Source organism: Aristolochia californica, unplaced genomic scaffold, assembly GCF_029961685.1.
Source record: "Aristolochia californica isolate CCGP_79_NKW_82.1479 unplaced genomic scaffold, dmAriCali1.0.hap1 SCAF_5, whole genome shotgun sequence".
Lineage (NCBI taxonomy): Eukaryota > Viridiplantae > Streptophyta > Magnoliopsida > Piperales > Aristolochiaceae > Aristolochia > Aristolochia californica.
Genome location: NW_027182214.1, coordinates 40,442,512 through 40,557,122, shown reverse-complemented (window position 1 = coordinate 40,557,122; position 114,611 = coordinate 40,442,512). Strand labels below are relative to the sequence as shown.

The 114,611-nt window shown below is 37.7% G+C and overlaps 11 protein-coding genes and 2 non-coding genes across 19 annotated transcripts in view; 7 read left to right on the top strand and 6 right to left on the bottom strand.

Annotated features, from left to right (window-relative positions):
- Nucleotides 1-4,108: 4,108 nt before the first annotated feature.
- LOC137965638 (RNA pseudouridine synthase 5) lies at nt 4,109-26,762 on the top strand. Of its 3 annotated transcripts, none has more exons than XM_068811916.1 (14): nt 4,109-4,433; nt 4,565-4,622; nt 5,419-5,446; nt 5,526-5,572; nt 6,126-6,216; nt 6,350-6,533; nt 8,281-8,368; nt 17,255-17,339; nt 17,609-17,684; nt 20,003-20,070; nt 20,485-20,554; nt 21,088-21,166; nt 25,967-26,060; nt 26,477-26,762. In XM_068811916.1, the coding sequence occupies exons 1-14, from the start codon at nt 4,316-4,318 to the stop codon at nt 26,549-26,551; spliced, it is 1,161 nt and encodes a 386-aa protein (XP_068668017.1). In that variant the 5' UTR covers nt 4,109-4,315; the 3' UTR covers nt 26,552-26,762. The 3 variants fall into 3 exon arrangements, with proteins under 3 accessions (XP_068668017.1, XP_068668016.1, XP_068668018.1); XM_068811915.1 differs by having other exon boundaries at nt 5,416-5,446; XM_068811917.1 differs by lacking the exon at nt 8,281-8,368 and having other exon boundaries at nt 5,416-5,446; nt 6,350-6,552.
- Nucleotides 26,763-28,672: 1,910 nt separating this feature from the next.
- LOC137966486 (fasciclin-like arabinogalactan protein 11) lies at nt 28,673-29,938 on the top strand. The gene has a single exon (XM_068813118.1). It carries the CDS (start codon nt 28,862-28,864, stop codon nt 29,597-29,599), a length of 738 nt encoding a protein of 245 aa, XP_068669219.1. The 5' UTR covers nt 28,673-28,861; the 3' UTR covers nt 29,600-29,938.
- TRNAL-AAG (transfer RNA leucine (anticodon AAG)) lies at nt 29,882-29,962 on the bottom strand. The gene has a single exon. It is a non-coding gene; the product is annotated as a tRNA-Leu (tRNA).
- A 674-nt stretch (nt 29,963-30,636) lies between these two features.
- LOC137966494 (dnaJ protein P58IPK homolog B-like) lies at nt 30,637-37,623 on the bottom strand. Its single transcript, XM_068813131.1, has 9 exons — nt 37,507-37,623; nt 35,287-35,452; nt 33,526-33,727; nt 32,917-33,077; nt 32,727-32,820; nt 32,432-32,644; nt 32,198-32,278; nt 31,549-31,767; nt 30,637-31,052 (listed from the first exon to the last, which is right to left on the bottom strand). Exons 1-9 carry the CDS (start codon nt 37,577-37,579, stop codon nt 30,870-30,872), a joined length of 1,392 nt encoding a protein of 463 aa, XP_068669232.1. The 5' UTR covers nt 37,580-37,623; the 3' UTR covers nt 30,637-30,869.
- An 882-nt stretch (nt 37,624-38,505) lies between these two features.
- LOC137966774 (small nucleolar RNA snoR128) lies at nt 38,506-38,595 on the top strand. Its single transcript, XR_011116265.1, has one exon. It is a non-coding gene; the product is annotated as a small nucleolar RNA snoR128 (small nucleolar RNA).
- Nucleotides 38,596-39,660: 1,065 nt separating this feature from the next.
- Nucleotides 39,661-42,264, top strand: LOC137966079 (DNA-binding protein S1FA-like). Its single transcript, XM_068812551.1, has 3 exons — nt 39,661-39,798; nt 39,950-40,035; nt 41,791-42,264. The coding sequence occupies exons 2-3, from the start codon at nt 39,991-39,993 to the stop codon at nt 42,001-42,003; spliced, it is 258 nt and encodes an 85-aa protein (XP_068668652.1). The 5' UTR covers nt 39,661-39,798; nt 39,950-39,990; the 3' UTR covers nt 42,004-42,264.
- A 310-nt stretch (nt 42,265-42,574) lies between these two features.
- Nucleotides 42,575-55,690, top strand: LOC137965855 (uncharacterized). Its single transcript, XM_068812222.1, has 11 exons — nt 42,575-43,043; nt 43,323-43,411; nt 44,759-44,870; nt 46,155-46,222; nt 52,299-52,376; nt 53,387-53,451; nt 54,109-54,175; nt 54,268-54,450; nt 54,521-54,577; nt 54,683-54,778; nt 55,053-55,690. Exons 1-11 carry the CDS (start codon nt 42,758-42,760, stop codon nt 55,218-55,220), a joined length of 1,269 nt encoding a protein of 422 aa, XP_068668323.1. The 5' UTR covers nt 42,575-42,757; the 3' UTR covers nt 55,221-55,690.
- Nucleotides 55,691-56,015: 325 nt separating this feature from the next.
- Nucleotides 56,016-58,936, top strand: LOC137966612 (cell number regulator 8-like). The gene is made up of 3 exons (XM_068813289.1): nt 56,016-56,409; nt 57,069-57,271; nt 58,494-58,936. Exons 1-3 carry the CDS (start codon nt 56,142-56,144, stop codon nt 58,737-58,739), a joined length of 717 nt encoding a protein of 238 aa, XP_068669390.1. The 5' UTR covers nt 56,016-56,141; the 3' UTR covers nt 58,740-58,936.
- Nucleotides 58,937-64,259: 5,323 nt separating this feature from the next.
- LOC137966676 (uncharacterized) lies at nt 64,260-65,237 on the bottom strand. Its single transcript, XM_068813366.1, has 4 exons — nt 64,932-65,237; nt 64,737-64,841; nt 64,621-64,664; nt 64,260-64,522 (listed from the first exon to the last, which is right to left on the bottom strand). Exons 1-4 carry the CDS (start codon nt 65,011-65,013, stop codon nt 64,502-64,504), a joined length of 252 nt encoding a protein of 83 aa, XP_068669467.1. The 5' UTR covers nt 65,014-65,237; the 3' UTR covers nt 64,260-64,501.
- A 3,646-nt stretch (nt 65,238-68,883) lies between these two features.
- Nucleotides 68,884-69,819, bottom strand: LOC137965328 (uncharacterized). Its single transcript, XM_068811638.1, has one exon. It carries the CDS (start codon nt 69,817-69,819, stop codon nt 68,884-68,886), a length of 936 nt encoding a protein of 311 aa, XP_068667739.1.
- Nucleotides 69,820-82,763: 12,944 nt separating this feature from the next.
- On the top strand, nt 82,764-98,609 carry LOC137965912 (E3 SUMO-protein ligase SIZ1-like). Of its 4 annotated transcripts, none has more exons than XM_068812301.1 (18): nt 82,764-83,106; nt 84,986-85,066; nt 86,792-86,834; nt 87,006-87,084; nt 90,188-90,338; nt 90,591-90,724; nt 90,807-90,875; nt 91,480-91,567; nt 91,961-92,036; nt 92,737-92,810; nt 95,206-95,313; nt 95,735-95,893; nt 95,969-96,073; nt 96,158-96,238; nt 96,334-97,516; nt 97,670-97,914; nt 98,089-98,146; nt 98,236-98,609. In XM_068812301.1, the coding sequence occupies exons 1-16, from the start codon at nt 83,083-83,085 to the stop codon at nt 97,816-97,818; spliced, it is 2,604 nt and encodes an 867-aa protein (XP_068668402.1). In that variant the 5' UTR covers nt 82,764-83,082; the 3' UTR covers nt 97,819-97,914; nt 98,089-98,146; nt 98,236-98,609. The 4 variants fall into 4 exon arrangements, with proteins under 4 accessions (XP_068668402.1, XP_068668399.1, XP_068668401.1 ...); XM_068812298.1 differs by having other exon boundaries at nt 98,014-98,146; XM_068812300.1 differs by having other exon boundaries at nt 97,670-97,970.
- Nucleotides 98,610-99,712: 1,103 nt separating this feature from the next.
- Nucleotides 99,713-102,645, bottom strand: LOC137966227 (lipid phosphate phosphatase gamma-like). 2 transcript variants are annotated; one of them, XM_068812791.1, is made up of 2 exons: nt 101,875-102,645; nt 99,713-100,067 (listed from the first exon to the last, which is right to left on the bottom strand). In XM_068812791.1, exon 1 carries the CDS (start codon nt 102,561-102,563, stop codon nt 101,886-101,888), a length of 678 nt encoding a protein of 225 aa, XP_068668892.1. In that variant the 5' UTR covers nt 102,564-102,645; the 3' UTR covers nt 99,713-100,067; nt 101,875-101,885. The 2 variants fall into 2 exon arrangements, with proteins under 2 accessions (XP_068668892.1, XP_068668894.1); XM_068812793.1 differs by lacking the exon at nt 99,713-100,067 and adding an exon at nt 100,247-100,851.
- Nucleotides 102,646-109,275: 6,630 nt separating this feature from the next.
- LOC137966111 (uncharacterized) overlaps nt 109,276-114,611 on the bottom strand; it is an 11,421-nt gene continuing 6,085 nt past the window's right edge. Inside the window, exons 4-7 of the mRNA XM_068812602.1 lie at nt 113,751-113,866; nt 113,566-113,644; nt 112,210-112,443; nt 109,276-109,956 (exon numbers count right to left, since the gene is read on the bottom strand). Of these exons, the coding sequence (XP_068668703.1) occupies nt 109,606-109,956; nt 112,210-112,443; nt 113,566-113,644; nt 113,751-113,866 (780 nt within the window). The 3' untranslated portion in view covers nt 109,276-109,605. The remainder of the gene's footprint in view (nt 109,957-112,209; nt 112,444-113,565; nt 113,645-113,750; nt 113,867-114,611) is intronic.

Genomic DNA, 114,611 nt, shown 5'->3' with positions numbered 1-114,611 from the left:
ATATATATAAATCCTTTTGTATTTTCTTAATTTTTTTACTACTTTATTATATATTTATTACTTTAACGTTGTAAACATTGCAAACATTAAACATTAATTCAATTTTCCTAAATTTTCAATTCAACATCAATGCAAACATTAAACATTAATTCCATTTTTCTAAATTTAATTAAAATCTTAAATTTTATTATTTTTAATATATTTAAAAAAAAGGTCTGGTGGATTATGCATGGAGACTTAGGGTATGTTTGGACCCCTAGAAAATAAAAGAAAATGAAATAGAAAGTGATTTTCGACTATTTGGCGGCAGAGAATCATAGAGAGAAATATAGTTTCTCTCTTAGTTATAATATTTTTCATCTTAAAAAGATGGAAGTCCGGGAGAAAATAAAAGAAATAGAAAGGGATAAAGAAAATTTTATCGGGCTTATTCGAAATCTTAGACCTATCCATCCTCCTCAACCAACGAGCCAGAGAGCTTCCTTCCCTCCATGTGCCAATATGCTCACCCATTTGCAATCACCTCCCTCTTTCCAGCTTCTCTTCGCTCCTCCCTTTCTCTCTCTCTTCTCTTCCCCCTCCCTTACTCTCTTTCTTTTCGGCAAGGAATTCTCACCATCGAGCTCGTTGTCACTCACAGTCTGCGAAGACTTGGAATCCATGTGGTGAAGACATGGGTTACTCGTCATTAATATTACCTTCGAGAATACAACCACCTGTGATGCTCCAACAGTAGCAATGATGTGCGTTTTGAATCGATTAGTCTTCTTCCATTGTGAGCTTCGTGGGTTCCACGACACTCTCTATGCCAAGTTGAACCGTCAATTCTATAAACAATGCAACATCTTCAGTGACATCATCGTGGTTGTGTTTCATGATTGTAACATAAACGTTTGCAAACTAGGAGGAAATCATCCAAACAAAATCATTGCTCAAGGAAAATCAGTCCAAGCCTTAAAACTAGTTCAGTTCTCAACTATTGCAACATCGTTGCGGCTGAGGGTCTCAGTGATGTGAAGATGTACCTCGTCGACTTTGGAAGCCGTTCTTGACAATTGTAGTCACGACCGAGGATCTCCACTATTAGTCATTGTGTGTATTTCACTTTTTTTAGGGAAGAGAAAAACAAAAACAAAAAAGAGTTAAAAACATAACGTATAAGGCAATACATGAAGATAGGGGTGGCATCGAGCCAAGCCGAGCCTGAACCTGCCTATGTTCGAGCCGAGTTTGATTTAAATATTTCGAACTCGAGCTCGAGCCTAAAATTATTATCGAGTTCGAGCCTAATAATTTTAATCGAGTTTGAGCCGAGCTCAAACTCCAACATTCATTTCAAACTTTTCAAAAAATACATGTCAAATAAATTGTATATAAAATTATGCATACATTTTACATAAAATTGGAAATGACCTCTACTTAAAATTGGGCATAAAGGTGGCATCGAATCCAGATGAGTCCGAACCTTGTTCAAGCCAAGATTGATTTAAATATTTCGAACTCGAGCTCAAGCCGACTTTAGCCTCGAACCTAAAATTGTAATTGAACTCGAGCCTAATAATTTAACTGAGTTCGAGCTCGAGGTCTACCCGAGTTCGAGTTAAACCTATATTTAATACTCTTTATAAAATATATGTCAAATAAATTATGTATAAAATTATGCATACATTTTTAAAAAAAAGAATGATAGGGGAGGTTCAGGATTGAATTCCAATAATGGATTAAAACACACCAATATTAATTTTTTTTACTCCAAATGTTGTTTAGCCTCTTTTTTAATTTTTGAATATGGCCATAAATTTACTATGGCCTCCTTAGTGCCCCTGGTTGAAATTTTATATTCTAGGAAAAACTAGAAATGTTTTTCATATGATACATATTTCCAAAAAAACTTTTAAATAAAATCCTATTACTATTAGTGACTTATTATAAAATTACAAGAAATATTTTAAAATTTTCTTATGAAAGTTAAATGGACCTCTTATTGCCTCTTCTAAGGAAATAAATAAAATTAATAATCAATCTAATATATTACTATACTTATCGACATTTTTAATCAAATAAAATGTCAAACACAAAATTGCAATGAAAATTGCCTCATGCTAAAAGTATTACAACATCAACTGTCAAATATTTATTCAAAAATTTCCTATACGATTTTCTCGCCCAACTTGGTAGTTACTTAGAAAATTATATGATTTTTAATAATAAATTTCAATTAGAAAAATGTTTAGTATTTTCAATTTCTTGAAGAGCCGTAAGGAAGGAGAGTTTAAGGAAAAAGTTTTTTAGTCACTTTAAGATCTCGCACGTGTGAAATCATCTTCGTGACACATGGAGTGGGGGAAACTTAGGTACCCGCCGAGATGACATAGAGGAAGGTGGTTACGGCGCCGATGAGGACCTGTCGTTGGGGATGATGGTTGTGACGGAGGCGGCGACAATGGAAGCGCCGACGACGGAAACAAAGGCGAAGGCAAGGGGAGAAAGAAATCGAATGGGTGGCCACAAAGGCAGCTGGCGAGCAGCTGTCGACGACGAGAGAGGCGGTGACAACAGCTGACAGGAGGGGCTCGACGGTGATGACGGGAGGAAAAATCCTCCCCCCCCCTCGCTCTTGCTCCCGACTCAGCTCGTTAACGAGCTAGCTCGCGAGCCGTCAAGTCGAACCTGGATTCGGTCGAGATCGACTCGTTAATTTAAACGAGCCAATCCCGGATCTCGAACTCGGCTCTAGATCGAGGGATACCAAATCGAATTGAGCCGGTATCGAGCCGAGCTCGAGCTGCTCGCGAGCTGGCTCGGTTCGAAGCCACCCCTACATGAAGAACAAATATTTGAACCATCACCGGCCCCTCCAAGTTGGATAGACGATGATTCTTTGTTTTGCCTTTCATTTCTTCTTCTCTTTTCTAATTAGTATTTTCTCAATCAGGCAACATTGATCATGCTTGCTTCACCAAATCCCTTCCCCCAAAACCAATGAATATCTCCAGCCCACATCGATGACGATGTCACGAAATGCGCCTCCTTCCAATTGTCCATTTGGGTGAGATGGAATCACATTTGTGACATAGTAATGCCATTTCTTTTCATTGTTACTTCCCGAGGAAAGTTCAACCCTTCTACCTAACACGAGATCAACACATTGGTACCAATAAGTATTATTTTAATCCTTCATGTGTAGCCATGCATGGATGGATCTATCTAAAGAAACATGGTTTTTTGTGAATATTCTGAGATTTTTTTTTTTTTAGTGTGGGGCCTCGGTTATAGGGTTTTTGTATGGATCAAAATGGAGGTAGTGGCGACGACGCTGTAAGTGGGCACGGATGTCGATGGGGAAGAGGTGCATGCTTCTTCCTCAAATGTGCATTATGAGGAAACTATGATAGATAAATGTTAAATTTAGGATACACAATATCCATAACCAGGAAGGATAAAAATAAAAAAATAATTAAAATTCAACTAACAGTTGATCCCTAGACAAATTGGTCGATCCCTTTGGGTGGCAAGGAATAAGTTACATATGATCAAACAATTATCTATCATGAGTTTAACCAAATATTTTTCCAACTTGGTTGAATTGAATAATTTTTTTCTCCATTTTCCTTGTGTATACAAATAAGAGAAACTACATTTCTCTTTTGTTTTCTCTCTTATTTTCCATGAGCATCTGAGAAAATAATTTTTTTCTTTTTCTTTCTTTCTTTTCTTTTCTTTTCTAAGGGTTCCATACATACCCTTAGTTAAGCATATGAAGAAATTTTTTATATTTAATTATTTTAGAAAGTAAAAATAGTTAAAATTTTAGAATAAATAGAATTAGTTTATTCATAGAGAATATTATAATCTCGTGTGCATAAACCCTTAGATATTTAAGAATAAAACAGAGTTAGGTGAAACTTTTAAAATAAATTATGATAAAATTTCTATATTGTGCTAATAATAAAAACTTCAAATTAATTTTTTTATTGAGATTTTCTGTTCATTTTCTTCCCATGCATCGGTTTTCCCCTAGTTTCTTTTAGTAAGAAGAAGGTCAAGATTCTCTTTTCTACAGGTAATTGATTGAAAAATTGTTTATAATCAAACTGAAACTGGTAACCATGTAACTGTTGCATCTTTAGCTCGTCTGCATCGCCAAAAGAAAAGGGTAATGGAAACTCCAAGATGGAGTCCTAAACACCGAAATCGCATTGACGATTAATTGAAGTGTCGGTCTGAATGATGAATACCACAAATACCAGGGGCGGAATTTTTCGCGTTTCTGACGTGGGCTGTTGTCTGTACTAGCGTGGGGGCAAGCGGGAAAATGTCGACAACACTTTTACCGGAGAGAACAGTGCCAACACCCGAGGCTTTCGGGTTGGTATGGCCGGAATTCAACGACGGACTTACCTACACAGACGTCGTCAAAGAAGCAGATAAATGTCTCTCTGTTTTTGTTCTATGCTGGATTTTTCTTTTCATTATCTCATTGTTATGCGTTTCTTCCTGTATAAAGCCACTTTTTAAATGACTAGTTATGGTAGATTGTTTGTTTAATTTTTGAATTGAACAGGTTCCACTCTCATCCAGTTTTACTCGTCCAAGTACAGAAATTCAGCTCCTTTGCAAGGGTGAGTTTTTTTTTTCATTGAACTTGCATGGATCTGTTGGGTGTAAAGACATGAATATGTACGCACTAGGAAACATCTACGGAACATATCTACCTGCACCCTAATCGATGATGCGTACATGGGACATATCTACGGAACCTGAAGTCCGCAGTCCATATAGCCCGACTGTACCTTGTCACCTGTCAATCAGGTTAACTGTAGCCTGTTCTGAACTCGACATTTTTTTGTGACTTAAGGAGAAAATTTGTTACTACAACTGGGAATATAACCTGCCTGTACCTTGTCACCTGTCAGTAGGTTAACTAGAGTAGCCAGACGATTTGTTCGTCATCCAAGGGGAGGATCTAGTGGCATCTAAGTTATTACTACACCTGGGAAGTTTCCTTCTTTAAATGTAGATTACACAAAGCACACTACAACCAATACCCCTGGTGGGACTTGGTCTCTAAATCTCACTCTGGAAAACCCCATCTATCCATTGAGCCAAGGGCCCAATCCACAACATATGTGAAGTTTCAACTTGATATGCAAATGGTCAAAAGCTAAGACTTCCATTATTGATTGAGTGGCTGATCAAATGTTTCCAATTTGTTAGGGTAACCCAATTTCCTACGGGATGGAGCTGCCATTTTTGGCTTACCTGCTGTGATCTTTACTGTTCCTGTTATATGGTCTTTACTGTTCCTGTTATATGTTTTCATGCTAAATCAGTAATGCAAGACTTCGAATTTGAATATTGAAGAAATTTGGGTTGGAATGTTGACTATTTTCTTGTTCTCCTCTCTAATCAAAGCAGATGGAATCAGCGGATCCATAATGGGCAGGTTTGTTACCTGCTACTTGGCATTCCATATCAGTTTCATTCTTTGAAGCTTAAATATTTTATGGTTCATTATTTTTCAGATAACAATTGATAATCAAGTTGTGACCGATCCAGATGCCACTCTCAGGTAGAAGCCGACTTATATTTTCCGTCCTGATGTTTTCAAGTGATTATCAGAGTATGGTTATTAAGTTTACCATCTTAATCAGTAGGTTGGATGCTTGTTTAATTCTTTACTATGAAATTACTAGTGGCAGTTGTACAAGCTAGAGTCCTTTTTGCTATTAATAAAAACTGTTCTCATGTTTGTTTTGAGTATGATTTATTCTGCAAATTTGCCTCATTTGCAGCACTTAAGTTTTGGTTGAGAGCAAGTAGGGAACTGTTGTTTGTGTACCTTGTTGCTTCTTTGAACTGGCTTCTAGTTAAGAGAATTGGATGACTTTCTCAATTCTTGAGTAGATGGGAACTTTGTCTTACATCCATAAATAATGAACTTGAGTACTTTTGGCATCAGTTCAGGCTAATTCGTACCCACATGAGTTTTTTTGGCATTAGTTCCTGCTAATTCATTCCCATATGATATGGGTGAATGTTGGGGGTTATAGAAAAAGGCTCTTAATAATGGCTTGGTAACCTTGGTGAGTTAGATTTGTGGAAGAATTTTTTGATTGTTGCAGGGCTGGTTCCAAACTGCTATATCACCGTCAGCCATGGAGAGAGCCTGATGCACCATACATACTTGACATTCTCTTTGAGGATGAAGATGTGGTAAACATTTCTTAATCTGTGAAGCTAGGTCTAGGATATCTGAGTTTGCTAGTATCTGCAACCATATGGTTTTCAATTTCTTTATGAATGTAAGTGCTATTACTAAGTACATATCTGTTGTTTTATGTTTCAGCTGGCAGTAAATAAACCCTCGGGTCTTCAAGTTCTACCTGGAGGTCTTTTCCAAGAACGAACTGTTTTGACTCAGCTCCTGTGGCGAGCTGAAAAACACACTATTTTGTTGGGGTCGTATGGAAATTTAAAGGGCCATAGTAATCATCCTGTCCCTGTTCATCGGTTGGGAAGGGGCACTTCAGGTTCATTATTTCTTCATAGGTGTTTATTGCCACCATTCAAAAAAATGTTATATATTGCTATGCTAACTTCTTGTAAGAAACGACCTCTGTCTTTCATCGTGGTTAAATTTCTTGTTATGTTTTCTAATTGGGTCACAAAGTAAAACTCTCTGGTGAATGAATTCCCATTATTGCCCGTTGTTGTCTTATTGAAGTAATGAAGCTAATGGCTGATGGAGCTCCTCAAAACATTGGTGAATTCGAAGCCTGAGGATGGACTAAAAGGCTACACTTGTCAACTTAGTGACATTGTCTGTTCTTGGCAACTTAGTGGTTGTTTATACTGAAAGAGTTCATGGATTTTTAATCACAGTCTATTCTAGGGCTACTTAGTGGTTCTTCCTACTCAAAATGGTCTTGGATTGTTGATTTTGCTATTTAGATTCAAACCCTAGAAAATTGCATTTTTCTTCTCCCTCTAGCCCCAGAAAATATCTATTCACATGTACCTTCTAAAAGATTTGAAGGTCTCACACATCTCCCCTGCAGTCTATTTGCATTAACCATCTTAATGCAGAATGTGAAATAGATGAAGATACCCAGTAAAAAACATACCATGTCTGCATTCATTATGTTAACTTGTGTCTGTGCTATTATGCACATCGGTGTAGTAGTCTCATGTAAGGTGAGCAGGCCTCACATCAAAATAGTAAATATGAAAGTGCACATCATGGAAAAAGATACTAGCTGTTTTATAGTTTTTTTTTTTTGTGTGATTTATGGAAATATTTAGTTTTTGCATTTTTCAACAAACAAATATTTGTATGCTTAATTTAGTCCTGTTTCTTAATTTTTTGAAATTAAGACTGAGAACGTTACATGCATTAGGCATCTCTGCTCCATGATACAGTAAAGATTGTTCTAGTTGTTTTTTATACTGTTTGTATTTAACCATAACAATGCTTTTCATGTATGTTTTTGTGGACCCTTATCTCCTCTTCGTTGTTGTTTCAGTATGCATCTTTTTCATAGGAAAAATTAGAAGCTTGCACTAGTAAATGGAACTTTATGCAATCCATATAATTGGGATAGCATGTCACAACATTTCCTTCTTGGGAACTATTTCTATTGTTATACTTGTTGATGCAGTATTCTCAAACATTTTATTCTGAAACTATACCGTGACAGAGATCACCTGGAAAACACGTTACCCATGTATGCCATACACTGAACTTGGGTGGATTTACATTGAGCTAATGATCATTTTGACTAATATTTCCGAAAAATTAAGGTGAAAAGAAAAGAAGACAGGAAAGAAAGAAAGGATCAGAAGTAGAGCTGCCTGTCAAGTTCTTGTTGGCTAGATTGATTTTCTTTTTGTTTTTGTTTTTTGTTTGCTGGTTTGTCCTCTTTTGTATTGACCAGTGCTAATCTTTTTCTCCTTCTGGAGCCTCTTAATATAACTTTTTCGCTTGCCTTCTTCAAAATTAAAGGAAAGACGGGTTTTGGGGTGCTTTAAGAATCAGAATTTGGGCTTCGTTTTTTATGCATCGTTAGCTGATCTAATCTTTCTCCATTTAGTCTTGGTATTTCATTAAGACTATTATGCTTCTATGTAATCTTCCAGTACCTCTTTATTAATTTCTTATGCTGGTTACTGTTGTAGTGGTGAGACTTTTTAATGATTGATTAGCTTACTGCATCATATGAAACTATAGTTTTCTATTTTCACCATGATTTTGGACACTCACTGAACTGTTGGAATTAGGTGTATTACTCTGTGCCAAGACAAAGCTAGCCAAAGCTCGCCTTGCTGCATATTTTGCTGATGGCACCTCTAGTGTTAAGGCAAACCAGTTACGTGAAAGACATATCATTCAAACTTTGTTCTCATGTGACACTAAGTGTATTCATTGGGATTTTCTGCTTTGAAGTATTGCTTGTTACTTATGGTCTTGCTGAGACAACAACAAAGCCCTGATGCAGAAAACGGAATCACCAGAATCTTGTTTATGGGAGCTCAGGCTGTGCCTTTCATAGCCTTAAAGTTGTCTTGTCCAAAATGTGTCATTTCATTATCAATCTAATCTGTCTATATTTGTTTTCTTTAAAAAAAAACTGAATGAAGAGCTCAACTTACTCAAGCATAGGATTTACTTGCTAGATAATCCTATCAGTCAGAGTTGTTTTTGGTCTGATTTTTGGTAAAAATCCAACTCTTGAATAGTAGTAGCCAAGCAAGTGTCAAACGTCTAGCCAATACAACTCAACAAATCAGTCTGTTGGGTTGTATTGGCTAGGCGTTTGACATGGTATCAGAGCTGGGCACCACGTTCCGCGTTCGAATACCGGCGGAAGCGGACGGGAACGGGAACGGTGGGTGTCCTAACCCAGGTGGACCGGAACCACCTAGCTCTGACAGCAAGTGCATCTGAATTAGAAGTTTCCTGTTAACCTTGCTTATTCCTTGAACTTTTGACTCATTTGGCTGAGGCTAACTTAACTCGACTTATGGTGTCTGCCAAAACAAATCCACATGACCGGATGAAAGATAAATAGCTCAAGAATCTTGTTGCTATATATGAAAGATTCAAGGCCATCTGTATGGCTCACTTGATAGCACTTTGAATGTTGAACCCGATTTCCCTTGTGAAACATGGACCTATCTTCTCACACTAAATACTCCCCCATGTTGTCTAGGAAGCAGGAAATTCTTCTTTGTTGAAGAAAAGGTATTTATCACTGATTTCATTTCTTCTATTTGTTCACCAATTTGACATTTTCCTGCCAGCAATTTACTTTCCAAACCTTGCTTAAATCATTTATTTCTTTTCAAATATTATCTATTTCGTGTTAAAATATTTGGAAGACCATTTTGGTCATTTTCCTCTACTGGTATACGTATTTGGAGATAGCTATAGGATATGTTTCATGTTGGGAGCTTATGGTCCATGTTTGGTGAGATTTGGAGTTGTATTTATTAAGTTATGAAGGAAGAAGAGGCTATGAGGCACATTATTGTAATTTTTGTAACATGTCTCACTTAAGTTAATAAAAAAGGAGGGTTCGATTTCCTCCTTCTACGAGTGCTGTTTCAGGCATCTTTCTTCTCTCTACTCTCTATTTTCCCTTTCTCTCTCTCTTTCTTCTCCAATTTCTTACTTTTTACCTAGTTTCAAAGCAGTAAGGTCCTGTTTTAGACTTTCATAGGCATTCCTCTTCACTCTTCTTGAAGTTTGTATATTCCAGGAAAGGGGAATTTCCACATTTTTGTCTGATCGGAGTTAAAAGTCAGGCCATAACCCAAGGTTAATGGGCTGGTTATATTAGTTCTGTAAAAAACTTTTGCCCTTAAAGGTTCCTACTGTTGGAAGCATTCCAATTTTTGCCCAAGTAGGCCCTTTACTATCTGTGTCACCTCTCTGAAAGGGGACATCATCCCTATTTTTCCCTAATTGTGGTGTTATTGCTTGGACTTTGGTCTGTTGGTGGTTGAATTGGTGTAAGATAGTGTTGCTATTTTTCCTGCGCTAATTGCCTTGTGTGGGGCCCTCATAGCCTATGCATACCTTTATTTTTTACTTTTGTGTGATTTTGAGATAGCTGATTCTGCTGAAATGTTTACACCGACTAAGGAGACAGGTTATTCAGATGGACAAGACACAATTGTAGTAACTACAGAGAAGTTGAATAGCCAGAATTACTTAAGCTGGCCAAAATCTATTTGGATATATTTAAAAACCAAAAGGAAGACTAAATACTTGAGAGAAGGTCCTCCTGTTTCAATGAATGATGATTAGGAAGCTGAAGATAACCAAGTAAGTAATTTTGGAAATAGTGAAACCTCTGTAACTCTTGTAAGTAATATTGTACATGGTGGTCTAGATGAAATGCAACAGTTAATTCAAGTAATGGCCTGGTTGACTTCAGCTTCTATGTATGTTCCTCAATCCGCTCCTGTTACAGCTACTTGGGCTAGGTGAAGTGAGTCAGTTTTACATGTGCGTCCCATATCTACATGGGTTATTGATTTTGTTGTTTCATCTCATATGTCAAGTATGTCGTTGTTGTTTTCAAATCTTAGTCAATCTTCGCCATGTAAACAAGTTACACTTGCTGATGACTCATCTTCATTAGTTAGTGGAGTAGGATCTATTAAACCTGCTTCTTCTTTGTTTCCAAATTCCGTTGTTTTACTTCCTAAATTTCTGTCAATCGTCTCTCAGTAAGCCAAATCACAAAGTCTTCAAATTTTTCTATAACTCTCTATCCTACTCATTGTGTGTTTTAAGACCTTTAGATGAGGAAGATGATTAGTTCAAGGCATGAGAGAGATGGATTGCATCACTTGGAGGAATCGTCATCACATGCATCTTTTGCTCTTCATGTCAATGGTGCACCCTTCCAGTGGCATCTTCTACTATGTCATTTGTCTCCAGCAAAGTTATCCCATTATTTCCTGCATTGTCATCTCCATCTCAGTTTTAGCGCAAGTCCTGTCAACTAGGGAAGCGCCGGCGAACATCATTTCCTCCTAGTTAGTCTTCTAGTTGCAACTTGTTTGAAATAGTTCATTTTGATGTATGGGGACCATGTCCTGTTGTCAGCAACTTTGGCTCTAAGTACTTTGTGTCATTTATTGATGATTTTAGTAGATCTACATGGGTGTATATCCTATGGGAGAGGTCTGAGGTCTTTGATGTATTTCAAACTTTTTATAGTGAAATAGAGACTCAATTTAGTGCTTCCCTGCATGTTTTGCATACAGATAATGGGTTTGAGTTTATGAACAACAAATTTACTTCTTTTTGTCAATCTGCTAGCATCATTCATCAGTTTCCTTGTGTGTATAATTCACAACAAATGGTGTTGCAGAAAGGAAAAATCACCATTTTCTTGAGATTGCATGCATATCATTGTTTCATATGCATCTCCCTAAATCTTTTTAGGGTGATGCAGTTTTCACTGCATGTTTTTTTATTAATAGAATGTTTTCTTCCGTGCTCTATGAAAAAATTCCATTTAATATTCTCTAGCTTGATACTAAGCTATTTCCCTTGTGTCCTTGAGTATTTGGTTGTGTTTGCTTTGGGCATGTGTTTGGTCCAATAGTTGATAAACTTTCTCCTAAAGCTGTGAAAGACGTTGTCATAGGGTATTTCCGCACACAAAAGCAATGTAAATGTTATCCTGTTACGATATCGTGCATTGTATTTTAGATAGAATTTCTAATTATAATTGTTGTACAATTTGGGTTATGTAAATAGGGTATTTAGAGTAGGCTTAATGGGTTGGGGGCATTTTATTGGGCCCATGGGTCAGTTTGTAATAATCTCTCAAACCTAAGCTTAAATAGCTAATGAAAGGCGAGGAAGGGAGGAGAGCATTTCAGAACGACTGTTCATTTTCTCCAGCGCAATCGTCTTCGTTGAGAGACCGGAGAGCGTGACGCTCTCCGTTTGGATTGTCCCATCAGTGTCAAACGCCTAGCCAATAGGACTTCCCACGAGGTCACCCATCCTAGTACTACTCTCACCCAAGCTCGCTTAACTTCAGAGTTCCCGAGTCAGACACTTAGTCAATACAACCCAAAAGACCGGTCTATTAGGTGCGGAAAGCACAACACTTAACCCAGACCGCAAACTCTAACACCCACCGTTCTCGGGTTCTGACCGCTGCACTCCGGGATTCGAACGCGGAACGTGGGCGCCAACTCTAATACCATGTCAAACGCCTAGCCAATAGGACTTCCCAGGAGGTCATTTTTTTTTTTTTTTTGCAAGTTCATGACATTAGAAAGAGAGTTATTCCATGGAAGTCACAAATATGAACTAGAAACAATTGATACACTGGATACAACATAACAGTTTTAGCTTATAGCCATAAATTACACACTATATGAAAGTTTTAACTATTTAGACAGTTACATATGGAAGCAGGACTTAGCTTGAGACATGAAGGCTACCTACTCCATGTTTCCCCTGAAGTAGCAATGAAGTTCCTCTAAAGTCTTAAGAGGAAGATCTCTGGCCATTACACTGTGGACTCTCATTGAAATTCTTAGAGGGGTATTTGGCTGTCACCACCCCAACGTCAAAAACCAAATTGTCACCACTGGTTCGGATACCGGTGAGGTACCACCATTTGAAGAAAGCCCAAACCCGAATCCCATTCAATTCCGTCATCTACCCATCCAGAAGCTTCCCAGTGATTCTCTTCTCATAAGTAGCCAAATAGTTATCGGGCGGAAGCTTAATCTGGCATGCATCAACGAGGTCTACAAAAAAGTCCCCAGAAGTGCGATTGAGAAGTCAAACGCCTAGCCAATAGGACTTCCCAGGAGGTCATCCATCCTAGTACTACTCTTGCCCAAGCGAGCTTAACTTCAGAGTTATGAGTTAGACGCCTGGCCAATACAACCCAAAAGACCGGTTTGTTAGGTGTGGAAAGCACAACACTTAACCCAGACCGCAAACTCTAACAGTCAGTCCCATGAGGTGGTGGTGGTTTCGTCCACTGTCGTAAGAGCTGTGAGCTCTCGCTGTGTCGTTAGTTGGCGTTCGACACACTTCGTTTTCGTTCCCGTGAAGACTAGAGCGTAAACTCTGGCCTTAGCTAATCTGTTGGTCTTGTTTCACTGTTGGGAATCATCGCTGACATGTTATCAGAGTTTGCTCTGTCCGAAGAGTGATCAAATCATCTCCGTCCGAAGAGTTTCTGCCCGACGAACTTCTGTCTGATGACTCAAAGTTCGGCAAAACTCTCGGGGGTGGTTGGAAAACACCGTTCGAGCTCAGAGGAGTGGTCGGAATTCTATGTCCAATCTCCAAGGAGTGTCTCTCGCCAGAAAGGAGAACGGACAGGTTTGTTTTTTTTTACGTCGGCCGGTACTGTTTTCGTAAGTTTGGAATGAAATTATTTGCATAAGGTAGTTTCTGTAATTTTCAGAAACTTTGGGGGCACATCTGGAATTTTTGACATTGTGGGGGTCGATCTGGAATTTCTGATATCGTGGGGGCAGATTTGGAATTTTTAAAATTGCGGGGGTAGATCTGGAATTTGTTGGCAGCTGTAGGGGCAAATCTGGATTTTTTAGCGGGGTGGTATTTCTGAAAATCTCAGCAAAATTTCGATCTTATCATGTCAACAGACAAGTTAGATTTCGCTCATATTCGGTTGACGGATAAGAACTACAGTGCTTGGGAATTTCAGTTCCGGTTATTTGTCATGGGAAAAGATTTATGGGGTCATATTGATGGGAGTGATCCGGCACCTCGCGATGCTGAAGTGTTGTCAAAATGGACCACCATGAATACTAGAGTCATGACCTGGATACTTGGATCCATTGAGCCTCATCTAGTCCTTAATCTGAGGCCCTAAAAACTGCAACGGATATGGGGAATTATCTCCACAAGGTTTATCACCAAACCAGCACGGCGCGTCGATTTCAAGTCGAAAATGAAATGGCAAATTTCACACAAGGAGGCCATTCCATTGAAGAATATTTCTCGGGTTTCCAAAATCTGTGGGCTTACTATACTGATATTGCTTATAAGAATGTCCCTGTTGCTGCTCTCTCTACAGTACAAGCCATATATGTGTAACCAGTAAACGGACCAATTCTTGATGTAGCTACGTCCAGAATTTGAGATTGCTCGATCACGTCTGATGAATCGTCATCTAGTGCTATCATTGGATGCCTGTTTGAGTCAACTTCTGAGGGAAGAGCAGCGCATTGCTACTTAGGCTGGGATGGAACATCGAGTCCAGACTGATATCTTGGCTCTTGTGGCTCATGTAGCACAAGGGAAAAATAAGGGTCGGGACATGAGTTTTGTTTAGTGCTTCCACTGCAAGGCATATGGTCACTTTGCTCGAGAATGCCCCAAGAAGTCCCGTAACTACTGCAAGAAGTCGGGTCATCTCATCGCAGCTTGCCCTACTCGCCTTGAAAAGAAGAAGAATACAACTTATTATACTTCCACTGGTACTTCTAGTTCTGCAGCATTGACGACTGCCGTCCCCGTCACTAAACTTCCGGTTTCTCTAGCACCTATGAGTTCGACCACTCTCACTCCTGAAATGGTACAACAGATGATCATATCTGCTTTTTCTACTTATGGTATCTCAGGTAAGCAGAAAATCTCTACTCAGCCATGGTATTTTGATTCCGGTGCCTCTAACCACATGACCATTTTCTTGAGATTGCATGCACATCATTGTTTCATATGCATCTCCCTAAATCTTTTTAGGGCGATGCAGTTTTTACTGCATGCTTTTTTATTAATAGAATGTTTTCTTCCGTGCTCTATGAATAAATTCCATTTAGTATTCTCTAGCTTGATACTGAGCTATTTCCATTGTGTCCTTGAGTATTTGGTTGTGTTTGCTTTGGGCATGTGTTTGGTCCAATAGTTGATAAACTTTCTCCTAAAGTTGTGAAATATGTTGTCTTAGGGTATTCCCGCACACAAAAGCAATGTAAATGTTATCCATCTACGAGAAAAACTTGTGTCCTTTGATGTTACATTTTTTGAAGATACTCCACATTTCCACGTGTCTGGTTCTCTACCTAGTGTTTCCTTTCATCCAAATCCTCTTGCTCCTAGTCTTATGGAAGATATTCCTACTCCCATAGCACTAGCTTAAGTATCCAAACCTTTGCAGGTGTATTGATGTAGAAAACATAAGATGACACCATAGAAGACTCTCTCTCCGCAACCTATACTAGCACCTTTGTCTGAGGCACCTGAGGTAAGTGATCTACATCTTCCAGTTGTGTGTACACGCATCCATACATGTACACGCTATCCTATTTTTTAGTTGTTTATTGTCATTTCCTGTTTGAGTCCTTTAAAGAGTTTACGTTGTCATTTTCTTCTTGTACTATTCTTTCTTCAGTGCAGGAAGCTTTGTCGTCTCCTTTGTGGAAATAGGCTATGGATGTAGAGATGGATACTCTATTGGACCATTGGACTTGGACACTATGTAAATTGCCTCATGATACTACAGTTGTGGAATGTCGTTGATACATAGTGAAGTACAATGCCGATGGATCTTTTAAAAGGTATAAAGTTCATCTTTTGGCTAAAGGATATACCCAAACCTATGATGTTCATTGTTTGTAACTTTCTCCCATATAGCCCGGTTATCATTTGTATGGATTCTTGTTTCAGTGGGAGTGAAGCAGGATCGGCCATTGTTTCAATTGGACATTAAGAATGTATTCTTATATGGTGACTTGGATGAGGAAGTGTATGTGGAGCACCTCCTAGTATATGATGCGCGGGGGTGGTACTAAACAGGTACATAAGTTAAATAAGGCCTTTTATGGTCTTAAACATAGTCCCAAGGCATAGTTTGAAAAGTTTAGCAAGGTAATTATGACATTGGATTTTTCTAGATGTCCCTATGATGATTCCTTATATCAAGTAGTGATAAATAAGGAATTCAATAAGTGAAGATGCATATTGCTAAATATTTTTAGACTAAAGACTTAGGGTCACTAAGGTATTTTTGGTCACTGAGGTTGCCAATAGTAAAGTAAGAACAGTGTTAACTCAAGGAAAATATGTGATGGATATGTTACGGGAGTATTGGGTATTAGGGGCAAAACTTGCAGAAACTTCTAGAAGTTGGTCATAATCTTCATGAAAATGATAGTGCAGAACTTGGGGACAAGACCATGTATCATAGGCTGGTAGGTAAACTTATTTATGTCATTACAAGTCCAAATATATTGTTTGCAGTTAGTATGGTCAGCCAATTTATAGAATTTCCTCATAAGCTTCATTTAGAGGTAGCTCTAAGGAGTACAATATTTAAAGGGAGCACTAGGCAAAGGTTTATTGTATGAATCCCATGGTCATCTAAAGATTAAGGCATAGATGCAGTCTATGCAAGATCAAAATTGGATAGAAAATCTACTACAGGGTACTGTCTTTTTGTAGGTGGAAACTTGGTGAATTGGACAAATAAGAAACAAAATGTAGTAGCCGGCTCAAGTGGAGAAGCTGAATACAGAGCAATGATTCATATTGTCAGTGAACTTATGTGGGTCAGATCAGTACTACAAAAGTTGAGTTTTAATACTCCAAAGCCCATGACTATGCACTGTGATAATCAGATTGCTATTTTCATTGCTAGTAGCCCTATCTTTCATGAAAGAAGAAAACATCTAGAGGTGAATTGTCATTTCATACATGATGCTGTGATGAATAGAACAATAGTTACACTATATTAAGTCTACTGATCAGATTGGTGACCTTTTCACTAGAGCCTTGGACAAAAAAGAGTTTGGGGTTTTTGTTAACAAGTTGGGGCTTTTTGATATATATATGCTCCAGCTAGAGGGGGAATGTTAAAATTTATATGATAATATTTTTGTCATTTCTTTCTACCAGTATACGTATCTGGAGATAGCTACAAGCTATGTTTCATGTTAGGAGCTTATGGTCCGAATTTGGTGAGATTTGGAGTTGTATTTATTAAGTTATGAAGGAAGAGGCTATGGGGGGGACACTATTGTAATTTTTTAATGTCTCACTTAAGTTAATAAAAAAGAAGGGGGCTCATTTTCCTCCTTCAATGAGTGCTGCTTCAGGCACTCTTTCTTCTCTCGTCTCTCTATTTTCTCTTTTTGTCTCTCTTTCCTCTCCAATTTTTTACTTTTTACATTTCACAACGGCTTTTCACAACACTTTAAGCACTTTCTAACACCATTTACATTTTTTAATATGCAGAAATACAGTTGTAGACAATGCCAGTTTTCGACGAATTTCAAAAGTGTATCGAGCAGTAGTCCAGGGGATAATTACAGTGGATGAGGTAGAGACTGTCATTCACAATGCATTTTTTTCTTTTATGACCAGACAATATCAGTAAATTATACATCTTTCTCTACCTTAAACTGTACTGATATGTTTCCAATTGGAATTTCTTACTTACAAAGCAATCTTTATAATATATTTTAATGTTCTTTGTAGAACTTTCTTCACAATGAAAGTAAAGTCAGGGTGAAGGAACAGATAAATTTTTTTATTTAAAAAATCTGGGTGCAGGGGGTGGATAATCTGAATGTCAGTTGTTTGTTTCAGGTTGTGATCAAGCAGCCAATTGGAACAATACAGTATCCTGGGGTGGCAACAGGGCTTTATGTTGCCTCTTCATTAGGTTCTTCTCTGAGTTCTTCTTTTCGTTCTCCCGTTTCTTGTTTAAAGTTTTCTATTCTTTGTGTTTGCTACAACAAACTGTTTAAAGTTTTCTGTTCTTTGTGTTTGCTACAACAAACTTAGATTGAGAATTGGTTTGATAGGTTAGAAAATAGACTTACAGATATTCCTTTTGACATATAACGCGTCATATAAAATATCCTTCTTGATGGCATAAAATGCCTAAAAAATTGAAGTTTTTTGTTGTTCTTCAAACCTCTTCTATTGTCTAACCTTTGTTGCTTCAAATATTGATTTCTCTTTGTAGAAAACTCCGATTGCCAAAAATTCTCTAGAAAAAACCCTTTTGTAAAGTGGGCACATCATCATTTGCCAATAACTGCTCTCAGATAGTATCATATTTTGGTCCTAAACTGTGTAAGAACCAAGCCACTTGCATCTGATTTTCTTTTTTCCTTAAAGCTTCAATGATACACAGTTAGAAGTGCCAGAGGGAGAAGACACGGCGGGGCCAAATATGGGTGCATTGGAAATACCATCAGAAATAGCTTTCCAAAAAGGGATGGCAACTCCAAATCCTCAAAAAAACCCACCCGGGGGCAACAACACCTTCACAGGGCCCAAAAACACGACTCTGGCACAAAACAACAGTGCCTGCAGCAGCTGAGGCAAAGGGGCGTGCACAGCCAGTTACTGCTGCCCAGGCGCATTCGGGGCACGCATGGCACAGCACAGTGCGCAGGCGTATGGGCCCATGCACATGCAGCCTACCCAGCACGGACGCGTACGGCCAACAACTTGTTGGCAGGCTGTGAAGCTGGCAAGTTGGTTGTTTGGTTTGAACTTTGAAATTTGACTTCTACCTATCCAAATGGGATTGGGATAGGGTTGTTCGAGACAAATAAGGGTACATGGGATATGGCTCTTTTGAATTTGAATAAGATGGGATTTACCTTGCTTATGTGGCAAATTCTCATAGGTTTATGTAAGATATGGATACGGGTGGCTTATCCTTAATTTGCCTATAAATAGGCCTTACTTATGAGGGGGAGTGTTAAGGAATAGTCCCACATGGATTAGTGATTACAAAGATCTTGAGTTTATTGGGAAAGAGGTTTCATATGTTGGCTAGTCATTTTGGGATGAGCCTTGGACCCAACTTCACATAATTGTTTTTTTTTCTTTTGGAAAAAAATAGGAGGACGATTAGGGGATGGACTTAATCCAAACTCTCCCCCTTAAGTTGTATTTATAGATATCAAAAGTATTCATATTACAAGAATACCCTTCACCCTATTAAGAGTGAATAAGAGATATAAATCATAAACTAATTACATTAATGCCATCTTTATGAGATGACTCTTTATTTACCATCATGCCACCACTGTGTGGGCCTTTTCCTTGGTCTTGTGGGCTTGAGCCCATCTTCCACACTTGGATGTGTGGGCCTTTCTTGATCGTGTGGGCTCGAACCCATCTTCCAATGAACTTGATGTATTCATCTAAAAAATTCGTGCAAAGAATACCCTGTTTCTATCAAAGCTTGATTCTCTTCATTTTGGTGTTGTTTCCTCTTGAAATGAAGGCTTACTAGCCTACTTTTCACCCAAAGTAAGCAAGGCCACATGCCAAAGCTTTAGGATCGAATCCTAGCTAAAACTTGCAGTGTGACATTCTGCATCGATAGTAAAGGGATGGTCAATGCTAATTTCCTGAAGAACAACTTGCATCTCACCAAAGTAGTCAGTGACACTCTTACTTCCATGCATCATAGTATAATATTGAAAATGCAATTCATAAATCCTTGCTAGATTACTTTGATGAGAATAAAGAGTTCGAATAGTCTTCCACATTCATTTGACAGTTCTATAAGTCGTAGCCTGTGAACCAATCTTAGGCTCTACACTATTGACAATCCACATCATCACTTGATAATTATCTGATTTCCAGTCGTCATTCAATGGGATTGGCATTTCATCCTAATATATTTAAGCTTTATAGGAGTTTTCTGGTTTAATACTAAACATCTAAACATCCCATTTATAGGAGTTTTCTGGTTTAATACTTGAGACCTTAGTACCCTTGTCAATACAGAAGTAACTGCTTTTCCTCTTTAAATTTTGAGTTTATGTTGGATTTAGAGTATTATTTAGCAACTCTTTCTTGGTCAGAGCCATTTAGTTGGTCTTTAGTGGTGCTTTTTGCCTTGACAATGTAGCAACTGAATTGATCCACTTCAGCTCTTCATTGAGGTTTCTTTTTCCTTTATAACATTCTATTTGTACCAATGGTATCTTCCTTTTTTTTGTAACTTAACAGGAAAACCAGCTTGGAGCAAAGTTAGTGTTCTTGAGAGAGATGTGCAAAGAGGCCAAACATTAGTTCAGGTGGTGTTAGAACATATGTGAACAGCATGAATATTGTTATCTTTCATTTAAAATTATCATTTTAAAGATTTTTGTCTATCCAATTTATGTTCTACAATTACTAAATCTTTTTGGGGATGGAGGACAACATGGAGATAGAAGAACAGTACTTCTTGAACTTGTTATTAGTAGATGCCAGCCATGTGGTGTAGATATTGCTAGCTTCTTTATTTGTGTTCTCTTGGATTTCCTAGGCCACTTTTGCAATGTCAATTTGTATTTTAATCTAGGTGCTCAACTCATCTCATTTGAAATCCCCAAACCACTCTCTAATATGCCACTTCATGGGTGGACTAAATGCATTAGAGGATCTTTCCATCCAACCGGCTTATTTTCTGTGCATATTTTTTCTGTTTTTTGGTCATAATTTCATAGGTGGAGATTCACTCAGGACGGCCTCACCAGATACGCATTCACCTGGCTTTCTTGGGGCATCCACTTGTTGGTATGTATTCAGTCTCTTTTCAGTTGTAAATGTTTGTGTGTTTACACCGTTCTTTTAATTTACACATTTCGCATGATTCTGGGAGCATTACTTCATAGATATGAAACGCACGAGATTGAAAGATGCATGTTTCAGTTACTCACAGTTAAATTTATGGACACAGCAAAAATTTCATTTTTCAACTTTTGGTAATAATGGATTTGATCCTGCAATCTCATTGGGAAGCCTTAGATTTGACTATGGTCCTTCCAACCAAATGACATTTTCTTTCCTAAAAAATAAAAGTTAGCTAAATATGCTGGATTCCATGAGCTTCTCTTCTCTTATCATATTGAGGTTTCCTATTCAAGGGAAAAACTACTACTAGGGATCAGTATTAGTCACAATCCTTTAACAGCATATAATTGATGGTTAGAGAAGTTTCTTTCAATATCAACATGGAGAAGTGATAAATTGAATTTTTGTATAAACAGAGTCCAAGTTATTTAATAACCATATTCCACAGTTAACTTTTTGTTAAATGTTTTTAACAGGAGATCCACTTTACATTATCGGTGGCCATCCTGAGTGCCTCGAGTTGGGATGTACAGATACCAGTTTTGCCAAAGATGGGTATGGAAGTTTGACCTTTCATGTGAGAAAATAGTAATTATTTTTAAAAAAAAACAAAGGAATGCTTCTAGTGAAATATTTTCAGGTCACATTATTGGTAATGGAGCCAGTAAGAAAGTTTTGGTATCAAACTAAGAGAACCTGCTCAAACCCACCAAGATGACCACTGTGTCAGGCTGGCCAGCTTCTTTCCTTTTCATTTTCCTCTTAAATGGAGGGGAGAAAGCTGGTGATAGTTATAGTGAAATGATAGTTTATCAAAAAAATCCTGTAATGCAAGGTTGTTGTGGGCACAAACTAGTCTGGCCACAGGGTGGTGATAAGAGGTGTTTCATTGCGATTTGGATTGTACTACTTCCCTCTGTTACTCAATTTAAAGTTAGGTTGTTGAGGGGCATGCCATTTTTTTGTTAATTTTTGTAAGTTTTGATTGTTTTCTGGTTGTTGTGTTATGAGTAGATGTGAAAATTGAAGATTGAGAAGTAGAAGAGAGGAGAAATGGGAGAGAGATAGAAGAGAGGAGAAAAGCTCAAAATTAGAGCTTCTTGGGGGTCATGCGACGCCCCCTCCCCCCCCCAAAAAAAAAATAAAAAATTAAGTGAGTTTCTTTAAGTTAATGCCCTCAAACAATCAAGCCTTATTTTCTTATATCTCCCATTTTATATGTCCTATGTGCATGAAAGTTGAACCATAGATACAATTCAACATATAGAACAAGATTGTATAGAAGAGTAAATCTACTAATGAGATGAAATGACCAAAATATGCCTAGACTTGTTTTCCTAGACTCCCCTCAAGCTGGAGCAAATATGTCTAAGAGAGCCAGCTTGTTACAAAAAGTAAAAAATTCACGCTTTCCTAGTGCCTTAGTAAAAACATCTCCAAGTTGATCTCTAGATTGAACAAATGGGGTGACTACCTCCTTCAACACGACATCCAGAATAAAGTGATAGTCTACCTCTTTGTGCTTTGTCCTCTCATAAAAAACCGAATTACTAGCAATAAAGATAGCTGCCTGGTTGTCACAAAACATGCTCATAGGTTCATTCTGGTAGAAGCCTCTTCTATAAGACTGAGCTCACTCACATCAATTCACTGACATTACGGATTATTGCCCTATACTTGGCTTCACCACTAGACCGAGCGACCACATTTTTCTTTTTACTTTCCAACTTATTAAATTACCCCCTAGAAAAACACAGTAGCCAGTAGTTGACTTCTTGTCTAGTTTGAAACCAACATAATCAATATTAGAGAAGACCCTTTCTTGGTGCCCCTTTAGATAGTTTAAAATTTTTTGTGCTACTTCTAAGTGGACTTTACTTGGATGCTCCATAAACTGACTCATTACACTCACTTCAAATGAGTTATCGGATCTAATGATTGTTGCATATATAAGTTTACCCATTAATCTTCGATATATTGTCTTATCATTCAGTTATGCACTTTGATCCTCATAGAGATCATGGCCAACCTCCGTTGGAGAATTAACTTGTTTGGCTCCTAAAAGATCATATTCTTGTAGCATATCTATTATATATTTCCACTGTGTCAAGACAACTCTTTCTTTGTTTCTTGCCACTTCAATCCCCAAAATGTATTTTGGTAGCCCCAGATCTTTAGTTTGGAAGTGTGTTGCCAAGTGGGATTTAACTTCTTCAATGCTAGAAATATCGTTGCCTGACATAATAATATCATACATATACACCAGCAATACTATAATCCCATATAATTTTTTCATTACAAAGAGTGCTCACAATGGCTTCTAGAGAACCCCATAGACATCACCACTTGGCTAAAATTTTCAAACCAAGTCCGCAGACTTTGTTTTAAGCTATAAATAGATTTCTTGAGTCTACATACTTTATGTTTCTTCCTGTGAGCAACATATCCCAATGGTTACTCCATATCCACCTCCTCTTCCAGATCACTGTACAATAAAGTATTTTTTATATCTAGTTGGCATATGGACCATTCTTGATTCACTATAATAGACACTGGTATACAAACAGAAGATAGTCAAGCAACAAGGGAAAAATTCTCAAAGACATCAACACCGTATGTCTGGGTGTACCCTTTAGCTACCGGTCTAGTTTTATACTTCTCAACGGACCCATCTGCATTATACTTCACTTTATACTCCCATCTGAAACCAACAACTGTAGCCCTTGGAGGTAGGTCACATAACTGCCAAGTTCCTCGGTCTACTAATGCTTCCATCTCAACATCTATCCATAGCTTGCTTCCATTGGGGGGACAAAAGGGTATCCTACACTGAAGAAGGAATAGTGCAAGTAGAGATAGACAAGGCCAACTTCTTGTAACTATCAAACAAGGAAGTTAAAGAGACAAAGTGAGACAAGGGATCACAAGGACCTTTGTTGACACCCTTCCAGAGTGCAATAGGAAGGTGTAAGTCACTTACCTTAGGATCCTTAGACAGTTCAGAGTCATGGTCCGGTGTGAGAAAAGGATCTAGAACATGAGAAGAAGTCTCTAGTCTACACCAATACATTTGCAAAGGTTTCTCAATAGTGGCACCTTGTGAATGTCGAATGCACTCATCTACTGGCAGAGGAATAATCGATCCAGGGTCTGAAGGAATAGTTGGTACCATCCTTGAAGATTTAGACTAAAAAAGGGGACATTCTCGAAGAATGTAACATCTACAGATATAAATGTTTTCCTGGTAGATGGGCAAAAACATTTATATTATTTTCTATTTTTTAGAATACCCTAAGAAGATACAATTGATAGCCCGAGGAGACAATTTATTCTTGGTAGGCCCCAAAACATGAGCAAAACAAATGCAATCAAACACAGGGTGATACAAGAAACAAAGGGATAGATGGTAATGGGACCTGAATAGGAATCTTACCTTCACAAACAGAAGAAGGCATCCTATTGGTCAAAAAACATGCAATGAAATTAGCATCACCTCAAATGAGTTGGGGACATTCATATGAATCATCATAGTGTGAGCAACTTCAAGTAAATGATGGTGTTTACGCTAAACTACTCCATGGTTAGTCAGGGCTAGCCATTATACCAACTTGATATTCAAAATGCCTGTTGGTATGAAAACTTGTCTGGGGAGGTGTATGTGGAGCAATGTCTTCGATATATTGCTCAGAGGGAGACTGGAAAAGTATGTCCCAGAGTGTGGTTCGAAAAATTCAGTTGTGTGATGATGTCCTTGGGATTTTAGAAGTCACTGTGATCACTCATTGTTTGTATTGAAGAGGTCAACTAGAATTGTGGTATTGATTGTGTAGTTGATGATATAGTGCAAATTTGGCATTGAAAAAAAGGGTATCAATGAGACCATGTGGCAAATCACTTATCAAACCAAGGATTTAGGGACGTTTAAATACTTCGTTAGGATCGAACAAGGTAGGTATTGTTTTTACTCAAACAAAGTATGTGACTGATATACTATATGAATTTGGATTGTTAGGAGCTAAACCTGCCAAAACTCATATGAAAGTTGGCCATAATCTCCATGAGGAGAACAATTATGAGCTCAGAGATAAGACTATGTACGGGAGGTTGGTAGGCAAGCTTATTTATGCCATAGTGACTAGACTTGATATCGCCTTTGCAGTGAGTAGGGTTAGCCAGTTTATGGAGCACCCAAGAAAGACTCATCTAGAAGTTGCATTAGAAATATTGTGATATTTGAAGGGTGCACCAGGAAAAGGGTTGTTATATGAGCCACATAAACATTTGCAAATTATTGGTTATTTTGATGTTGACTATCCTAGTTTTGAACTGGATAGAAAAATCTACTTTAGGATATTGTGTATTTGTTGGAGGCAATTTAGTTAGTTGGAAAAGCAAAAAGCAGGTTGTAGTTGCATGTTCCACTGTAGAGGTTGAGTATAGAACGATGGTCATATAGTTAGTGAGATTCTGTAGGTGAATTTTGTGTTACAAGAATTGGGCTTCCTTATTGAAGAGGTTATGACTATATATTGTGACGATGAAATTGCCATATTCATTGCAAGTAATCTTGTATTTCTTGAAAGGATTAAACATGTGGTAGTTGATTGTCACTTTATGAGAGATGCTATCATGAGAGGATCGGTGGTTACTTCGTATGTCAAGTCTATTGATCAACTAGGTGATGTGTTTACCGAAGCTCTAGGAAAACGAGATCGTGGGATTTTTTGTAACAAGCTAGGGTTTCTAGATATGTACACTCTAGCTTGAAGGGGAGTGTTAACGTTGTAAGTGTCAAGGATATTTTAGGTAAATTATATGCTTGATTTTCCCCTCTAGGGTTACGAGAGTATTCGTCTATATATAGTGTACGTTGGGTTCACTTCTGAAGAGTGTCACACACTATAGCACTTCTGAATTTTCTTTTTCCTCTTCTCTCTTACCTCTTTCTTCTCTATTTTATCTCTTCCATTTAATTTTACGGTACTCAAACCAAAAAAGCATAACCAAACTATCTTAGGTGGAATGAGGTTACTTAGTTACCTTTGTAATGTGAAATCCAAGGCCGTTGACCTGTACTTATTCCTTTTAATGAAAGGTATACAGATGAAGGATAATTTTGCCCAAATCCTTGGACGAATAAGAATTTTTTCTGCACCTAATTGGATGGGTAAAGCAATATAATGGTAATCACCTAAAATTGACACCCTCAAATTAGTACCTTCTCAAAAGCATACTTCTGTTAGTTACCTCTATTTTTGGACAATGAGAATTCCAGTCACAATAATTTGAACTCCCCAAGAGTTATTCTCTTGTGATGACATTAGTCATTTTCTTTCCCAAATAAATTTTTTGCAGCGGTTATCCAAGACCATTGAAGCCTGTTCCTGGGGACTGTGGCTACCATCTGCATGCCCATCGGCTTGTGTTTTGTCATCCAACCAAAGAAGAGGTATGAAGTGGGAACATGACATTACACCCCTTGATTTTTTATTTTTTATTTTTTACTTTTTTTTTGGGAGGGAGGTTAGTTCTTTACCATGTGTGGCAGTCATGAAATCCAAAAGTTAACTGGTACTTGGCTTCCATGATTTTGCTCGTTAAATATATAGCTTTGAATGGGATGTCAAACTGTCTTTCAAATAAGACACAAAAGCTCTAAATTTACGGATATAATGGAAAATAGAGAACATCTTTAATTCCTTGATAACTCAACAGATGATGGTGAAAATCAACTATTTTTTTGTTTTATTTTTATTATTATTATTATTATTATTTTGGGTGTGTATATGCAGTGGGGTGTCTTCCACTATGAACCTTTGAGGAGACTTGTGTTTTGGTTTACGTTACAAGAGATGTTTTGAACAGGTGATTGAAGTGGAAGCTCCACTGCCACCAACACTCCATACATCAGAAGAAACAAAGAGAAGCTGCGGGAGATAAATTTAAGTTTCATAGTCATGGTATTGCTGCCAACAGAGAACCCAGAACATATTTTAGGGTTATAAACCAAATATTAATTAAGAATCAAGAGGCAAAAAAATCTTTACTTGCAGTGTTAATCATTAATTAGATTTTGTATTTTCTTCTGCTTTTCTTTTATTTTATCTATTCTCTGGATTGTTGGGATTTGTTTTGAAATAATTAAGATGGTTTCCTGGCTCATGATTAACCGCAAGGCAAGGCGCAAGTGGTTCTTTCGATGCCGGAGTTACTTTGGGGGGAGGGGGGGTTAGTCCCCTAAATGGATATATGAAGATCAAGTTCATATCTAACATGAAGATCATGTCAGTCATGTACATGAAGATCATCTTCGCACTTGGTGTTAGTGTTGATGATTTCATGTGCACTGGAAAACAGTTTCACGTGCAACGGTGGAGACAAGAGAGGGAGCAAAGAACAAGAGAGGGTTGCAGGAACCAGAGAGGGTTGTGGGAACCAGAGAGCGAAAATGAGAGCGACGGTGAGCGAGAGACAGAGGCCCGAGAGAGCGTCCCGTGAGTGTCATGTACATGATTCTCAAAATCGGGCGGAAAACGCTTTTCGCCGTTTACTCTTGGGACATGAACTCATGAGTTATGGATAATCATATACATGACATGATCTTTGGCGCTCCCTAACGACATCAGGATATGAATTGAGTAATGCGCTTGATCTTCATGTCATGAGTCATTTTGACTAACCCCCCTTAACTTCCAACCACTTTGTACTCCCAATCTTTTCTTTTGGTACTATTTCTTTCAGCCTTCTCTTAATAAAGGATGCTTCTTCACTACCATTACCAGCTCCATTAAAACACATTCAATTTATCAACTTTCTATTGAATGACTTACATATGCATTATTATACCACCCTTTATCTACCGGGGAACAACTTAAATTCACACTGCGCCTCTCACTAAAAAGTTTAATTTAATTTGGTCATCACTGCCACCGAATGACAACGCTGCTTTCACGTTTCTTGCCTATCAGCCGTGTCCCATGATTCAGATCATTTTGTTTCATCAATCAAATAGAAAAAGTCCTTCCTTAAGGTGGTGGCAATCCGAGTGAGTGACAGACAATCAGGAAATGTGAAAGAGAAGCAAACTCCAGTGGTGTGGTCGCCCTCACAGGCTGGTTTGGTGAGTTTACTGGGACGGAGATGCCATTTGCATCGGCCTAATTATGGATTTTTTGTTGGATAAGGCGTCTTCTCCAACCTCGGTAATGAAACACAAATAATTAACCGGCAAAAACGTTGGCCCTCACTGTGTATTTGTCTGAAGGATACTTTCCACCTATTGGAGAAATTGCCAGACATCGATGCTCTGGTTTTTTCATTAGCTATGTCTTAACAACTGTTTCATACTTAAGATCGAACAATGCCATACTTGTTTGGGAGCAATTACCCATTCTTAAGAAGCTGTTTTACTTAAATGCAGAAGAAGTAGACAGTTGTAATTGTCCACTCTTTTTATGGAAAAAAAGGAATTAAAGTTTCACGATCTGGTCTAGGAGAGAGCATGTGACTTTCCATCGAAATCTCTGCTCTTCTGGAAATTGATTCTTACATACCATTCACGTTCCATTTACATATTATGAATTTCATGTTGTATTTAAAAATTCATTTAGTGTGACAAGAACTAAACTGAACCGGCCAGTTTAACCGGTTGAAAAGGAACTAAAAGCTAGTCTGATTCAGGTAATTCCTTCAGAAATTTTACAAGTGAAATAATGGTAAGAAGCATTGGGTTTGAGTTCACAATAGCATCTTCAAATGCAGAGTAGTTTTACTTTTATAAGAACCAGATATGAGTGCGATCTTCATTCAATCTGCCAATGTTGAACTCATTTGTTCTTAATGAGTAAGAGAGGGAAACCAGAAAGAGCTCACCGGACAGCCATTGTAGCAATATCTTGGTTTCCAGAGGCCCTAGTTGCAGAGCTGTGCCTCATAAGGGAAAACGAGTTTAATGGTTACGGAGTGGCTGGCGGTGCCGACCGGTCTGAGAGCAACGGAGTACCTACGCTAATTAATCTCCTCTGATTCACGAAAGCGTAAAATTAATGGCTTTACCACCTTTCAGCCAGCTGATGTCCCATGTCCAATCTCGGTTGGTGCATGGTGATGGCACCCAGATTGGATCCGGCCACCTTCCCCTCTCTTCTTACTCCATAAAACCCTCTCAAACCCCTTCCACACTGCATCCCGGATTCCAGCTTTCGAAGAAGAAAACTACCTATAACTGATCCAGATCGGGAATTCAATAACATGAGGACCCTTTCCTTCTTCCTCTTCTCTGTATTGGTAATGCTGTTTTTGTGCACCGGTCCGGCCGCTGGGCAGTCCTCCCCGGCTCCTGCTCCCCCAGGTCCTACCAACATCAGCGCCATCCTCGAAAAGGCCGGCCAGTTCACCACCCTTCTCCGCCTCCTCAGAGTCACCCAGATTGCCGACCAGATCAACACCCAGCTCAACAACTCCAACCAGGGTCTCACCCTCTTCGCTCCTCCCGATAACGCCTTCTCCTCCCTCCAGGCTGGGACCCTCAACTCCCTCACCGATCAAGAGAAGGTCTCACTCGTTCAGTTTCACATCCTCCCCACGTTTCTCTCCGTGTCGCAGTTCCAAACCGTGAGCAACCCCGTCCGGACCCAAGCCGGCAACAGCGCCGCTGGCGAGTACCCACTCAACGTCACCACTTCGGGCAACCAGGTGAACGTCTCCACCGGGGTAGACGACGCCACGGTGGCCAACACGATTTACACCGACGGGCAGCTAGCCATATACCAGGTTGACAAAGTGTTGCTCCCTCTGGACATCTTCGGATCCAAGTCACCGGCTCCGGCGCCGTCGCCGCTGAAGAAGCCCAAGAAGGGCTCCGACTCGTCGGACTCGGCCAGCGCGCCCGCCTCAGACGACGGAACCACTGATGCTTCTGGAGTGGGGCCGGGTACAGTAACGGTGTGGCCAGTAGCGATGGCTGTTTTGGCGAGCCTCTGGTTGTGACCAATTACTAGGTGTTTCAGGCTGCAATGTCTCGTCGTTTCCAAAGTCCGATTCGAGTTGTGTGCTGAAGTCGTAGTTTCTGCAGAGGGAAGGGAAATGCCATGAAAATTTCCATGTTTTTGGGGGATCATGGGATGGTTTTGTAAAGTTGTGATGATTCTTACATTATTGTGATCGTCGAAAGAGCAAGCAGCAGCGCTGTGTGTAATTTGGACGAATCCAAGAAAATGATGAGAAGTTTGATCATCATAACAAAACAGAAAAGTAAAAAAAGAAATGGAATGTTGAGAGTGGGATTTGAACCCACGCCATTTCGGACCAGAACCTTAATCTGGCGCCTTAGACCAACTCGGCCATCTCAACACGTGAGTTAAGCAGCAAATTACACAAAACTTATTCTCACTAACTTTTCTAGCTATATGAAAGTTACCAAAATGTAGCCTTTGTTTATAAAGAATTAAGAATTTCCTGGTTCAAGGGGATCATAAAACCAAGTTAAACATTATACATGAAATTAGGTAGTCTTCCATCCGTTATTTAGGCTCTGCGCAAAGTTAGAAATAATTTTCCTAGGATATACATTCCCAAGAAATCCTCCGTATAAAATCCTATTAGTGCCTTACTAAGAAATTTTATAAATTTTTTTATATAAAGATTTTAGTAGAAAAATCATCGTGTGCCTTCATTTCACCCACCTTGTAGTATTTTTCTATCTCCGAAAAAGAAATTAGTTTTCGCACCATTTGTATAGTTTCTAAATGTTTCAATATTATTAATAACCTTATTAAAATGTAACAATGACATAACATTGCATTAACAAATAGGTAATTGACACTTAAAGAAAAGATATTTCAATAAATTATGTGGGCTTGCAAAATTGAAAATGAATTTCAAATCGTCAAAATTGAAACTCACTATTGAGCTTCAACCTAGGTAATTCAAAGTGAGACTGCAGAACAGGTTTTGCAACACCAAATTCATGTTTAACAATGTTAAATATATTTATAGTTTTATTTTAACATGAATGAATAGTCTAATGCATTAAAGTTCCACTCTTAAATTGAACAAAAAAATGTGCATGCTTTTGATACATGCTCGTTCAAAGTGGTGGTGCATTACACGTAAATTTTGATGGATTAACTCAAGTGTAGTTAGAAGTATACTTCCCAATGCAGAGGGAAAGAGGATGCCGCCGAGGAAGACTCTGAGGAGGTCAGTCAGAATTTTTTTACTCGCTTCTTTGGTTTATCCTGTCACCTGCCTTGAACGATCAAAAATCAAAACCAAACCCACCAGGGAAGCCTCCTCCAGGAAATCCTCCCCCGCCGCCTTCAAAGTGAAATGTGTACCCTCCACCAAAGGGGTTGAAACCCCCTCCACCCATTCCCATCCCCATGTCATTTATATCTTCTCCTCTATCGTATCTGATACGCTTATCTTCATCTCCTAATACCTAAAAAACAGGCGATAACAAGAGGAATAACAACTGGTTTCATTAGAACTAACTCGATTTGAAGTGACAGATGCAGCAGTTAAGGGCACATATTATAATTCCATATGTTTTTTTCAATAAGTTTATTTCAATCTTTCAATTTCAAAATAGTAGTAGTTATCAGCCAATTCTCTGGCTGATAGGTTAGCTAAATTTGGAACATCCTAGTAATCTCTCATTATTTGGGACGGTTCCCCCTCCTTGTAATTTTGCTCTTTTGAGCCTATTAATATAACTCAGCACTATTTAAAAAAAAAAAACCTAAGTTGTACCCTGAATAAGTCATTTCAATTGATTCTAGGTGGGTTCAATTTTGATGATAAACAGGTTAAATAATTTCTACTATACAAATTTTGAGAAAAAAAAAAGACCAACTTCAAAGGGCACATGGAAAAAGGATTCAGCACCGATACAAAATTGAAGAATCTGTGATGTTTAAAAGTTTGTTAAAAGATACCTCATATGCAGCTGCAATTTCTAGGAACATGGCTTCTGCTTCCTCTCTCTTATCAACATTCTTGTCAGGGTGCCACTGTAAGGCAAGTTTCTTGTAAGCACGTTTAATTTCTGCATTTGATGCCATTTTTGAGATGCCAAGAATCTTGTACCAGTCCTTACGTTTGCTTATCTTCAGAGCTTTCTCAGCCTTCATTAGTGATTCTCGAATGCTCGTGTCCTGCAAGGCTACCAATCAAGTTAAACTTCAAACAGAATAAACTCAAACACCATAAAAGAAAATTGAAGCAACTTGTTCCTATCCGAGGACCATGAAAAAAATACAAAAAGAAAAAATATATCTCTTTGACATTGAAAACGTCATGCAATTAGTTTTGTGTAGCACTATGGCATAAAACAGTCGTCAAAGAAGATTTTTATTTTTGTTTAATTTCTTTACTTTCTTTTTTAACACATATAGCTTGGAATTTACATAATTATAAAGAAATTGCCAGTGTGGAGGTTTTTGGGCTGTTTGTTTCAGATCTTTAACAGCCCCTTCCCAATCAGATGTTTGTCAAAGAACGTTTCTATTTTTATGTCATTTGTTGTTGTCTTTCTTGTTTTCACAGATAACTTTGAATTTAGATAACTAGAAAATTATTGGTAACCTGTGGAGATTTTTGCGCTGCTTGTTTCAGATCCTCAACAGCTCCTTCCCAGTCTTCTGTCAGAAGCTTGGCTTCACCTCTCTGTTAATAAGCAAATTGAATAGTCAAAATAATTTAAACAGTAAAGATGTGTCTCCATTACCGGTCAAAACGATTCTGTGAATACTGAAAATGGTAGGAATTGAACTCATCAAACTTACCTAGAGAAAATTTGTAACAGAAATGAGAACAAACCTGGACTAGAGCATCAACAAGTTCCCCATCAATGTTAAGCACCTCTGTGCAACTGTTCAAGGCATCATTTCCCCTGCCAAGCTTAACTAAGAGCTTACACAATCCCAGGTGAAGATGGACATTATGAGACACATGATTCGGATCCATTGTTAGGGCTGCTTTAAAGTCTTCTACTGCTACACGCAGCTTACCCTTTTCCATGTTATCTTCTGCCTGAAAAAGAAAAAAGGAATATTGTAATATACAATCACGGACAGAATTAATTTTTTAACTCCAGTAAGCTAATGAAGCTTACACTCTTTGTCTTCTTCAGCAAACTTTTCAGTCCAAAATATGCTTTCTTTAACTCACTGTGCTCTGGATCTAGACGAAGTCCTTTCTGGTAGTGCCTGAAAACAAAATAAAGATGCCACCAATTAATACAATAGCAAATAAAAGTTTTCGACAAGCACTAATCGTCTACAGCTACACAAAACATAATTCACCTCATTGCAACATCATGATCAGTGAGATAATAATAGGCACGCCCCCGAAGCAATAGTGCCTCCAAATTATCCTCATCTTCCTTCAGTATATATCCAGCCTCCAAGATAGCACTTGAGTAGTCTTTCAGTGCTAACAATATCCTTACTTTCTGAAGTTTTGCCTACAACAGCAGAAAGGATGCTAAGCAGGGGAAAGCTCAGGTGAGGAGAAGAAAAGGGGAAAGAAATAGATGTTTGCAATGGAAAGACCAGTAAGTTCCACTGACAGACCTACTCCAAGGAAATTAATAGTCTAACAAATGAACATCCACAACCAGGCTATGTAATGGGGTAAAGTTACAAAAGAGTCCTTCATGATATGTTGTCTTATTAACAGTGGCATTTTTGGCCCATGACCAACAAGTCATGGTTATAAGCTTCCAAATAGTAACCTAGCTAACCTACACAACCGTCCCATGGACAAAACAAAGCCCAAGATCTCCGGAAGTGCATTCCTCTAAGAAGAACCAGACCCTGAACAAAAAAGGTGCCTTCAGGCAACCAGGTAAAAAAACGACATCATCAACTAATCTTTATGCTGAAATTCAGCACATAGTTATTGATACAGACCTTCAAGCATCCTGAGGAAAAAACAAGAACAACTTTTTCAATATGTTCCAGTGCTTTCTCAAAGTCCCCTGAGTCAAAAAGATTCAATGCAGTTTCAAGGGAACTCTTTGATTGCTGAAGTTGTGAAAGCTCCTTCTCCACTGTAGAAGCACCAGGTTTCAGCTCTAGATATTTTTGGTAGCTTTTCTCGGATTCTTCGTATCTACATCAACCCAAAACCACTCAAATCATTTAGTCTTTCAATCACAAAAAAAAAAAAAAAAATTCAAGAGGCAAATATGGGACACATAAGCCTTAATTGTTGGCTCATACAAATGAATGCTATCGACATTTTGACTCTAAAAGCATAACTTAGTCTGAATTAAGGCCCGAAATTATCCATAACTGAAATTCTAAGGGACCATATGCCCTACATATTGTTGAAGAGAAAATATGGAAGCCTTTTACATGACTCTCACAATAAGAAGTCTTACAAAGCCAAAATTATTATAGAAGGAGGTTTCATAGAAGAGTTTCGGTTTAAAAGTGTTTTTGTTATGTTAGTCTTCTATTTATATTGAGTTATTTAATTATTCTAGGATTTACCTTTAAGTGTTAGAATTTGGGTGTAATTGGGACAAGAGTAGTTTAATTGTAATTGAACTCTACTACTTTCCTCTATTATAAATAGGGGTTCATGTACTCTGATTACATCAAGTCAATGAAGTATTTCTCTTTTCTATAAACTCAACACATTTGAGATATTTAGAAGGTTATGGAACTGTTTCCCACAATGAATTGCATTGTTATAAGACAAGTTCAACTTTTCATTTTATTAAAAAGCCAATTTTCCATTAGAGTCCACACGAGGATCTGGTTGGTCGCTTGGACCCGAGTGAGGATGATGAAGATGGTGTTATATGAAATTCAGATGACTTGAGTGGATAGTCACCTGCTAGTTGTGCAGATACTTCGTTATCTCAAAAAGGCATTAAATGTTTGCAATTGTAAGCTTTGGCAATCTCATGGTTATACCTTTGTTTTTCAAATCTTTATCTGTATATACTTTGAATAACTGTATAGCTACCAAGCTTATATGAATAAACGGTATGTAGAAGAAGTTCTTCTTTTTTTTTAAATGTAATGTAGAAGAAGCTCTTCTCATAACAGACTTTTGCAGGAAGTCATGTTTGGATCTTTCAAAGCTTGTGTATAACAAGAAGTCTGCTCCATGAGAACATAGAACAGGTTACTCAAAGCAGCATGTCTCATACTACAGCAAATACTACAAACTGTTCATCATGCCAAACTAAGTAGCTCCAATTTATGACATACAACATATTCTCAATAAAAACATAGAGGAGGAAAAAGAACAACCTCAGAGTCAATTATTAGCTTTCTCATGCTGTCCTATCATACATAAAGCTCTATCTGAATTTTGATCCTGTCAGTTTTAGCTGCCTACTTGTCCTCCTACGCCATTTATAAGGTAAAAGACAAAGAGGTTATAGGCATGTCTGTTAAATAAACAGCTTATTCCCTCCTTTTACAGTTTATAGACTAGACTCTGAATTGTAAGACATGAAACAGCAAAGCATGTAAGATACAGAAGCCACAGTTGTGGTGGGTTATTGAGTTTTTTTATGGGAATGGTGCCATTGAGCTTTAATGATCAGGAATATTCAATGGAACTTGTCACACCAACCATGAAAGAGACATACTCTGCCATATGTGTATCAAGAAGAAATTAATTCCAACAGAAGAACATTCGAAGCTAAGAACCTGCAGAGATAACGAAGGGCAAAAGCATGGTGCCAGTATGCCTCTGATAGTGATGGATCTGCCTCTATAGCTGCATTCAGATCCTCAACTGCCCCTCTGAAATGCTTTAGCTTTATTCGATCAGAAGCCTTCTTCAAGAGATCATTAGCACTACTAGGTTGGTAATCTGCAATTCGAGTAGAAAAAGGAAGTTACTTGTGACATGCATTATCCCCTAAAAGTGCTCCTCATGCATCTTCTTTTTCCTGCTGCTATATATTCCAATAGAGAGGATCAAAATCATCATCTCAGCAAGAGAGATGAAGAATGATGGCCAGATGATGGAATGGGAATGGCAAATTGAACCTTACTGATATAACTAGATAGAATACAAGATGATGAGGTTATTCAAATATCCTCTTAACTATGAGTTGATTTAGCATTCAAAAGAACTAATAGGTTTTCAATTTTGTTCAGCACTATTTGGGAAAGTGATCAATTTGTTCCTGACATAAAATATTTGTGAGCCAAATGATACAGGGACCACCTAAGTCAGCAAAATGAGAAGAATTTGGATTAAAACAAAAAAACCAATACGGGATAAAGAGGCTTAACACTTTGAGAAGTTCTTCTGAAGAAACAGAATATATAAAAAAGTTCAATTTCTCAAAAATTAAAAAATTACAAGAGATTTGTAATAGCACCACAAAAAATATTTGGAACCAGTTGGTTTCAATCAAATATGAGGAAAGACATATCTAATATGACAAGCTCAGTGAATATACAATGGCATATACTTGATTAATGAGTTTATGTTTGTAGCTTACAGCTTGAAATGTATAATACAACATGTTAGTCAAAGAGTGGCATGAAAAGCATGGAAATTATATTTTCAAACCATAACTGTCTATCTCATACATATGTCTGCTCAATCTCCCTTTTATCCAATAAACTTAGTTTTTGGACACAATTGTTTCAGATTAATTTTTTATTTAGTCTCCTATACTAAAGTTGATTAATACAGTAACACGAAGATAATCTAGCACACTTCATTCTATATATTATTTCTTGTATCCCTCACAAATTTAATCAGGGACAAGCTCATCATTCTAGCATATCTGCCTCTCAAGGACCAATCAACATGAATTTACCATGGCATACTTACAACTAAATATTTTCCAACTGCATTGTTCAATTTTGGTAAACTTAGCAACCCCAGGTTGCAGGTCAGGAAAGCTAAAAGTCTTGGACTTTGATTTTAAAATAATACTTTAGGCATCCTGTCAGCATTCTCTAGAAAACATAAGTTTTAGATGCTCCAGTTAAGGTTCAGAAGCCCCTTTTTTTAAACATCAATGCTACTCATCTAGAACAAAATACCTGAAGATTAGGCCTTTCGCTCAATGGTTACACGGAGTGTTTCCAATGGGAAATTTTGGGTTCAAGGCTCAATGTGGCATAGTGCGGCATGTGCAATCAACATGCAGAAAAATGAAATCCTATTTTAACCAAACCAAATCAGCAACAATGATTGAAGGCTCACATGATTATTCATCTTTCATGGGAATTCTGGACTACCAGGCTACTAAAATAGTCACTGGAGCACCTTTTTATATAAAGACAACCTTAAATTTACTGACGTAGATACATCTATCATTGTCCAGGCTTATCAGGTCAAACTGAGAACAATTTATCTGAAGCTATGCCACTTTCACTGAAGCAAGCTATTTGACACTATCTCGGTGATGCAAGACTATAATCAGGCCATGGAAGCTTTAACTCAGAAAGTATAAATGACGTAAAGTAGAACTTACAAAGACCTACGAGTAGTAGCGAAGTGTTTTTATGGTCTTCTTGAACACCCCTTGATACTATTTCCGCTTGATTATTTTTCCCGTCTATGCCAACAGAATGGCTTAAAGAGGCAGACTTCAAAGTCGCATAATAAGATCTATTGCTCCTTGTCACAGATAAAGAATTGGCAATAGGAACAACAGTTTATTAGTCACTGAAAGGTGATGGTGATCACATTGCGCCTCCCATTTCAACATTCAGTTATACAGTTATCATCTCTTTTTGTCCACTACTACTTTCTTATCCGAATTTAGAAATTTCTCGTACGAATTTTAAAAACATTTAACAATACTCGCCATCCTTATTAAAAAGGATGATTGAAGAAGAAATCACATAAGAAACATAAAGTAAATATTTATGGAGCAAAAATCAGAGAGACAAAAGCACCTTCAGCGGAGACAAGAACTTGAAGAAAAAAGAGCCGGGACAGGAGAACGAGGAGAGAAAGACCGATACTCATCGTCTTCCTTGTCACTGCCGAGAGGTAAGAACAGAAGTTGGCGTGTTCCCTCTTGACTACGAGAGTTTGATTTTAGAGTAGAGGAGTTTTGTTTCCATCCATGTCGCGCACGGCTTCCAGTTCCACGTTTTTCTATCCTATTGGATCTCGACATGTGGATAGCACAGAAGTGACCTGTGATAGACCCCACAAAGCGGATTCTAAAAGTGGTCTCCTTCATGGTTACGCGACTCCGGGACCCGACTCTCAGCAAAAAATTGATTTCAAAGAAATATAAAATATAAAATAAAAATATAATAATTGATTAATATTACTTATTATTTTAATGATTTTATTAAATACTAATTACTAATGACTAATTAATTTATTTCTGTATTCAACATTTTTTTCTATTTTTTTCTTGTAGAAATTTAAATTAGAATAAAGAAAGTATTTTTGAAAAAGCAGCCAACTGGCGGTCGGGCCTGAGCTTGGGGTTTGGATTCTTCGACCCTAGACCAGGGGCGATTTTGACTCGATCGGCTGACTGATGATATTGTTCCAAAAATACCCACGGCCTTCGGTTGATCTTTTAGCGGTAGGGACGTAAATTTTAATTGAGATAAGAGTTATTTTCAAACGTTATCTCTATATAGCTGAGCTTGTGCCTCTCCGTATAAGAGCTAATTTACAGTTTCGGAGTTTACTCTTTCTTCCTAGGTCTATTTGCCCTTGCGCCGCCTACGTATCTTATCTTCCTGTTCTCTCTTGCTACGTGAAAATGTCAGTTTTCTTCCTTATTCTCTCAGGCTCGCCATTTGCGACACCGGCTTATTGACGTTTTCCTTCGATTCTTTTGTTTTCTCTGTTCTTTGCAACGCCGTTTAATTTAATTTTTTTTTATTTTTATATCTTCCGCTTGGAATTTGGTGTATGGTAAAGTGATGTTGCGATGATGAATGCAGTTTTTTTCGAAAGCATTCCTGCATTTGGAATCTGCTTGATGGGATACTAATCCTGAGCGGTTACCTGAGCAACTGTTCTTAAGATCTTTCTTGATTCCCTGCTGTTTTTAGGGAATGTAAAAATTGCATCGAATTTGCTTTCCTCGCGTCTTATATCTTTTCCTTTGGTTCTTATTAGGGCTTTGTTTTCTGAATTTATTTTGATTCCCTCCCCTGCTTTGTAAGTCAATCGCGAATCATTGAGATAATGAATCTTACCCTGAATCCTTTAATAAAATTTTGGATTAATTTCTGAAACTAGTGAATATTTCGTTTTACTGTCAAAAAGATTATTTTTGGGAACTTGTGAATTCACTTAAGTTGCAGTCTCGGGACTCATTTGAAGGTTGAGGTAAAACCTAGACCTATGTGACATCTATGAGCTACATCGTCTTTTTCGTTCCACAAGTATCTTCAGTCAAGTCTATTTTGTAAATGCCTTAGAAAATGCAAGTAGACTAGGGTTTGTCCACAGATGCATTTTACAGGAACTCCGTCTATGAAGACACTGTCTGATTCCCTGGAATGGAACTAATTTTTCTTCCGTAATAAAATGGAGTGCAATAAACAAGACTTGCTCTGGTCGTGCGTTTACATCTAAACGGGTACCACCCCTTTGCCATACTTACGGATGATCTGCTTGGTGCTAAGGACCTGAGCACAGAAGAAAAACCCTAATAAATACTTGATAATCCTTGTTAGAATGAAATGAGATAATAACTCATAGCACTGTAACAGAGTTATCCGAGAAGGCAGTCCGATAACTTCCCCTGAGAACTAACATGCCTAAAGAGAAGCTCCCCTTATCAGTTTTGGGCAAAACCAAAAACACCATCTTCTAACTCGGTTTCATGAATGTCAGTTTCGGGAGGAGAGGGGATAGAAGGAACAGTGCTGCAGCAGCTGTGGAAACCATGGCAGTTCTCAGCTTCGAGGAGCAGGCGAAAGCCAAAAAGAATGAAAATAATATAAGTGAAATAATTTGATTTTTGTATTTTTTTTAAAAAAAAGGTAGAGCCGGGTCGGAAGCTGTGCCGGACCGCCTGTGGCGCAGTTTGGCTGCTGAGACCCGATAAAATCTGGAGGCGGGGGCGCACGTCATTTTAAAGTCCACCGTCCCTATCTCGTCATCTTCGCGTTTTCTCGCGCCTATAGCGGCATTCGCATTTTCTCCGTGAGGTGACCGAGCAACTTCATCGGCTTAGGCGAGGGGGGTAGAGAAACTCCCGTAGACAGGTTGTGCTTACGTTTTTTTTGTCATTATATTATATATCAGTTTTTTTTCTGTCTTTTAATGCATTTTAGATCCCGATCCTTTTTCAATTTTTTATTTACCCTGGAAATTTTGTGATCTTGTGTTGTTTTGGTTGCAATTGGGCGGCTGCAGGGGGTGTTGACGAGCTGGTCGATCTGCTCTGAGAGTACGCAATGGCGGAAGAATTTTCCTTTTCCGATTCATCATTCGGTGGGAAGGTGCGTTTTGATCTGTAGAACCCTAAAGGTTTTAATTTCAAAACTGAGATCTGGTCACATTTTTTAAGTTCTCGTTGACATTTTGCTGCCTAAAGAAGTAGATTTAATGTCTAGATACAGGACTCTTTTGATCAGTTTCGTTTGTCTATTGGAGTTTTTTTCGTAGCATTCTTTGGGACTCGGTATTGACGATTCCGTTCGCTGTATGGTGATCTTATTGATCTAGTTATGCCTTTTGTTGAGTTTTCTGGCAAGTTGTCGCGACGAAATTACTGATGGTCATGGCCTTTGATTTATATATCTTGAATCTATTACTGTATAGTGTTGCTCCTTGTTTCTTATTCCCTTTTTTTTTTTTTTTTTGGCTTAGTCCTTATCTTCTAGGCGATACTCTTAAGTAATTGGCCCCTAGCTAAGAACTTGGTAATTCCATGAGCAATGGCTCTCTAGTCCCGTTTTGGGTCGGGTGTGCAGTTCATTTTTTGTGGATGGTGATGATGGCCCATGGACAGTGATCGTACCCTTCTGAACGAATTTCTAGTTTTGACAATCCTGTAATGGCTACTGGTGCTGCTCAATTTGCTTTGCTTTCTATTTATCCATAATAGGATTTCAGAAGAAATTATTTGCTTTTAGAGGTAAACCTCATGTAGGATTAGAGAAGAAAATTCTGCTCGCTCTAAGGGTCTGTTAATCAAATAGTTATTCAATTTGACAATAGGTTAACCTATTCTTGTGTTTTGAAACTTGTAAAACCACAGATTTTATTAGTTTGATTTCTTAATTCATAGCTTTCTATACATATGCTAGCTTCTGTGGTTTGGAGAATGTGTCTGGACCAAACTCATATGTTCAGTTTTATTAATTATAATGCTCTGAACTGAAACGATTCGTGCAAGAGGGAGCATTAGATACACTCCTCTTCCTTTCATCCCATGATAGCTTTTTTAACATGCTTGCGATGTGTTAGTTCCATGGATTTGCAGAAACATATTGGGGATCAACAAAAAATTTCGCTGGGGAGTCACTGAGATGTTTCTAACTCGCTAGGAATCAGTGAATCTCTCATTGCACCTAAGTTTCAGCACTCTAGTTGTGACAATTGTGATATGATACCAAAACTTTGACCTTTTTGCATGTGACAGTTGCCATGGCAGTGTCCATTGAAGCTGAAACTCTGCTTTTGGTGCATATATATGTACTGCATCGATTTTTTTTCATTTTGGTTACTTTTCTCTTGAATGCTAAACCTCATATCACGGTGAGGCTTAAAGCCAAAACCTCTATCTAAAAAGGAAATCTCTCACTGTAAAAAAACCCAATCCACTTATTTTTCTTTCTCCTGTTACTGATATAACATGACTTCATGTGTTATTGGCTTTTGATCAAGAATATTTTTAGCAGTGAAACGGTTCTACGTGCTGTTTGTGCTTAAATAGTTATTTTAGCTTAGTACATGATTCACATAGACTTGTATACTAAACCATATCTAAAATCCATGTGCTTGTTCTTGGTCCATGGACTGGGCCTTGGACTTTCCAAGCCAGATGCTTCCTGTGCTGTACTGGGACTGCTTCAATGTTAGCATGTAAAAGCGTTTGCATTTTCTGCTGTTTTTCTATGAAAAAAAGGAAAAACTACCTACTTGAAAAGAGAAACCTGAAGCCAGCAAGACAAATACAGAGATGCAACCGTTAACAGCTCTTAGTTTCAGCTGTTTATGTATAGAATGATGTTTTTTTGTTTAATAAACAGGGGAATGTAATCAAGGACGAAACTAGAGGGTTCAACCCGGCTTTAATTGTTCTGCTTGTGGTTGGAAGCATCATCTTCTTCTTTCTTGCTGGAAATTATGCTCTCTACGCTTATGCACAGAAGACTCTGCCACCAAGGAAGAAGAAGCCTATTTCGAAGAAGAAGTTGAAGAAAGAAAAGCTGAAGCAAGGGGTATCTGCTCCTGGGGAATGAGCATGTTATTATATCAAGTGCTGCATCTATTCTGAAAGAGAAATATTCCGGAGAATCCCTGTTTATTGCAACAAGTGGATACAGTAATTACTGGTTATAGGCAGCTTAGCTTTATACACATATCGAGAGTGATTGTAGCTTTCTTTAACTTTCTGATTTCCTTACTTCTGCCTTTTATGGGAAGAACTGCCTAGCCCCGTTTAGGTTTGATAACATTATTATAATTCTGGTTAGATAATGTTGCTGTGAGGTCCATAATTTTATGAACTTGCAGACATATTTTATGAAAAAAAAATATAGGTTTTTTATTCATAGACAAAAATACCCCTATTTACAATCCACAACTATCTTATAACATAGCATTATGAAGTGCGTAACTTACGATTGAAAAAATATCATTAACCTAAGATATAAGGGTTTACTAGTAAATTTAACTATGTTATTTTTCTTCTTTAATTATAAAAAATAAAAATAAAAATTACAGGTGGGATCCACCGGTTGCCCAATTAAATAGCTCCTCAGTTAGTCCTTGCTGTAATTAAAGCCAAAGCAAAAACGCCTAGCCCCATTTTGTTGCTCTCCATTTCGTTATAGTGAAGCAAAAACCTGCGAGTGATTCAAACGAGGCTCGCTTCTCTACTCCTCACGGTTTTCGAATCTGTTTTTTCACCTTATCTCCCGTCGGTAAACCCTAAATCCGACACTTCTCTGGTGCTTCTCTTGTTATTGTTGCGTGCCTTGATCGGATCAGTAAATGGAGAACTCCGCTGCGAATCGACTTCCAGAGGTGGGATCTCTGCCAGTTGGCTTCGTTGAAAGCTCCGAAGTCCAGGGGTCGTCTTCGGATTACAAAGAGATGTTCCACGAATTCCAGGATCAGTCTTTGGATGGCTCTAGGAGTGAAGGTGATGATATTCGATCACCAGAAACGCTTGGGACGTGTACGGGGACCTTAACCGAGAATGATAATCGAGATGGGAGAGAAGCTGAATCAGATCGCAGGAATGAGGTGAAAGGCGATTGCCTGAAGTCGGAGCAAAGTAAGAACCTCTATTGTTGAATCAGGTTCTGATGATAGTTTCCGTTGTCAATTTTGTTTGGTTTTATTATGTTTTTTTGTATTGAATGACTACAAAAAAATAATTAAGTGTACTGAGTGGTGCTTGAAGGACTGTTCAAATCCGCGAGTGCTGACCATTTTTATTTTGCAAGCCTTAGAAGATACAGACTCGAATATTAGTTCCAAGCTATGAATCGTTTGTTAGTTGTGGAGCTTTGTTGTAACGATAGGTCCTCTCTCTGGCCTATGCTTATTGCAGCCACTGAAGGTCGTTTGGAGTTGCAACCTGCAAATATGAACGACAGGTGTGAAGCGGGGAGAGGAGAGGTTATTAAAGACGGAAAGCTAGTCAGTAAAATCTTTTGCCCTCTTCTTTTATCAACTTTATGTGAATATCAAGAGAATGCTGACCTGAAATGTATCTCTATAATACTATTCATATTGATTTAAGACGTTCTATCATGTTGGAATATTTAAGTGTTACAACCGTGATTTTTTTACTGCTTTGGATGTGGTACCATTGTAGCTGGCTTTTGTGTTTACTAGTGTGTGAAAATATTTTACAAAAGTCAATGGAAGAATGGGCTAGTGATCAACTTTTAAAATGGTAATTTTAAAACTGTGATTAAGTATGTCTTTATCAAATTAAAGTTTCACTCTGTAAATTATCTGCTATAGTATTTGGGTGAACTTTTTTTTTTTTTAGAGGGGCGTGGCGCGATTCGAATTCGCGACCTGACACACCTAATGTAAGAAGAATACCACTAAACCAAACGGCATACCACTAAACCAAACGGCCATTGGTAGTATTTGGGTGTTAGTAAAATATTTTTTTAAATAGCGATTTCATAAAGGTTTAATGGATCTACTCTTTCCCTTCTTTTGGTGGGTAAACACTATTATTTCTTAGGTTTGGTGGGCAACCATCTTGCCAATCCTCTCATAGAAGAAGGAGACTCAGCTCTTCAGGTTGTATGCCAGCTCACTGTACATGCTGCAAATAGTTCAACAGATAGGCTTGCAAAGGATGGGGTATCCCTCTCTAGGTTCTTGGGATTATATCCCCCCTGTGGACTGAAGCATGCTTCTCATTTATTATTCATTATTCTCCATTTGTTTCTATGCTTCTCATTCATTATTCAGTAACAAAAATCCATAAGTTAAAAAAAAAAATTAATGTAACTTATTTGAATATTATAACCATGAAAAAATGTAATGTCTATACATGTCAATTTCAAAAGATGCTCCTAAGATGTACGAATTCCAATGAATTGGCAGAAATTCACTGTGAGCACCAAAATTTGTCAAAGTGTAGAAAAGAAAATGAAATGAAAAGGCTTCTTGTTCAATTGTTTACTCTTGATGTTCAGAGACCTAGTCCTACCTCGTCAGGCTATTGCTGCTTCATGTCTTCAACTGGTGCTGGTTTGTATACTGTGTGCTTGCATTTTAAACTGAAAATAAAAGTACTATTAGTTATTTCCTTGCATTTCATAGTTTGTCTCTTTTTATGCAAGCTACTTTTTTTAGTTAATATATTTTGGTCTTTTTACTATGATATATCATTTTACGTGTCATATACAATTCTGGAAAAGAAACCGTTGTCTAATAATCATTACCTTAATTTACTAACTTTGGTTTTATGGTTTTCCAAGTGGTTTTGTCACTTAATTTGCTTTATAATTGTCCTTTCAGGATGGCTCCTTTGAGGTCAAACGTAAGCCAGTAAAGCGTAGTTCAAAGGCAGAGAAAGAGCTATTAGAGTTCACATTGAAGTATCAGAAAGTTGTAGTAGAGAGAGATGCAGGTACTTTTAAATGAAGAGTAGTCATCAAGTTTTTCATTGTTGGTTTTGTGAATATTTTGTCTTTCTGCTACTAGGATGCTGGAATGAATGGGAAAATATATGGTTCATAACAAGTGCCTCCATTTTCTGCTGTTATTGTGTCCAAAGGTTGCACGAAAGCTCTGTGATTTACTTTCACTTCCTATTCCAGGAATAATGAGACATTGTCCAACCCATTCAAATGTCCATTGGTGATTAGGCTAGTCATTTGATTTGAGGTTGTGGTAGGAAGTTTTTTCACCCTATTTTCTATTAAATCTTTAAACAGCGGCTCTATGGCAAGCTGATTATTGAAGGTGATTCAAAAACTGTCATCAGCTGGTGTTCAAAAGAAAGTTCCGCTCCTTGGTGCCACTGGCCAATCACTGTTGCTGACATTGTATCATCCATTCACTGTAATTGGAACCTCGTTCCTAGATCAGCCAATTCTTTGGCTGATAAATTGGCAAAATCCGGAACCTCCCAGCAATCTCTCATGGTTTGGGAAGGATTCCCCTCGTGTAATCTGCTCGTTTGAGCTCTCATAATAAAATTCAGCATCATTTAAAAAAAAAAAAAATGTTGATGACACACACACCCTTTTTTCCCTATTGAGACTTGAACCCATGACTTCTCACTAGAAACTCCTCCATGTTGCCATTTAGCCAAAGGCCCAATCTCCATAAGAAGCCATGTTTCAACACCCTGATTTTTTTTAAAAAACAATGTATAAGAACGAAAAAGAATGAAATGGACTCTATTTCAAAATTTTAAATGGCCTGGAAGAGCCCTGTGTTGCTATAGAGTCCCTTTCGAGTTCTTTTGCTATGAGGCCTGTTATAAAAGAGAATATTCAGTGTTTCCAATTATTTTGGAAAAGGTTTACAAATTAAGTTTAGTAGGCTTGATTGGTAGCTCATGAAAAATATCTGCTGCACCTAGTAATGCTGTGATGGGTTCATGTGTTTTAAAAGAACATAATGAAGTTATCATTTTAAAAGTAACTGGTATAGCTGCTGCACTTAGTAATGCTGTGATGGGTTCATGTGTTTTTAAAGAACATAATGTGGTACTTTTCTAAAACAAAAAGAACATAATGTGGTTATCATTTTAAAATAACTGTTAATTTAGGGGTTCTGTTGTTATCCTTTTTTTAGGGGATATTTTATAATGGGTTTTGAAACATGAATGTTCATTCAGCTATCTTAATTGAAATTTCTGGCCATGCACATGTATTTTATGCTTAGCTTACATTGTACTTTTTAGCCATTGCTGTTCGTGAAAAGCTGGAATCATTGTGTAGGGAGCTGCAACGTCAGAATAAGACTCTGATGGTATACTCTCCAGTCTGATGCATGTATCTTATTTAAAAGATTTGATGTGGTTTATTTTTTGGTTCTATTCTAATGCATTTTGTTTGTCATGAATTAAAGTGCTTGGATTATGAAATGCAATGTTATCTTCGAATCCTTAGTTCCTTGAAGAGAGGAACATACATCTGTGTGTCTTATAAGGATACAAACAGAGGTCACTGTGGCTTTTCTATCTGCTTGTCTTATCTTCTAACTATTGTAACCTAATCACCTAGGATAACGAATATTTTTTTTTTAATGTGCACTTCGTGTTAGAAAACGAAATTGTGTTTTGAAGTTACTTAAATATTAATACATGTTGTTAGAGCGAAAATCTATGTGGGTAGAGGCGATTTTTAAGGCCACAGATAGGTTCTTCTGGGTAGCAGCAATTTCTAAGGCCAACAATAAGTTCTTGTGCACTACCAAGTTGAAAATCATGTGACACACTTTCTTTTTTCCCTACCATGTTTCTATTTTGGCAAGAGTTGTACCTGCGTCCATAATGGGTCCAACCTGAACCACGTTTCTGACTAGATATGTTTCTTTCAAATTAAAAAGAGAAAGAAGTAAAGAAATATGAATTTCCATTTTAAGAAAATAAATTCTGTCATGCTTCTTATATCTTGCTGTGGATTAAAAGATTTTCTCGAGACATCTTCTTAGCAGACCAAATGGGTCACTTTTGTCAGCTCGTTTTTTAAAAATATTGTTTTTTAAAAAAAAAGGTAGAATAAACTTGTAACAACAAGCTAATCTGGTTTTGTGCGCCTGATGTCCAATCTGTCTTGTATATACTTATGAGGCCTTTAGGCACATCACAGATCAGATTTACATGCCCATAGGTCTATTATGAGATGCATATCTATTTCTATTAATTGTTTTCAATCTGAAAGCAGCATAAATATCCTCTTCGATGTGCGTTAGAGATGGAATTGCTGTGTTGTTGTTAGCTCTTGTTTCGGTTTGGCGACCGTTGGTTCGGTCCAGTGTCTGTATACATATCTATCATGAAATGTATGAAATTGAGTGAAATTGAGTTTTTGAGAGAGAGAATGAGGGAGAAAAGAAAGAGAGAAGAGAGCATGAAAGAAACTGCTCCACTTCTTATTCACTTAATTGCTAGTTGATTACAAGAATGCCCCTCGTTTGTTACACTTTACATGAACCCTTATATCTCCCTATTGACTTACTCAAATTACATCAAATTTGAACTACAAATAAAGTTAAACATGCTGAACAATAAAATGTCATCTCCAGAAATTATAGCTAAGGTAAAATAACCAAAATGCCCTTCTACTGATTTTCTAACACTCCCCCTCAAGTTGGAGTGTATCCATGAGACCTAGCTTGTCTCAAAAAGATTCAAATTCACGTCTCCCAGAGATTTAGTAAATACATTTGCAACTTGATCGTTAGATCTAACATATGGAGTGACAACTTTCTTCGTCACAACATCCCAAATAAAGTGACAGTCCAATTTAATATGCTTGATTTTTTCATGGAACACCAAAATTTCAGCAATAATTATAGTGGCTTGGTTATCACATTACATGGTCATAGGTTCATTTTTCTATAGGTTAAACTCTCTAACCACAAATCTCACCTCACTGATTGTATGAGCCATAGGTCTATACTCAACTTCAACACTTGACCTAGCTACAACATTTTACTTTTTACTCTTCTAACTAACAAGATTGCCTCCCAGGAATACATAGTAGCCTGTGGTAGATTTTCTATCAAGTTTTGAGCCTGCGTAATCAGTATCTAAGAATGCTTCTATTTTCAAGTGATCTTGAGGTTTAGAAAACAATCCCTTACCAGGTGACCCTTTTAAGTACCTCAGTATTCTCTATGTAGCCTCCAGATGAACCTTCCGTAATGGTTTCCCTATAGTAGCATCAAATGGAGGAATAGGAATATCCTCTACCACAAGAGGAACAAAAATATTTGGACCTATAAGACATTGAGATTCATTTGTAGAGACCGACGAGTAGAATGGGGTATTCTCAAAGGATGTGACATCGGCTTATACAAATGTCTTTCTAGTAGATGGACAAACACATTTATACCCCTTTTGAGTACGAGAATATCCCAAGAAAATACGTTTTATTGCATGAGGAGACAATCTATCTCTACTAGGACCAAGAACATGTGCAAAACAAACACATCCAAATGTTCGAGGAGACAACGAAAACAATGTGTTTGATGGCATCAATACTTGTAAAGGGCTTATACAAATGTCTTTCTAGTAGATGGACAAAAGCATCTATACTCCTAAGTACGAGAATATCCCAAGAAAATACATTTTATTGCATGAGGAGACAATCTATCTCTACTAGGACCAAGGACATGTGCAAAGTAAACACATCCAAATGTTCGAGGAGACAACGAAAACAATGTGTTTGATGGCATCAATACCTGTAAAGGGATTTTTCCTCCTATAATAGTGGAAGGCATCCTATTTATGAGGAAACATGCACTAAGAATTGTATTGCCCAAATAAGATTTTGGAACATTCATGTGGAATATTATAGTGCGTGCAACTTCCAACGTATGACTATTCTTACGCTTGGCCACTTCATTCTGTTGTGGAGTAAACACACATGAGGACTAATGTATAATCCCTTTACTCTGATAGAATAAATCAAACTTCTGATTCATAATTATAAACCATTGTTAGTGCAAAGTGCACACAGAGAAGTACTAAACTGTGTCTTTATTTCATTAAAGAAAAGTTGAAATATATTGGATACTTTAGATTTCTCCCATAGGAGATACACCCAAGTACACCAACTAAAGTCATTAATGAAAGACAAATAATACTTATAACCAAAAGTACTAGATACAGGACAAGGACCCCAAACATCATAATGCACTATGTCAAATATGCTATTGCTTTTGGATTGATTGAGAGGAAAATGTGTCTGGTGACGCTTGCCCAATTGGCACGACTATCACTAAAATGAAATACTTGAAGGAAATGCAAAAAAAAAGCTGAACTAACTTTGTAGGGGAGGGATGACCTAACTGGAGATGCCACTATAAAGGTGTGTCGTCATAGTGTAATGCTTGTAATGAGTGTTGTGAGTGGCTCTCCAAATTGTACAACCCATCTCTCTCACATGCGGAACCAATTGTCATCCTCGTTGCAAGATCCTGGAAAATACAATGAGAAGGATAAAAAGTGATGAAACAATTCATAGACTTTGTGAGTTGACTAATGGTTAGTAGATTCAAAGGAAATTTGGGAACAAACAGTACAGACTGAGGTGACAAAAAAAATGATGGAACGAATGTACCTATTCCTTGAACTGAGGATATGAATCCATCAGCCAAGGTAACATGCTTAATCGTAGGAGACTTCTTTAACTCAGAGAATAATGAAGACATACCTGACATGTGAGTAGTGGCACCCGAGTCAAGAACCCAAGTAGAGAAAGGATGCACATGTAGAGCTGACGTACATGAGCCAGCCAAGGTAGCTATAGTAGTAGCCAGAGCCGTAGATGTTGTAGTAAAAGCAACAATCAATTATGCCATACACTGGATTAGCTGTTGCATCTCATCTGATTCTCCAGGTACAATATGCACTATGGGGTTAGTAGGTGTCTCTACAGTCTCATGAGTAAGAGTATTTGCCCATGTGGGCTTGCCAAATTTGGCCCGACACTTCTAAAAAATGTGGTTGGTCTATCCATAATTGGTACACTTTCTGTCCTACCAACCATCACCACTTCCTTGGCCTCTCTCTTGATTCTCTTCCTCTGCCCCTTGTACCACTACCTTTACCTTTAAAAGCTTTTGTGGATCCCCAAGTGTTCAGACTCTGTGAAACAATGGCAGATTCTGCACACAAAACTCTCCTATATGCTGTAGAGAGAGATTGAACTAGAAGTTGTGCCCGGACAACATCATATTCTAGTCCTAATCCATCCAGAAATTTTGCAATATGTACCTGTTCATTCTGCTTTCAAGTTTCCCTCTCGTCAGTAGTATAGGGGTGAAAAACATAAATCTCTTGTAGTATTCCATTTAATTTACTATACTTTGTGACGAATCCTTGACCTTGTTTGAGGTTGAACATCTTGTTGTATAACTCATATACCTTTGATATATTACTCTCTTGAGCATAAACAGACTCTAAGGAGACCAAAATCTCCCAATTCATAACTTGATTCCTAATCTTGGAATCAATACTATTAAGAAACCAAGTCATCACTTGACTATCCTCAGCTTCCCAATCATCATTTAGTGGGATTGGGGGATCATTTATAATGAACTTAGACTTTTTCTTGGCTTGTAGGTATATCCAAACAGATTTTGACCATGCAAATAATTTTGACCAATTAATCTTTCAGAAGTAATTATAATTGCATCTTTTCCCTTTGAACTACTAAATTCTCATGTGGGAGTAATAACGTCATCAGATTTTGCCATATCCCTCAGTAAGCACTCACAATTAGCCAAACAAAGCTTCAATCACAAGATAGGTGTGAGGCTAGTTGGGCCCCACTCCTAAAAGAATAGGTTTTTTTTTTAAATGATGCTGATTTTTATTAAGACAAAAGCTCGAAAGAGCAATTTACAAAGGAGGGAAGCCTTCCCAAACAATAGGGTTTGAAGGTATACTTACAAAAAACAACAAATTATTCCAAACTCACCAGGATATATGATATTAATCAACCACAATTTCAAATCATGCAAAACTAGGGCTGATGTCACGTGTTCAATGGGTGATGAAAGCAACAAAGCCCTATATTGGGCTGCAGACCAGAAAAAAATGGAAGTTTCCCAAGTCAAAAAATTCATCTAGGACTTTATCTTAGCATTAAACTGCACCTAATAGGAGTAAAAGTCAACAACCTAAAGGTTTTGGCAGAAGAAAATGAGAAAAATCAAAATTTTCGGAATTCATCAAAGATCAAACCTCAAGAATCCCTTTTTTTGAATTCACTGACTTCAATAGAGGAAGAAAATAGAAGAAGAAGGCTTGAATCCAATACTTAAAGCTCTGATAATATGAAATTGAGCTTTTGAGAGAGAGAATACGGGAGGGAAGAGCGAGAGAAGAGAGCATCAAAGAAACTGCTCCACTTCTTGTTATTCACTTAATTGTCAGTAAATTACAAAAATATTCCCTCATCAGTTACACTTTACATAAAACCTTATATCTCCCTTTTGACTTATTCAAATTACATCAAATTTGAACTACAAGTTAAACATGCTGAACAATAAAATGTCATCTCCAGAAATTATAGCTAAGAGAAAATGACCAAAATGCCGTTCTACTGATTTTATAACAAGTTATTTATGTCTTGGTTTAAGATAACTTGGGGAAATGGATGGTTATGTCTTGTTTTTTTTTTTGTATTAAAAAGTTGACTTTCTAATAATCTTTTATACATATGTAATGGATTTTATTTTGATCTGAAGTATTACTGAAATTGCATTTGGAGACTCTATTTAACTTTCAATTTGTTTGTTTCAATATGCTCTCTCTCTCTCTCTCTCTCTCTCTCTCTCTCTCTCTTCATAGAAAAAAAAAAAGATCTGGCTGTGGATTCTAGATTAGACATCACAATGGTGTCAATTGAGTTTTTGTATCATCAGCCACACTTGGGATTTTATTGATGTAAGGGCATCTTGGATGTGGCTGTGAAACAATACTTTTAAAATAATGTGTTACTAATATTTAAATTAAAAGAACAATGACCTGTCGAAAAAAGAAGAAATGAACAATGACTGTAACAGCACTCATTTTTTAATGTAAATGACTAGTTCTAGAAGATTTAGCAATGAATATGACTAGAAATGCTCTAGATGATATCTTTCATGCCTATCTAAATAGACAGTTTTCACTTTGCTTGTAAATGCTTGTTTCTCTCTCTCTCTTTTCTCCTTTTTATTTTGTAGATTTGACATGTCATCTCATAGGAAATTGTTTCAATTGTACTGACGTTGTTAAGCAGGTCCTTTTTTTGGGGTGGGGGGTGTGGTGGTGTTTAGAATGGTAAGCTCCATGTTGTGGCTGTTATTATTGTCTACTTTCTTGTAGGATGAATGCAAGAGAGTCTCAATGGAAGGGCAGAGTTTAAGACTTGATTTATCTGCAAAATTTCATGATGCAATTAAGGTTAGTCTCTTTTTGATTAATCTCATGGTGTTACAAATTATGAAAATTCATTAGAATGTGGCAGCTTTGATTTGCTGACTGGATCTACTCTCGTAAACCTACAAGCCAAAATTTCCTGGATACATGAGTGCTTTCCCTGACATGTATTTTAGACTTAGTTGACTGAGTGATGAAGGGTACCGGTTACTAGATTAAGAAAAAGGAAAAAGAAAAAAAAAAGAAACTGGTGGAGATCAACAAAACAGGGAAGTCATAGCCAGTTCATGCAATCCCAGTTTTTGATAGAAAAACAAGATGTGGGGCCTAGGACATCAAAAGGAAAATATTTCAAATGTGATCGAAGTGATGACCTTGAAGAAAATTTAGAAAAGATGTGTTCTCAAAATGTACAGCCAAGGAGATTGTTTAATATAGCTGAGAAGGCAGCTTCTCAATTAAAGTAACTTTGAAACTTCCGACATTCAAATTAGGCCTTGAATGGAAGGAACTAATTTCCTTCACAAAGGGTATTTTTATCACATCTTCCTTTCTGTTTTCAAGTTCTTATCTAATAACTCCATCAATTATTAAGTTTAGAAGGGGGCAAAAGTGGATATTTTATAAAAAAATAAGAGGTTCTGGGTTTAATACCTAATCTTAGATCTCTCCCCCAATCTTAAAGTGGTTTTTTTCCTGCGAATCTAAATTCTTTTGAATTTAGGCTGGATTTTTAGTCTCTAGGACAGAATTATTACAGTTTTTGTTAGGTCAAATTCTAGTTGAAGTGCAAATTTTTTAGATTTCTGTTTTCTTGCTGATTTGAAGTGGAAACTTGCATTTTAGGGCGTGTTTTGATTGCTCTTCTACATCACCTATCCACCTATTTCAGCTTGAATTTTTATCCTTGCAGTTTAGTTGCTCTTTGGTTTGACATGCCCCAGTTCTCTGAAATCTCATTAAGTAGGCATGGCTTACCTTTTTTATTTCTATTATGGGCAGATTCTGACTGTTGAATAAGTATCTGTTTACAGGATGTAAGCATTAAGCTTGAAGAACAGAAGGATGAATCTCTTTCCCAGCTGAAGGAGAATGAGATGTAAGACCTTTGCAGGAGTCATCTGCCCTTGTGATATTTGATTTAGGTTTAACTTTTCAACTTGAAACCCAATAACATTTAGTTCAAAAGTTGATTATATTATCATGATACTGTAATAATGTTCTTGTAGTGTTTGCTGTCTTTAAGGAAATGGTCATTTTTTTCTCAGAGAAGAAGAATACTTCCTCTCATTCTAGAATTTGGTTTATGTAAATATTTTTAGAAAAGCATTGCAGCCCAGTTCTGAGGATAAAAATTTCATGATTGTTACTGTCAAGTGTGAATAGACATTCTGTTAAATGCACTGTAAGGGTATTTTTGTTATTTCACAATATTCTGATTGTATCTAGAAGAGTGTCATTAGTTCCAGGAAGTTTAGAAGTGCCTATGGTCCAATTTTCATAAGTTTTGGGCTTGTATATATGAAGATATAAGGTGTACATGTTAGAGGGGCAGAGGAGTCTTTTCCTCTACAACTCACTTAAGTTAATATAAAGGGTTAGGGGGGCTCGCACCTCCTCCTCTCTTCTTTCCTCTCTCTCTACTCTATTTCTCTCAATATTTCACACATTCTATGCTTTTTTGGAACTTTTTCTACTGTTATCCGTGTTTTAGTTTATTTTGATGTCAGCTTGCTTTTGTTTACTTTCTTGCTAGATTAAGAAACAAGCTGCACCATCTCAGTGATCAATATGCTGTCTCTGAACAACAATTTCAACAGAAGGTATAATTGGTGCAAAGTATGATGCGTAGTTTTCTCTTTTCTGTGCCAGACTAGAATTTTCATCAATCTTTTGAACTCTTGGTTTTCTGTAGTTGAGGCAGAAAACGCTGGAAGCTCAGCTTGCTGATCTAAAACTTCAGCAACATCAGGAGAAATCCTGTCAGGAACAAGCCCAGTTGAAGGTGTATGGTGAACAGGTTACACAGCTACTGTCTACCGAAAAGAGTTTGCGCATACAACTTGCGGCAGATGGAGAGAAATTTCAGCAATTCCAAGTATGTCAATTTCTGCTTTATGCACTCATGCAAATGTTTAGAGGTTCTAAATGAAGCCATCTTTTGGCAGGATGCCTTGTTGAAAAGCAATGAGGTCTTTGAAACATTTAAGCAAGAAATGGAGAAGGTATATCTGTGTCACATTTGTGGTCCCTTGTGTTGATGTATTACTAATACAACATGAAAAGTGATAATTGCTGTTACTTTTTGTTTGTATATTTTTGGAAACAAGATGGCAAAATCAATAAAGGAACTCAAGAAGGAAAATTCATTTTTGAAGAGCAAATGCGAGAAGTCAGACGTTACACTCATAGAACTGGTTGATGAGGTTAGCAACTATAACTTGAAAAAGATGGTTTGTGGACTGTAAGCACTGTCTATTATATTTCATAGTTACTGGTTTGAAATCTATATGTGGATTCCAATCGTCTGATCAAGATTTTGGGGTCTGCATTTAAGCCAAGAAAAAAAGAAAACGAGCCATGGTCCATTCTCGATATGAACAGCTGGGTTTGAAATGTTCTCATTCACAGGATGCCTTTGACATTGGCAATACTCGTTAATCTTATTTTCTATCTTTTTGTTTTTTCTCATGTGCAAAGCGTGAATACCTGAAGAAACAGCTGGACAAAGTGAAGAACCAAAAAGAAAAGCTTGAATCTTTGTGTCGTTCTTTGCAAGCACAGAGAAAACAGAATCTTGCTGCTAGCAGCAGTGCTAGTGACCTACTGCCCCTCCAAGCCAAATCTAGCCCTGCCGTGGATGCGTGAAATTCGGTTCCAGATCTGTCAGCAGCACCAGTGTTTCCAGTTTTACGGACAAGTACTTTTTCAATTTCTTGTCTACCACCAATTTGGATCGGCAATTATGGAGCACCATCTGGTCGTGGGCCTGTCCGTGCTCTGCCATTAAATCGTTTGGTGGAAAAATATGTTCACCACTGTTTGTCTTACTATCTCATCGTCAAAGAAGGGACCATTGTAACGGTGTCTTCGACGAACATACAGAATTGAGCTCGGCCCTCAAATATAGAAGAGAACGGGGACGAGCTAATTTTGTTCTTATCTTGATCTGCGGTTTGTACGTTTCTTATTGTAATCTTTGATCTTACTTCTTGTATTTGTTTCAAGTTGAACAGACTGCAATTCTGAAGACCTTAAGCACAAAGAAAATCCAACAGGTACACTCAGAGGTTCGGGTTCGGGAAACCTGACCGGCGCCTTTGTTGCATTCCTTAAAATGTCCAATTTCATCGTGGCATTGGTTCAATGCAGGTTGAAATGTCAAATGCTACACTGAAGACCACCATCTGATTCGTTGAATGGCATGTGCCATCCGCCAGGCCCCGCATTTGCCTCTTAAAGGTTAGGCAGAGCACCGACTTTCGCATGCAATCTTGGCCTAATTGTGTATCTGTCATACGCACTTTGTTGCGCGTTTACACGCGGCCTCCAGCCAAAATAACACCTATTCCACCTGGCTCCACCTCTAATATAGCTAGCCACTTTGCGAGCACTCGTTATCTTTTCGAGACTAACCGTCCGTTGACGCGGTCCCAGACCTGCTTCTTCCCTTATAAATTGCTGCGTCTCTCGTCATCCCATCTCTTCATTTTTCGGCCACAGAGATAAAAAGAAAAAAAATTCGTCCATCTTTCTGGCTCTCGCTCTCTCCTACTGTTTGAGGCGTCAATGGTGAATCCGGAGGAAGAGAGCCCCCTTCTGCCTGCTGCAGGCGACGCCGCTGATGCTAAGCGGAGCCAGGTGGAGGAGCCATTGAAGGTCCCGACTATTGCTGTTGAATCGCCGCCTCCGCGAGCCTACGGATGGACAGCGGAGGGACTGCCTTGTTCTCATTTCAGCGCAATCGGCGAGCCGGTCCCCCGCCGTCAATGGGATTCCAGCATTCTTGCCTGCCTTGGCCGTAATGATGAATTCTGCAGCAGCGATCTTGAAGTCTGTAAGTTATATGATGCCCTTCTTTGTTTTATTCTTTTATGATGATAATTTTTTGTTTGAAATTGGGTTCTTTTCTTAGATCCGTGTCTCAAGTTAAGTCATTTATTTTTAAATTGTTTTTACATGCGGCTTGTATGTTGATTTATAGATCTTTCTTTCCTGCGCTAAAAATCGCCTTCCTTAGGGTTTGTGATGTCAAAATTGATTGCTGCTTTTTCTTGGTCGCTCTCCGTTTGACTGTTGTCCAATATTATCTGCGTCGTTATGTCATCCCCCAGAACGCCGAGATTTAGGTTTTAATTTTTACTACTTTTGAGTAGGTATGACTGCTCCTTTTAGCCAATGCATGCCTCTTTTTAATTGACAATATATAGCGCATGAAGAGTAAAAAAACACGCAATTTTTGAGTTGTTTGCTGGATGGCGCTGGGATTTGCTAGTCTAACGGAGCCCATTCTCCCCCAGGGATTGGCTATGATTTTCCCCATGCCGCCCCATGGAACTAGCCAATTCTATCTCTTATTGCAGTTCCTCAAATGTTTGAAATTACGGGCAACTTTTGTGCACGTCCTTTTATTTTTCGGTAAATTGACAGTTTGATCTCTTCCTTAGAGTTATTTATGACTATCGTCTTTAACTGAAGCTGTTTATAATTAATCAGGTCTTCTTGGAAGTTTGGCTCCTTGTATGCTCTATGGCAGCAACGTTGAGAGGCTGGGGTCGAATCCAGGTTCTTTTGCTAATCACTGCTTGCCATACACTGGCCTTTATCTGCTGGGAAATTCCCTCTTTGGTTGGAATTGCATGGCTCCCTGGTTTTCTTACCCAAGTCGCACTGCAATCCGGCGCAAATTCAATCTTGAGGCAAGTTTTGTTTCTGCAGGGCTACGTTGTCTTGGTTATTATTTTATGCTCTACTGTTACCTCAGTCCTGGGAAAGGTTGTTAGGACCTAAAGCATATGAAGCATAATGAGGCATGCTTGTATGTGGTAAACCCTGATTTACATTCGTTGTTGTGATTCAAGCTGGTAATTTTTAATTTTCTGGATTTGTGGATTTTCTCTCTGATATATATGTTCAAGTTATTTAAAATATTGTACCAGTCTATATTTGTCTTTTGTCGTTCTTGAATATGCTTGATCCAGTAGTCTTAAATCAAGGGCTCTATAAATTCTCATCTTCCATATTGCTTGATCATTGGTAATTCAGCCGTTAAATTGACTTTTTTTTTATCAAGGAAAATTGTTTCTTTTTAAAATATTTTATGGCTTTTATTCTTCTCACTGTTAACCTTTGACCCTTTTAATTGTACATTATTGAGCATTTATTTCAGGACAAAATATTGAGCATCATTTTGGTAATTTTCTCTATCTGTCTGTTTCTTATCTTCTACTGTCTGTTCTAAACTGTATCGTCTGTCTTATACCTTCCCGGATCTTCATTCAATTTCCTTCTGGATACAAACGAGTTCTCTTGTAAGGTACGATTTAATTGCTATAGGATTTTTTGACTACAATTCAAATTCCTATTTTCATTCTATCAAATACCCATAGATTAATGGTCTGATATATATATATATATATATATATATATATATATATATATATATATTTATGTTTTCTATTTGATGTTTCTTCTATTTTGAAAAAAAAAAATTATTTTTTGAGTTATTAGTGCATAAAATTTATTTGCAAACTATGTTATGTCTCCCTCTAGTATAATAAGCATTTGTATCTCTTAGTGGAAATGAGTTAATCAATTTTTACATCTTTTCGGAAGGGAAATGCACAAAAGGTCCACCCAACTGTATGGGACTTCTTCTATATGTTCATGTTCCACCTAACTTGCAGTAATCTTCTATGTAATGCTTATTGATGTTAATCTCTTTTTTTCTTTTCTACTCAGAAAATAAGCTTAGTTACAACAGCCCTAAGTTTTGTTTGAAGAGCACACTTAATCTTTTGTTCGACTTTTCTAGGTTTTTTATATTTTTTTCATGGGGTAAAAAAACTTGGTGCCCATGATACAAAAAGATGGGGAAGTTGCTGTATGGAATAACAGTTTACTTGGTGTATGGGAAAACAGGGAAGCTGTGAGGCACTAGTCAGATCCTGCGGCTGCTGCTGCTGCAAAGGTTTGTTGAAGGATGATGAGCATCGTGAACAATGTGAAACGGCCTGCGATTTTGCAACTCACTTCTTCTGCCACCCTTGTTCCCTCTGCCAAGAAGCTAGGGAGCTACGTCGCCGACTGCCTCATCCGGGTTTTAACAGCCGATCCGTCCTTATTATGGTCCCTCCAGCAGAACAGAGTATGGGTCGTGGAGCGTAAGAAATCTCTATAAAATGTGAAATACTGAAGAACAGAGCAGGAGAGAAATGTACTGCAGTGCATGGTATAGGATCATTTCATCAGTGTAAGTATATGTTTATGTATGTATACCGTTTTCTGAAGAATTTGGTGTATGCATCTCTTCAACACTAGTTTCCTGAGAGTTGTATATCATTTCCATATGCTTTTGTGTTTTATTAATTGACTTTATTATGCTATTTTAAATATATAATCTGAGAGAGGTCCATAATTTAAAATCTGAGTGAGATGCATGCACCCTTTTAGAAACTTGATTACCGTCAAGTAGAGAAAATATCTAACCCCATAGTCAATTCTGTTTATGTGGTTTATATGAAAGATGTTGAAACGGGAGCTACTAAGGGCCATTCCACAGTAGAATTCACCTCTGTGGAGAGGTTATCTTTATAACACTGATCTCAAATTCTAGGGTTCCATTGAAGAACAATTTAAGTACTTCTAGATGAGTGTGTGTGAAGGGAAAGAGAGAAAAAAGTTGACGAAAGAATAGGAGAGAAGGAGAATGTGAAAATATAAAGATGTTCAGGACCTTTCCTCCCTTTGCCTCTATTTAATTGTCATTAAAATAAAGAATTACAAGAATGCTCCTCTGTACAAGGGTTGGAAAAAAGTATTGTAAACAAACTTCGAGACTTAAAAGTAAATTATAATTATACCTTGGTATCTTTTATTTTCGAACACTCTCCATAAGTTGGTGCGTATACATTATAAACTATCTAGCTTGGAACATGTGGAGTTCAGTGGTCTTGTTACAATCATATACTTTTGACTTGTGTTTTCTCTTGGATGAAGTGACAATCAATCTCAATAGAGTTTGTTCTTTTATAAAAAATTGGATTATATATAATATGTACGATTATCATAATTATCACAATAGAGTTTTATTGGAGGGTCTTTGTGGAACCCAAGTTTAGAAAGAAGAATTTTTACCCATACCAACTCACTCATTTGCATTTGTCATTGCCTTTGTTGATTGTATGATTAGCACAATTATCACAATAGAGTTTCATTCGAGGGTCTTTGTGGAACCCAAGTTTAGAAAGAAGAATCTTTACCCATACCAACTCACTCATTGCATCTGTCATTGCCTTTGTATTATGCTTCTACATTGATCTAACAACCATATTTTATTTCTTGCTTCTCTAAGCTATTATGTTACCTCTAACCAATGTCACTAACCTAGGGTAGATTTTCTATCATTTGAAGAGTTAGCCCAATAAGCATCTGTAGAACTCTCAATGTTAACATGTTCATGACATTTGTATAAAAGTCATAGTCCAAGAGAATTTTTTTAAACACCAGAGGATTCTCTCTAAGGCTCGCTAGTGGGAGACTTGAGGCCTATGCATATATTGACTAATAATGGTTACAATAAAAGGAAATATCAGGTCTAGTTACAGCTAGAGAAATCAATTTTCCACTAACCTAGGAACCTCCTCACATCTATATATTCTCCTGAGCTAGCAAGTAACTTTACATTAGTGTCTATTGTAGTGTCTACTAGTCAACACCTCAATATTCATGTTTCTTTAAGTAAGTCAAGCTTTGTGATAAAATTATGTCGTACATAGATTGTTGTACTTCAATTTGGAAAAAAATAGTGAGTAGTCGCAAATCCTTTTTCTTAAATTGTTTGTTGTTGAATGTCGTTAAGATAATTCCCTATCACAATAATATCATTTACATACAGAGTCAAAATAATGACTCCTTTATTAATATGTTTCACAAAGAAAAAATGGTCTATAACACTTCTTATAAATCTAAAATTGAAGTGTCACTTTGCTAAATTTACCAAATTATGTTCTCAGTGACTGTTTCAACCCATACAAAGATTTTTATATTTTGAACATTAATTCCCTTCAACCATAAAATTAGGTGGATTCATATAAACTTTTTTTCCTGGAGATCTTTAGAGAGGAAGACATTTTTTACATGAAGTTGGTGTGAGGGCCAAGAGCCAATCAAAATTTGTAGTAAGAGAAACAATTATGTGTATCGAATTAAATTTAGCCTTAGGGGAAGGTCTCCTAATAATCTTTACCATAATATTGAAGATATCCTTTTGCCACCAACTTAACCTTTAGTCTTGCAATAAATCCTTATTGTGTTTGACTATGAATACCACTTACAAACGACAATCTTCTTGTGTGGTGGTAGTGGAACAAACTGTCATGCCTAATTTCCATACAATCTGTCATCTCTTCTTTCGTTGCTATTTTACATCATGGATGTTAAAGGGCTTCTTGATGTGAGTGAGGAAGAGACACAAAGAAAATGAAAGCAAGAAAAGTAAAATAACTAGGAGATAATTTATGAGATGACATAAAATTAGAGATTTGATAAGTAGTGGATGGTTAAGTGCAAGACTTGGGTTTTTTCCTAAGAGTGGTAGGTCAAGTATCATAGAAAGGACCAAACATAATTGGAGGCGAAGGAGGAGCACCTACCTTACTGGGATTTGCAGACCCTACAAGAGACTGATCAACTAATAGAGTAGGAGAGTTTGTTTGAGAGGTATGTCATTTGTATCTTTTAGTAGAGGGCCTTCCCGTGGTACCATAGGCTTAAGTATAACTGTAGAAGAGGAGAAACCAAGTGGAGCACAATCTATTGGGTAAAAGCCACCTCAAGGAATGTTACATCAAGTGACAAAAATATTTTTTTCAATGAAGGGTCATCATATACATATCTTTTTTGAGTTTAGGAGTATTCTGATATGATGAACAAAATATATGCAACTGAATACTTTGGGAGGAAATGGAAGATGATTATTATAAAAAACCATAAAATATGGTAAACAATTAATAGGATAACAGGCAGTGAGAACAACATTGGGCTAATAAAATTTAGGCACATTTATATGATGCAGCAAAACACGTGCAATCTCAAGTAGGTGTATATTTTTTTCTTTCAACCACCCCATTTTATTGTGGGAGTCGACGCATGATGTTTGAATAGATGATGCCATTTTTATTGTAGAATGTTTGAAAATCAAAAGACATACATTCCTTTACATTGTTAGATCTAAGAATTTTTAGCTTATAGTTGAATTGATTTGAAATTCGAACACATAATGACTAAAAAATGGTAACACTTTGGATTTGTCTTTCATAAAAAATAACCAAATGACTTTGGTGTAATCATCCATAAAAATAATGCAATACTTGGAAAAAGATATTGGAAACATTCATTGGACCCCATATATTAGAATATACCAAAGAAAAAAGCGTATTACTATTATTCCGATAATGAGGAGAACAAGGACTTCTATGACTTTTACTTATATGACAAAGTTTACAAAGTAAATCTAAAATTGTCTTTATGGATTGTAATGAAGATAAAGAAAGATGTCCTAATCTATTGTACTATTGGAGAGCCTTTTGGTGTGAGGTTGTTGTTGTAGTTATTGTGTGGTTGTCCAAGAAATAGACACTCCCCTGTTCATAATCTCTACCAATAACATGTTTGGTCTTGGTCTACAAATCCTAGAACACACAAAAAAGTATGATAAAAAGTTATAAAATAGTTAAATTTGTTAATTGACTAACAATATAAGGTTAAAGAGAAACTTTGGAGCAAAAAGAGCATAAGAGAGTTGAAACAAAGGTGTATGGGAAGAAGAGTCAACACCTTGTACCTTCATTTGAGATCCATTAGCTTTGGATACAAACCTATTTATGGAACAAGGGGACAAAGATGACAAAAGGGTAATGTTCAAAGGCCAGTCAATAATCGAAGTTATGACAACAGTGAAAGAGAACTACTTGTGGTAGTTGTGGCAAAAGTTGTTGCACATGCTTTTGAGTTTTTAAGGATCTCAAAGCCCTCATTCATCAACACTTGTTTACCTTTGGAAGGTTTAGTGATTCCCTCCTGTAGAACTAGCAATAACTTGATTGGCAGTGGCCCATGTAGAGTTCTCATGCAATACTGCATCCTTTCCTTCGAGTGTATTATTAATATTTTGGTAAGCATTATTGTAGCATCAATACCCTTGGTTGGAATAGAGCATGGTGACACAAATTTCATCAAAGATGGGCAGTGCAATAGAGTTGAGAATATATGTCTTAGCCACCTCATCATATGACTTTAAATTAGCAAGATATATGGTAGTAACAAGTGTTTATCTTTGCATCTCATCTCTTGTACAGTAGAGTTAATAGAGTATGGTTGGGTTATCTTCCATTGTATTAATCCTCTAAATAGAGCAAATTAATCATGTAAGTTATCCTCTTATTTAATATTATATGTATTTTAGAATACATTATATAACTTTTGAAGACTATCAGAACTTGAATATAATTTAGTACAGGTTTCCCAAATAGTCTTTGCAGTTTCTAAGTGAATTACATTGCTAAGCACATGTTCTTTCACATTGAAAATTAACCAATTGAAAAAGTGTTGTATTTTTTTAGCCATTTTTTGTATACCTCAACTTCTTCATCAACTATAGGAGGGAACTTAGTTTTAAGTGAGGGTAAGGATCGAGGTAGGGAATAGACTCTAATCAAACCTCCCTCGTGCACGTAAGTTAACCAACTTGACTTAAAGAAAAAGAACTTAAACTTTCTCATATCGTGAAAGAAAAGAACTTCGGTGATGTTTGCCTAATTGATGAATTTTACATGGAAAATATGAAATTGGCTTTCAGGAAGGAACTATTGACTGCAATATGCTCATAGAATGATGCCCCAATCGATTGCGCCATTGAAGAGCATTATTTAATAAAGTATGCAGTGCTAAAATTAGGGCAGAGTCTAGGAAATAAATACCTCCTTTCATAGCCACCACATATCACCTGTTTGGTCTAGTTGTCTTGAAAAACTCAATAACAAGGGTGAAAAGTGAAAAAGTAATTTAATTTCTTGGTAATTTGACTCATAGACATGGAAATGGAGGCATAAATAAGATATCTAACGAAGGCAATCGTTGCACTTTAGTCTATGTCATCCGCAATAGATACAAAATCAGTCGATAGGACATTGGGACAAGGAAGATAAATTACCTAACTTTCAATGAGATATTTTAAGACACCTGAGTCAATAATCTAAGAATAAGCATCGGAGCATGGAAAGGAAAATAACGTACCTATACCAATAGAGGCAATAGTGGTTGGAGGGGTACTAGAAGAAGAAACTAACATACTCTTTGAGTTTTTTAAAGAATTTCATAATCCTCCTTAGTAAGGGTTTAGAATTTGTTGGTGGGAAAGGGTTGGTTTCTTTGTTTTCTAGAATGTCAACCACTTGATTATGTATGCGAGTTTACCATGTAGCTTCCAACTTTTTTAAACTCATTGATTGTTCAACCCACAGCAACGATCCGAAACCGACGAAATCAAGATTGTTGGAGAGACGAAGTTACTAAAACTTTTCACAATTAAGAATATTTACAGGGTTTCTTTCTTCTCTAAAACCAAAAAAAAAAAAAAAAAAACAATCTTTTTTCCATGTGAGAGTTCCTTGAGTTGCATTGATAAAATTGACCATCAAAGCATGATAATTCCACTAATTTGTACTTAAAAGTCCTTTTTGCTTTGAAGCAATGAAGAACTCAATACATCCTCACTAAAAAATAAACATTGACATTCAAAACTTCCAACACAAACTTTACAATTCACCATTTTAAGCATATGAACAGTACAGTATATAAGGATAAGATAAATCAAACTCTCCAGGATCATTCCACCTGAAAACACCACCAGAGCCTCTCTTTTCAGATTTCTATCCATGTATCTGTTTCCTCTGCAGAATAATAAAAACGGAAAAAAATAAAAAAAATAAAAAAAGATGAACAGAAACACAATCCAGAAAAACAAAAACGAAATCAATAGTTATCTTACATGAAGTTTTCCGTGATGGGTGTATGGAACCTTGGAATTGAAGCCTGCAGAAAAGAGTACTCAGCTTGAATAGATTCACAATTTTTGGAGACTCATTATTATCGATACTATTTTACCGGCAGTGAAGTCAGGAGGAGGAATATAGGAATGCGTCTCCGGCCCTCTGTAGTCTATCTCGTACATCTCTCCTGAGATCAAACCCGCTGTGACGACCTGTCCTTCTGTAATTGTATTCACCGTTAGTTTCAGCTTGGAATTCTGTAAGGAAGAAGAAGAAGAAGAAGAAGTGGAACAGAGAAAAGTGAAACAACCGTGGGCAGTTGAGGTAAAGCAATTAGCTGGAGCTAAAAGGAGAAGGAGAAGGGCAAAGGAGATCCCAGATCTGTGCTCCATCTCTCCAGCTTCTCTTCCTGTCAGTGGGAGGGAGTAGTGAGAGGAGTGGCATTTGAGGCCTCGGAGTGGGGAAGTGGTCACAATCTTCACAGCAGGAAGTTTGAATGCTACATGCTGGGGTGTTGGATTGTTATTAATGGGGCCTGACCTGTTCAAATTTGGTGAACTACAGTCACACAGCTGATCTAATAAAAAAAGTCATTTGGTGTGAAATCGTATGAAATGGTTATCTCAGTTGTCCGATCATGGTAGTCATTGATCAGATGGCTGAGATAGCCATTGATCAGTACTCCCACAGCGGTGCTTCAAATACTAACCCAGGGTCTTCAGTTGTGGCAGGAGGGTTAAAGGAATGAATTCAGTTTTGGTCTCTGGACAGCCCCATGTGTGTATTGTTGTACATTGATTGGGCTGGCTCATAGAGTGGACCCACCTCCACCCACCTTGTCTAGACGTGAATGCACCCTAACAGTTGGGACTGTGCTATATTTGGATGGCATAGTGGTGAGAGGGTCCCAGTGTTTGACACAAATTCTGGCAGGGGCACATGAAATTTAAGCAGGTATGAAGGCGCAGGACCACTCTCCAGCTCTTTTCTCTATTAATATAGCAAAACAGTCTAGTGTACATACCATTAAGACCGAGTGGTCTTCGGGGACCACAGGAGATAATGATCAAATTTTCTTTTTCACTAATTAATTTTTTGAGTAATAATAGTTAAATTTTTGTTTTATTTTATTTTCTAAGGGTAGAAGACAACATCTAGTCAACGAGATAGTTCATCTAGTTGTCGTAGTAGCAAAAAAAGAAGGTTTCTACAAGGTGATCGCTGCAATTACTAAACTCATTGTGTTAGCGAGATAATCGACACTTGACGATGTAATCTGTCTTCCAATATTAAAAATAGGGAGAGGTAGGGGTAGCATCGAATCGAGCTGAGCCCGAACCTGCCTATGTTCGAGTCGAACTTGATTTAAATATTTCGAGCTCGAGCTCGAGCCGAGCCTAGGCTTGAGCCTAAAATTGTTATTAAGTTCGAGCTTAATAATTTTAACCGAGTTCGAGCCGAGCTCGAGCTTCAACATACATTTAAAATTTTTCAAAAAATACATGTCAAATAAATTGTATATAAAATTATCATACATTTTACATAAAATTGGGAATGACCTCTACTTAAAATTGGGCATAAAGGTGGCATCGAATCCAGCTGAGTCCGAACATTGTTATGCCGAGCTTGATTTAAATATTTTGAACTTGAGCTCGAGTCGACCCTAGCCTAGAACCTAAAATTGTAATCGAACTCGAACCTGATAATTTTAACTAAGTTTGAGCTCGAGCTCTACCCGAGTTCGAGCTTAACCTACATTTAATATTCTATATAAAATATATGTCAAATAAATTATATATAAAATTATGCATACATTTTAAAAAAAGAATGATAGGGGAGGTTCAGGATTGAATTTTAATAATGGATTAAACACACCAATATTAATCTTTTTTACTCCAAATGTTGTCTAGCTTGTTTTGTAATTTTTGAATCTGGCCATAAATTTACTATGGCCTCCTTAGTGCCCCTGGTTGAAACTTATATTCTAGGAAAAACTAGAAATGTTTTTCCTATGATACATATTTCAAAAAAAAAAACTTAAAATAAAATCTTATTACTATTAGTGACTTATTAGAAAATTACAAGAAATATTTTAAAATTTTCTTAGGAAAGTTAAATAGACCTCTTATTGCCTCTTCTAGAGAAATAAAATCTAATATATTACTATACTTATTGATAAATTTTTAATCAAATAAAATGTCAAACACAAAATTGCAATAAAATTTGCCTCATGCTAAAAGTATTATAGCATCAACTGTCAAATGCTCATTCAAAAATTTTCTATACGGTTTTCTAGCCCATCTTGGCAGGAAAATCTTACTTAGAAAATTATATGATTTTTTAATAAAAATTTTCAATTAGAAAAATGTTTAAAAAAAACATGAGACTAGAAACTTATTTCTATTAAAATGTATTTTTAATTTCTTCAAGAGCCAATGATGGAAGGAGAGTTTAAGGGAAAAAAAATAATTCACTTTATGAAGAACTTAGGTATTCCGTCGAGACAACGCGAAGGAAGGGGGTTACAGTGCTGGTGTTGTCGGGGATGACGGTTGCGACGGAGGCAGCGGTGACAGAAACAGAGGCGAAGGCGAGGGGAGGAAGAAATCGAACAGCTGGCAACAGAGGTGGCCAGTGAGCAGCTGTCGACAGTGACAAAGGCGGTTGACAACAGCGGACAAAAGGGGCTCGATAGTGACGAGGGGGGAAAATTTGAGCAGTTATTCACGGCGACAGAGGCGGAGACAACAACGGACGGGAAGGGCTTAGCAATAACGAGGGGAGGAAGAATTCCTCACACCCCCCCACCCCCAGCTTATGCTCCCATTCCCCCGCTCCCTCACTCTTGATCCCGACTCAGCTCATTAATGAGCCCGCTTGTGAGTCGTTGAGTTGAACCTGAATTCAGTGGAGCTCGGCTCGTTAATTTAAACAAGCCAATTCCGGATCTCGAGAGATACGGAATCAAACCGAGTCAGCTCGGTTCGAAGCCACCCCAAGAGAGGTACCAAGCCTAGATTGCACATGCATGCAAGAATTAGACAAAAAAGAGTCACATGTAATAAAAACAAATTTTTATATACATAATGAAATTCGTAATCATGGGGATGAGTTGCAGAAGAGCGTCTTCGTCTATTCAACATTTATTCTATAGAGAAGTCACATAAGGACCACCATCAATCCTCTACATTTGAAGGCTCATTACAAGTTAGGTATCTGCTTTCTTCTATTAACTAATCACGCTAATGAGTTCAAGTTTCCGACTCCCCATGCCATCTCTTTGCTGTCTCTTTGTTACTTTAGCTCAATCGTACACGTAAAGGATTCCATAGCTTTTTTGTTCTATCACCGGACAAGTTCAGCAGCGGGAACTGTAGCGAGATTTCTTTGATTCATTCCTGTCGCAGGCAGTAATGGTGGAACCGCCGAGTAACCGATTTTACGGGAGCTTTACCCCCCCTTGTCGGGCGAATGCTGTACGAACGCTACCTATTTGTTCATTTGTCTGAAAGGCTTACAACTATTTGGAGACGTGATAACTCTCCTTTGCAGACTTTTGATTTACATGAAGATTCGTTTAAGCAGCCAAAACCCAGAATTTGCAGATTGTTCTTTAAAGATTTGCGTGAAGGTTCCTAAGGTCGACAGAGATTGAGCTGGGTTTTTAGATGAATGGTCAACCAGAAAGCAGGTGCAATCTCTTCATTTTCTTCTATTAAATGTTTGATTAGTTTACACCTCGAATCGGAAACCCAGACATTTCTAGTTGCAGGGTTTTGATTGTTGGATTATCCTTTCAAATGATTCTTCTCAGTCTTATCTGCTCACCTTTTTCTGTCATGCTGGTCTGAATTTTTCCATACTTGGAAGCTGGAAGGATGAGTTCTAGATCAATTCTTGTAAAGAATCAGACTGAAATTACGATAATTAAATGAGTAAGAAACAAATCTCTCCCAGCTTTATTGGATTCATATGCTTGAAAACAAAACAAGAGGCCGTATCTCAAGTTTAACACCTTCCAGTAATTAATTATACAAGACAGTATTTAAAGCCAGAATCGGAGAAGATGAAGAATAAGAAATGAAGATTCTCTCGTTTCTCTATTCACAGAAACATTACTAAATGCAGAAAAGGAGGGGATCCAGTTCCATTACCCTCTCAATCTATAATTTATTGTCAACTGTAAACGTATATTAATCACAATCTGTTTCCATATGCTTTTCTTTGATCGAAGGTCGAAGATTAAAAGGATAATTAATTCGTCAAAAAATTAGAGCAGAACAAGAGGACAACACGCGCCTGCCAGACCCATGCTTGTTCCCGTCCAGAATGGTGCCTCCCAACTTCGTCCGACTTCCCGGCTCTGATCTACACCGCGTCAGAATAACAGGCCCAGATCCCCCAATCTTCTCTAGCCAACGATCGCCCTCACTCAATCTCCTTCGACCATCTCTCTTCTTCTCTTCTTCCTCTTGCTCCTCGTCCTCCGGCTTCCCCCTCCAGGACTCCGGACCGACCGGCGAACCCCAAAACTGATTTGCGAGTACTGAACTCCGTTGAGGATCCGATCTGCATCTTGTAAGCAAAAGGGCATTTTTTGGCGGTGAAGGAGCAGCAAAATCCTCCTCCGGCTCACAGACTGTGATTCCTTCATCCACCGCAACCGCCAATGCCGCCGCTTTTGTAGGCTTATTTAGACCGTGCCTTGCTGCTTCTCTTTCCGGGTTCGGGTCCTTATTGGGTGAATACTCCCGAACTTGAACTTTCTTCTGAAAACAAAAAGCGAACAACTTCCGCCAGTTGTGTTTTCTCAGGGACGAAAAGGAGAAAAGGCTGCAGAAACGGCAACGGCGAGGGGAGGTATGCTGTCTAGACTTCCTTACTCGGATTTGACCCATGCAGGTAACCTTGGGGGAACCGGGTTCCGGCGTCTCGATGGCTTTCCTCCTGAACATGGGGCTGGAGCGGACTCTCCTGCTCCTGCTCCTGCTCCTGCTCCTGTCATTGCTGCTGAGCAGAGATCTCGTTAAGGGGGGCGGAAAGTTCTCAAGCCGCCCCGGACTGGAAGAAACCGGCTTCGAGGAGAACCTCATCCAAGGACAAGAGACGTTGCAACAGAGAGAGGCAGAACTGAGCACCGACAGGGAGGCTTTCCGGTGACAAACGCCTCTTCCTTGTTCTTTTGAGTTTTGCCCCATCTCTTTCACTGCCACTGTGCCGCACGGTAGCTTGACGTTGACACTTCCTATGATATGCGCCGTCTGTTTTCGCCGGATTACGGATTTTCACGGCATTCGCCGTGTCTTACGCTGAGGAAAATCCGCGCCGTCCATCGAGTACGAATGTGGTCAAAACAGCCATGATGATAATTTTTCTGATAAGCTTGAACGCAGACAAACCAATCTCGTTGAGTCAATTCATGAACAGAACGAGTTAACTCGGCCATTTAAGTTTGCAGTTTGGCTCGAGGGTATCGAATTGGTTAGGAAGTGGCTTTTCTAATCATATATTTCCATCTTACGAGTCATATGTTTTCTCCGTTACTATCTATCTCTATCACGGAGATCAGGGAGCGAAACTAGAAGGAATTGATAGAGTTCTGGGTTTTCAAATCTGAGCTGCCAGGCAAGGATTCTTATCCTCTCGCATTAAACAGGGAAAGAAGAAGATTAGCAGCCGTTTTACCATTGGGAGAAGGAGCCTGTGTCCTCCTTGGTGGGAATAGAGGAACCACCATGTGGGTAAAAGACTCTGGTTTTGGCACAGTTTGCGGCAGTTTTTTCAAGGTCTAAAAGTTGCTTTTTGTCGGTGGTGAATTTTTCAGCTCTCGATCGAACAAAATAGAACCTAATCCGGTAAAAGAGAAGTACAGTAGAAGTTGAACTCACTTATTTCCAAAGGATTTCAGCAACTTGACAATGATCTCCTCCTCTGCATCAGCTAAAACATTTCATCAATTAGGTTAGCTTTCATATGAAGCTGCTCTTCACATCTCATAGGTGCAGGGAAAGGGGACAATAAAATTGAATTCACTTTCTTAAGTAAAACAAGTGAAAGTGAAATCTGACGCATAACCTTCAAAATTCAATTTTAGTCCTAACTCTCTAGGCTTAGCCTCCGGTTCTCTTGTTTATTGTAGCTCTTTTTTTTTCTCTCTCGCCCTTTTTAATTTTTTATAATGAATTTTTATATAATAAGTCCACTTAAAGTCCGAGATGAAAATCAACCGCATGATGCCCTTCATCAGTTGAAGTCGTTAGTGGAGCGTAGATGACATTTCATCTGGATGTTGAGGATGAAGCTGTCCTTTATCTCCACGTTTTAAAATCCTTCATCTCGTTGAAGATTACTTTTTATCTTCTTTGAGATGAAGGACGCGCGCGGTCGCACTCCCCTCTCTCGTGCGTCCTCATTTCCCTTTTTTCCTCCCTCTCTCCCACACCCCCTCTCTCGTCTCCCTGCGCCTCTGACGTCGTTGCTCCTTCTCTTCTCTCGGACTCTCGTCTCTGACCTCTTTTTCTCGGTCTTCTCTCGGATTCGCCTTCTCTCTCTCGCACCCCCCCTCTCGTCTCCATGCCTCCCTCTCTTCTCTCAAACTTGCTCTCCATTTTTCTCTCTCGCTTCTCTCTCTCTTATCCCTCTCAACCTCCCACTCCCTTCTCTCTCTTTTCCCTTTTAGCCTCCCACTCCCTTCTCTCTCTGGCTATTCTCCTTTCCCCTAAAATACCTTACAATTTCGTTTGATTTCGAAGATGAAGATGAAGATGAATTTGTCCACACTAACACCTTATTTCGAAGATTTCGAACATGAACTTGTCCACACTAACACCCATTTCGAAGATGAAGATCATGTAGATGCATGAGATCAAGATCAAGATCAAATTTCCAGTTTGTTGACTAACCCTCCCCCCCCCCCCCCCTTAGCCTCCCACTCCCTAAACCCTAAAATATCTTATTTATTTATTCATGTGGATGATTCGCAAAATAGGTATGAAACTTAATTCCCCTATTTTTTGCCTGAGCACATTACCTAAGTGATTCAAATGAAGGAGAAATCATTTTGGCCTAATCGAATGAACTAAGTAATGCAAGAGTAATTCTTATTTGATTCATTTTGGACTAACCCCCTCTTTCTTAGGGTCAACAAAACGAAAATTTGATCTTCATCTTCATCTCATGCATCTATATGATCTTCATCTTCGAAATTGGTATTAGTGTGGACAAGTTCATCTTCGAAATCTTCAAAATATGGTATTAGTGTGGACAAGTTCATCTTCATCTTCGAAATTTAAAACCATTGATTTTATTAATTATAAAAATAAGTTAATTAAACCAAGTGTTTGAGTTAAAAATATTTTAATTACCACTATTAAATCACTAATACAATAGAGTAAATAAAAAATAAATATGATTAATAAATAAAAAATATTATATTAATAACATCAGATAGATTTTTTACATGGTATTAATTAATAATATATTTTGAAAAAATTAAAAGTAATTAATTAATCAAATGCATACTTTAATTATATTTTATTTACCAGAGACTTAAATATGAAGTTTAATATAGTAATAAAATTGAACAAAAATAATAAATAAATACATATACAACTTTATTAATAGCCTAAAAGAAAGATTATTCAAATAAAGTGTTGTTCTTTTTTTCATTTGAATTTCTTCTACATGAAAGTAGAAAGGTAGATCAGGAATTAGTCCCAACACCTTTGAGCTTTCTTTAAAATGAGTTATTAAGAATTTTTCTGATTAGCTCTTTAGTGTGTATATGTGCAACACAATCAACCATGTATTTCCAAATTTATTCATTTGAAGCATTTAGATTCAAACTTATTTAACCTCTCCCCGTCTTTATGTTGAAGTCATCATTTGCTTTGTATAGTGAATTGAATCAAATAGTGTTTTGTGGAGGAGGGTCTTTGTAAGTTCTGTATCAAATCATCCTAAGTTCCCATCAATTTGCAATAATTCACTTTAAATTCTCAAAACTCCCTCTGATAAACAGATCATTGTCTACAAATACCAATATGAGCTAAAGAAATTGAAATGAACAAAAAAAGAATATATTAATCTTTTACAATGTGGAACTTCCTCCTAATGAAATAAATCAATACAAAAAATGTTATTCTGAATCAACTAAGAAGAATGCTAAAATACCTTTCATCTTAGTGTCATGTCTAATGTCTACAGTGCCCTAAACCCCTACCTACAAAGGTGTACATGCAGCAACTTCTTAACAACCTTCAATGTGGGAATACCTGCGCTCGAAACGAACCTTTTGTTCATAGAACACTTCCGATGACAAGTTGCAGATAGGTCAGTATACTGGTATATGGCTATGAAGAAGATATCTTGATTGGTAAGGCCGGAGTAAGAAAGTCTATTTGAAATGTGTACAATTGGACAGATAGAAGAAACTGCCATAAAGAAAATCATGCCAACTTCAATACATCCCTTTAAAGACAGGGTTTGTGCGGCAAATACTTGCACTGTATTCTTCATATTCTGCTTTTGTATGGCATGCCTACAAATATTATCCAAGGCAGATTGAATTGTTCATTTGTATGAAAACAACAAATAACTGAGAGAGCAAGAAAAGAAAACTACCACGGAAATGATAGAAGGTGAACAGACCAAGCAAAAATCACATATGAGGGTTTCTTGTTTTTAGTAATCACGATTCAGTGTTTAACAAGCGGGCACGATTAGAACGTGGAACAATGATTCACATCAAACATAGCTTGTATCGATTGAGTAAAACATGCAAAAAGCACATATGAAGGGAACATTAAAAAAAAATCCCATCACGAAAACACAAACCATAAAAAATAGAATACCATGTGTTGGATATGTATAACCCCCGAATTTCCTCACCACATAGCAAAAACATTCCATAGTACTTCAAAAATCCTCAATAACATTCTCAAACATTTCAAAATTAATTAAACTATTTTCACTACTGGATATGCACTAAACAATGAGAAAACACACACATCAAGTCCAAATTCATCGAACACCCCTGGTAGAAGCCCATATAACTTCGCAGTCACTATGAACTGTACCTTGTAAGTGATGGGGGTCGGGTTTCGTTGGCTAATGGACGCCAACGAATTGATAAAATATCCTAATAATTAACTTAATAACTAATAAATAAATTTTCAATTCATTACATTACTTACTAATTGATATTAGATTATTAATTACTAGCATAATTACTAGTCATTTTTAAGGGTTTTTTAAAACCCTAAACCTTACAATTATTCATTGTTGGTGATTATTATTTTTAAAATTCCTCACTTAATATAGTTTTCTTACTAAATTTTTTTTAATTATTATTGATATTAATTAATGATTCATGTTATTCACTTTTTTGAAATTTTAATATTATGTGTATTAATAATATTAGTTATATTATGAACTATTATTATCAATCATTATCGATCTACTTTATCAATTAAAAACAAATTAATATTTAGTAGTATTAATTAGTAATAATTTTATACTTACAAATTATTTTGAGATCCTGAGCCGAGTCAACTTGATTGTTATACTTCTAAAATATATTGGGCCATGATATTTCTATAGGATGATTCAACAAAACAAATTTTATACAAAACTTAGCAAAAATATAATTATGTACTAAAAGTACAAAATAGACTACAAAATTATGTACTAATTGGTACATCCAAACAAAAGAAACTAATTTCTCTTCCATTTTCTTTCTCATTTTTCATGGGCATCCAAAACAAGTTTTCTTTTCTTTTCTTTTCTCTTTTGTCTCTTCTCTTCCTTTTCTTTTCTCTCCACTTTATGTGTTCCAACTTCCAAACACAACCTAATGGTCTCTGGAAATGTATTTCTACTAGAAATAAATTTTCAATATTTTTTGAAAAAAGGGACTAATATGGCCTTAAAACTTCAAGGAGAAATTTGAAAAAGGGTCAAAACTTGTATGAGTTAATATACAAATTCAAAGTTTCTATTAATAGAGAAAATTGTTTTCACAAAAAAAAAAGGTGACTTTTCTCAGTAAGAGCCTCTACAAGGAGATGATAATGCCTTGCTCCGTCGTCAAACTCAAATATTAAATTTATTATTTTTTAAAAAATAATCAATTATTAAAAATAACTTGAACGAAGAAAATATGATACAAATTTTTAAGATGGAATAGAGATTGGACTCAAGTATAGACACCCTTAGCTGTACCCATTATTATATTATTTAGACAAGTTAATCTAGTTCCAAAAATATAATATAATTTATTCTATTTACAATAATGCCCTTTTTTATATTTTATCATTAAATATTAATAAAAAATTCAAATAAACATCGTCATGAATTTACGAGATAATAAATAAATATAGAATAAGAAGAAATCAAGTTATAAATCATTCATTTAAAATTTGATGCTTAAATTAAAAATTGAGGGTACCTAAGCTTATTTGTGCAAAGCATGGGGAGAGATCCTTCGACCAAGGTTCGTAATCATGAAAATCCACGAGTTTAAATATTAATTTTGAGACATAATCCCCCTTTTTATTTGAGAAGGATGTTAAACGAATGATCCGATGGTTGAATGAACGATCTGACGAAACTCAACGGCTAACGGCACAGTGAGCTCACGGTGGTGGATGAAACCACCAATACCTCACGGACTGACAGAACAGTCCAAAACACCAACGAGAGAGAGCGTTGAGCTCCTTGGTTTCACGGCGAGCACAAAGTACACGAGCGACGAAGGAAAGATGTTTCCGTTGAGGTTTTCCCCCCTTTCATTATGTATTTAAGTTTTAGGTTTTCTTGTTACAAAATTCCCCATAGGCCCAATACAATACCACCCATCTCATTAAGCCTAATCTAATAACTCTATGTACATAACCCAAATTATATAACAATTATGAACATAAATTACATCTAATATACATTTGAACATATCGTAACTTCCCCCCTCAAATTGATGCTAGTGAAGACATCGGTGTCAGAGTGGTTCCGTCCACTCTTGTTAGAGTTTGTGGTCTGAGTTAGGTACTTGGCTTTCCGCACCTTAAACGACTAGTCTTTTCGGGTTGTATTGGCTAACCGCTGTCATGGTATCAGAGCCGTCCCACGTTCGAATCCCGTGAGAGGCAGTAGAGAATAGGCGGGGGTTCCGTCCACTCTTGTAGGTGGTAGTTTTTCACACCTAATAGACCGGTCTGTTAGGTTGTATTGGCTAACCGCTGTCACTAACAAGAGTGGACGGAACCACTCTAACACCTGAAAAACCGGATTGGCTGCAATCTGTATAGCACTTGTATTATCTGCAGAAGCGGTGTAGAGGAGGGCTGAGAAAACTGGAGCTCAGCAAGAAGACCACGGAGCCAAATAACTTCCGAACACGCAGTAGACATAGCACGATACTCGGCCTCGGTAGATGACTTAGACACTCGATCTTGTTTCTTACATTTCCAAGAAATTAGTGCATCGCCTAAAAACATACACCAGCCTGTAGTAGATCGACGGGTATCGGGGCACAAACTCAGACCACAAACTCTAACAAGAGTGGACGGAACCACTCTGACACCCACCCCGCCCATTCTGGAGCCGCTTCTCACGGGATACGAACGCGGGCCGTGGCGTGCCTAGCTCTGATACCATGTCAAAGTCCTAGGCAAGAGTACTTCCCAAGAGGTCACCCATCCTAGAATTACTCTCGCCCAAACTCGCTTAACTACGAAGTTCTGAGTCAGATACCTGGCCAATACAACCCGAAAAGACTAGTCGTTTAAGGTGCAGAAAGCCAAATATCTAACTCAGAACACAAACTCTAACAAGAGTGGACGGAACCACTCTGACACCCACCCCGCCCATTTTGGAGCCGCTTCTCACGGGATACGAACGCGGGCCGTGGCGTGCCTAGCTCTGATACCATGTCAAAGTCCTAGGCAAGAGTCCTTCCCAGGAGGTCACCCATCCTATAATTACTCTTGCCCAAGCTCACTTAACTTCGGAGTTCTGAGTCAGATACCTAGCCAATACAACCCGAAAAAACTAGTCGTTTAAGGTGCGGAAAACCAAGTACCTAACTCAGACCACAAACTCTAACAAGAGTGGACGGAACCACTCTGACACCCACCCCGCCCATTCTGGAGCCGCTTCTCACGGGATACGAACGCGGGCCGTGGCGTGCCTAGCTCTGATACCATGTCAAAGTCCTAGGCAAGAGTCCTTCCCAGGAGGTCACCCATCCTATAATTACTCTTGCCCAAGCTCACTTAACTTCGGAGTTCTGAGTCAGATACCTAGCCAATACAACCCGAAAAGACTAGTCGTTTAAGGTGCGGAAAGCCAAGTACCTAACTCAGACCACAAACTCTAACAAGAGTGGACGGAACCACTCTGACACCCACCCCGCCCATTCTGGAGCCGCTTCTCACGGGATACGAACGCGGGCCGTGGCGTGCCTAGCTCTGATACCATGTCAAAGTCCTAGGCAAGAGTCCTTCCCAGGAGGTCACCCATCCTAGAATTACTCTCGCACAGACTCGCTTAACTTCGGAGTTCTGAGTCAGATACCTAGCCAATACAACCCGAAAAGACTAGTCGTTTAAAGTGCGGAAAGCCAAGTACCTAACTCAGACCACAAACTCTAACAAGAGTGGACGGAACCACTTTGACAATCGGCCACTTGAAGATTCGAAGAAATGTACGGAAGAGATATTACCCGACGCTCCAAAGTGTCGCGAATGGAGTGATAGTCAACCTCAATATGCTTGGTGCGCTCATGAAAAACCAGATTGGCTGCAATCTGGATAACACTTGTATTATCTGCATGAAGCAGTGTAGATGAGGGCTGAAGAAACTGGAGCTCAGCAAGAAGACTGCGGAGCCAAATAACTTCATAACATGTAGTAGACATAGTGCGATACTCGGCCTCGGTAGATGACTTGGACACCCAGTCTTGTTTATTATATTCCCAAGAAATCAGTGCATCCGCTAAAAACATACACCAGTCAGTAGTAGAGCGGCGAGTATTAGGGCACCCTGCCCAATCAACATCACTGTAGGCAACCAGATGTAGCGCAGAGCCGGTAGGAAAGAATCAGCCACGAGCAAGGGAGCCGCGTAGATAGCGGATAATGCGCTGAGCTGCCGCAAGATAAAGGTGCCAAGGAGATGACATAAACTGACTAGTAGGAGATGTACGGGCGAGTAGTAGTCAAGTATATGAGACTCCCGACTAATCGTCGATAGATAATCAGATCATCAAGGAGAGTCCCTTCATCCTTCCTATATTTGACATTGACCTCCATAGGGGTAGTCACCGAAGATGTGTCCTCCAACCCAAAGAGAGTAATAAGATCTTGAATATACTTATGTTGGTTTAAGAAAATACCTTTGGGTGTGTGATGTACCTCCAGCCCTAAGAAGTATGTGGGTTGTCCAAGATCCTTCATATGAAAAGTGGCATGCAACACCTTCTGAAGCTTGGTAATCAATCCAGAGTCAGTGCCAGTAATGATAATGTCATCCACATAAACCAAGAGAATGACTATGCCCACGACAGACTTATGATAAAAGATAGATGAATCATACTGACTCTGGGTAAACTTGTGGAGGATAAGTGCGCCACAAAACTTCTCAAACCAAGCCCGGGGGGCTTATTTAAGCCCATACAAAGGACGACGTAGCTTGCAGACAGTTCAGGAGAGGAGGTAGACATACCTGAGGGAAACTTTATGTAAACATCTTTTTGTAGATCACTGTGAAGGAAGGCATTTTTCACACCCATTTGATGCAGTGGCCAGGATTGAGATGTTGCAATGGCTAAGATAGTACAAACTATGGTCATCTTGGCAACGGGTGCATAAGTCTTTTCATAATCAATCCTATATTCCTACCTATTCCCCAGGGCCACAAGGCGGGCTTTGTACCGATCCAACGATTCATCTGAACGCAGCTTGACAGAGAAGACCCACTTACTTCCAAGAGGCATAACAGTAGGAGGGCAAGCCATAATGTCCCAAGTGTGATTCTCCTCTAGCGCTTGTAGTTCAGTTTGTATTGCCTTTTGCCAAAAGGAATGGAAATAGAAGACAAAGTAGCTACCAGAGATACAGGGGAGAGAAAACCATACCAGACAGGAGGGTAAGAACAACGCGTAGATCTACGAAGAGTGATGGGAGCAGGAGCAGAGGGAGGATCAGGAGCAAGCACCATGTCAGGATGAGGAGAGGGCAACGAGGCAGTGGGGTGAGGCTCATCAAAGCTCGAAAAACTAAACAGAGAGGCAGACGGTTGAGTAACTTGAGTTGGAAAGAAATATTGATTTTCAAAGAAGACCACATTCCGAGAAACACGGACTCGACGCGCCTGGGGATCATAGGAAACATAGCCCTTTTGAGAACCGACATACCCAAAAAATGCACACATAACTGATTGGGTTGTGAGTTTATGTCGTTCATGATCAGTAAATACACAAAATAAACACAACCGAACGTCTGAAGATGAGTGTATGGACGGAGAATAACCAAATAATTTAATGAAGGGAGAGACATGATGCAAGATAAGGAGGGTAGACGGTTGATTAAATGAACGGAGGTAGAGAGAGCTTCACACCAAAACCTAGGAGGAACGGATGATTCAATGAGAAGGGTGCAAACCATATCAAGAAGGTGACGAGTTTTGCGTTCAGTAACACCATTTTGTTGGGGTGTCGAGGGACAAAAACGTTGAGAGATAATGCTCTTGCTTTGAAGAAATTCCGGGAATTCCGCCGACATGTACTCGCCTCCAGAGTCAGAGCAGAGTACTTTAAGGTGAGTAGAGAATTGTGTTTCAATGAGTGCAAGAAACTTCTTTAAAATGACAAAAACTTCAGACTTAGCCTGTAAGAAGTAGACCCAGGTAAATCGACTAAAGTCATCAATAAATGTGATAAAGTACTTAATTTGTGCATGCAAAACAACAGGAGCAACTCCCCAAACATCATTATGAATAAGGTCAAAGCAGTGGGAGGCATAATGCGAAAATGGTAGAGTTTTACTTTTGCCAAGTTTACATGATAAACAATTAAAATATGTATCACAAGAAGTGCAATCTTGACTGCCTAATAAACTTGATTTAAACAATGTACGAAGTACAACCGAGTTTGGGTGGCCTAGACGTCTATGTCACATCTTAGTGTCAAAGCCAACAACATTACAAGGTAAATAAAGTATAGGAGAACGTGGAATTACAGTGGATAAAAAGACTTTAAGTGGAAATAGCCTGCGCACTTTAGGCCCCTTCGCGATCACCTTCCCCAATGCTTGATCCTGCACAACACAGGGAGAACAAAAAAATTGAACATAATAGTTTTTATCAACCAATTGACCAACAGACAGAAGGTTTGTCGACAAGTCAGGAGACACAAAGACATCAGCTAACGATTGAGAGAGATCACCAACAACACTGATAGGCAGAGTGCTGCCATCAGCAGTGTTGATGTGCAGGTTGCCATCATACTTTTTGACATTTGAAAGAGATACAACATTGTTGGTCATGTGGTTAGAGATACCAGAATCAAAATACCATGGGTGAGTAGAGAGTTTCTGCTTACCTGAGATACCAAAAGTAGAAAAAGCAGATATGATCATCTGTTGCAACATTTCTGGAGTGAGGGTGGTTGAACTGGAATGGTAGTGACTGGGACGATAGGCGACAATGCTGCAGAACTAGAAGTAGCGGTATTCCTCCTCCTTTCAGGGCGTGTAGATGACCCGACTTCTTGCAGTAGCTACAGGACCTCTTGGGGGAGTCCCGAACAAAGTGACCATAAGCCTTGCAGTGGAAACACTGAACAGAATTGGTGTCCCGACCCTTATTTCTTCCTTGTGCTACATAAGCTACAAGAGCGGGATATCAGCCTGAACTCGAGGTTCTATGCCAACCTGAGTAGCAAGGCACTGCTCCTCCTGGAGAAGTTCACTCAAACAGGCATCCAGTGACGGCATTGGATGACGATTCATCAGATGTGATCAAACAATCTCAAATTCTGGACGGAGCTTCATCAAGAATTGATCCTTTTTACTGGTTTCATGTACGACTTGCACAACAGAGAGAGCAGCAGTAGGGACATCCTCATAAACAATGTCAGTGTAGTTAGCCCACAGATTTTGGAAGCCCGAGAAACATTCAACTTGAAATCGACGGGCCGTACTGGTTTGACGATAACCTTATGGAGGTAATTCCACATATATGGTGCAGTTTTGTAGGCCCTGAGATTAAGGACTAGGTGAGGCTCAATGGATCCAAGTATCCAAGTCATGACTCTAGCATCCAGGATGATCAATTTTGACAATGCGTCAGCATCGCCAGGTGTTAGATCACTCCCATTAATATGACCCCATAAACTCTTTCCTTGAACAAATAACCGGAACTGAAATTTTCAAGCATCGTAGTTCTTGCCTGTGAACTGAATAGGAGAGAAATCTAACATCTCTGCTCATGATAAGATCGGATCTAACAAAATTCCCGATCTACCTCCACAATATCAAAAATTCTAAATATACCCTCACTTTTCGAAAATTCCAAATAGACCCCTATACTTTCAGAAATTCAAGATTTCCCCCAAATTATCATAAATTTGAAATATACCCCCACACCTTTAGAAATTCTAAATATACCCCCATACCTTCAAAAATGCTAAATATACCCCCATACCTTCAGAAATTCTAGATCGGCCCCCTAAGTATCAAAAATTCTAAATGGACCCCAAAACCTTCAGAAATTTTAAATCGGTCCCAAAGTTTCTCAAAATTTCAGAACGTCATGATGCCAAATAATCTTCCTCTTGATCGAACACGCCGGAAAAATAAAACGCACCTTTCTTTTCCCCTTCCGCCGAGAACTCTTTCCTGGCGAGAACTCCCTTCTTGGCAACAAAACCACCCGTTGTAGCTTCTCTAGCAACGAAACGGCTGGTTAGAGCTTTTCCGACAACTTTTTTGAGCTCCAACAAGATTTTCTGACAACCCCCAAAAGCCCTACTAAAAACAAAGTCATCGGACAATGTAGGTCGTTAGACAGGGATGCTTCGAAAAACGAACGATTCGACGAATGCTTTGGGGAGAAAACCCAACGATCCGACGAATCCAGCTCTGATACCATGTTAAACAAATGATCTGACGAAACTCAACAGCTAACGACACAACGAGCTCACGGTGGTGGACGAAACCACCACTACCTGACGGGACTGACAGAATAATCCAAAACACCAATGAGAGAGAGCTTTGAGCTCTCTAGTTTCACGACGAACACGAAGTACACGAGCAACGAAGGAAAAATGTTTCTGTTGGGGTTTTTTACCCTTTCATTATGTATTTAAAGCTTTAAGTTTTCATGTTACAAAATAACCTATGGCCCAATACAATACCATCCATCCCATTAAGCCTAATCTAATAACCCTATGTACATAACCCAAATTATATAACAATTATGAACATAAATTATATCTAATATACATTTGAACATATCGTAACAAAGGAAATATTTTTTAATAATTTTTTATAATAAAAATTTGAAAAAATATTTTATAAAATAAAAATATAATATGATTTATAAAAAAACAAAAAGTTAAAAGAAGAAAAGGTGCCTGAACTCAAGTGGACTCAACATAGGCTGCGTCCAATGTTTTTTCTTTAGAAAGTAAAATCATTCTAGTAATCATATAAGTTTTGGTTACAAAAAGCAGAAATTGGATCGAACCCCTACCGACCATTGACCAAGTCTCTCACCTACGTGGGTGTCACCGTCGGTCACGCTACAAACGAAAAACCGTATAGTCGCACCGGAATAAAATATTTAGCCTGAGATGCTGTTCTTTGCCGTGACACTCAATCGGGCATCAAGATCGTGAGACACACGATCGTCCCTCTAGATGGACGGCCCAGATTCCGCCTTCTTCTTTTCGTACGTTCGAACAACGTCGGCGAGCTAGGAAAACTCGAGTCTTTGTCTCTCTCCTGCCTCGCCGACGGCGTCGTTGTTGCGGAAAGTAGGAAACGAAGGGGAAGCTACGAGTAGCCGGACGCGAGCGTCGTAATAAACCAGATTTAAATAATGACCCTTACGTCCGATGGCTCTCCTCCGTTGTAAATGTAATAATGTAGGGCTATGGCTCCCGCTGTACGGGTGGCTTCCCTCCGACTCTTACCCGATTCTACTCGCTGGGTGTGACTCGCGTTCTGTCCCTCATCCGTTTCTTCTGCAATTCGAATTCTCCTGTTCGATCCATTGTTTCGGTGATAAAGGCTTTCGTGCCCTCTTATTGCATTTTAGGGTTTTTCCCGACGAGGTGTTTCATTTCCTCAAGGAAGTCCAAGGTTCGGGAGTTTGCGTTTTTTTCCGCCGGGCTGATTAACCTAATTTCGATCTAATCCATCTGTCGGGGACCCTACGTTAGTCGATTTGACGGCCTCGCAGCGATGGATGTAGTATCCAATTGCAAGGTATTTGGCGTAATTCTATCGTTCTGAGGTTATTACTGCCCCTGTGCCATATATCTTCTGAACTTGATGTTGTACGACCTGCGTTTTTGTTTGGTCTGTGTTATCCAATAAGCACTATGTTGAATACTTGCTACTTCTACACAAGAAAATTCAATTGGAATTCGACTGTTTCTGTGCATTTCTTTTTGTTCATTGGGTTTATCGTAACTTTTTATTTATTTATTTATTTATTTATTTTTCGTTTACCTGTGAAGGGTAGTTAATTTGATGCTTGAGTGCGTTGAATTGATAATATGCATATATGGTTTGTTATTTAAGTATTTTTTCCCCTTTGTTTGTTCTCTTGATCAGTTTTCTTTGATATCTGCAGACTTTTTTCCAACCTTGTAAACATTTGCATATATTCATTGTTCACTTACATATCGACTAATAAAAGAAAAAATCTCACGTATATACCTAGAAGAGAAACTTATGTTGCTACGTAGCAAATCGAAGCATAACCAGGACGGTAAACCACCAAAGAGAAGCAGGGGTTTAGTTACTCTGTCTTTTCCCAAAGTTTATTTTCCTTCTACTGAGATAGTCAAACTGCATACCTAAAATAGAAAACCTATTCTTGTTAACGTAATCATTATCATTCCCCACTCATTCCAATACATAGGTTTATTTTATAGGACACAGTAAATTGGTTGTGTTTCCTCTGACCTTTGGGTACTTGAGACTCAAAGTGTCATCAATACTTGTGTGCATTTTGTTCAGAAATTACAGTTATATCTCCTGAGATAAAATGGATAAAGCAATCAAGGTGAAGAGGATTAAAAGAGCACTCTGGCTAGAGTATTTCGTACTGCTTATCCTGGATAAACTATGCTAGCGGTTTCTACAGCTCCTACTTGGTAATCTTAGTACTTCAGAATCCAAGTTTTACTAAACACTCTTTGGAGAAAGAGCAAAAATCATGATTTCATTTAATTATTCAAAATAAATTATCTGGCGTTCTGTAAGTAGTTCCATATTGGCCTTGCTTAAAAGAAAAATACGGTAAAAGCTGTTCCCAAATGATCTGTTGTAATAGACATACAAGTTTGTTTGTTTTGTTTTGTTTTTCTCTTTTGAGAAAGCTAATAGTCATACAAGTTTGTACCACTTAGGCATTTATTTTCTTTCTGATACTATTACTGTATTAAATGTCTTAACCATTACCTAAGTTAAAGTTCTCTACCCGAGAATTCTAACAGATGCCATTACCTCATCTTTAGGTTATTACTTTTTTATGTTTTTATATTGAATCTTCATGTATGTTGGTTTACTTATTTTTGGTCCACTTCAGTTCACCAAACCCCAGGTCCCCTTTAATTCATGCTCAGTTACCAAGGTTATGATATTGTTTGATTGACTGGGTAATTAGTGTTATTTATTGTTCTTTAATTTTTTTTTTTAATCTTTTCAGGGTTTTGTAACTTCTGAACCTCCTCTTGCAATTTGACAACATGATCCACAAACATTGTTACAAACAGAGTTTCCATGATTATTAAACTGAATAGTATTACCATAGTTTGACTGATCACATCAAATGATTAGCTTGTCACTTTCCTACTCAGATGCAGCTTTGGACTATAAAATATTGTGCGAATGAGATCATTAGTTTCCAAACATATGATACGAGTTGCGAGTCAATGATACTTAGTGGTTGTGAGCTTTTAATGCATTATGATTGTCTCCAATTGTTTTGAATCAATTTACAATGCAATAGCTTGTTTTTTGAGTCACGAAGGACTGTTGGTATTTTAAAAGAACTTGTATTCACATAAAAATGAATGGGTTTTGAAAATTTTAATGCATTTTGTATTTGCTTAACATTATATTAGTATTCTTTCAGGACAAGTTGGCATACTTCCGAATAAAAGAGCTTAAGGATGTCCTGACTCAGTTAGGTCTTGCTAAGCAAGGGAAAAAGCAGGTTTGTAGTCAAATTATGTGTATAATATCTGAAACCATTTTTTATGGTCATTTCTGGTCCTGCTACTGGATGTGTTGATTGGTTGAGTTAATGGAATTTATTTGCAAACTTGTATTTGATGGAATTGCACCATATAAATATGTGAGGAGCTTGTACATGGTTTGTTTGTAATAGGTTTCTTTTTTTCCCCCTTAAATTTGTCATTTTTTGTTTGTTAAAATGAAATCTCATTTTTGACAACTATGTAATATTTTGAGTATATTACTAGATAGAAAAACTGTTCAAGTTGTACATGATCAAAGACAGAGACGAAACAAAAATCAGTATGGCATGACAAGAGCTTTTCTGAAAACACCATCTTTAGCTTTAGGGAATTCTGATTCGTGCTTGGGTAGCTGGCAGGATATTTTGGTCTACTTGGATGGGTTTCATATGTTTTAAATTTTGCTTGATGGGTTTCATATGTTTTAAGTTTTGCTTGGATGGGTTTCATATGTTTTACATTTTGCTTGGATGGGTTTCATATGTTTTACATTTTGCTTGGATGGGCTACTCATGAATTGCATTTGTTAATCAATTATTTATGTACCTTTATAGGTCCTACTTTCTTTTTGTTTTATTTAATTTTTTTTTTTTTTTTTTTTGGGGTCTCTCAACACACCCTTCCTGCCCAAAACCTCCAGGAAGGTTTTGGGTGTATTTTTCTTTAATTCTTTTTGGGTGGGAGGAGATCACTAGTAACTGGTTATGAAGGAATTGTCTGTTGTGGTTGGGAATATGGTTTGGGTGCCTATATTACCTGTAATATATGTACTGATGTATATGTGGTCATGGATGTGGAATGAGAAGTATTTTCTGATAGAGAAATGATCATTTTGTTGTGATTTCAGCATCATATGGTGCTGAGTGGGGAGTCAGTGGAGTGTCACCTCTCCCAATCAATAAATGTTAATGACCATTTAATCATGGTTTTGGGGTTAGGGATTATAACTTTTTTTTTTTTTTGAAATGGTGGAATACTTTTATTACTTGAAGAAGCTAGTTTACATAACTAGAATAGAAATACATAATACAGGTACAATATTTCCTTAAGTTGCAGTAGAAGAGTATTCCCAACAATGAGGTGCTTCTGGGTACTTTCTCTTTGGCTAGTTGGTCAGGTAAATTGTTTGCCGATCTTAAAACATGCTTCCAGACCACTTGTCACAATGTGGAGACCTCTGAAATCTGATAGAAAAGGTAGCCTGGTCTCCATGGAGGTGCTAAGATTTTGGCCATCAATGCTATGTCATTAATAAAGTCCCCTTCAATAACCATTATGAACTTTTATACAAAATGGAAGAATTGACCTCCATGTAATGAACTAGATAGTGATTGCATTCAGTTGTACCATTGAATGACGGTTGAAGATATTATAGCTGTGATATTTTTGTTTTAAGTAGATATGATCTAGCTTCAGCTAATGGAATTTGTGCTTCCTGTGGCTAGATGCCACGATAGTATGGAAATGTTGTGTGCGGTGTGGCCTTTTGTTTACTCATTTTTATTGGATATTGGCCTCTTTGTCAAATTGTTTTTTAGAGTTTAGGGCAGTTTTTTTCGAGGAAAAGCTTTTATTAAAAGCACAAAATGGACATTTTTTTCCGCTTTATGGTTGGTTTATATGATGCCTATTAACTTTATATTTGTGACTCATTGTGGTGTTTTTTCTTGTGCGCAATGCAGGACCTTATGGACAGAATTCTAGGGGTGATTTCTGATGATCAAGGTGACTGACTTGTCTTACCTGTTTCTCATTAGGTTCAATCTCTTTGTATCATCAGCGCTTTTAGTGTCAAATTATTTTTTTGATGACTCCTTTGATTACTATGTAATTTAGAAATTTACTTTAATTTTATACTAGCAGTTTATGTAATCATTTACTTTTTCTCTTTCACAGGCTCTAGATTACATGGTTGGGGGAAGAAAAATTTTTGTGGGAAGGAGGCTGTGGCGAAAATCATTGATGATACATACAGGTTTTGTAACATTTCGTTATATCCAAGTTTTACGTTTGTTGATATAGAAGTGAGAATATGTCTCAGGGTTCTAAATAGGTAACATAGTAAGGCTAATTGCAATTATTCACCCCAATTACCTTTTAGCTATTCCGTTCAAAACTTCTGAACTATTAATGGGTTTTAAGTTTATCATCATTAATTAGGTAAAGCAAAAGTTCAAGATGGTCTAAGCAATAAATCTTTAAGAAATAGTTTACCAAAATCTTTAAATAATTATGTAGTTGGATAAATGAACAGGTAAAGTAAAAGTTTTACTACTTTATAACATTCCCATATAGTCATGAAAGCCTGTAAAATAACATTAAAAGTATGTAGACCCGAAAAATTATTAACTAAACATATAGCTAACTAAACCTTAGCTACTATGTTAAGTTGGGTCCAAGGCCCATCCCAAAATGACTAGCCACCTTAGGAAGCCTCTTTCTCAACTAATAAACTCAAGATATTTGTACTCACTAATCCATGTGGGACTATTCCTTAACACTCCCCCTCACGTGTAGACCCTCTTTTTGTGGCTCTACAAATGGATAATTTAGGAGTAGGCGGTTTAGGTGTAGGCCCTCTTCAGTGGCTCTACAAGTGGTTAGTTTAGGTGTAGGCCCTCTTTTGTGGCTCTACAAGTAAATAGTTTAGGTGCATGCCCACATATGAGTACTTGCTCTGATACCACGTTAAATTGGGTCCAAGGCCCATCCCAAAATGACTAGCCACCTTAGGATGCCTCTTTCTCAACTAATAAACTCAAGATATTTGTACTCACTAATTCATGTGGGACTATTCCTTAACATACTACATTTGAAATCAAGTCATTGGTTGCACGGCAAGGAGTTGAGCTAAATGGGGCTCTTGCCCATACTTGCTTAATGTGGCTACGGTGATGCCACTTTACCATGGGGTTAGGTGGGGTCTGGCAGAAAATCCTACGTGGGTATTGGAATGCTGGACCCATCCTACAGAGATAGGCCTTTCTTTTCTTTTTTTTTTTTGGGTTGAGTGGGGGGGGGGGGGGGGATGTGGTGGTCTTCTTCCGTAAGAGAAAAGGGGAAAGGCCTTCTCTTTGCTTTACTTGTACAGAGATGAATGTCCTTCTGTTTGTATGAGTGCAGAGACAGGGGGAAGGGAGCTCTTTCCTTGCACTTTCTACTTTGACGAAGAGGAGGGTGCCTACCTCTTTTTTTACAAGCTATGTGGTGGAGAATCCCTCTCTCTGCTCTGTACTTTGGGTGTGTGTTGAGGATAGAGCCGAGTTTGTAGGCCTTCCCCTCTGTATGATGGGGATGCCTCTCTCTGATCTGCTTTTCAGTTAGGCATGGGGTTGAGAGGAGAGGGTGAGAATGGGATGAATCGTGGTATACAGCACTTTAAGACGGGGTCAGTTTTTCAAATACCCTCCCTCCCTACTTGCTTTGCTGTTATCCGTAGTTACACGACAACCAGAGAAAAACATCTTAAGAATGAAATGTACTTAACCCCCTAACAAGAGGACAATTAATTTAACATAAGAAAAGAAAAGAACATATTCCCAGATACAAGAACTGAGACTGAACTTCTAACAAAACAAAAGTTGTTTTCCCATCTACTTTAGGGCCTGAACATTTGTTTAAGGATGCGGTTGGTACTCTAGTGATGATTGCCCAGCTGGTATCCAGGTTGAAAGAGGTGTCTATTTGAAGTTTTTTGGTGATATGCTTATTGCTTACATCTAAATACTTTGTGATCTTTCTCAACAGAGAAATTTGTTTGTCAATGGTTTGGTAGAATAGTGAAAAATCTCTTCATACTGTTATTGAAAGGGACATGCAAGATCTGAGGGGTCTGTAGAAAAATTCATCCACTAAGACCCAATAAACTTTTCTTATTAAGATGTTGAAGTGCCTAATCAAACTTTTACTTAATTTTTGACCAGTAAAGGGCTCCTGTGCTGCTTACCATGTGGCAGATTATTTAGCTAGAGAAGGGACGTACTGTCACACCTTGTTTTATTTGTTTTTCTATTTTCTCTTTATCCATTGAGACCCAATAAAGTTTTCTTATTAAGATCCTGAAGTACCTAATCGAACTTTTACTTAATTATTGACCAGTAAAGGAATAAGCTATTAATTGTTCTCTCATGGCTACACATCTCCTGTGCTGCTTACCATGTGGCAGATTATCTAGCTAGGGAAGGGACGTATCGTCACACCTTTTAATTGTTTTTCGATTTTCTCTGGGCTTCCCCCCATTTTTTTTTTGAGAAAGGCTTCCCCCCTCCTCCTACGGGGTTTTGCCTTCATTTAGCTTTCTTGGTTTTTTTTATTAAGGTTCCTATTATTAAGAGAATTAATCTGATGGAAAGTAGTGCTCTCTTGTGAGATATTGTGTTTGCTTGCTTGTATGTTTTTTTATTTGTTGTGTGGGTGTGTATAAATATCTAAAAAGGATGGAACTGCATTTATTGCATGTTTATTTTCTCATAAAGGCAGACAAGTCTGTTTGTCGATTGTGGTCTGTATGTACTACACATTTTTACTTGCAAGGGAACAGCTGTCAACTATTCTCATGTGGCTACACTTCTCCTCTGCTGCTTACCATGTGGCTGCTTTTCTAGCTAGGGAAGGGATGTCGTCACACTTTGTCGTAATTGATTTTCTATTTACTCTTGGCTAGCCTCCTATGGGGTTCTGCCTTCTTTTAGCTTTTCTGGTTTTATAATAACATTCTTATCATTAAAATAAATAATCTCTGAGGAAAGTAGTGCATTCTTATGAGATACTTTGTTTGCTTGGTTTTATGTGTGTATGTTTGTGTGTGTGGGAGTGGTGGAGTGTGTGTGTGGGTTTGTGTGGTTATATGTGAGTGTGTGGGTATATGTAAATTTCTAAAAATGATGAACTGGTTTTATTGCATGTTTATTTTTTTGTGAAAGCAGACAAGTTCGTTTATCAATTATGGGCTGTATGTTCTAAAAGTGTTTACTTAGTTCATCGAAAACCAGTAAAAATAAAAGCATTATCGACAAGTAGCACTATTGATTTTATCATAAACAAGTAGCACTGTTGTTCTTTAAACTCTATCCTGGCAGAAAGATGCGAGTTCATGGGGCTACTGATCTGGCATCCAAGAGCCAGAATGGTTCAAATTCAAGTTTAAAGCCCAAAGAGGAAATAGATGATTCCTTGGAGAAAATTCGCTGCCCCTGTGGAAATACGACACAAAATGTTACTACTGTGAAGGTACTGTAGCATCTTCCTCACATTAATTTAACGGCTGTCTAAAACTTGCCATCTAGCTTTTAGATCATTATTGAAAATAAGTCCTAGTCTTTTTTTTTTTTTTTAAATAATATTGTGGGAATGATTTTTGTAAATGTCTGATTTGTTTTTACCCTTTGATATTATGTGTATCAATAACTTCCTTTCAATTGCCTAGAGAGTTTTTTTCACTTTACTATGTTTCTTGTTGCTCATGGGCTTTGCTTAACGCAGTGTGAGGATCCTCGGTGTGGTGTCTGGCAGCACTTGAATTGTGTAGTTATTCCAGAGAAACCTATGGAAGGTGGCCAACCAGAAATCCCAACTCAATTTTATTGTGAAGTTTGTCGAGTCAACCGAGCTGATCCGTATGTTTCATTTCTTTTACTGTCTGTGTGTCTTTTATTTGCAAAGACGGACCTGTTAATACTATGTCTGTATTATTTGCAGTTTTTGGGTGACTCTGGGGAGTACATTGCTACCTGTGAAGCTGAGCCCTTCAAATATTCCACAGGAAGGGTGAGTTCATTGGCTATCGCTAGACCTTACTGGTAGATGGTCCTTTTATGGTATGAGATTCATTGTTTAATGTATAGAGCTACATAGCAACACTATAGCCATTACAGAGTAGTTGAAGCTGTCTTGTGTTAGTTATGTCATTGACTATATGACATGTTTGGTAATTATATAATAATGTAAGACATACTTACATAAAACTAGTTTAATTACTGTGACTTTGTTATTATGAATGTGCATTTTGTTTGGATCTTAAATGAGGTAATTATATGCAGCATTTACTATTTCTATTGACGACATGTTTTCTGGTGCATGGGGTAATGACTTAATCTATTGTGACTTACATTGGAGTACGCTACTGACTCTAGGGTATACCAAATTGGTGTTCCTCTACTCTTTGTTACTGTGATTAGGATTGAGAACGTAATTTTTCTTGTGTGTTTTCAGGAGTAGGAAATGACCCATGTGTATTTGCTGCTTGTTTTAGTGATTTATACTGCTTTCTGAAGATTTTAATTACAATGTAATGCAATGATAAAATGTTGTAAAAAAATATATTAAATGAGGTTCTCTTACAAAATGTTATGTTCCTTCCTATATTGTTCAGAGGTAATCCAGTTCAGATTGTTGAAAAGACATTCACCCTGAATAAAGCAGACAGAGAATTATTACAGAAACCAGAATATGATCTTCAGGTTTGTTTTCGTTTTATGTCCATGTATATTTAGACAGCTTATCATATAAACTCCGATGATGTGTCAGACATAACTTCAGAAATAAAGTGTGTCAGATGGACTGATACAAAAACCGTTTTTCTCTAGTAAAGTTCTTATTGTTTGAAAACTTTAGCTGGATACGCTGAGGGCTGCTAATAATGTTCCTGATGTATTGGCAAAGGAAGGGTATTCCACCCATCATTGGTGGTTGGATCCTTCTTTCCAATTATATCTTGAAGCCTTACTACTCTCTTTTTGTTGTTTCTATAAAGAAATAAAAACCATTCACCATTTTAAAAAAAAGGGAAAATTAGTAGGAACTAGTTTTAAGTAAGCCCACCTTTATGCTACTCTGATCTGATGTTTTTGTAGGCTTGGTGCATTCTTCTCAATGATAAAGTCCCTTTTAGGATGCAGTGGCCGCAACATGCAGATCTTCAGGTCAATGGTATGTCTGATTCCTATAATGATGATTGGAAAATGTCTGGGTGTTACAATACTTTATGCATTGAGTACTTGCATCATTGGTCTGGTATGCCTTCTCCACTGTTAATGACTGGGAATTTGTTGCATATTTCTTTTGATAATGGTACTTGGCAAATGCTTTAGCATGTATTTCTCCACCTCTTGTTATGAGCTGGAATATAGATGCTTCAACCTTGTTATGTGTTAGTGGAGTAGGAAATGTAATCTAAATTGAGCATCATTGTTATTTGAATAGGAATAGGTTTTATTTTACATCTTTCAAAATGTAAAATATACTTAAGATCTTAGATGATTTCTCAATCACAGGAAAGGATGGATACAGAAGCATTTTTTGATCTTCAGATATCCTTAAACCTGCATTACTTTGATAATTAATTACTTTCAGGGCACACTTTGGGAATTTTCCCTCTCTTTTCTGGATCCCTATTCCTCTTGTTGCTTTTGTGTTTCAGATAAAGCCCTTAAACCTTCTATTACTTGATTAATTTTTTAGTGCGATGAAGCTTTTAGAACATTCAAAAAAAAAAAAAGAAGATAAATGCCCTGGAGCCGATTTCAAAACTTCGAATTATGGGCCTATATGTTTTTTAATAGAACAGGATCTGTTCTTAGCCCTCTTAATAATGAAGATGTTTTCATCTTTTTCAATTCAATTGTTACAGGTGTCCCAGTGCGAACAACAAATAGGCCTGGTTCTCAGTTACTAGGAATCAATGGTCGTGATGACGGGCCTCTTGTAAGTACCACCTTGTCTTGTACTTTTAGGGTTTGTTCTGGTCTTCACTGCATTTTTAGTCACACACCTCGTTTACTAACCTTGTGATTCAAGTAGTTATGATTTATTTCTTGTGAGCATTCAAATAATTTTTATCTTGTTTGCTGGATGGGTGAAAGAGGCTGGTGTGTATTAAGTTATACCTTCACAGTCAACTGATCTCAGCCAGGTTTATTTATGTGCCAGCAGAATCAATGTAGTTATCTTATTATGCAATACTTAAATCAAATTTTGCATTTGGATAAAGGTACTTAAGAGTTGCTAAATCCACCTATCTGGGCCTTCCCTCCACCTGCCGCTTCCTTTTGCCTTACCCAGCTAGTGTTGCAAACTGTGAGTTTAATTAGAGGAATTGTTTTTGGAGTGAGACCCTGACCAATTTCAAATACCACCTTGTCTGGCGGAAGGAGTATGCATTCTAAAGCGCGATACAAGTTTGAAAGCTAATCAAATCAAGGCCATGAATCAACTGCGTCTGTCAGAATGGCTTTGGAGGTTCATCTCAGAGAAGGTAACATGTGGAGAAAATTGGTTTCAACTAAACGATGATCAGCTCTGGCTGCCTTCTCTGAACTCTTATCCCCTCTTTTTCTTCCAGCTCAGTGATAGTCTTTACTAAGCTCAAGCCCTATTTTCTGTCTGACATTTACATATCAATGGCTCAAAATAGTTGTTCTACTAGATTGTGCCTGGAACTCTTGGCTGGGCCAGTACTTAGTGGTTCCCCAGTATTTTTAGAATTTTTAGGGACTTCAAAATTGTGATCCATAGGTCCATTCTTACTAATTCAAATTTGTGAAATTGGATTCTCTACTTGAGGTGAACTGTAGCAGATTTTGAAGTCACTGAGGCTCATTTTCTTCTTTCCTTCATTGAGAGCACTTGTTTTAAAGGTGCTCAAGATGGCCTTCTGATCTTGAAGAGAAGCTTTTTCTGGATATTTTTGAAATTTTTTGCCTCCCACCAGGAAATGATTGTCTTGGAGCTGTTTGCTTGGGATGTGACAGCTTTCTCTTAGGGCATTCTGTCCAAGTGCCGCCCATTTCTTGCTTTACTGCAAAAGTTAAGAACCTTACTGTTGATCAGCTTTCTAGAAGAAAGATGCGCATGGAAAATCAAAATTCCAAACTTTGCAATGTAGAAGAGCAGGTGGTTTATTATATTATTTTTCTTTTGTTTTTTAATATTGATTACACATGCACACACCCTCTTACCCTGCTGAGACTTGAACCAAAGATCTCACACTAGAAGCCCCTGATGTGACCGATGAGCCAAAGGCCCAAGTCATCTTCTTCTCCAATGCATTTTCACTTTCCAGTTATTTGGTGTGCTTCTGTACAAAGTTGGTCTTCTAATTTGCTTCCTTCTTGCCTCTTGTGACCTTGACCAATCGGTGGCAATTCCTACTAGTAAGACGGAGTAAGAAATTATAGCTGCTCACCATCATAAATTTCTCCTTTTCGTATTTGGAAGAAAGTAACTTGAGAATAATTGAGAGGATTAAGTTCATAATTGGATGGGATAACCAGTTTCCGGCAAATTCTTCAACCTTATTCTCTTTGTCATTTTGGTTGTTAGGGATAACTAGTGGTCAATGTTGTTTCTTTCTTGTGTTTCGCTACCTGCACCTACACCCTCAGCCATACCTGCAATGATGTACACACCACCAAGCACCGCACTCTACTGTAGAGGCAGTTTATGACCAGTTGGGAGGGAGGTGCCATTGGGAACTATTGTCACTCCAGTGTGGTGGACTTAACGATTGCCTCTTGATAGAGGAGGACACGGCAGTTCTCATCATATGGATTTCAGGCTCCCCTGGTCTCTGTTTGATGCACACGATGAAATTGAAGGCATTTGTGAGCCTTCAGCTATCTTTGGATACATCATCTGAACTCAGAATAGAAGGAGACTGGACAGTCATCATCATTTGGGTTTCGTGAATGAAATTTCTCCGTCTATTAGTGAAGCATGTTCACATGATTGAAGACATGTGGGCCCTGGACTATCTTTTGAATACAAACATTCTAAATTGTGAATAATACTTGAGCAATTCCTTGGCTAGGATCAGTGCTTCCCATCATCACCTTGTTTGAGGTTGCACTTGTTTGATTGACTTGGTCTATGTTTTTGTTATGTGCTTCAATTTTGGTAGATCTTGATGCTCAAGCCGCATCATCATTTTTTTTCGTTCTTTCTATAGCTAGCTCTCTTGAGAGCTCTAGCATACTTCTCTTCGTATTTGAACTCGATAAACATTCTGGGAAAAGGTATATAACAGGTCTAAGCCAGTATTTGGGTTTGAATTATTGGAATTATTTCTGTATTTTTGATTGTTATTTTCCCCATTTTGCAGATCACAGCATGCAGCAGGGAGGGAATCAATAAAATATTTTTGTCCGCTGGTGATACCCGTGTTTTTTGTTTGGGAGTCAGAATTGTTAGACGTAGGACAGTTCAACAGGTACTCTCATTTTTCCTTTATTTAACTTGTTAACTAATTGATAGATCTTTTAATGTAATCCACATGCTTTAATTATGTCTGGTGTGGTCTCCAAAATTTCCTTTGCCCTTTTGGTGTACTCTCAGTCAGCCAATAGTCGGGTCAAATGATCAATTATTTAGAAGTATTTTATTGGGTATGTCTGCCGTTCTTTGTCTTGGGCTTTCATTAAACTGCAAGCCACCTCAAATTTGACCTGCTTTTACCAAAAAGTTTTTTTTACTTTAACATGAGCTGGGGGATGTGAGGCATTTGCAACTTTATGGGTAGGGTTGCAACACGGCATCTCAAACTGGTCTAATGACAGTTTTTTTTATTATATATTATGGTTAACCTATTGATATGACTCAGGGTTGGTGTACTTTCTATGCATAATGGCCAGGTTCTTAGTTTGATTCTCAAGGACAATGGTGAAAAATTTGAAGAAGCACTTGCTCGTGTTTGTCGTTGCATTGGTGGTGGCAACTCTGATGACAATGCAGACAGTGACAGCGATTTGGAAGTGGTTGCCGAATCAGTAACTGTTAATCTTCGGTGCCCTGTAAGTGATGCTATAGCTGTCTGGTTTTATGTCTCTCAGCAGTTGTTTAACACTGAAATTGTGTACTTGTGGCAGATGAGTGGGTCCAGAATGAGGATCCCTGGCAGGTTTAAACCTTGTATCCACATGGGCTGCTTTGATCTTGAAACATTTGTGGAGCTTAATCAACGATCGCGAAAGGTATAACAGTCATTTTTTTCCTTTTACCCTTGAGATTTTCTTTAGTACTAATTGATGTGAGGCAATATTGTATTTTGTCTGCAGTGGCAATGCCCTATCTGTTTAAAGAACTATTCAATGGAGGATATCATCATCGACCCCTATTTTAAGTGCATCACCAATATGGTATGCTCTTCCTAGTATGAATTATCTTTTTGAGACTTGTGGCCATTTTCTTGACTGTTATGTTTGATATACGTTCATTATATTGAGTGATCTAGATGAGGACTTGTGGAGAAGATGTAACTGAGATTGAAGTGAGGCCTGATGGCTCTTGGCGTGCCAAGAATGAGAATGAATGTAGGAATCTTACTCAATGGCACAATCCAGATGGAACTCCTCGTGCTCCCATTGGTGTGGAAATCAAGCCTGATGCAGAGCTCTTAAGACAGGTTAAGCAAGAAGGTGGTTCTGATGGACCTACTCCTTTAAAATTGGGAATAAAAAGAAACCGTAATGGGTTCTGGGAAGTTAGTAAACCAGAGGATGTCCGGCCTCTGTCTTCTGGTGAAAAATTTGAAACCCCAAAGGTTGTGCCCATGAGCAGCAGTGCCACCGGAAGCTATAGAGATGGTGAAGATCCGAGTGTTAATCAAGATGGTGGGGGTCAATTTGATTTCTCAATGAACAATGGTCATGAGCTAGATTCCGTTCCTCTCAACTATGACTCTACTTATGGTGCCACTAACCGAGTTCATTCTGCATTGCAACCTCCATCACTAAATCAAAATGTCATTGTCCTAAGTGATTCCGAAGAAGACAATGTGCATTTAGTTTCTCCAGAAGCTGTGTATGAGGCAGGTGGTCCTGAGGCTAATGGGATTTCTTTCCCTGTGCCACCTCAAGGAGTTTCTGATACCTACCACGAGGACCCTGGACTTAGTACGAGTGGAAATCCTGGCTTGGGACTCTTTAACAATGGTGCTGACGATTTTGGAGCTTTATGGTCATTGCCACATTGTCCTCAGACAGGTCCTGGTTTCCAGCTTTTTGCCACTGATACAGATGTTCAGGATACTTTAGTTGAAGATCGACATACATCTGCTGCACTAATGAATGATGACTATGGTTTGTGCACAGACCAAGCTTTAGGGTCAGGTTCTCAGGTTCTCAATTCTTCAGGATGTCGGTCAAGCACTGAAATGAGTGGAGGTTTAGTTGATAATCCTCTGGCATTTTGTGGTGAAGATCCCTCTTTGCAGATCTTTCTTCCCACTGTACCAACTAGTGGGGTCTCACAACCCGACTTGAGGGACGGTGCCAATATGTCCACTACTGGACGTACAGAGGACTGGATTTCTCTGAGGCTTGGAGGCTGCGATTCTGTCCCACCTGCAAATGGTTTCAATTCAAGACATGATTTTGCATCCAAGGATGGAAGAATGGACACACTTGCTGATACTGGTATGTTAGCTATTGCAAGGATGCCTTCTAGTTTTTCAAAATATGGGGGTCTTTCACAATCTAAGAGTGTGCCTTGAGCAGCTGCATTGATTTATTGAAGGTGGATCTGTAGCCTCAGTTTTGAAATTTGGCTTTGTGGTTTTGTTTTTTCAGCTTCTTTACTTTTGAGCATGAATGAAGACAGGTCGGACAAGTCTGGGCCCCAAAGTAGACAAAGTTCAGGTGGTCCTTTTTCACACCCTCGCCAGCCAAGATCAGTGCGTCCACGATTGTACTTATCAATTGACTCGGATTCTGATTAGCTACCTAGCCAATATAGCCGAGTTACTTTTTGATTGATTGGCATCAGAAGTGATCATCCATTTCCAAGTGTTGCATGCTGATTGGATTGAACTCTGGTGATCACTTGTTCTTCTCTTCGCTCACTATACTGCCTCTTCTTGTGTATGGAAAGGTCATATTGCTCTCATCTCCATACTGTTTTTCATGGAAGGCAGTTCCACGCCTGATCGCCCCGCCCCATAGTGGCGCTTGGGAGGCATCACCCACATCATGTTAATGTGTTTGTGCAGAACGGTGAGTTGAAGGTACCAATGTGGCTTGAAAGATTGGGTCTGCCATCTGATCTGGGTAAGTAGTCCAATTTACTAGCTTTTTGTCTCTCTCACATTTGGTTATATTATGGTTAACCTTTATGCCTCATGTGGTCTTTTCTGCAGTGTAAAAATAGACACAGATATAGAGAAAGAAATTCAGCGATTTTATAGAAAGAATCCTTCCCAGGAGAGGTGTAAGCCTAATGAGTGGGTGGGAAAAGCTTCTTTTGTAAGATGTTTATCCTCAATGCCTTGTATTTCGGTTGTTTAACATGTACAGCGTTTCGTTGATGTTGAGTTACGAAAGGTTTTTCTTCTATGATCCGTCTGCGCCATTTTCATATTAGAATGGGGAGTTTGCTTCTTTGAACGATTTTCAGGGTATCGTTTTTTAAATGGCATTACGGTGAATTGTCTGAATTTTTATTCTTGTTCATATGTGAAATTATAGATTTAGGTATACAAATATAATCGGTGACTGATCCTGCCGAAGCAGGTGATACAGAAAAAAAAAAAAAAAAAAAAGGGAATACTAGTTTAATGGCAACGGCGTTGTTTACATCTGTTCTTTGGTTGTTTTTTTTTTTTTTTTTTGAATTATTATTTGAAAGTGTAAAACTGTGACTCCAACTTTTAAGTATGATCCTGAGATGCCAAATGGTGATTCGAACGTTAACTTTTGGATAAGAAATAGTGAATATGATTTAAGTTTGTTTTTTTGGGATAACTAGGCTTTGAAATGATGTCATAGTTTTTTATAGTTAAAAGATAAAAAAATGCAGACAAGTAGACAGTCATCTCCTCGTCCGTATGGAAGGGGAAGGAGCGAGATTGCCCTCTCTCTACCATTTTTCAATGTGGGGAGAAGGTAAAAAGACGCTGCCATCTCCCCATTGTTTGGTTGCAAGGAGGGAGGAGCTCCTGCTGCATTGCCAATGGTTGACAACGAGTGAAGGGGGCTCCTCCCTACTTTCACTCTTTTTCGGTCTTATAAAGTGAGGAAGCAAAGAGCAGATTAAGTTGGTCTGGTTGATGTTTGAAAACGCTAATCAATGAGTAAAATACTCTCCACGTTTATGCAAAACTTGAGAGAATCATGCTTAATTATCATAATTGGAAATAGTTATCTGGATGACCGACCATAGGTTAATATTCAAAAATTGATCTGTAATAGAATCTGTAGCATGGTTTGCGTTTGAGTAGGATTAACCAAAACCAATTGGTAAACAGGTTGATCTGAACACCCCTTATCAAATGGGTTAGAAAGGTAGATTCAAATTGGGAACCTCCAGATTCAAGTATTAAAAGCTTTACAAGTATGAACATAAAAATATGACCAATTATCCAAAAATCTGCTACTAGAAGATTTCGTAACTAAGAAGAATAACTGTACATGCTGTGATGTCAACTAAACTCGAGAGATATAAATTTACAAAATACTAAAAAAATTACTTTCTTGGACATTAAAAACGAAAGCAGTGAGATTTTGTAGTTCATCAGCAATCTAGAATGTATAATATGGAAGACAGAAACTGGCAGGGATGAGAGGTAAAGTGCATAGAGGGGAAAAGAAGCCACTGGTGTCAATCCAAATGCAAGGCAATACTAAGATAAAAGTGAATCAACATAACAGTCTTGCAGCAATGAATACATTACTTAATACACCTTTTCCCATCAGAAAATAAGATATCAATTTGACTCTCCCATCTTTTTTCTGACATGTGGACATCTAATCACAAGAAAAAGGCTGAAGAAAAGTTGGCATATGTGACAAGTTACAATGATGACAGATGATGATCAATAACTTGGGGGACTGATAACTCTTTTTTGCAGGTAAAGTCTTTAGAAATTAGTCTCTTTGCCAGAAAGCTCTATATGACAACTTTGATAACCAATAAACCAGATAGGTGCTGCATATGCAGATTTCATAAGCAATCTGGAAGGCTGATTAGTACCTGCAGGTATCACTTAAACACTTACTCAAATAGGCCATGTACTAAGAAAGAGATGAACACTCTGCAGTGGATATATGCTCACTCAAATAAGCCAGAAACTTATGATAATATTCGACAATTACCATTAATTCTGATACCAAATACAGCAAAGACTGGATTTTATGGCACATAATGGTTCATATTTTGGTCCAAAAGTATTAAATAAACAATGTTTTCCTGTCCTCAAGAAGTGAAAATCTTGGCCTTTGTATTTATTATGCAATAAGGTTTGATAAAGACATTATGAATACAACAAGAAAACAATCACAGTCCTTAGGCAGGGTCACTCTGCTGCCAGTGATGAACCTCTCCGCAATAAAAGATGATAATATCCCTGAAGCAACATTATTAAGGCCTAAAAACTTTCCAGAGTCAGTTCGTTGCAAATGTCCGGTAAACATGGTGACACTTCAATGAATATGTCCCAGAACAGTGGCTCCTCGCTTTGCTGTTAAAAAGTGTCAGCTGATACAGAGTGCTCAAGCTCTTACAAAGGAAAATATCAACATTTGATTACCATAGGAGGCCAGCATTATCCATATGTTATGGGTACCTAGACCAGACTTGGATCTTGACCATCATATAGTATGATCTGTTTTCTTGGTAAAACCTCTTGCAAATTAGGTGAAAATAGGATGCATCAACATCCAGAAGAGGTTCAATATATCAGTAATACCAGATCAAGTGAACCAACTCATATATATGTAATCAGTAGAAATATATGATGTTGAGTCTGACACTGCATCTGCTGCCACGACAATAGACAAGAGGTCTTATATTAGAAAAGTCCACAACTTTGCCCGGCCATACATGAATGTCAGATGCACAAATTGCATTGCGCAAACTGCCATTCTTAGTTCATGAAATGAGAACTAAGAAAAAAAAAATCAGGTGGCTCTTCAGTTGGGATTCTAACACTAATTGGAGTGGAAGAGCACCAAAAAAGACTTTTTTTCAAAACAGCCAATGACCTTCATTTTTTTTTATCACAGGAGTACCTGATCCATCCTACTACCAAGAGGATTTCAAGTTAACATGCATCAGATTTGAACTCTAAAAGACTCACAAGGGAGGTTTCATCTACTTTCTTTCCTCAGGGTAAATCAGGTTTACAAGACTCCACAATCATTACATTCACTACTTTCTTTCCTCAGGTTATAACAGGTAAACAAGGAATTACCACATGTTGCTATGACCCAAACAAATTAGTTTATCTGCATTTTTCAACTCTGCTTCCAAATCTTTGTTTGCTCAGATGTACAAACTCACAATTGAAATGAACACCAAATACACAATAAGTAGATGATAACAAGTAGCATGACCATACTTCCATGTCCAAAAAAATCGATGCTCATTCATAGCAAACAATTTAGGACTTGAGAGGAAGTGAGGCGGTGCAGCACATATCAGTTCCTCAACCAACCATTTTTTTGTGAAAAAAACTTAAACCATGGTTTCTGTAAGCACGGACCTCCACTATAGAAGACATCTTATATATTGAATTACATCTCCACTTTTCAGAGCAGTAGAGTAGTAAAGTTTTCTACAATAAGTCCATCTAATCTATTGGCAAAATAATCAGCAACTCGAGCTCAATGGATTATTGATTGGCCAAGAGGAGAATTCAAGCGAATGAAATAATAAATCAATAAAACTTGGGAAAAAAGATCAGGATATTCCATAAAGAAAGTAGTCCAGTAACATTCAGCCAGTAAAATATCGACCAAAACTATGTTCGTCAAATAGTGATAGAAGAAAACTCAGGCACCTTCCTTTCTGTTAATCAGCAGCAACCTTTCTCGCGGCCATCCTCGTGCGTGCAGCTCGAGCATTGTCGTATTCAAACTTGAGAACATTAGGGATGTGTGAGCAATCCTTTAGGTAGAACAATCTTCCAAAAAAGCTCTCTTCAATTGCCGGGAAATAACTAATGAAAACGTAATTGACCATCCAAAACCAGATCGCGCCGAGGAGGAGGCCGAGAGCGGCCCCTGCAAAGACCTGAGCCACGGTGTGGTATCCCAAATACACCCTGGAATACATCGTGAGAAGAGCGAAGGGCCAGGGCAGTAGTGCAAGGACCAGGTTAGGCGTCCTGGGACGGAGGATGGAGAGAAGAGCAAAATAAGTCGCAAAGAAGAACATGTACTGAGAGTGACTGGAGGGCCATCCATGTGAGTCGCACATCTCTAGAAGGGCACACATCTCAGGCCGAGACTGCTGGACGGAAGTCTTAACAACCCCGTTGATGAACTGAGAGAGAAGGAGGCCAAGAGCGAAGAATATTGCCTGCAACTCCCGACGGAAAAGGATGTGCGAAACAAAACCCCCGAGGGGGATGAAGACAGGAATCAGAGACACCCACGCCAGAAAATGACCCAAACGGTCTCCTCGCTGGTACCGGACATGGGTGAGCGTCACCGCTTTCAGAGAATTTGGAGGGTGAGGAATAGACATGCCGGCGTTCGACCTTCTCTCCACTACTTGCGTCAACTGTTCTACTGGTCAGCAAGAAAGGGATCTCTCAAGTTGAAGGGATTTGCAGGTTGATGTGGGAGCCGGAGGCAATGAATGGGATATTGAAAGTCGGATAATTTCCAAATTAAAAATCCGTCGGGTTTTAATCGGTACCGATATCCGATTTAATTTCCAATCGGAACCGGATTGAGGATAACCGGATCCGATATTTTACCCTTACTGCCGTAAGTTTTCCACTGTGGTTTTCAAAATTTGAATTTTTATTTTCGTTTTCTTGGCTTAACGTGAAAATGCGTGTGAGAGGAATCAGACCCTCTCTCTCGCTTTCTTCTTAGTTTCACTTTTTTCCCACTCACTTGTTTCCTTGCGCCCCCGGGTCTCTACTCCCTTTCTTCTCTTGGACTCGCTCTCCGGCCTTCGTCTCTTGGTCTTTTCCTTTTCATTTTGTTCGCCCTCTCTCCCGCACCCCTTATCTCAACTCAATGCCTCACTCTCTTTTCTCAGACTCGCTCTCCAGTCTCCCTCTCTTGCTTCTCCCTCTCTCTTATCCCTCTTGACCTCCCTTTCTTCTGTCTCTCTTCTCCCTTTCGGCCTCCCACTCCCTTCTTTCTCTCGCTATTCTCTTTTCCTCCAAAATACCTTCCGATTTCGTTCGATTTCCCCCATTTCGATTTTGATTTTCTTTAATTTTGATATTTGGACATCGATTGCTTAATTTCTACTTCGATTAGGCATCGATTTACCCATTCGGCTTCGATTTCACCCTTAATTTTTTTCCATTAAATTAGTGTTTTATTTGATTTAATTTTAGTTTTAGTGCCTAATTTGGGGTTATTTGTGCATAATTGTGGGATATAGGGTTACGGTTTAGGGTCTAAATTCTTGATTCGGGTTAGGGTTTATTTGTAGGGTTTGGTGATCGGTATTTGAGGGACCTGGAATTAGGGTTTAGGGTTTATGGTTAAGAATTTATGGTATGTTTTTCGCGTTAGTATAACTCTATTCCAAGACGTCTAAAGGATATTTTATTCTTGTAGGAGCATAGAAATGCTGAGAAGTACAAACGTGAAGGCTACCCCCTGTACGACAAATTAGCTGTGGTGGTGGGAAACACAATAGCCATGGGTCAGGAGGTGTAACCTTTTTAGAGCAGGGTGATGAACTCATCCGTGAGTCAGAACATGTCCCGATGGATGAGCTCAAGGATGTTGATATAGTTAGGGATACTCCATTGCCATTATTTAGCGGGAATGAGTTGATAACTTATCAATCTCGAAAAAGTAATCGGTCATCTTCAAGTCGTCGTAGAAAGAGAAGCGAAATGTCCGGTGATGACACTAGTAGATTCATTTACGCAATGAATCAAATCGCTCAGACATTGAAGGATGTCATCAAGTAAGATGCATATACTGAAAGAGATTGGGTCAAAGCCCTTAGGGAAATCCCGGATATGTCTGTAAACTTGAAGTTTCGTGCTCATGTATGGTTGGATACCCCAAGTAAGAAGGAGTATTTTACGGAGATGACAGTGGAAGAGTGGGTCGAGTGGCTTAAATATTATGCAACAAACAATTTGTAATGCGTTTTAAATACACTATTTTCTTTTGGAATATTGTTATGTATTATGTATGATGTTTGAATTATGACGTTGCAAGACTTATTATGCGTAGGGATGTGATTGAAGGTAGGATGTGGGAATGTGGATGAATATGGTTGTGTATAGGTGTGATTGCAATTAGGTTATGATTGAATATTGATGTTTATTTGAGTTTATGACGTATAGGCGATTGAATTTATAGATTTCCATGGACATTATGACAGACGAAGAAAAGATTGCAACTATGAATGCATTCACAACTTTTTTTATCGCCATGGGAATATACTATCTCTACCAGTGCAACAAACATGTACCAAGTCTTGTGGGATTAATGGCCCATTGTATTTGCAAAATACACTAGACAAATCACCTATTATATTTCGAAAAGTTTACAGGATGAATCAAATAGTATTTCGTAAATTGGCAAATATACTTACTAGTAAAAGGTTTTATCAGCCACAAAGACCATCTCAGTTGAAGAACAACTTGCATATTTCCTCCTAATTGTTGCTCAACAACAATCTTATAGTGTCACAACAGAAGTGTTTGATAGATCAAATTGGACCATAAATAGGTATTTCAAAAAGGTGTTGGATGCAATCCTCAAACTGCACTCTGATTACGTCATACGACATTCAGAACTACACACTCGAAGATTTTAACCAATTCAATGTTTTATCCATACTTCAAGGTAACATTACTTCTTCTAACTAAACAATTTTAGATTAATATACAAAGTTAGTCAATATTAATTGAAAATGTATAATTAGGATTATATTGGGGCTATTGATGGAACTCATATCAAAGTGAACATTCCACTTGAAGAACAACCAAGGTTCTGGAATAGAAATGGCTATCTCTTACAAAATGTGATGGAAACATGTTCATTTGACATGTAATTCACTTATGTATTTGTTGGATGGGAGGGTTCAGCAGTTGATTCCCATGTACTAAGGATGTATTGACTAGCCGAGATAAAATCTTTGTACCTCAAGGTAAATAATATATTTTCATGCAGTCATTTTATCTATTTTAGCTTCAATTATTTTATGTGGAATATAATTTATATTATAGGTAAATATTATCTAGTCGATGCTGGTTATGCAAATCTTCCAGGATTTTTGGCTCCATATCGAGGAACTCTGTATCATCTGCAAGAATTTGGAGATAATATTCCTAGAAATGAAAAAGAATTATTCAACCAAAGACTCTCATCTTTGCGAATTACTATTGAGCGAACTTTTGGTGTTTTAAAAACTCAATTTCAAATGTTGAAAGGCGTTCCTCCATTTTCTTTTAAGATTCAGACAAAAATTGTACTTGCTTGTTGCATATTGTACAATTATATACGTCGAGAAGATTACGATGATCTATTTGAAGATGAAGATGATCATTCAGGTGGCAAGCTTGGCGGAGGAGGTGATGCGGTCCAATTAGGTACAATTGATGATACAAACATTGACAATAGGATGGTCTTGAGGATGAGGGTAGCCAAGTAACAAGCTTTCGGAGGCAACGTGCATTAGAATCCACAAGAGCCACACAATTTCAAGATGCCATAGCCACTTCCATGTGGAATGATAAATGATAGTTGTATTTTATTGCTTTTGAATATGTGTCGTTTATATGTACTAAACTTGTAACTTGATGATTTTAATATTAAATACACGTACTCGTTATTTGAATAATCTTTCTTTTAGCTTATTAATAAAGTTGTATACGTATTTATTTAATATTTTGTTAATTTTATTACTATATTAAACTTGAGATTTAAGTGTGGCAAATACAATATAGTTAAATATATATTTTTATTTATTAATCATATTTATTTTTTATTTACTCTATTGTATTAGTGATTTAATAGTGGTAATTAAAATATTGTTAACTCAAACACTTGGTTTAAGTAACTTATTTTTATAATTAATAAATTTAATAGTTTTAAATTAATGGAAAAATATTATTAATTAATAATACGTAAAAATATATAGTGTGTTAAAGTTAGCATTTGATAGATTTTTCCTATTTAATCATGACTTTTTTATGTTAACGAATACTATATATTATCAATAAATTAATAACTAATTATATTATATTCATTTATGTTTTTTTTAACATTATTTATTTATTTTTTATGTGTACTTATGTGCACAGTTAATTGGCTCACACATTATTGTATTAATGTACAATAAACAGTAATCATTAACTAATATAATATATAATTCAATTAATTAGTATACTAATATATTTTAGTTATACATTAAATTAGTTATTCATGTAGTAATAATGTTTATTTTACCTAATTTAATGTTTAAGTATTATATTTTAATTAAATATACTATAACAAGTTACTAATTATCTTATTTTCCACATTTTTCTCATTTGGGGGCACTAACACTGGAAACTGTTTTCCAGTGGACATGAACTCGTCCACACTAACACCCATTTCAAAGATGAATTTCATGTAGATGATTGAAATGAAGATGAAGATGAACTTCAAATTTCATGGTTGCTGACTAACCCCCCCTTACTTTCTGTTTCTTCCCTCCGTCTCCGTGGCAGCAGGGACATTGTTACTCTCAGTCCTTCTCATACCGTCTTTTGTTCCCTTCCTTTTCCTCTTCTTTATTCTCCTTCCCCTCTATTCCCCTCGCTCTTGTTCTCGTCACTGCGAGGGATGTAACGTAGAGCTATTTGCCGAATCAAATCTGGAAAAGGTTCTTGTCAGCAGACCAAACCTTGCTGCAACCTCTCTCTCTCTCTCTCTTTCTTGTTCTCGTCACTGCGAGGGATGCAAATGTAGAGCTATTTGCCGAATCAAATTTGGAGAAGGTTTTCGTCAACAGACCAGACCTTGCCGCAACCTCTTTTTGTTGTTAGAAAATCGTAATCTTAAATCATAATCCAAATGATTTTATCACGCTAGAATATTAGGATTCAGTATACATACGGATCCATTCCGAAGTTTCGTCTTTCTAATGCGGAATTACTCTTCCGGATGGGGAGAAGAGAAACCATGTTTGATTTAGCATATGGGGACTACAACCTTGGTGTTCTATTTATATTATTTAATTAGGTTTCCCATAATTCCCAAATTAAGACAATATGGATATCTATTTAATTGACCCATATTCCTTCTTTAGTAGTCTATGAGCTTACCAAAATTAAACCACTTAATTTTAGCCCATATTAAATATAATTGAATAAAATATGTTACCCAACTTAGGAAACGTGAGTTTTCTAACAATCTCCCACTTGGGTTACATATCATTCTTGAAACAATTATATCACAAATTCTTTAGGCGCACATTTGTATACCATGGAACCATCTTATATATTAATAATGGAACCACCACGACTATCATCACAATACAGCCGTAACTAAACCACGATGATCACTATACTAATACAATCAATGACATAGCTCAAATATGGATGAGCAGCATGGAAATTACATGCAATGTGATTTTGGACATGCTTATTTCCAACTAGTCCTTCTTTAGTCTTTAGTGAGATCTTTCCAAAGTCCTTAATGCAATGCGAACATTGCTCATAAAAAGAAACACAAACAAGTTCAGAAATAGAATAATACACAATCAATTTTATATACGTAAAAAATTGAATAACTCAATATCTAAAGTAAACATATAGGATAGAAATGACTCCCACTAAACTAAGGTATCCTCAGAAATAACACCCATATGAGCAGTGTGCTCATAAAACACCTTAAGTGTTAAGCCCTTGGTTAATGGGTATGTTAGCATAGAGTTTGTCCCTATCTGTTTTATAGAAATCTGTTTATCCTGAACTCTCTCCTTAACAACTAGAAACTTGATGTCGATAAACTTCGACTTCGTCGAGCTCCTGTTGTTGTTGAAATAAAGTATCGCCGAGTTATTGTCACAATAAATCTTTAATGGCCTGTCAATGCCATCTACCACTCACATCCAAGTGACAAAGTTTCACAACCATATTTCATAGTTGGACGCCTTAAAACAAGCAATGAACTCCGCCAACATGGTTGAAGAAGCTATGAGAGTCTGCTTAGCAAACTTCCATGAGATAGTTCCTTTCCCCAACATAAAAATGTAGCCTGATGTGGAGCGTCTGCTATCTTGACATCCAGCAAAGTCGGAGTCAAAGAACCCAATGATCTCTAAATTGTCTTTCATAGACTTCATCTCATCCTTCATGACATCAATCCACTGTTGAGAGTTAGAACTGCGCAAGGCTTGACAAAAGTTGATTGGGTCATCTTCTGTCAATTCGACCCCATCCTCATGTTCTTGGAGAAAGATGATATAATCATCTGAAATCACATTTCTCTTCTCCCTAGTGGATCTCCTTAATGACACTTCTTGAGGTTGTTGTGTTTGTTCTAAAAACGGTGTTTGAGGAAAAATCTCATTGTTGTCTTGATTTGGAACAATGTTAGGAATAGAAACCTGAACATTATCTTCTAGTGCCTGAATTGTGTCTTGAACAACAATAGGTATGGAGACTTGATCTCTGTCAATAACAAATTCTTCTTCAAAGACAACATTCCTTATGTTTTTTCCTTCTCCTTCTTTAGCAGTCTATGGGCTTACCAAAATTAGACCACTTAATTTTAGCCCATATTAAATATAATTAAATAAAATATGTTACCCAACTTAGGAAACGTGAGTTTCCTAATATCTCTCTTTCTCTTTTCGTAAGATGAAGGGTTCATTTTTATTTTTGGTAATTTATTTATTTTTAGTTCAATTATCCCTTTTTCTGTTTTAATCGTTTTTGTTACTGATTTTCTATTTTTAGTAATTTCCCTTTTTTTTTTAAAAAAAAAAGACAGATACTAGAACCGTTGTCTTTGAAAAAAATTCATTGTTGCTATCCCCTTAGAAGTGAAACAAACATTGGAGGTAGATAAATTTTGTTGATCGAAAACATTAAAGTCTTCCAATTGGGACTTCATTGATTCATGAACCATAAACCTGCATATATAATAGTTCTACTAATTCATGGTTTAACACCATAAGAGAAATGAATTAGGTCTTCATACTTTTATGACGGTAAGAAAAGCAGTAACCAATTCTTTTATAAATCATAACCCTTTTCTCAAAGATTTGTAGAGTATTTATATTTGTTCTTCAAAAAAAATGAACATGGCTTGAGCTGTAAGCTTATCAAAATCTATGTACATAGACTGAAAAAAATACGTTTGTGTTGAAATCATCTGCTTGAGGCTCACAAACTCAAAAAAAAAAACTGCCTAAAAAATCAGAAAATGTTTAAACAAAAAAAAAAGAGGACATTTCGACAGATTTAAGGCCGGATGCACTTGCTGCTACGAGCCGGGTGAATGAAAAAGAAAAAACCCAAATTAGTTGCAGCTATGCTCTGGTTTGTTTATGAACAGAAAATTGCATTCGCAGACTCTACCCCATGCTAGCTGGAATTTGTAACTCTCTTCTGTGCCGGCTGCTCACCATTGGCACTATCAGACTTATTCATTGCCTTCTTTGCAAGCTCATATCCAGCAAAGTTCATTGCACCCAGAGGTGCAATCCAGAAAAACCTTGGGACTGCGCCTTTGAACAGACCTAGGGGTCCATCTTGGCGGAGGATTGAGAAGGCAACCATGGACATCGAAACAGGCAAACCCGGTGGAGCAGTCATCATTCTTGTCTTCATTACATCAAATGGAGTTGTTACAACAGCAGCGATACCCCCTGATAGCGCACCTACCACTATAGTCTCCCATGGTTCAAGATCACGGTTCAGCAGATGCTGAGCCGCCTTATACATGCAAAAACAGAAAACAAAAATATTAGTAAGACCATAGTTGATTCCATCACCAAGAACAAAGTCTCCCTATGAAACAATACAGGTGGACATTAAGAACAAAGTCTCCCAATGAAACACTACAGGTGGACATGAAGCTGGGTTTGCCTATATGGAAAAACAGAAATAAAATATATTAGTATGAGCATAAAAACGTATCCCTATGAAACAAACTACGGGTGCTTATGGAGCCGGGTTTGCCAATTGCATTCAATGAAGTAGTTTTCTTTTCAGCCCCATGTGAAAGGAAACTGAAAGACTCGAGATATTCAATTTCCAAGTGAATGACTATGGTAGAGGACGGTTAACTGCTTTTAGCTAGACTGAGAACGTCACTGACTTGTGAATCTTGATTGTGGCTTATGAGGTTTGAAGAAGATTCTCAGAACCAAAAGCACTAAAACAGGCACCATGCTCTCTTTGAGAAAGATAAACAATAGATGCCAAGGACATCAGTAGAACTTGAACTGAAGACATCAACATAAGGACCCAAGATGTGGTCATTGACCCAAAGACTCAGTCTAGTTGTGGCATGCTTTTGAGACTACATGATTTCAAGATAGTATTTTGGCCTATGGCATGTTCTAAGGAAACTCAAGGAATTCTACAAAAAAAAATTCCTGATTGTTTTTCTCAGAAAATCAGGCAAGAGAGCCAAAAATAAATTCATGATGGTAAGACGGGATGAACTGCCAGTTAGAGGCACATTATGTCAACTACTCATCATTGGTAACGAGGGAGAAATTACATTAGGACATATCAGTTCAACTAAAAGAGATGCCAATTAGTAGGGCCTACTAAAAAAGGCTCAGAAATAGGATGATTCAAGTTACTTGATAAACAAAAGTTGATAATACACTGATATGAGATTGAAATCAGGCCAATTGATTAAATTGCACCAGTGGAGGTTCCTCTAGGACCGGAGTCTTCATAAAAATGATTTTTTGTTAACCTTTTATCATGCATTCAAAATTATCATTTAGCAGGTGTAGGAAAAAGTTCAGTGCCCAAAAACTTTGAAAGGTCCATACATCTCAAAAACCAGAGTGTTGCAGCAATGGATAACAAGAATGTGTCAGCAGCAAAGAGAGCATTTAGGGGTAGGCGATAATGGAGGAAGGTGGGATTGAATGGATGTTCTGATCAAGCTAGACATCATTGCAATACCATTTGGAATGCGGATTTGGGATCCCAATTGTACCCATAGTTAGCTGCCAACGGAATAAAATAATACAGCTATTTGACAAGCAGCTCTATCCAAGACATGAATATGGAAAGAATAAATTCTGATGAGAACATGTAGACAAGATTTCTCTTGATTATCGAACATAAAATCAGAACATGATCATGCCAAATATTGGCATAGGCAGTGATGCCAACAGAGAAAACAAGATAACAAGACAGGTCTCTTTACATTCACCATTACTCATGGAAAATATAAAGTTCGCTGTAAATTTTTTGCCCAAAGTTACACAGTATCTGGCAACTTTAGATTTCCAAGTAAGCTATAACAACATACTGTGAAGTTGGGTCCAAGGCCCATCCCGAAATGACTAGCCAACTTAAGAAACCTCTTTCACAACTAATAAACTCAAGATCTTTGTACTTACTAATCCATGTAGGACTATTCCTTAACACTCCCCCTCACGTGTAAGTCATCCTTTGTGGCTCTAAAAGTGGACAGTTTAAGTGTAGGCACTCTTTTGTGGCTCTACAAGTGGAGAGTTTTAGGTGTGGGTCCTCTTTCGTGACTCTACAAGTAGATAGTTTAGGTATAGGCCCATATATGAGTACCTGCTCTAATACCATGTGAAGTTGGGTACAAGGCCCATCTTCACATGGTATCAGAGCTCTGTACTATGAAAAATAAGTGATTTAGGGAGAAAATAGAAGAGGAAAAAGATTTCTGGAAGAGGGGCAGCTTTGCTGCTTTGGAATCCCAGCTAGAAAGGCCCTTCCTGCTTCTTTATAATCAGGGTTTAAGTGAAAATTTACAAAAGGACAAATTTGCCCCTCAATACTCAAAGTTATATATCTCCTAAAATACATGTCTAAATTGAATGAAAATTTAACTAGAGATAAAATAAGACATTCTCTATCTAATAGCCATACTATAAGAGAAAAATGTAAAATGAAAAACATAGGAAAGGACCAAAATACCCCTAAACTAGTATTTTAACACACAATTAGGAAAGGATAAACTTTCACCTTTTTGGATTCTTCATACAGACACATACCAGCAACATAAAGAGGAACTTCACGACATAGTGTAGCACCAGTCCCTCGAAAGAAACCTTTAAAACCATCTTGCTGGATGGTCCCAACAATCGCCTCTCCCACATTGTCAAAGATACCTGCTTGCAAACGTTGTTTCAATACCTCACATGGAATTCGAACTGCTGTTCCCAGGATTGTGCTGCAGAAGGATGCTAAAGATTGAACCTGCAATGAACATATCCTAAATGTTCAGTTTCCATGCTCCTGCTTCGGAGAAGTCCACAACAAGTTCCTCCCAGCCCCTGAACTAACTTAAGAGCAACTAATGGTTTAAACATAAAAATTAAGTTCATCCACTGGTCAGGATACCAGTCTAAAGAAGTTCTGGCTTTCAATTAGTGAATCAGGTTGAGTATATCTAGAGTATAACTCTGTGAAAGAGAAAAAAGAAAAGAGAAGAGGTTGATTTGGATCCCAGAAAGGAGCTTCTACAAAGAAATGAAACAACACAAATGATGCACAGCATATCAAAGTGAAATTTTATGGGAAACATTATGCAAGGAGAGGGAAGAAAACAGCTAGAAGTCTTACTTCCAGTATCTGCCTATTTTTGGAAAGTCAAATAATGGGAAAGTCAACAAGTTTCCTCTTTCAATTCAGCTGTTGTCTTCTTTTTTTTTTTTTGTGTAAGAAGAAAAAAAATCAAATTAGAGAAAACATATCGTAAGTATTGTTTGTCTTGAGAAAGTCTACACTTTCTTTTGAAAATGAGAAAAGTCTACACTTAATAATTTTATTATTTGTAAGTTCTTTCCTACTAGCGGTTGAAATTCTTCTTACGCATTTCAAAAGTCCCAAGTGAATTAAAATTAGTCACACCTAGGAAAGTCTTTAAGTTAGTAAGTTACTTGAGTTCACAAATCTAGGGATGAAATTTAATGGAAAACTTAATTCTAGGAAATGATTATCATATAGAATTGAACAGAACTGCAATAACGTAGAGATTGACAGTAATAAAATTTGAAAGCACTTTTAGCTCAGGTTTTATTTTCTTATTTTTGTTTACTTAATTCATTGACAATCCAACTCTGGTTTCTAAACTGGGCCAATAAATTAGATTTTAGGGAAGTAAGGGGGCTTTTCGGAAAGTTTTAACCAACAAATAACACATAATTGATACACAACGAAAACAAATTACAAAAGAAAAGTTACGAGAAAGAGAAAGTGTATGAGATACATAAAGGGAAAGATATTACATGCAGGGTAGTATACAACAAAGGAAAATCCATTTCTACTAATGGAGATCATTTAAGTTTTAAAAAATGTAGGAGCGCTCTGATCATCTACCTGAATCTCTGAAAGTTTAGGCGCCACATTAACCAATACAAGCTTGCTTGCTTCAAAAATTCCAGTGCGCAGTCCATGGCTGTTGACAAGAATATGAATGAAAATAAATTGGGATATGAAACCATTGATGAACTTTTTTCAATTTTTTACCAACTAAAAGAAAAACAAACTTTGACAAGGCCAACCTTGAGAACTGCCCAAGGATAGCAGGGATGGAGCCCCTGTATAATCCTTGTATGCCAATTTGTGGAAGCTTTGACACAAGTTCCGGAAATGAGAGAGTTGATGCTTGCACCCGAGTCTAATCAGAGAAAATATCCATCATAAAATATATAGAAGGTCTAAATGTAGAAGCAGCTACTTTAAGCAAAACAGAGCAGAACACTTCCAATCAAAACCAAACTCTGTGATCAGGTATTTTCAAAGGAAAAGCATCCAAATCTAATAGCAGTAAGAAGAAGTTGAAAATTATAGAAATGTAGAAGCTATACAAGTATCAAGATTATTGAAGAGCAGTAGAAAAAACAACAACTCATAAACAAACTACTAAAGCTGGAAAGGGTTCAAACCAATAAGATGAAATGTTTGTTGAATATACACTCAAAAGGCATATTTTCAGTCAACAGTATGACACCTGCTTGAAGTTTCTGAAAGACATATCCAGTTTCATACCAGAAGGGCAGCCATGCTAGAGAAAAAATTATAGTAATAGACAAGGCTATCGACCTCAAGCCACATTCTAAACTTCCTCACTAGAGCGTGTAAACATATTTATCATTTACTTCATCGACAAGTGGCTAAAAACAACTGATAATTAACAGAATAGACTATCCATGCGCATGAAGAGTGTAGCTAATATCAAAACACTAGTGAGATGTTAGAAAGGTCATACAATTATTGTATTTATTGTGAAGCTTAACTGTAACAAAATATACATAATATTGCACTTGCTAGACTTGTAGACACAAACATGTTGACCTAAATAATGAAAAAAAATTACTTAAGGAGCCTGACAACTCATCCAAAAAGATTAACTCCACTTCATT

Coding starts and splice junctions, on each gene's coding strand:
- LOC137965912 (XM_068812301.1), top strand. CDS start 83,083: ATGGATGTAGTATCCAATTGCAAG. Junction 87,085..90,187: donor ATCATTGATGATACATACAG/GTTTTGTAACAT, acceptor CTATCCTGGCAG/AAAGATGCGAGTTCATGGGG. Junction 96,074..96,157: donor TTAATCAACGATCGCGAAAG/GTATAACAGTCA, acceptor TTTTGTCTGCAG/TGGCAATGCCCTATCTGTTT.
- LOC137966079 (XM_068812551.1), top strand. CDS start 39,991: ATGGCGGAAGAATTTTCCTTTTCCGATTCATCATTCGGTGGGAAG. Junction 40,036..41,790: donor ATTCATCATTCGGTGGGAAG/GTGCGTTTTGAT, acceptor TTTAATAAACAG/GGGAATGTAATCAAGGACGA.
- LOC137966494 (XM_068813131.1), bottom strand. CDS start 37,579: ATGAGTATCGGTCTTTCTCTCCTCGTTCTCCTGTCCCGGCTCTTTTTT. Junction 33,078..33,525: donor TTTCCTCAGGATGCTTGAAG/GTCTGTATCAAT, acceptor CTGCTGTTGTAG/GCAAAACTTCAGAAAGTAAG. Junction 32,279..32,431: donor TTGTTGATGCTCTAGTCCAG/GTTTGTTCTCAT, acceptor GCTTATTAACAG/AGAGGTGAAGCCAAGCTTCT.
- LOC137966612 (XM_068813289.1), top strand. CDS start 56,142: ATGGTGAATCCGGAGGAAGAGAGCCCCCTTCTGCCTGCTGCAGGCGAC. Junction 56,410..57,068: donor CAGCAGCGATCTTGAAGTCT/GTAAGTTATATG, acceptor ATAATTAATCAG/GTCTTCTTGGAAGTTTGGCT. Junction 57,272..58,493: donor GGCGCAAATTCAATCTTGAG/GCAAGTTTTGTT, acceptor ATGGGAAAACAG/GGAAGCTGTGAGGCACTAGT.
- LOC137965855 (XM_068812222.1), top strand. CDS start 42,758: ATGGAGAACTCCGCTGCGAATCGACTTCCAGAGGTGGGATCTCTGCCA. Junction 43,044..43,322: donor TTGCCTGAAGTCGGAGCAAA/GTAAGAACCTCT, acceptor TGCTTATTGCAG/CCACTGAAGGTCGTTTGGAG. Junction 53,452..54,108: donor CAGCTGAAGGAGAATGAGAT/GTAAGACCTTTG, acceptor CTTTCTTGCTAG/ATTAAGAAACAAGCTGCACC.
- LOC137966227 (XM_068812791.1), bottom strand. CDS start 102,563: ATGTCTATTCCTCACCCTCCAAATTCTCTGAAAGCGGTGACGCTCACC.
- LOC137965638 (XM_068811915.1), top strand. CDS start 4,316: ATGTCGACAACACTTTTACCGGAGAGAACAGTGCCAACACCCGAGGCT. Junction 5,447..5,525: donor AGCGGATCCATAATGGGCAG/GTTTGTTACCTG, acceptor ATTATTTTTCAG/ATAACAATTGATAATCAAGT. Junction 20,071..20,484: donor GAGGCCAAACATTAGTTCAG/GTGGTGTTAGAA, acceptor ATAATTTCATAG/GTGGAGATTCACTCAGGACG.
- LOC137966676 (XM_068813366.1), bottom strand. CDS start 65,013: ATGGAGCACAGATCTGGGATCTCCTTTGCCCTTCTCCTTCTCCTTTTA. Junction 64,842..64,931: donor CTTTACCTCAACTGCCCACG/GTTGTTTCACTT, acceptor ATACAATTACAG/AAGGACAGGTCGTCACAGCG. Junction 64,523..64,620: donor CCCATCACGGAAAACTTCAT/GTAAGATAACTA, acceptor ATTATTCTGCAG/AGGAAACAGATACATGGATA.
- LOC137966486 (XM_068813118.1), top strand. CDS start 28,862: ATGAGGACCCTTTCCTTCTTCCTCTTCTCTGTATTGGTAATGCTGTTT.
- LOC137965328 (XM_068811638.1), bottom strand. CDS start 69,819: ATGGGGCAAAACTCAAAAGAACAAGGAAGAGGCGTTTGTCACCGGAAA.